This window comes from Phyllobates terribilis, unplaced genomic scaffold, assembly GCF_046119375.1.
Source record: "Phyllobates terribilis strain yellow unplaced genomic scaffold, ASM4611937v1 Scaffold_11__3_contigs__length_659146591, whole genome shotgun sequence".
NCBI classification, from domain to species: domain Eukaryota; kingdom Metazoa; phylum Chordata; class Amphibia; order Anura; family Dendrobatidae; genus Phyllobates; species Phyllobates terribilis.
Genome location: NW_027362771.1, coordinates 539,954,853 through 540,061,935, shown reverse-complemented (window position 1 = coordinate 540,061,935; position 107,083 = coordinate 539,954,853). Strand labels below are relative to the sequence as shown.

At 48.1% G+C, this 107,083-nt stretch overlaps 1 protein-coding gene across 1 annotated transcript; it reads right to left on the bottom strand.

The window, feature by feature from the left end:
- Positions 1-9,421: 9,421 nt before the first annotated feature.
- On the bottom strand, positions 9,422-103,143 carry LOC141165299 (uncharacterized). The gene is made up of 14 exons (XM_073650895.1): positions 103,026-103,143; positions 102,803-102,948; positions 78,741-78,869; positions 66,580-66,630; positions 65,220-65,258; positions 65,046-65,099; positions 64,148-64,270; positions 62,039-62,080; positions 61,728-61,805; positions 60,068-60,145; positions 59,021-59,074; positions 16,831-16,979; positions 13,436-13,539; positions 9,422-12,031 (listed from the first exon to the last, which is right to left on the bottom strand). Exons 2-14 carry the CDS (start codon positions 102,846-102,848, stop codon positions 11,899-11,901), a joined length of 1,080 nt encoding a protein of 359 aa, XP_073506996.1. The 5' UTR covers positions 102,849-102,948; positions 103,026-103,143; the 3' UTR covers positions 9,422-11,898.
- Positions 103,144-107,083: the final 3,940 nt, after the last annotated feature.

Sequence of the window (107,083 nt, the reverse complement as noted above, 5' to 3'; positions counted from 1 at the left end):
GTTCCCTATTTTTTGTTACCCTGCCAACTGTAGACTAAACTAATAGAAGAATTGTATTTTAACCTTGTCAATTGGTCTGTTTTATCATTTTATAAGTTTTTATATATCAAAAAATTAGTTGTGAAGATGGACCTTACCTTTACATATTTATTGGTCAACAGAACCAGGGATTCCCAGCCAGTCTCCAACACTGGTACTTGAAATATGACGAATATCAGAAAATTCAGTCAGTATGTAGTTATTAGTGGTAGTATCATTGTATGATTTATAGCCGAACCAATCACTTCTATTTGTTTGAGCTGCAATGTTTTTCGCTCTATCCAGAGACCATTGAGCATACAACAAGAAAAATACAAGGAAAAACCTCACTGTGTAATGAGCGGTATGGCTGCTCTCATTAAATTTGCCTAGATCCAAATCCGTTGACCATCGATAATCCATAGGAAGAAAAAAGGATCCACATGGCAAAGTCATAAAAGTATAATTGTCATTCCATGTGATTAAAAGTTGGATATCCAAGACAGTTAAAAACAATGCCTATTCTCTGACGCGTTTCTGGCCGAAGTTCTTGGTCGTAGAAACGCGTCAGAGAATGGGCACGGTTTTTAACTGTCTTGAATATCCAACTTTTAATCACATGGAATGACAATTATACTTTTATGACTTTGCCATGCGGATCCTTTTTACTTACCATTGAGGATACTTTCTATATTTTAATCTAGATGCCAATTTCCCACCCTCGATCTCATATTCACATTCGTTGGAACAATTGCGGTTAACCCATATGTACTTGTCAATATATTCCTAATGGCGTCGAGTGGATGGCAGGACGGGGCATGAAGGATTGTATTGTGTACCGAAGGTTTATAATAAGGGGGGAATTAATTTTGCCTGCTACTGTATCACTACACAATTTTAAAATGCAAAAAAAAATATTGTGGACTGCTATAATAGGAAAAGTCAATTTAGGTCCCAAGTGGGTGGCATTGTAGTAAATCTGGCACGGTCGCCCCCCATATAATGAGCAGGTTATCAATGAAACGAGCGTACCAGATAAAATTTGATGAAATAGGGTTTTTATAATTGTGCAGATAATGTTTTTCCCAGTATGCAATAAAAATATTAGCGATTGAAGGTGAGAACTTGGCACTCATGGAAGCTCCGCATATTTGGAAATGATATTGAGAGAAAAATGTAAAAAAAAATTACATTTAAGCAAAAAATAAACAGAGGAGATTAAAAACTCCTGCAATTTTTCAGTATATTCAATATATTGTTTGAGTATGCAAATTGCTACATCAAAGAGGAAGAGGACTTTGGTGTCACCTATTGGAAGTAGCAATCCTAAAAGTCAATATCGACCCTTTAATGAGCCTTGGCAAATATCTTATTGTGGTGAGGCCAGGGACTGGAAATTCATATTCCCAGTTATGAAGCTCTCAGCAGGAATGCTAGTCTGTCTGACTTAAAAGGACCCCAGGGGAAATGGTGTATTCCCCACAGTCAGGATATGACTTAATTACCATTACGTTTCTATGCCGGCTCCAAAAGGCAATTACTAAAAGGATGCTATTGCCCAGGATGGCGTTCACAGGGACACGACAAATGTTTATAATGAGTAATATTGATTGTCATAGCAGGGGGTTGGAGGGCCATGTGTTCCCCCCTTCTTCCTGTTGCTTCCAGGTAATCAGCATTAACACAATGGGTACCTGGGCCTGCAGTCTCACCTCAGAAAGGACAAAGTATTTACATCAGCATTTGTTTCCCTTCAATACATCAACCCCTGGGAGCCTCCGTTCACACCAGGGTGACAAGCCAGGAGAGAATTGAATACAGGTCAGCTAGGATATATACCTTTGTAGTGCAAACGCCTATTCCTGACAAGAGTATGGGGGAGCTAATTGAATCATGGCAATGAGGAATAGCTAATTGAATTACCTCTGAAGTCAGGGGAAGCTCCTGTGTTAGATCAATTACCATGCGCGCCTTACAATGAGAATATTGCTGGGAAATGGATTATGAAATGTCTGATAGAAGGGAAGAGGAGATTACATGTAAATCGCCTATTTTCTGCCCTGCCCAAGTTACGTATAAATGTGTCCCTCTGAGAGAGAGGAGGGGTCTTCTGTTGAGGGTCACCTGTCGCTACAGATGTGCAGAAAGACAAGGAACCGCCCTGGACCCATGACAGCACCCTTCCTGCCGTGTCCAGAGACCTTTGATGAAAGTGTGGTATATTCACTTTTATTCCTTTTAATTTTACTGTATCGTATTACTGCTTCCTTACTGTATTTGTCTGACTACTGTATATATATATCTTGTAACCACATGTATATATTGTACCTAGCATCGCTCTTTTGAGTAAATAAATATATAAAATTTATAAGCTCGCTTCATATTATCCTAAACCCAGAACTCACGGAAGTTGTGAGGAAGGATCAGGGGCACGTGGCTCCGATCGGTTTGTGACATATGTATATACATATGCTCTGTTTGTCTGTCAAAGAGGAGAGCTCCCCCTCCCCAGCGACCAGGAAATTGAGGGGCTGGAGAACTCTTTAAAGGGTTTTGTACCAGGTTTCTAAGTTATACCCTATGCATAGCATAAGGGATAATATACTGATCACATGGGATCCAACCACTGAGACCCTTACTAATCCCAAGGACAGGACTTGGAGTACTTAGTCTAAATACAGCAAAGCTTGATAATGCGCACCTCCTCTCCATTCATTCATTATGGGACGGCCAGAGATAGCCAAATGCTGTCCTCAGGATCAATGGGGCTCTTGGTGGTGGGACTTCCGGAGATCGGTGTGTTATTGGGATAAGTGATAATTTATAAACTTGGTAAGAAACATTCAACTGGGGCTGGGAGTTTCAACCCATGCAGGAATTTCCACTAGGTCAGACTTCGCCAAAGTGACTATACACAACTCTACTATGTCACAGTGGGTCTCCAAAGAGCTATCCTCTATCACAGCTTGCCCCCCATACATCACTTGCATGGGTGTCACCAGTAACTTTGAAAGGAGCCAATTAAAAGATTACCAATGATAACTGTTTCCCACAACTTCAATATGCAAATTGCCTCTTCAGAGAAGAAGAGGACTTGAACTCTAATGTCAATTATTAGAAGTAGTTATCCTAAATGTCAATATTGACCATTTATCGAGCCTTGCCACATGATTTAAGATAAAAGCCAAACCAAATCTCAATTTGCAGACATATGTTTCAGGGTGTTGCCCTTCCCCAGTGTAAAGCATGAGATCCGATTTGGCTGGATGTGAGGCCTATAATTGGCGTCTAAGGGGTAACTTTTCTCGTTGTGGTGAGTGACTTGCCAGGATAATGAGACGTAAGGGACATGCAATGCTCCTCTTGGAAATTAAATATGCAAATTGCCTCTTCAGAGAGGAAGAGGACTTGAACTCTAGTGCTACCTATTGGAAGTAGCTCTCATACAGCCAAATCAACTCTCATGCTTTGCTCTGAGGAGGGGCAACATTCTGAAACATGTGTCTGCAAATTGGGATTCTGGTTTGGCATTTATCCTAAATCATGTAGCAAGGCTCACTAAAGGGTCGATATTGAGTTTTAGGATTACTACTTCCAATAGGTGTTGCTAGAGTTCAAGTCATCTTCCTCTCTCAAGAGGCAATTTGCATATTTAACTTCCCAGAGGAGCATGGCATGGCCTATAAGTCTCCTTACACTGGCATGTCAGGCATGTCACTCTCCACCAGGAGAAACATTACCCCTTAGATCACACCTTCAAAGATCAGGAGGGTGAGGAATGTTTTAGGATATTGTCCTTGTGCCCCACCAATCTATGAACTCTGGTTGGGTAGTCCTACAGTCATTCCCTAGGACAGATGGTCTTCCTGTCCAGTGATCATAGTCTAAGAGTTTCTCTTCAGCTTTCAAGACAAATATCTTCTCTGTTCGCTGACCTTGACTCAGGAGTTTTTAGCACTGTGGCTCATCTTACAAGAGCAAGCCTGCTACCATTATAGCATCTGCATCAGGGCAGGCAGTCATAATCACAATCTTCCTGCAACCACCTGCCTATATAATCTCTTCCCCTCATCTCCCCTTAGCAGCACCATGGCACAATGTACAGCTCCCCAACGCTGCCCTATGTCAGTGTCTGGGTCTGATGCCAGGCTTCTAGTAATTGTATAAATATTCAGTGGCGACCCTGCTAACACAAGCTCATCAAGCACAAAAAAACAAAAAAAGGGAAAAAAAAATCAAACACACCAAGATTGGCAGGAGTTAACACCTTACATGCTGCTTGTTTACGTCTATTATTTTAGGAGACAAGACAGATTTTCTGCAAAGTTATTGGAACGGGAAATGTTTTCTGACACGATGATTCATGTTTATTGACAATCTGCTGCATTTCCAGTAATTCATCCCATCAGCTATTGTGTTTCTCTGTAATTACGGGAAGCGTTTGGTATGTTGTAAGGACTGAAGCCACAATGTATGTATTGAACCCAGAGGTGTAGCTATAGGGGCTGCAGAGGTGACAGTCAGCAATGGACCTTGTTGCCCAAAAGACCCTCTGAAACATAAGAAGACATCAGTATTAATGTTGCACGTGGTAAATAGGAGCCCTGTTACAAGTCGTGACCAAGTGAAGAATGACTTTTGCCCATTCTAGAATGACAAGATGGTTCCTCCCAGCCACAGCTCATGTCTTGGGTTCACCAAAACACTATGGATCCTAAAAGCCTATGTCACTACTTTGCATGGATGCCAGACCACTTATGGCTGTGAACATGCAGTGAGCCCATTGCACGATACTTTGTGCAACAAACAGGACTTCAATCCTAGTGTTTCAGATATGTCGAAAAAAGTCTTTCTGCACTGCTCATGGCTTTTTTCCTAGAGAAAACACTCTGGCCCACTTGTGCACTACAACTTAGAACTGTGGTGGCCCACCGGAAGTCTTAAGGCAGCTTATTATTTTATCTCCCTCTCTCACCACCACTCCCAGGAGCACTCCACCATGACTGTGCTCAGGCATTGTTTGCTCACACACTGAGCGGGCTCCTCTAGCCCCTCACCTTTATGATATTGGCGCCAAATTCTTCTTAAAGGGTTGTACACTACTGGACAACCCCTTATTGGTGGGTCCTGGAATTGAAAACAATGTAAAAAAAATAAATATGTTAATCCCAGGAGACCGATGGTGGATGCAGTGTGCTGAGTTCAGAGAAGCGGCGCCGCTCTGAGAGGTGAATATTAGAGTTAAGTGAATCAATCCACAACTTTGAATCAAATTTACTGAAATTCACAGGCCTCCGCTCATTCCAACACTCTGCGATTCAATTTTCAAGGATCGGACAAAAAAAAATTCCACCGCCATTTCCCATACTGCTGAATAGTAGGCTAATGATGTCAGGCATAGTCGAACAGGCTTCCTCATAATGCCCTGCAGGTGTCACATCACATGGTCTGGTGCAGCCAATCAGGGTTGCTATCACAGCCAATATAAAAGAGGAGGTCCGGTCAGGGAGCGCCATTTCATGCTTGTACGGTGTAGGGATAGGAGGTCAGAGCACACAGCTCATTGCACAATGGAATAGTAAAAGGCCTAATCTGATTGTAGTGTATTATTTCAATGTTGAAGCAGATTGGATTATTATTCACAGTCTGGCACTAGTACTCCCATTATCAAAGATTCAAGTGATATAGTGATATATAGAGAACTGCTGAAGCTATACAGCCACTCATTGTCAGTATGAATTGATTGATCTAAGATATACTGTAATAACAAGACCTTAATAACAGCCTTTTATTTTTCATACACTGCAAGCAAGGAGGGCCAGTTTTAAACTCCTCAGTGCTAATTTCACTGTTAAAGCAAAATCCTGAATCCCAGGCTGTGTCACAGAAAGTGTGCTTCCTGCATTGTAAAATGCCCAAGCCATCATTTTTTTTACATATTTGTTAAAAAGGAGGGTAGGTAAAAATGTTGTAAAAATAAAATATTAATATTTTGCAACTATTTTACACATTTAACAGTTGTAGATGCCAAAACAATACTGCTGGCTGTTGTAGCAAATTACTGTGTATACCTATGTAGTGACCTATTGTTTTAAGGTTTAGCCAATTTTTTGTTAAGGGGCAGTGATTTTTTTTAATTCACTACCCCTTAACAAAATTAGCTAAACCATAAAAAAGCACCTGCCCCCCACCCCCAAAAAAATTATAAATAATTACAATTGTGTTACTTCTTGCATACCTATATTAGTATTCCAGTATGGCAACCGAACACCACATAGCTATACTGTGGTCTATTGCAGCATTTTTAAGCAGTGTTCCTACTTCCTGTCATTTGTTTTTATGTGGTTCCTTATGGCCAGGGTGAATTAATGTGCTTTAACCCAAAATTTAAACAATTTATTATTGTAAATCAAGACAATTAACTGTACAGGTCTGTTTTGTCACACCTGTTTAAATTGTTAAATTGGAGACAATTGTTCATTATATGCCGTCAAAAACTTGAATTGTTGCTATGTTTGCTTGTGTATTTTTCAGCACTCAGTAAGACTTTGTTCACACGTTGCGTTTTTGCTGCTAGGGAAAAGTTGAGTGGGTGGCGTTTGTATCATAAAATGCTGCAATCCTGGTTGTTAGTTAGAGTAGTAGCAGTGAGGCAGCCACAGCAAGGATGTAGGAGAGCAGCGCTATCCCTGATTCGGTAGGCCGACACAGCAGAACTATCTGAAGAAAATGTAGAGCAATATTTCTGTCTCACCCGTTATTAGGAGGAATCTCTTGGCCCACAGATGCACCTAACTGTGCTGGACTCAGAGAGGTCAAGGAAAACCAAGAAGCAGATAATGAAACTGATGACCAATCTTCATATGATGACGAAGAGAAGGTTCTGGGATCTGGAGGTGTAACATGGTGCGGAGCGGTAGCCATGGGTCACTCGCCTCTTACGCTACGGCACGTTACATGAAGGCCCACTAGGATATAGCAAACTCATATAGAGGGGATGTTATTTGGGAAAATAAGCCTTTAGTTTAGTCTTACAGGTTTAACCAGCAGCTTCTACAGACTGTACTGGAACATACTCTGCTGCATTCCCATTTATTACCATGTGCCAGTTTCTGCTGCTGTCATTGGAACCTATCCTAAGATAATTAGACATGTGACCATCAAGTTTATGTACCACCATCGGTTGTTATTACATCTGCTGCTTTAAATAAAGTTTACTTCTGTTTTACTACACCGTGCCTGCGTCCTCTCCTGTTTCCTCTCTGCGTAAACATCATGGGGTACGCCATTGACCATCCAACCATGAGGGAACTGCACCAGGCTCTGGGCACAGCCACCACCGATGACTCCAAGGGATCCTACCCAGGCACGATGTTCTGCGTTCCCTGCACACGTTATGTACACGCCACACCCATGTTACAGGCAGGATGTTCTTGAATTATCCTTTTTTTCCGTCACATGAACCCTGGCCTAGCGTGTCTGGTTGATTTCATATTTCTCATGGGTTTGCGAAGGTTGGTAACAAAGGTTTGGCCACGAATGAAATGCTATACTTGTGTCAAAAATGTATTTCAAACCAAAATGTGGAGGGCATAATGGAGTATCTGTTACATGAGACATCGAAATCACAGCAGAATGATATATTATATTATAAATACTCATCACAGGCAGCATTAATTCCGAATGTATTCTATCTTTTCTTAGGTTTGATACATTAATCCCTTAACTATTTGAATTGTACATTTTCTTTTCAGGTCGCATGCAGGATGTTTGGAGGAGTCTCAGGAGCTAAAATCGCACTCTACTGATGGGACGCCGGCTGTGATACACAGCCAGCATCGGCTGCTGACACTAACAACCAAAGCAATCGCTATCTAACCATTTGAATTCCACTGTCAATCGCAGGCAGCACCATTCAAACAGTCTGCCATCAATCCCCACCCCCGCCAGCGATCATGTGCGTTACAATAGCAGACTGTGGCCTGCTGAAAACCCCCATGGCTATTATCATAGTCCTCATGTGAAGCATAGTCTCAAAGAGGTATGCATATATACCATTCATTTTATTATGTGATGTACTGGAAAGCGAGAAAACAAATTCCAAGTGAGTTGCAATTGCAAAAAAATATTTTTGGGATTTTATTTTTTATTTATCATGTTCACTGTATGATAAAACTGACTTGGCAGTATGATTCTCCAGGTCAGTACGATTACACAGATACCAAACATGTATAAGTTTTTTATTTATTTAAATGGTGAAAAAAATATGGAAATTTGTTAAAAAAAAAAATGTTGCTTTTGTCGCCATTTTCTGAGACCCAGAACATTTTCAATTTTGGGGATATGGGGCTGCTTGAGGGCTTATTTTTTACAGATACCATTTTTGGATAGGTACGATGTTTTGATTGGCTCTTATTGCATTTTATTGCAATGTTGCTGCGGCCAAAAACTGTAATTCTGGCGTTTCGATTATTTTTCTCGTTACGCTGGTTACCGATCAGATTAATTTATTCTATATTTTGATAGATCGGACATTTCTGAATTTTTTATTGTTTTATTTTTAATGGGGCAAAAGGGGGAATGATGTGGGGGGTTTTTGTTTGTTTTTTTTCAGATTTTTAAAAACTTTTTTTAAAACTTTTTACTGCATTGGAATGAAGTGTCCCCCTACCGGTGAATGTTAAATGCCGCTGTCAGAGATTGGCATTTACCAGGTTAACAACCGTGGGCAGTGCTCCACTGCACCCGCGGATTAGAAGCAGAAATTTCCTGAGCATTTTTGCCTGTCCCTGGCAGAAAAAAAATGCATGCGGATTTACATGCGTTTTTACATGCGTTTTTGAGCATCAATGAATGAATCAGCCACTATCTGCCAGGAAAGATGCGGGCATGGAGTTATAGAGCCTGCATATAGTGTATTAGTAAGTCATATGTCAATAAGGGGTTAATGCAGTAATAAGAAAAACCTTTAAAAATATTGAAAATATTTTCCTATTTTCAGTACATTATATTATAAAATGAATGGTGTTATTCAAAATTACAACCCTTTCTGCAAAATAAATAAATACAGGTACTGTATGTCGAGGAAAAAGTAAAAAAGTTATAGCTATTGAAAGACATTGCACTTGTGGTGGGTTACATCGTCACTATATGAAATGCATGGACTAATGCTTCAGTCTATTGGACTCTTGAGCCCTCTAGTGATCAATATGAAAAATGCCAACGAGAGTAGGAACTGAAAACTCTCCACCGCCACCGAGTATGCAGCAGAGGAATGAGGCGTTATATTGTACCCACTGTTATGGATAAAAACAACATGAAATCGCTTCTCCAAAATTAAAATATTATTTTCATTTTTTAATGTTGAAGCATGGCTGTTACAAGAAAGGTGATGAGTCCCCTTGAATGTACCATTCATACAAGACGTTCTTTACAGTTGTTTTTCAGCAGATTATACAAGAAGCATTTCATGAGAATGAGTTATATTTTGCTACAAAAAGCAGAAATTTATACTTGCTGGGAATGTATATCACAATAATCTAGAAATTCTGATATTCCAGCACTTATTATTTCTAGCACATAATTGCAATGTGTAAGTGTTGGTCACAGGGACACTGGTAATAATAAAATCTAGCCCATTTCTCAGGACTCAAAATTATTTATGGGCTCCAAAAGAGTGAACTTCCAGGAGCAACATGAGAGGAGAGAGTTTGTAATGTTTCACTACCTTGGACCACCATTTGCGGTGCCATTATCTTTTATTCTGCCCTAGACCACTCCCGACTTTACTGTTAGCGCATTTTCCACCAATATACTTTAGATACTTAATGCTAGTATTGTATAGAAAATATATGGCAATGTTAAAAGGGTACTCCAGGGGAGATTAAAAAAAAAAAAATTGTACTGTTCCTGTACTCATACACTATAAAGATGAGATGCCCAGTGCAATTCTATTATCTTTACAACACTTGTAATTCCGTGTGACAGGAGCAGCTCCTCACTGCTCCCCCTCCTGTCTGGGACATTACATCACACATCAGTGTACAGCTCCCCACGGTGAGTAACAGACAGTGAGTGGCCATGCCCCCTGTTCTCTGCAGAGAAACACCTATTATCAGGAGACTGGCTGATAGTAACAGCAAGGAGCTGCACACTGTTGTAATGTGCCAGATGGGAGGGGTGAGCAGTAAAGAGGATCTCGTGTCACGACAACCGCCTGATAATGTCTGCTTGTCTGCAGTCCAAGGTGAAGGGGGGTGCTTTTATAACAGAAGCTTAGACATGACTCCCAACCATTTTGAGTCCAGTGGACAGTCCTCGGTTTGCAATACTGTCCTGCTGTCCTATTAAGTCGGTGGCATGTTACACTTTAAATTGTATCAGTGTATTTAGGATGCAGATACAGTTGCACATAATGGTGGTGTGGGGAGTGTCAGCTACATGCTCCATCTTTCACCTGTGCCATCTTAGGCTTGGCACAATGACGTTGATGTGTTGACACATCACAGATCAGAGAACTTCTCTCATTGTGGGAATGGGGCTAGGTGAGGATACTGTATGTTTTCATTTGCCAGTAGAGTAGAGGGGTACCACACTGGTGAGAAAGGGGGAACTGTGAGTAATCATACTGTGTGTGGGGACCCCACACCGGTCGGATGGGGGCTCTATGGGGCATCATACTGTGTGTGGGGGCATCATAATGTGTGGGGGCACTGCACAGGTGGGATGGGGCACTATGGGGCATCATACTGTGTGTGTGGGACACTAGGTGCATCATATTGTGTGTGAAGACACTGTGAGGGAATACTTGCGTGGGGGCATCATTGTGTTGGTGGAACATTGTGGCAGCACCCCATTACATGAAGGGGCACTGGGGAATAATATTGCATACGGGGGCATCATACTGTGCGGTGGGCATCATTTTGTGGGGGACACAATGGGGAAAACATACTTTGCATCGACGGGCATTATGATGTGTGTGGGGGCACGTTGCGTGCATCATAATGTGTACAGGGGGTATCATATTGTATGCACTGTTAGTGAACCATACTATGTGTGTAAGGGGGTAATGTAGAGGTATCAAACTGCATAGAGGTCATATAAGGGATACTAACTGTGTAGGAACACTAAGGGGCTTCATTAGGGGCATAATTTTTTGTGTAGCTAAGTATACACCAGAGTACAAAAAATAATTTGATCGAGAAAACCAAGATGATTTTTATACATCAGCAGTTTTTAAAAAATGACAAGACTAAATACTCCTTCCTGTGTAAAATAATTGCAATATATACGTAAAGATCAGATTCCATTCGGAGCAAACGAATTGTATCCGTTTTTTTTTTGTGCACCCCTAGACTAGAATGAGCGAGTTCCATAATGCATATGGAATGCGTTAGTTCATGCTGCAGTATTTTTCACGCGTACAATTGCCCATCTGCATTGCTCGATTGATTAACATTGGTCTGAGAGTTGTCCATGTCCAGTCTGTTTTCTGTCCGATTTTTCATGGACAGCAATCGGAACGAAAATACGGTCATGTGAGCTTGGCCTGTAGGTGCATATTGAGGACTGTTTGGGGTTAGTGCTGTGGCTTAGCGGTTTTACTGTCATTCAGAGCTTGGATATTGCCAGGCGTCAATGTAAGGCCATGGCCCCACTATCAGTATTTGGTCAGTATTCAGTCAGTATTTTTTCTCAGGAGTGGGAGCCAAAACCAGGTGAGGAACAATCAGAGAAAAGGAATAATAGAAACAAGTCACCAATTCTGCATTTATCACCCACTCCTGGTTTTGGCTCCCACTCCTGAGAAAAAATACTGACCGAATACTGATAGTGGGGCCGTGGGCTAAGATGTAGACTTGCATTGATCAGAGTCATTTCTCAGCAGGTTGTTGGTTTTTGACAGATGTAATCTATTGTTTTGTCGCAATCCAAGTCATTCCATCCTCCTGTTATCATCTCAGTGCAGTGCTCACGTTGTGCGACATTATTGGGTTCGCCTTTATTCCAGTTACTGTAAAGAAAAGATATGGTATAGGTAAAGAGGATGTGTGGAATATACCATTATATATACTGTATCCCTGCTATCAGAGCTGTTGTTTCCTGATTGTGAAGAACATACCGTACCTTTCATCAACCTAGTAAAAGATTGGAGTTTCAAGGAGTTTTCTGGATTACTAAAAATAACTCACCCTGCTTCTATCACCGTCCCCTGATGATAACTTATTTCAGGTAAAGAGGCGGTAGAGACTGAAACAAGGACTATAATGGCGGCAAATTAGAGTGTGGGTAGCGGAAACAGAAGAAGTGAAACGGGTAACTGAAGATAAGGTAACTTCTCCATCACCACTACTAAACCAGGACATCAGCAGGGGCGGCAGTGACAGAAGCTGTGGTATGTGACCGCAGCATAGCCCCATCATGTTTTCTTTTTTCAGGAGGGGTGATACTAGCTGCGGAGAAGTGACCGCAGGGATATCCTCTTACTGATGTCCTGTTTGAGACCTCCTCAAACAAAACGTCACACAAAGTAAAATAAAATAACAGTTATAAGGAATAGCAGGACAGGGAGAACAGTAGGATATTTATAACATAGCTAATAACATAAGTAGTTAGAGCTTAAATATAAATACTTAAAAAGTGCATTATAGGTATCAGATATCCCCTTTAAGGCATCCATAAAAATAAAAATCATCAGCCACCTCACATGGTAGTAGTACCAGACATATCTTGTCTGGTCAACAAAAAAAAATAAAAAACATAGTAAATAGTAGGATAGGGACAATGGTAGGGAATATTATAATAAAGCATATTACAAAAATAGTTAGGAGGTAAGGATAGATATTTAAAAAAGGGCTTTATAGGTATCGGATAACCCCTTTAAAGGGAAGATATTGATCCTCCAACACCTAGTGCTGTGCCAAAAATGTTGTCCAATAGCCATACACCCTCGTAGGCCACAAGTCTTCTACACCCCCTGAATATGCGTTTCGACATCAAAAAGCATTCCAACATCACGCACAAAAAAACATCCAGCAACGCTGCTTTGTAGGAAGTTTAAGAGGTGGATTTTCCAATTCTTTCCACTTCTTCTCTCAATTAAAATTTATGAGAGTGTTTAAGACAGATTCTGAATATAGGCCATAGATGTCAAAAAAATACCCTTTAAACCCTTTAACAACCTGTGAAGCATGCATACATCACTAGGTTGGGTGCGGGTGTATGAAGTGGAATCAGGAGCCGGCACCTGCCACTAATAGCAGCGAGCTCTGATCTCCACTAATAAGCCGTCACACAGCTCCATCATAGAAAAAATAAGTCAGTTACTGGTCTCAAAAAGTTATGGCAGAACAAATGAATTACACTGTGAGGCTTTCAGAATATGTCGGTATAAGAAACATGTGCACTCATCACTCACGTGTACGCGGCGATCGTTCCATCAACCCAAAGCCAAGTGTCTCCATTGCCCCTCCTGAGACCAATCCAAAATCTCTTATTCCCAGTTAATGGACGAAGTGTATCCTGGGGAAAAGGTGAACACATCTTAGAAAGAATAAATTCTTTACAAATTGTAAGTTGAAGATTCTGACAAATCATCTTTGATGACTAGTAATAAAAAAAATAAAAACCACACTAAGAAGAATTAAAATTCCCCCAAAAATTCAAGAAACAACACAGCAAAAAAGGGCAGCAGTGTTTACCTGCCCAGATCTTCAAAGCCAAATGCACTACTAGGATGCAGCAGACCCACATAAAGATGGCGGATACACAGGTGCAAAATACTGATGAAACAATCACTCACAACCTACCATTTCATGGAGGGGGTAACTGTCTAGTATTAGAATTGCACAAAGATAGGCTTGTATAGGGTGCTGTTCACACAGGGTAGTGCACAGTATCCGGCTTACAGCCTATTAGTTACGCCCATACTATTCGACTAGGCGGGCTGCCCGGTACTATCCAAGTGCACCCCCTGGGAACAGACACTCTAGTTTACAATGCCCGCACTAATGGGCCTGTGTGCACCCTGCAATAAAAGTGTTCAAAATTACATATATATAATATATGAGGTATTAGTTGATATTTTGGCCAAAATACGTAAGTTCGTAACCCGCGTCAAGGGTCCTCATGCTTACGAGTCCTACTCTAAACACTCACAGCAAAAACCACACTAAGAAGAATTAAAATTCCCCCAAAAATTCAAGAAAAAACAGCAAAAAAATAGTATGGGCGTAACTAATAGGCTGTAAGCCGGATACTGTGCACTACCCTGTGTGAACAGCACCCTATACAAGCCTATCTTTGTGCAATTCTAATACTAGACAGTTACCCCCTCCATGAAATGGTAGGTTGTGAGTGATTGTTTCATCAGTATTTTGCACCTGTGTATCCGCCATCTTTATGTGGGTCTGCTGCATCCTGGTAGTGCATTTGGCTTTGAAGATCTGGGCAGGTAAACACTGCTGCCCTTTTTGCTGGTTTTTCTTTAATAAAAAAAATAGTTGTCAATGACTTAAAGGTACAGTCACATATGCTAGTTTATTGTTTTGTCTCATTTGATCACCATAATGTTCTCATAATCGCTGTGAAATTGCAATGGGATTGCAAAAATTTTAAATCGGTAAGTACAGCCTAAGACTCCAAGGGTGCAACATAGTACCCCACCAAAAAAAACACTATTCCTTGTGATATTTTCATTGTCCTAAATGCCCTATATAATGCCAGAGATGTCCCGTGGTGTCATAGATGCCCCATACTGTGCCAAAAAAGCCCCATAGTGTACAAATGTTCCAATAATCACGATAGATACCCTATAGAGTCATAGAGTCCCATACAACACATACATGTTTCCATAAAGCAGCACAGATGCCCCATAGTGTCATAGATGTTCCCATAGAAAGGCAGATATACCTTATAGTGTTAATAGAGGCACAATACAGTGTCAGAGACTTCCACAGAAGTCCTTACTGTCATAAATCCCTATACAGTGCCAGAGAAGTACCATAGTGTTATAGAGGCCCCATACAGCATCGGCAATGCCCCATGGGGTCATAGAGGCTCTGTACAATGCCAGAGATGCTTTGTAGTGTCCTAGAGGCCCCATACAACATCGGCCTTGCCCCATAGGGTCATAGAGGCTCTGTACAGTGCCAGAGATGCTTTGTAGTGTCCTAGAGGCCCCATACAGCATCGGCGATGCCCCATAGGGTCATAGAGGCCCTGTACAGTGCCAGAGATGCTTCGTAGTGTCCTAGAGGCCCTATACAGCACTTGAGACGTCCATAGTATCAACTGTGACCCCAAGACAGCGGACATGTTGCTGGGGAGTAATGGTAGAACTACACATGGAAATGGCAATATCGGGCACAGGTAGGTTAGTGGAGGGAGGAAATACAAGGAATTCAGTTTTGGAGAGATTCAGTTTTAGATAGAGGGAGGACATGATGTTAGAGACAGCGGAAAGACAACCACTGGTATTTTGTAGTAATGCAGGGGTGATGTCAGGAGATGATGTGTATAATTGGGAGTCATCAGCATAGAGATGGTACTGAAAACAGAATCTGCTGATGGTTTGTCCTATAGGGGCAGTGCATAGAGAGAAGAGGAGGGGGCCTAGGACTGATCCTTGAGGAACCCCAACAGTAAGAGGAAGAGGAGCCAACAAAAGATGCATTGAAGGAGCGGTCAGACAGGTTGGAAGGGAACCAGGAGAGATCAGAATCCTTGAGCCCGATAGAGCAGAACATAGTGAGGAGGAGCTGGTTATCCACAGTGTCGAATGCTGCAGAGAAATCCAGGAGAATCAGCAGAGAGTAGTCACCATTAGATTAAGCTGTTTATAGGTTATTAGAGACTTTAGTGAGGGCAGTTTCTGTAGGATGTAAAGAGCAGAAACCAGATTGTACAGGGTCAAAAAGAGAGTTATCTGAGAAATATCGGATCAACCGAGAGTGGACCTTCCAGGAGCTTAGAGATGAAGGGAAGATTAGAGACAGGTCTGTAGTTAGCAGCACAGTTCTGGTCGAGGGATGTTTTTTTAAGTAATGGGTGTATAGTGGTGTGGAAAGGATGGAAAGATACCAGATGAGAGAGAGAGATTAAATATTTTAGTTAGGTGAGTAATGACAGCAGGGGAAAGGGATTGGAGGAGATGTGAGGAAAAAGGGTCACTGGTGCAGGTAGTAGGGCGAGAAGATGGAAGGAACATGTTAACTTCTTCTTCCGGGACTGGATCAAAGACAGAAAGTGAGCTTGAGTGAAGTGCAGGAGGGAGGACAATGCATGATGTTAGAGGATTGGGAGAAAATTTCCTGTCGGATGTGGTCAATTTTTTCTTTGAAATAATTGGCCAGATCGTCAGTGCTATAATTGGTCCAGATTAGGAGTCAAGATTGTCTTGAAATGTTGGATTACTATGCTGCACTATGAAATGTTTTATAGTATTAGATGCCATAATTAAGGAATATTACTACTTCTACAGTATATAGCCTGACTGCAAATATACATATAGTGGTGAGTTTTTTATATAAATTCATCTTTAGAAGTGTGTTCCATTTTGGACTATCCCTTTTTATTAAAAGAGAGTTTTGACAATGAGCCTATCACAAGAAATCCTTTTGCGACTTCCAACAATCAAGTGTCCAATTTCCCTACAGCACCACCAGAGGAGAAATGCAGCACTACAAGAGAAGCTCTGTGAATCCACTCTGGACACCCCTTCCTCTACCATCTAATAGGGTGTTTGAAAATGTGGTTTTCTGAATCAGACACCCTCTTTAATGTACCGTCCTCTTATCAGAGTTAATAAATTACCAGTTCCATATTGCTTTTCAGGATGAGGAGGGAGGAATCCCTTTTACTGCATTCTTTCTGTGAATTCCCCCAACTCTGATGAGATGCAGAGAAAAAATAGCAACTGGAACCAAGCCGGGACCACCCAGTCGGGCAGGATGTACAGAGGCCTAAAATCAGAAAGAGAATAGTAAACTAGGTGGCACAATACAGCACACACAAATGGAGTGTTAGGGAAGGATTTAATGGGTCACCCAATATATATGGTGAGCATTTTTATTGGTATATGGTCTCCCATGCTGGTATGTGCTGCCCCCCATCCTGGTATTTGTGCTGCCCCCATCCTGGTATTTGTGCTGCCCCCATCCTGTCCCCCCATCCTATCCTGGTATGCATAGCACCCCTCATCCCCATCCTGGTATGCATGACACCCTTCACCCCCAATCCTGGTATGCATGATACCCCTCATCCCCAATCCTGGTATGTATGGCACCCCTCATCCCCAATCCTGGTATGCATGGCACCCCTCCTCCCCAATCCTGGTATGCATGGCACCCCTCATCCCCAATCCTGGTATGCATGGCCTCCTCATCCCCAATCCTGGTATGCATGGCCTCCTCATCCCCCAATCCTGGTATGCATGGCACCCCATCCCTCATCCTGGTATGCATGCTAATCCTCACCCCCAATCCTGGTATGCATGGTGCCCTCACCCCCCAATCCTAGTATGCATGGTACCCTTCATCCCCCAATCCTAGTATGCATGATCCCCACCACCCCCCAATCCTGGTATGCATGGTTCCCTCACCCCCATATCCTGCTATGCATGGAACCCCTCATCCCCCAATCCTGGTATGCATGGTACCCCTCATCCTCCAATCCTGGTATGCATGGTCCCCTCACCCCCAATCCTGCTATGCATGGTCTCCTCACCCCCCAATCCTGGTATGCATCGTCTCCTCACCCCCCAATCCTGGTATGCATGGCACCCCATCCCTCATACTGGTATGCATAGTACTCCTCATCCCTATCCTGATATGCATGGCCCCACATCCCTATCCTGGTATGCATGGTGCCCCTCATCCCTATCCTGGTATGCAAGGTGTCCCTCATCCCAATCCTGGTATGCATGGCCCCCTCATCCTCAATCCTGGTTTGCATGGCACCCCTCATCCCCAATCCTGGTATGCATGGCACCCCTCATCCCCAATCCTGGTATGCATGGCACCCCTCATCCCCCAATCCTGGTAAGCATGGTACCCCTCATCCCCAATCATGGTATGCATGGCACCCCTCATCCCAAATCCTGGTATGCATGGCACCCCTCATCCCCAATCCTGGTATGCATGGCACCCCTCATCCCAAATCCTGGTATGCATGGCACCCCTCATCCCAAATCCTGGTATGAATGGCACCCCTCATCCCCAATCCTGGTATGTATGGCACCCCTCATCCCCAATCCTGGTATGCATGGCACCCCTCCTCCCCAATCCTGGTATGCATGGCACCCCATCCCTCATCCTGGTATGTATGGCACCCCTCATCCCTATTCTGGTATGTATGGTACCCCTCATCCCTATCCTAGTATGTATGGTACCCCTCATCCTGGTATGCATGGCACCCCATCGCTCATCCTGATATGCATGGTACCCCTCACCCCCAATCATGGTATGCATGGTGCCCTCACCCCCCAAATCCTAGTATGCATGGTTCCCTTCATCCCCCAATCCTAGTATGCATGATCCCCACCACCCCCTAATCCTGGTATGCATGGTCCCCTCACCCCCCAATCCTGGTATGCATGGTACCCCTCATCCTCCAATCCTGGTATGCATGGTACCCCTCATCCTCCAATCCTGGTATGCATGGTCCCCTCACCCCCAATCCTGGTATGCATGGTCTCCTCACCCCCCAAACCTGGTATGCATGGTACCCCTCACCCCTCAATCCTGGTATGTATGGTACCCCTCATCCCCCAATCCTGGTATGTGTGGCCCCCTCACCCCCCCAATCCTGGTATGTATGGTACCCCTCATCCCCAATCCTGGTATGTGTGGCCCCGTCATCCCCCAATCCTGGTATCTGTGGCCCCCTCACCCCCCAATCCTAGTATGTATGGCACTTCTCATCCCTTTCACGTTGCACACATACAAAAAAAACACTTATACTCACCTTTCTTCCCTGTGCTCCAGCACTGCTGTGTCCTGTTCTGCCGGAGGCCGGGGGAGGAGTGTGGCGCCGGAGTTCACGCGTGCCCATACCGCGCTGTCCGGTGCCATTTTGCTGAAGACACACTGCAAATGTGTCTTCAGTAAAAGGGCGCCGGATAGCCCTATGCGCATGCGCCGAATCCGATGCCTTCACTCCTGCCCCGGTCTCCAGCGAGAAGAGAGGCGCCGCGGCAACGGTCCTCCCGGTCAGGTAAGTATGTAAGTATGGCGCCGGAGATCGCGGTATGCGTTCAGTGTCTACGCATAGCGCAATCTCCTGCGTCATACACACTCCTCTTACCTGTAACGGCACCATGCGTTCTTCTGTCTGGAGCCAGACTGCGCAGGCGTGTCGCATAAAGTCTATAAAGGCTTCAGACAGAGGGGCGCTTGTAGCGTTATATTATAGATATATAGGTGCATCTCACAAGATTAGAATATAATCAAAAAGTTAATTTATTTCAGTTCTTCAATACAAAAAGTGAAGCTCATATTATATAGTCATTACAAATAGAGTGATCTATTTCAAGTGTTTTATTTCTGTTAATGTTGATTATATATATATATGTGTATATATATATATATATATATATATATATATAAATATATACAGTATATATGTATGTAGTGCATAGCAGCATTATACATGTCTGAGCAGTGACAGCACTAGCTCTGATTAGGGCACCTGAGGAAGGCTGGTATACTTCTCAAAGACAGTAAGGTTAAGTTCCTACGATGAGTTTTTGATGCCGCTTATTTTCGTTGCACATAAAAATCACGTCTTACAGTTCCAGCAGAGCGGATGGGATTTATAGAAATGTCATGCCCTCTGTGCTTTTTTTTTATGCAGTATAAACTTATCTGCAATGGGTCTTTGAAGTCCGCAACGTGTCAATTTCTGAGTTCTATGGGCAGATTTTCCATATAGAATTACGTTCTGTTAGATGCGGAAAATCCACAGGTAAAAAATACAAATAATCCACACATGACTGTATAAATATAATGTTGTGAAAGCCAAAATCTAATAAGCATCAAAAACAAAACAGCTTTATTGAAAATATGACCAAAAAATGGCAAAAAAAAGCGATAAAATTCAATGTAAAACAAAAACAATGGGCCCTGTGACGTGCGCAACGTGCGTTTTTTTTTTCTCCCTGCCCTATTTTCCACTGCTGTGCTCTAGTGTGCGGGCGCCGGGGAGTCGCTGTGACTCCCCAGCGCCTGTGTACTAGACCACTGCAGGGAAAAATGGGGCCAGGAGCAAAAAAAAAAGCTCCTGACGTTAGAGGCGTTTTGCGCATGCGCGGGATGTGAACAGGAAGAGTGCAAGTCTCGGGGCACTGTTACGTGCATGGGAGGTGATGAATATGGAAATTAAGCATATAGGCGGGGATTTCTTGGCGTCCCCCGGGCACCAAGCATATGAAAACGGATTTTATAAAAAGATATTTCTCTGCAATCAGACCGCTAATATGGGACAAACAGGTATGTGTAGATTTAAATTTCTATAAACTGTATGCCTATATTAGAGATCTGATAACTCACAGGGGGTGACAGTTTCACTTTAATTCTGAGTAAATCCACACTTTTCTTGTATAAATCCATTTTGCTGAGAAATCCATAGTTCTGGTTGGGCTCTGCACTTACAGCTCTCCTGCCCTCTCTCCCGCTGCTCTTACAAATCTCCTGCCTCTCTCCCGCGGCACATACAGCACTTCTGCCTCTCTCCTAATGCACTTACAGCTCTCCTGCCTCTCGCCCGCGGCACTTACAGCTCTCCTGCCTGTCTCCCGCTGCACTTACAGCACTTCTGCCTCTCTCCCGCGGCACATACAGCTCTCCTGCCTCTCTCCCGCTGCACATACAGCTCTCCTGCCTCTCTCCCGCTGCACTTACAGCTCTCCTGCCTCTCTCCCGCTGCATATACAGCTCTCCTGCCTGTCTCCCGCTGCACTTACAGCACTTCTGCCTCTCTCCCGCGGCACATACAGCTCTCCTGCCTCTCTCCCGCTGCACTTACAGCTCTCCAGCCTCTCTACCACTGCACGTACAGCTCTCCTGCCTCTCTCCTAATGCACTTACAGCTCTCCTGACTCTCTCCCGCTGCTCTTACAGCTCTCCTGCCTCTCTCCCGCAGCACGTACAGCTCTCCTGCCTCTCTCCTAATGCACTTACAGCTCTCCTGCCTCTCTCCCGCTGCACTTACAGCTCTCCTGCCTGTCTCCTAATGCACTTACAGCTCTCCTGCCTGTCTCCTAATGCACTTACAGCTCTCCTGCCTGTCTCCTAATGCACTTACAGCTCTCCTGCCTCTCTCCTAGTGCACATGCAGCTCTCCTGCCTCTCTCCTAATGCACATACAGCTCTCCTGCCTCTCTCCCGCTGCACTTACAGCTCTCCTGCCTCTCTCCTAATGTACATATGTAGCACCCTGAGGATTCGGCTGCTGCAGGGGTATTACACCTCAAGCCAGAGGTGTGGTATTCCACTCCCGGGTAAGTATGGAGTGTGGAACTGAGCTCAGTAGGCTGCATGCACTACATACATCCCATTTCCGGGGACAGAACTACGGTACTCCCACCAGTATATGTGCAGGTACGACAGCGTCTGTCCCTGGCTGGAGTGGGAGGGGGGTGGAACATCCCAGTAGTGTAGGGGCAGATAGGGGGAGTAGTCTGGGTAAAGCTAGGAGCTCATTGGGTGCTAGTCACCTGGGCTCACACATAGAGGGAGTATATATGGTGGGCACCATCTTAGGACAGGGTCTTTTTAGCCTGAGGAGCAGAGCAGAAGAGTTCAGCCAGGAGGGCTGACAGGGAGCTATGGCTCCGGCTGGGCCCAGCTCCAGAGCCAAGCCTGCAGAGGAGAGAGGAGAAAGAAGGACCCAGAGAGGAAGACAGAGGGAACCCCAAGAACCCAGAAACAGACCAGAAAGGGTGAAGGGTTGGCGGACACGGGTACCGGAACCCGAACTGGTGGAGGCCACTTATCCTCAGCCAGGAACCGGAGGTCGTGGTCAAGATTTGCCACGACCCTCACCAAATCCACCAGAAAGGCACACCAAGCATAGGGTCAGGGAACCCAGAGGAGGTTTGACCACCAAGAGACCCGACGGAGCCGGCCAAAGGTGGATCCCTGGTGGGAACGGCCAGAGACAGAGAGAGAGAAGGGAGCTCAGGACCACGCTTCAGAACTGCCTGGGGGTTAGCCGAGTCCAGGACCTGGTGGACGCAGCACGGCTCGGGTGGTCACCCAAGGCCAGAGTGACTGAGAGAACACTTGTGAGTAAAACCCCTGAAACTGCATCTCCTGACTCTGACTCTTCTTACTGACCGTCACAACCCCCATCATCTTCACCTGCTGCCCTGAGGCCATACCCCTCCCGTTGGGGGTTATACCATCATCGCTGCACCCATACCACCGGCCTCAGCGGACTGTTCTGCAGCGGCGGCTGCAAAGCCGCACTCAACGGGTGGCGTAGTCGACATCCAAGTTAACATCTACTGCCATAGACTGCCACTTAGTTTGACACCCTGGGCACGGACCGGGTCACCGCCACAAGGACTACTACCCCCATCCAGATCCGGCTCCGGGTATCCCCTGAACATGGCCCAGGGGGTGCGTCACATACAGCTCTCCTGCCTCTCTCCCGCTGCACTTACAGCTCTCCTGCCTCTCTCCCGCTGCACTTACAGCTCTCCTGCCTCTCTCCCGCAGCACGTACAGCTCTCCTAATGCACTTACAGCTCTCCTGCCTCTCTCCCACAGCACGTACAGCTCTTCTAACTCTCTCCTAATGCACATACAGCTCTCCTGCCTCTCTCCCACTGCACTTACAGCTCTCCTGCCTGTCTCCTAATGCACATACAGCTCTCCTGCCTCTCTCCCACTGCACTTACAGCTCTCCTGCCTGTCTCCTAATGCACATACAGCTCTCCTGCCTGTCTCCTAATGCACATACAGCTCTCCTGCCTCTCTCCTAGTGCACATGCAGCTCTCCTGCCTCTCTCCTAATGCACATACAGCTCTCCTGCCTCTCTACTAATGCACATACAGCTCTCCTGCCTCTCTCCTAATGCACATACAGCTTTCCTGCCTCTCTCCCGCTGCACTTACAGCTCTCCTACCTCTCTCCCGCTGCACTTACAGCTCTCCTGCCTCTCTCCTAATGCACTTACAGCTCTCCTGCCTCTCTACCACTGCACGTACAGCTCTCCAGCCTCTCTCCTAATGCACATACAGCTCTCCAGCCTCTCTCCTAATGCACATACAGCTCTCCTGCCTGTCTCCTAATGCACTTACAGCTTTCCTGCCTCTCTCCCGCTGCACTTACAGCTCTCCTACCTCTCTCCCGCTGCACTTACAGCTCTCCTGCCTCTCTCCCTCTGCACGTACAGCTCTCCTGCCTATCTCCCACTGCACGTACAGCTCTCCAGCCTCTCTCCTAATGCACATACAGCTCTCCAGCCTCTCTCCTAATGCACATACAGCTCTCCTGCCTGTCTCCTAATGCACTTACAGCTCTCCTGCCTGTCTCCTAATGCACATACAGCTTTCCTGCCTGTCTCCTAATGCACATACAGCTCTCCTGCCTGTCTCCTAATGCACATACAGCTCTCCTACCTCTCTCCTAGTGCACAAACAGCTCTCCTGCCTCTCTCCTAATGCACATACAGCTCTCCTGCCTCTCTACTAATGCACATACAGCTCTCCTGCCTCTCTCCTAATGCACATACAGCTTTCCTGCCTCTCTCCCGCTGCACTTACAGCTCTCCTACCTCTCTCCCGCTGCACTTACAGCTCTCCTGCCTCTCTCCTAATGCACTTACAGCTCTCCTGCCTCTCTCCCGCTGCACTTCCAGCTCTCCTGCCTTTCTCCTAATGCACGTACAGCACTACTGCCTCTCTCCTGCAACACTTACAGCTCTCCTGCATTTCTCCCACTGCACTTACAGCTCTCCTGCCTCTCTCCTAATGCACTTACAGCTCTCCGGCCTCTCTCCCGATGCACTCCTGCATCTCTCTCGCTGCACTTACAGCACTGCTTCCTCTCTCCTAATGCACATACAGCTCTCCTGCCTCTCTCCCGCTGCACTTACAGCTCTCCTGCCTCTCTCCCGCTGCACGTACAGCTCTCCTGCCTCTCTCCCACTGCACATACAGCTCTCCAGCCTCTCTCCTAATGCACTTACAGCTCTCCTGCCTGTCTCCTAATGCACTTACAGCTCTCCTGCCTGTCTCCTAATGCACATACAGCTCTCCTGCATCTCTCCTAATGCACATACAGCTCTCCTGCCTCTCTCCTAATGCACATACAGCTCTACTGCCTCTCTCCTAATGCACATACAGCTCTCCTGCCTCTCTACTAATGCAGATACAGCTCTCCTGCCTCTCTCCCACTGCACATACAGCTCTCCTGCCTCTCTACTAATGCACATACAGCTCTCCTGCCTCTACTAATGCACATACAGCTTTCCTGCCTCTCTCCCGCTGCACTTACAGCTCTCCTACCTCTCTCCCGCTGCACTTACAGCTCTCCTGCCTCTCTCCTAATGCACTTACAGCTCTCCTGCCTCTCTCCCGCTGCACTTACAGCTCTCCTGCCTTTCTCCTAATGCACTTACAGCACTACTGCCTCTCTCCTGCAACACTTACAGCTCTCCTGCATTTCTCCCACTGCACTTACAGCTCTCCTGCCTCTCTCCTAATGCACTTACAGCTCTCCGGCCTCTCTCCCGCTGCACTTACAGCACTTCTGCCTCTCTCCCGCGGCACATACAGCTCTCCTGCCTCTCTCCCGCTGCACTTACAGCTCTCCAGCCTCTCTACCACTGCACGTACAGCTCTCCTGCCTCTCTACTAATGCACTTACAGCTCTCCTGCCTCTCTCCCGCTGCTCTTACACCTCTCCTGCCTCTCTCCCGCAGCACGTACAGCTCTCCTGCCTCTTTCCTAATGCACTTACAGCTCTCCTGCCTCTCTCCCGCTCCACTTACAGCTCTCCTGCCTGTCTCCTAATGCACTTACAGCTCTCCTGCCTGTCTCCTAATGCACTTACAGCTCTCCTGCCTGTCTCCTAATGCACTTACAGCTCTCCTGCCTCTCTCCTAGTGCACATGCAGCTCTCCTGCCTCTCTCCTAATGCACATACAGCTCTCCTGCCTCTCTCCCGCTGCACTTACAGCTCTCCTGCCTCTCTCCTAATGTACATACAGCTCTCCTGCCTGTCTCCTAATACACATACAGCTCTCCCGCCTCTCTCCTAGTGCACATGCAGCTCTCCTGCCTCTCTCCTAATGCACATACAGCTCTCCTGCCTCTCTCCCGCTGCACTTACAGCTCTCCTGCCTCTCTCCTAATGTACATACAGCTCTCCTGCCTCTCTCCCGCTGCACTTACAGCTCTCCTGCCTCTCTCCCGCTGCACTTACAGCTCTCCTGCCTCTCTCCCGCAGCACGTACAGCTCTCCTAATGCACTTACAGCTCTCCTGCCTCTCTCCCGCAGCACGTACAGCTCTTCTAACTCTCTCCTAATGCACATACAGCTCTCCTGCCTCTCTCCCACTGCACTTACAGCTCTCCTGCCTGTCTCCTAATGCACATACAGCTCTCCTGCCTCTCTCCCACTGCACTTACAGCTCTCCTGCCTGTCTCCTAATGCACATACAGCTCTCCTGCCTGTCTCCTAATGCACATACAGCTCTCCTGCCTCTCTCCTAGTGCACATGCAGCTCTCCTCCCTCTCTCCTAATGCACATACAGCTCTCCAGCCTCTCTCCTAATGCACATACAGCTCTCCTGCCTCTCTCCTAATGCACATACAGCTTTCCTGCCTCTCTCCCGCTGCACTTACAGCTCTCCTACCTCTCTCCCGCTGCACTTACAGCTCTCCTGCCTCTCTCCCTCTGCACGTACAGCTCTCCTGCCTATCTCCCACTGCACGTACAGCTCTCCAGCCTCTCTCCTAATGCACATACAGCTCTCCAGCCTCTCTCCTAATGCACATACAGCTCTCCTGCCTGTCTCCTAATGCACTTACAGCTCTCCTGCCTGTCTCCTAATGCACATACAGCTTTCCTGCCTGTCTCCTAATGCACATACAGCTCTCCTGCCTGTCTCCTAATGCACATACAGCTCTCCTGCCTGTCTCCTAGTGCACATACAGCTCTCCTGCCTCTCTCCTAATGCACATACAGCTCTCCTGCCTCTCTACTAATGCACATACAGCTCTCCAGCCTCTCTCCCACTGCACATACAGCTCTCCTGCCTCTCTACTAATGCACATACAGCTCTCCTGCCTCTCTCCTAATGCACATACAGCTTTCCTGCCTCTCTCCCGCTGCACTTACAGCTCTCCTACCTCTCTCCCGCTGCACTTACAGCTCTCCTGCCTCTCTCCTAATGCACTTACAGCTCTCCTGCCTCTCTCCCGCTGCACTTACAGCTCTCCTGCCTTTCTCCTAATGCACTTACAGCACTACTGCCTCTCTCCTGAAACACATACAGCTCTCCTGCATTTCTCCCACTGCACTTACAGCTCTCCTGCCTCTCTCCTAATGCACTTACAGCTCTCCGGCCTCTCTCCCGATGCAATCCTGCCTCTCTCCCGATGCACTCCTGCATCTCTCTCGCTGCACTTACAGCACTGCTTCCTCTCTCCTAATGCACATACAGCTCTCCTGCCTCTCTCCTGCTGCACTTACAGCTCTCCTGCCTCTCTCCCGCTGCACGTACAGCTCTCCTGCCTCTCTCCCACTGCACATACAGCTCTCCAGCCTCTCTCCTAATGCACTTACAGCTCTCCTGCCTGTCTCCTAATGCACTTACAGCTCTCCTGCCTGTCTCCTAATGCACATACAGCTCTCCTGCATCTCTCCTAGTGCACATACAGCTCTCCTGACTCTCTCCTAATGCACATACAGCTCTACTGCCTCTCTCCTAATGCACATACAGCTCTCCTGCCTCTCTACTAATGCACATACAGCTCTCCTGCCTCTCTCCCACTGCACATACAGCTCTCCTGCCTCTCTACTAATGCACATACAGCTCTCCTGCCTCTCTACTAATGCACATACAGCTCTCCTGCCTCTCTCTTAATGCACATACAGCTCTCCTGCCTCTCTCCTAATGCACATACAGCTCTCCTGCCTCTCTCCCGCTGCACTTACAGCTCTGCTGCCTCTCTCCCGCAGCACGTACAGCTCTCCTGCCTCTCTCCCGCTGCACGTACAGCTCTCCTGCCTCTCTCTCACTGCACGTACAGCTCTCCAGCCTCTCTCCTAATGCACATACAGCTCTCCAGCCTCTCTCGTAATGCACTTACAGCTCTCCTGCCTGTCTCCTAATGCACTTACAGCTCTCCTGCCTGTCTCCTAGTGCACATACAGCTCTCCTGCCTCTCTCCTAGTGCACATACAGCTCTCCTGCCTCTCTCCTAATGCACATACAGCTCTCCTGCCTCTCTCCTAGTGCACATACAGCTCTCCTGCCTCTCTCCTAATGCACATACAGCTCTCCTGCCTCTCTCCTAATGCACATACAGCTCTCCTGCCTCTCTACTAATGCACATACAGCTCTCCTGCCTCTCTCCCACTGCACATACAGCTATCCTGCCTCTCTACTAATGCACATACAGCTCTCCTGCCTCTCTCCTAATGCACATACAGCTTTCCTGCCTCTCTCCCGCTGCACTTACAGCTCTCCTACCTCTCTCCCGCTGCACTTACAGCTCTCCTGCCTCTCTCCTAGTGCACATACAGCTCTCCTGCCTCTCTCCTAATGCACATACAGCTCTCCTGCCTCTCTCCTAATGCACATACAGCTCTCCTGCCTCTCTACTAATGCACATACAGCTCTCCTGCCTCTCTCCCACTGCACATACAGCTCTCCTGCCTCTCTACTAATGCACATACAGCTCTCCTGCCTCTCTCCTAATGCACATACAGCTCTCCTGCCTCTCTCACGCTGCACTTACAGCTCTCCTGCCTTTTTCCTAATGCACTTACAGCACTACTGCCTCTCTCCTGCAACACTTACAGCTCTCCTGCATTTCTCCCACTGCACTTACAGCTCTCCTGCCTCTCTCCTAATGCACTTACAGCTCTCCGGCCTCTCTCCCGATGCAATCCTGCCTCTCTCCCGATGCACTCCTGCATCTCTCTCGCTGCACTTACAGCTCTCCTGCCTCTCTTCTAATGCACATACAGCTCTCTTGCCTCTCTCTCGCTGCACTTACAGCTCTCCTGCCTCTCTCCCGCTGCACGTACAGCTCTCCTGCCTCTCTCCCACTGCACGTACAGCTCTCCAGCCTCTCTCCTAATGCACTTACAGCTCACCTGCCTGTCTCCTAATGCACTTACAACTCTCCTGCCTGTCTCCTAATGAACATACAGCTCTCCTGCATCTCTCCTAGTGCACATACAGCTCTCCTGCCTCTCTCCTAATGCACATACAGCTCTACTGCCTCTCTCCTAATGCACATACAGCTCCCCTGCCTCTCTACTAATGCACATACAGCTCTCCTGCCTCTCTCCCACTGCACATACAGCTCTCCTGCCTCTCTACTAATGCACATACAGCTCTCCTGCCCCTCTCCCACTGCACATACAGCTCTCCTGCCTCTCTACTAATGCACATACAGCTCTCCTGCCTCTCTCCCGCTGCACTTACAGCACTACTGCCTCTCTCCCGCAACACTTACAGCTCTCCTGCATCCTGCAGTTTTCCCACTGCACTTACAGCTCTCCTGCCTCTCTCCTAATGCACATACAGCTCTCCTGCCTCTCTCCTAATGCACATACAGCTTTCCTGCCTCTCTCCCGCTGCACTTACAGCTCTCCTGCCTCTCTCCCGCTGCACTTACAGCTCTCCTGCCTCTCTCCCGCTGCACTTACAGCTCTCCTGCCTCTCTCCTAATGCACTTACAGCTCTCCTGCCTGTCTCCTAATGCACATAGAGCTCTCCTGCCTCTCTCCTAGTGCACATGCAGCTCTCCTGCCTCTCTCCTAATGCACATACAGCTCTCCTGCCTCTCTTCTAATGCACATACAGCTCTTCTACCTCTCTCCCGCTGCACTTACAGCTCTCCTGCCTCTCTCCTAATGTACATACAGCTCTCCTGCCTCTCTCCCGCTGCACTTACAGCTCTCCTACCTCTCTCCTAATGCACATACAGCTCTCCTGCCTCTCTCCCGCTGCACTTACAGCTCTCCTGCCTCTCTCCCGCTGCACTTACAGCTCTCCTGCCTCTCTCCCACTGCACTTACAGCTCTCCTGCCTGTCTCCTAATGCACATACAGCTCTCCTGCCTGTCTCCTAATGCACATACAGCTCTCCTGCCTCTCTCCTAATGCACATACAGCTCTCCTGCCTCTCTCCTAATGCACATACAGCTCTTCTGCCTCTCTCCCGCTGACTTACAGCTCTCCTGCCTCTCTCCCGCGGCACTTACAGCTCTCCTGCCTCTCTCCCACTACACGCACAGCTCTCCTGCCTCTCTCCCGCTGCACTTACAGCTCTCCTGCCTGTCTCCTAATGCACTTACAGCTCTCCTGCCTGTCTCCTAATGCACATACAGCTCTCCTGCCTCTCTCCTAGTGCACATACAGCTCTCCTGCCTCTCTTCTAATGCACATACAGCTCTTCTACCTCTCTCCCGCTGCACTTACAGCTCTCCTGCCTCTCTCCTAATGTACATACAGCTCTCCTGCCTCTCTCCCGCTGCACTTACAGCTCTCCTGCCTCTCTCCCGCAGCACGTACAGCTCTCCTACCTCTCTCCTAATGCACATACAGCTCTCCTGCCTCTCTCCCGCTGCACTTACAGCTCTCCTGCCTCTCTTCCGCTGCACTTACAGTTCTCCTGCCTGTCTCCTAATGCACATACAGCTCTCCTGCCTGTCTCCTAATGCACATACAGCTCTCCTGCCTCTCTCCTAGTGCACATGCAGCTCTCCTGCCTCTCTCCCGCTGCACTTACAGCTCTCCTGCCTCTCTCCCGCTGCACTTACAGCTCTCCTGCCTCTCTCCCGCTGCACTTACAGCTCTCCTGCCTGTCTCCTAATGCACATACAGCTCTCCTGCCTGTCTCCTAATGCACATACAGCTCTCCTGCCTCTCTCCTAATGCACATACAGCTCTTCTCCCTCTCTCCCGCTGACTTACAGCTCTCCTGCCTCTCTCCCGCGGCACTTACAGCTCTCCTGCCTCTCTCCCACTGCACGCACAGCTCTCCTGCCTCTCTCCCGCTGCACTTACAGCTCTCCTGCCTGTCTCCTAATGCACATACAGCTCTCCTGCCTCTCTCCTAGTGCACATACAGCTCTCCTGCCTCTGTTCTAATGCACATACAGCTCTTCTACCTCTCTCCCGCTGCACTTACAGCTCTCCTGCCTCTCTCCTAATGTACATACAGCTCTCCTGCCTCTCTCCCGCTGCACTTACAGCTCGCCTGCCTCTCTTCCGCTGCACTTACAGCTCTCCTGCCTGTCTCCTAATGCACTTACAGCTCTCCTGCCTGTCTCCTAATGCACATACAGCTCTCCTGCCTCTCTCCTAATGCACATACAGCTCTCCTGCCTCTCTCCTAATGCACATACAGCTCTCCTGCCTCTCTCCCGCTGCACGTCCAGCTCTCCTGCCTCTCTCCCACTGCACGTACAGCTCTCCAGCCTCTCTCCTAATGCACATACAGCTCTTCTACCTCTCTCCTGCTGCACTTACAGCTCTCCTGCCTCTCTCCTAATGTACATACAGCTCTCCTGCCTGTCTCCTAATGCATATACAGCTCTCCTGCCTGTCTCCTAATGCACATACAGCTCTCCTGCCTGTCTCCTAATGCACATACAGCTCTCCTGCCTCTCTCCTAGTGCACATGCAGCTCTCCTGCCTCTCTCCTAATGCACATACAGCTCTCCTGCCTCTCTCCTAATGCACATACAGCTCTCCTGCCTCTCTCCTAATGCACATACAGCTCTCCTGCCTCTCTCCTAATGCACATACAGCTCTCCTGCCTCTCTCCCGCTGCACGTACAGCTCTCCTGCCTCTCTCCCACTGCACGTACAGCTCTCCAGCCTCTCTCCTAATGCACTTACAGCTCTCCTGCCTGTCTCCTAATGCACTTACAGCTCTCCTGCCTGTCTCCTAATGCACATACAGCTCTCCTGCCTCTCTCCTAGTGCACATACAGCTCTCCTGCCTCTCTCCTAGTGCACATACAGCTCTCCTGCCTCTCTCCTAATGCACATACAGCTCTCCTGCCTCTCTACTAATGCACATACAGCTCTCCTGCCTCTCTCCCACTGCACATACAGATCTCCTGCCTCTCTACTAATGCACATACAGCTCTCCTGCCTCTCTACTAATGCACATACAGCTCTCCTGCCTCTCTCCCACTGCACATACAGCTCTCCTGCCTCTCTACTAATGCACATACAGCTCTCCTGCCTCTCTCCTAATGCACATACAGCTTTCCTGCCTCTCTACCCCAGCACTTACAGCTCTCCTACCTCTCTACCGCTACACTTACAGCTCTCCTGCCTCTCTCCTAATGCACTTACAGCTCTCCTGCCTCTCTCCCGCTGCACTTACAGCTCTCCTGCCTTTCTCCTAATGCACTTACAGCTCTCCTGCCTGTCTCCCACTGCACGTACAGCTCTCCTGCCTCTCTACTAATGCACATACAGCTCTCCTGCCTCTCTCCCACTGCACGTACAGCTCTCCTGCCTCTCTATTAATGCACATACAGCTCTCCTGCCTCTCTCCCACTGCACGTACAGCTCTCCTGCCTCTCTATTAATGCACATACAGCTCTCCTGCCTCTCTCCCACTGCACGTACAGCTCTCCTGCCTCTCTCCCGCAGCACTTACAGCACTCCTGCCTCTCTCCTAATGCACATAAAGCTCTCCTGCCTCTCTCCTAATGCACATACAGCTCTCCTGCCTCTCTCCTAATGAACATAAAGCTCTCCTGCCTCTCTCCTAATGCACATACAGCTCTCCTGCCTCTCTCCTAATGCACATACAGCTCTCCTGCCTCTCTCCTAATGCACATACAGCTCTCCTGCCTCTCTACTAATGCACATACAGCTCTCCTGCCTCTCTCCCGCTGCACTTACAGCACTACTGCCTCTCTCCCGCTGCACTTACAGCTCTCCTGCCTCTCTCCTAATGCACTTACAGCTCTCCTGCCTCTCTCCCGATGCAATCCTGCCTCTCTCCCGATGCACTCCTGCTTCTCTCTCGCTGCACTTACAGCACTGCTTCCTCTCTCCTAATGTACATACAGCTCTCCTGCCTCTCTCCCGCTGCACTTACAGCTCTCCTGCCTCTCTCCCGCTGCACTTACAGCTCTCCTGCCTCTCTCCCGTTGCACTTACAGCTCTCCTGCCTCTCTCCCGCTTCACGTACAGCTCTCCTGCCTCTCTCCTAATGCACTTAAAGCTCTCCTGCCTGTCTCCTAATGCACATACAGCTCGCCTGCCTGTCTCTTAGTGCACATACAGCTCTCCTGCCTCTCTCCTAATGCACATACAGCTCTCCTGCCTCTCTCCCGCTGCACTTACAGCTCTCCTGCCTCTCTCCTAATGCACTTACAGCTCTCCTGCCTCTCTCCTAATGCACTTACAGCTCTCCTGCCTCTCTCCCGCTGCACTTACAGCACTACTGCCTCTCTCCCGCTACACTTACAGCTCTCCTGCATCCTGCATTTCTCCCACTGCACTTACAGCTCTCCTGCCTCTCTCCTAATGCACAAACAGCTTTCCTGCCTCTCTCCCGCTGCACTTACAGCTCTCCTACCTCTCTCCCGCTGCACTTACAGCTCTCCTGCCTCTCTCCTAATGCACTTAAAGCTCTCCTGCCTCTCTCCTAATGCTCTTACAGCACTACTGCCTCTCTCCCGCTGCACTTACAGCTCTCCTGCATTTCTCCCACTGCACTTACAGCTCTCCTGCCTCTCTCCTAATGCACTTACAGCCCTCCTGCCTCTCTCCCGATGCAATCCTGCCTCTCTCCCGATGCAATCCTGCCTCTCTCCCGAAGCAATCCTGCCTCTCTCCCGATGCAATCCTGCCTCTCTCCCGATGCAATCCTGCCTCTCTCCCGATGCACTCCTGCTTCTCTCTCGCTGCACTTACAGCACTGCTTCCTCTCTCCTAATGCACATACAGCTCTCCTGCCTCTCTCCCGCGGCACTTACAGCTCTCCTGCCTCTCTCCCGAAACACTCAAAGCTCTTCTTACTCCCTCCTGATACACATACAGCTCTCCTGCCTCTCTCCCGCTGCACTATCAGCTCTCCTGCCTGTCTCCTAATGCACATACAGCTCTCCTGCCTCTCTCCTAGTGCACATACAGCTCTCCTGCCTCTCTCCTAATGCACATACAGCTCCCCTGCCTCTCTCCTAATGCACATACAGCTCTCCTGCCTCTCTACTAATGCACATACAGCTCCCCTGCCTCTCTCCTAATGCACATACAGCTCTCCTGCCTCTCTACTAATGCACATACAGCTCTCCTGCCTCTCTCCCTCTGCACATACAGCTCTCCTGCTTCTCTACTAATGCACATACAGCTCTCCTGCCTCTCTCCTAATGCACATACAGCTCTCCTGCCTCTCTCCCGCTGCACTTACAGCACTACTGCCTCTCTCCCGCTACACTTACAGCTCTCCTGCATCCTGCAGTTCTCCCACTGCACTTACAGCTCTCCTGCCTCTCTCCTAATGCACATACAGCTCTCCTGCCTCTCTCCCGCTGCACTTCCAGCTCTCCTGCCTCTCTCCCGCTGCACTTCCAGCTCTCCTGCCTCTCTCCCACTGCACTTACAGCTCTCCTGCCTCTCTAATGCATTTCCAGCTCTCCTGCCGCTCTCCCACGGCAAGTACAGCTCTCCTGCCTCTCTCCTAATGCACATATAGCTCCCCTGCCTCTCTCCTGCTGCACTTACAGCTCTCCTGCCTCTCTCCTAATGCACTTACAGCTCTCCTGCCTCACTCTCGCTGCACTTACAGCTCTACTGCCTGTGTCCTAATGCACTTACAGCTCTCCTGCCTCTATCCCGCTCCACTTACAGCTCTCCTGCCTCTCTCCTAATGCACATACAGCTCTCCTGCCTCTCTCCTAATGCACATATGTAGCGCCCCGAGGGTTCGGCCGCTACAGGGGTATTGCACCTCTGCCAGAGGTGTGATATTCCACTCCCGGGTAAGGATGGAGTGTGGACCAGGGCTCGGTAGGCTGCATGCATCACACACCCCATTTCCGGGGGACAGCTCAACGGTGCTCCCATTAGACAGTAATGCAGGCACGACAGAATCTGTCCCTGGCTGGAGTGGGGAGGGGGGAGGAAAACCCAGTGATGTAGGAGCAGGATGGGGGGGTTTCTGGGCATAGGCAGGAGCCCATTGGTTGCAAGTCACCTGGGCTCATACACTAGAGAGAGGTATATAAGGAGGGCAAGATCGTAGATCTGAGAGTAGTAGAGTAGAGTGGAGTAGAAGGAGTTCAGCCAGGAGGGCTGACAGGGAGCTGTGGCTCAGTCTGGGCCCAGCTCCACGAGGCAGGCCTAGAGTGAAGGCCAGAGCCAGAAGAAAGGAAGAGAAACAGAAAGGAACAGAACACCAAGAGAGGCCCAGAGACACGAAGGCAGAAGGAACCCTAAGGACCCAGGAGATTGCGGGTGACGGGTTGGCAGAACAGGGTACCGGATCCCAAGTTGGTGGAGGTGACTAATCCTCAGCCAAGGACCGGCGGTCGTGATCATATCTTGGTGCGACCCCTCGCTACACCTACTAGAAAGGCACACCACATAGGGTCAGGGAGGTGAGCACGAAGCCCTCCCAAGAGAAGGCCCACGGGAGCTGGACAGACGTAGTGTCACTGGTGGGGCACGGCCAGAGAAAGGAATAGAAGGGAGTCTTGTGACACACTCTGGAATTGCCTGGGGGTTGACCGAGCCCCGCATCTGGTGGACGCAGCACGGCTCGGGCAGTCATTGTCGGCGGAGTGACTTGGAATATAAAGAACTGTGAGTAAAGAACTTGAACTGCAACCCCACGTCTCTGTGCTTCATCGCCGCACCAGCACTACTAGTGCTGGGACGCCCGCGCACCATCACTCCCATCATCCACATTCTCTGCCCTGGGGCAGCACTCTTCCCGTGGGCAGTCACACTACCTCAGCTGCATACACCATCAGCCCCAGCGGTCTGCCTTGCAGCGGCGGTCCACACTGACCGCAATCCACGGGTGGCGTAGTCGGACAATTAACTTAAAACTTATACAAGGCCGCCACTGGTTTGACCACCCTGAGCCACGGGATCGGGTCGCCGCCAAGGAGACTACAACCCCCCCCCAGAGACCTGGTTCCGGATAACCCACTACACGTGTACGCTAGGCACAGGGGGCGCGTCACATACAGCTCTCCTGCCTTTCTCCTAATGCACATACCGGCTCTCCTGCCTCTCTCCTAATGCACATACAGCACTCCTGCCTCTCTCCTAATGCACACACAGCTCTCCTGCCTCTCTCCCGCTGCACTTACAGCTCTCCTGCCTCTCTCCCACTGCACACACAGCTCTCCTGCCTCTCTCCCACTGCACTTACAGCTCTCCTGCCTCTCTCCCACTGCACACACAGCTCTCCTGCCTCTCTCCTGCTGCACTTACAGCACTCCTGCCTCTCTCCTAATGCACATACAGCTCTCCTGCCTCTCTCCTAATGCACATACAGCTCTCCTGCCTCTCTCCCGCTGCACTTACAGCTCTCCTGCCTCTCTCCTAATGCACATACAGCTCTCCTGCCTCTCTCCCGCTGCACTTACAGCTCTCCTGCCTCTCTCCTAATGCACATACAGCTCTCCTGCCTCTCTCCTAATGCACAGACATCTCTCGTGCCTCTCTCCCGCTGCACTTACAGCACTCCTGCCTTTCTCCCACTGCACTTACAGCTCTCCTACCTCTCTCCCACTGCACATACAGCACTCCTGCCTCTCTCCTAATGCACATACAGCTCTCCTGCCTCTCTCCCGCAGTACTTACAGCTCTCCTGCCTCCCTCCCACTGCACGTACAGCTCTCCTGCCTCTCTACTAATGCACATACAGCTCTCCTACCTCTCTCCCGCTGCACTTACAGCTCTCGTGCTTGTCTCCTAATGCACTTACAGCTCTCCTGCCTTTCTCCCACTGCACATACAGCTCTCCTACCTCTCTCCCACTGCACATACAGCTCTCCTGCCTCTCTCCTAATGCACATACAGCTCTCCTGCCTCTCTCTCGCTGCACTTACAGCTCTCCTGCCTCTCTCCCACTGCACGTACAGCTCTCCTGCCTCTCTACTAATGCACATACTGCACTCCTGCCTCTCTCCCACTGCACGTACAGCTCTCCTGCCTCTCTACTAATGCACATACAGCTCTCCTGCCTGTCTCCTTATGCACTTACAGCTCTCCTGCCTGTCTCCTAATGCACATACAGCTCTCCTGCCTCTCTCCCGCTGCACTTACAGCTCTCCTGCCTGTCTCCTAATGCACTTACAGCACTCCTGCCTTTCTCCCACTGCACATACAGCTCTCCTACCTCTCTCCCACTGCACATACAGCTCTCCTGCCTCTCTCCTAATGCACATACAGCTCTCCTGCCTCTCTCTCGCTGCACTTACAGCTCTCCTGCCTCTCTCCCACTGCACGTACAGCTCTCCTGCCTCTCTACTAATGCACATACTGCACTCCTGCCTCTCTCCCACTGCACGTACAGCTCTCCTGCCTCTCTACTAATGCACATACTGCACTCCTGCCTCTCTCCCACTGCACGTACAGCTCTCCTGCCTCTCTACTAATGCACATACAGCTCTCCTGCCTCTCTCCTAATGCACATACAGCTCTCCTGCCTCTCTCCTAATGCACATACAGCTCTCCTGCCTCTCTCCTAATGCACATACAGCTCTCCTGCCTCTCTCCTAATGCACATACAGCTCTCCTGCCTCTCTCCTAATGCACTTACAGCACTACTACCTCTCTCCCGCTACACTTACAGCTCACCTGCATTTCTCCCACTGCACTTCTAGCACTACTACCTCTCTCCTGCTACACTTACAGCACTACTACCTCTCACCCACTGCACTTACAGCTCTCCTACATTTCTCCCACTGCACTTACAGCTCTCCTGCCTCTCTACCGCTGCACTTACAGCTCTACTGCCTCTCTCCTAATGCACTTACAGCTCTCCTGCCTCTATCCCGCTGCACTTACAGCTCTCCTGCCTCTCTCCTAATGCACATACAGCTCTCCTGCCTCTCTCCTAATGCACATACAGCTCTCCTGCTTTCTCCTAATGCACATACAGCTCTCCTGCCTTTCTCCTAATGCACATACAGCTCTCCTGCCTCTCTCCTAATGCACTTACAGCCCTCCTGCCTCTCTCCCGATGCAATCCTGCCTCTCTCCCGATGCAATCCTGCCTCTCTCCCGAAGCAATCCTGCCTCTCTCCCGATGCAATCCTGCCTCTCTCCCGATGCACTCCTGCTTCTCTCTCGCTGCACTTACAGCACTGCTTCCTCTCTCCTAATGCACATACAGCTCTCCTGCCTCTCTCCCGCGGCACTCACAGCTCTCCTGCCTCTCTCCCGAAACACTCAAAGCTCTTCTTACTCCCTCCTGATGCACATACAGCTCTCCTGCCTCTCTCCCGCTGCACTATCAGCTCTCCTGCCTGTCTCCTAATGCACATACAGCTCTCCTGCCTCTCTCCTAGTGCACATACAGCTCTCCTGCCTCTCTCCTAATGCACATACAACTCCCCTGCCTCTCTCCTAATGCACATACAGCTCTCCTGCCTCTCTACTAATGCACATACAGCTCTCCTGCCTCTCTACTAATGCACATACAGCTCTCCTGCCTCTCTACTAATGTACATATAGCTCTCCTGCCTCTCTCCCTCTGCACATACAGCTCTCCTGCCTCTCTACTAATGCATACAGCTCTCCTGCCTCTCTCCCGCTGCACTTACAGCACTTCTGCCTCTCTCCCGCTACACTTACAGCTCTCCTGCATCCTGCAGTTCTCCCACTGCACTTACAGCTCTCCTGCCTCTCTCCTAATGCACATACAGCTCTCCTGCCTCTCTCCCGCTGCACTTCAAGCTCTCCTGCCTCTCTCCCGCTGCACTTCCAGCTCTCCTGCCTCTCTCCCACTGCACTTACAGCTCTCCTGCCTCTCTAATGCATTTCCAGCTCTCCTGCCGCTCTCCCACGGCAAGTACAGCTCTCCTGCCTCTCTCCTAATGCACATATAGCTCCCCTGCCTCTCTCCCGCTGCACTTACAGCTCTCCTGCCTCTCTCCTAATGCACTTACAGCTCTCCTGCCTCTCTCCTAATGCACTTACAGCTCTCCTGCCTCACTCTCGCTGCACTTACAGCTCTACTGCCTGTGTCCTAATGCACTTACAGCTCTCCTGCCTCTATCCCGCTGCACTTACAGCTCTCCTGCCTCTCTCCTAATGCACTTACAGCTCTCCTGCCTCACTCTCGCTGCACTTACAGCTCTACTGCCTGTGTCCTAATGCACTTACAGCTCTCCTGCCTCTCTCCCGCTGCACTTCCAGCTCTCCTGCCTCTCTCCCGCTGCACTTCCAGCTCTCCTGCCTCTCTCCCACTGCACTTACAGCTCTCCTGCCTCTCTAATGCATTTCCAGCTCTCCTGCCGCTCTCCCACGGCAAGTACAGCTCTCCTGCCTCTCTCCTAATGCACATATAGCTCCCCTGCCTCTCTCCCGCTGCACTTACAGCTCTCCTGCCTCTCTCCTAATGCACTTACAGCTCTCCTGCCTCTCTCCTAATGCACTTACAGCTCTCCTGCCTCACTCTCGCTGCACTTACAGCTCTACTGCCTGTGTCCTAATGCACTTACAGCTCTCCTGCCTCTATCCCGCTGCACTTACAGCTCTCCTGCCTCTCTCCTAATGCACATACAGCTCTCCTGCCTCTCTCCTAATGCACATATGTAGCGCCCCGAGGGTTCGGCCGCTACAGGGCTATTGCACCTCTGCCAGAGGTGTGATATTCCACTCCCGGGTAAGGATGGAGTGTGAACCAGGGCTCGGTAGGCTGCATGCATCACACACCCCATTTCCGAGGGACAGCTCAACGGTGCTTCCATTAGACAGTAATGCAGGCACGACAGAGTCTGTCCCTGGCTGGAGTGGGGAGGGGGGAGGAAAACCCAGTGATGTAGGAGCAGGATGGGGGGGTTTCTGGGCATAGGCAGGAGCCCATTGGTTGCAAGTCACCTGGGCTCATACACTAGAGAGAGGTATATAAGGAGGGCAAGATCTTAGTTCCGAGAGTAGTAGAGTAGAGTGGAGTAGAAGGAGTTCAGCCAGGAGGGCTGACAGGGAGCTGTGGCTCAGTCTGGGCCCAGCTCCACGAGGCAGGCCTAGAGTGAAGGCCAGAGCCAGAAGAAAGGAAGAGAAACAGAAAGGAACAGAACACCAAGAGAGGCCCAGAGACACGAAGGCAGAAGGAACCCTAAGGACCCAGGAGATTGCGGGTGACGGGTTGGCAGAACAGGGTACCGGATCCCAAGTTGGTGGAGGTGACTAATCCTCAGCCAAGGTCCGGCGGTCGTGATCATATCTTGGTGCGACCCCTCGCTACACCTACTAGAAAGGCACACCACATAGGGTCAGGGAGGTGAGCACGAAGCCCTCCCAAGAGAAGGCCCACGGGAGCTGGACAGACGTAGTGTCACTGGTGGGGCACGGCCAGAGAAAGGAATAGAAGGGAGTCTTGTGACACACTCTGGAATTGCCTGGGGGTTGACCGAGCCCCGCATCTGGTGGACGCAGCACGGCTCGGGCAGTCATTGTCGGCGGAGTGACTTGGAATATAAAGAACTGTGAGTAAAGAACTTGAACTGCAACCCCACGTCTCTGTGCTTCATCGCCGCACCAGCACTACTAGTGCTGGGACGCCCGCGCACCATCACTCCCATCATCCACATTCTCTGCCCTGGGGCAGCACTCTTCCCGTGGGCAGTCACACTACCTCAGCTGCATACACCATCAGCCCCAGCGGTCTGCCTTGCAGCGGCGGTCCACACTGACCGCAATCCACGGGTGGCGTAGTCGGACAATTAACTTAAAACTTATACAAGGCCGCCACTGGTTTGACCACCCTGAGCCACGGGATCGGGTCGCCGCCAAGGAGACTACAATCCCCCCCCAGAGACCTGATTCCGGATAACCCACTACACGTGTACGCTAGGCACAGGGGGCGCGTCACATACAGCTCTCCTGCCTTTCTCCTAATGCACATACCGGCTCTCCTGCCTCTCTCCTAATGCACATACAGCTCTCCTGCCTCTCTCCTAATGCACACACAGCTCTCCTGCCTCTCTCCCGCTGCACTTACAGCTCTCCTGCCTCTCTCCCACTGCACACACAGCTCTCCTGCCTCTCTCCTGCTGCACTTACAGCACTCCTGCCTCTCTCCTAATGCACATACAGCTCTCCTGCCTCTCTCCTAATGCACATACAGCTCTCCTGCCTCTCTCCCGCTGCACTTACAGCACTCCTGCCTCTCTCCCACTGCACATACAGCTCTCCTGCCTCTCTCCCACTGCACATACAGCACTCCTGCCTCTCTCCTAATGCACATACAGCTCTCCTGCCTCTCTCCCGCAGCACTTACAGCTCTCCTGCCTCTCTCCCACTGCACGTACAGCTCTCCTGCCTCTCTACTAATGCACATACAGCTCTCCTGCCTCTCTCCCGCTGCACTTACAGCTCTCCTGCCTGTCTCCTAATGCACTTACAGCTCTCCTGCCTGTCTTCTAATGCACATACAGCTCTCCTGCCTCTCTCCTAATGCACATACAGCTCTCCTGCCTCTCTCTCGCTGCACTTACAGCTCTCCTGCCTCTCTCCCGCTGCACGTACAGCTCTCCTGCCTCTCTCCCACTGCACGTACAGCTCTCCTGCCTCTCTACTAATGCACATACAGCACTCCTGCCTCTCTCCCACTGCACGTACAGCTCTCCTGCCTCTCTACTAATGCACATACAGCTCTCCTGCCTGTCTTCTAATGCACTTACAGCTCTCCTGCCTGTCTCCTAATGCACATACAGCTCTCCTGCCTCTCTCCTAATGCACATACAGCTCTCCTGCCTCTCTCCTAATGCACATACAGCTCTCCTGCCTCTCTCCTAATGCACATACAGCTCTCCTGCCTCTCTCCTAATGCACTTACAGCACTACTACCTCTCTCCCGCTACACTTACAGCTCACCTGCATTTCTCCCACTGCACTTCTAGCACTACTACCTCTCTCCTGCTACACTTACAGCACTACTACCTCTCACCCACTGCACTTACAGCTCTCCTACATTTCTCCCACTGCACTTACAGCTCTCCTGCCTCTCTACCGCTGCACTTACAGCTCTACTGCCTCTCTCCTAATGCACTTACAGCTCTCCTGCCTCTATCCCGCTGCACTTACAGCTCTCCTGCCTCTCTCCTAATGGACATACAGCTCTCCTGCCTCTCTCCTAATGCACATACAGCTCTCCTGCCTTTCTCCTAATGCACATACAGCTCTCCTGCCTTTCTCCTAATGCACATACAGCTCTCCTGACTTTCTCCTAATGCACATACAGCTCTCCTGCCTCTCTCCTAATGCACACACAGCTCTCCTGCCTCTCTCCCACTGTACATACAGCTCTCCTGCCTCTCTCCCGCTGCACTTACAGCTCTCCTGCCTCTCTCCTAATGCACTTACAGCTCTCCTGCCTCTCTCCCGCAGCACTTACAGCTCTACTGCCTCTCTCCTAATGCACTTACAGCTCTCCTGCCTCTATCCCGCTGCACTTACAGCTCTCCTGCCTCTCTCCTAATGCACATACAGCTCTCCTGCCTTTCTCCTAATGCACTTACAGCTCTCCTGCCTCTCTCCTAATGCACATATGTGGCACCCCAGGGGTCTGGTTGCCACAGTAATAGAAATATTATGTCTGAGAGCAAGTGGGAGGTTTCTCTGGTCAGGAGCCCTAAGCATGCAGCACGGCCTGGGAGGGGAGGAATCTGCCCTTATAAACTGGGTCTGGGGCGGGATTAGAGAGACAGAGCCTGCAGAACAAGCAGAGCAGTCAGAGCCTGGAGAGGGAAAGTAAGAACCAGGAGCTCTGTAGGAGCAGGAGCGAGTGCCAGAGGCTGGAAGCTAGAAAGCTCACCTTGGCTGAAGACACTAAACCCGGACACGGAGTCCGAGGCTGTGGGGACATCCAGGTCCAGCAGCAGAATCCAACCGGCAGGGGATTCCAGGTCCTCTGGCCTTAGAAGCCTGGAGGCACGGTCACAAGCACCACACGGTATACTCAGGGACGTGGGCTACTTCTACCCGCATAGAGCAAGGTAGCCAGGAAAGAGTGCAGATAGTCGGGGAGGCCTACAACTCCACCTGGCCAGGGGAGATCCTACTTGCTTACAGACTGACCAGGCCCCTACTGCTAACCAGTACTCCCGGGAGGGTCTGCGTTATACCATCAGTAAAGACCCTGAACTGCACCACACGTCTCTGTGTTTCATCGCCGCACCAGCACCATCAGTCCTGGGACGCTCACACCATCACTCCCATCATCCACACTAGCTGCCCTGAGGCAATACTTCTCCCGTGGGGAGTTATCCCATACTCGGCTGCGCAAACAACATCAGCCTCAGCGGTCTGCGGTCTGCAGCGCAGCGGCGGTCCCCACTGACCGCAATCCACGGGTGGCGTAGTCGGACATTGTTATTACCTAAGACTGGAACTGGTTTGACCGCCCTGGGCACGGACCGGGTCACAGCCACGGAGGACTACGACCCCCAGCGATCCGGCTCCGGGTATCCCCTGCACAGCACAGGCCCAGGGGGCGCGTCAACTTTGGCGTATTCGGCTGGATTTCGTGCCCGCAACCACCTGGTACTGCGTGCCTGAAAAAGACTTTTATACTTACCTGTGGTGAAGTTTCCCGCCGTCCGGAGTCGTTTCCCGCCATCGGACGCCATCTTGGGTCATTTCCCGCCTTCTTCTGCCGTCTTCCCGCCATCCGCAGCCGCTTCTCGCCTTCGGACGCCATCTTCGGGACGCCGCGCGGGAAAAAGAGGGGCGTGGACGCCGAAAGCGCGCGAGATCCGAAGCTCCGCCCCACGCACTGACGCTGCGTAAGGTCCTGGAAGGGAGAAAGAGCGACGCTGACGTCATCGGAGCGCGACGCCAGGTCCTCGACCCGGACGATTGACTGTGGAGCCGCGGCCTACGGAAGAAGAGCATCGCAAGGTAGGCCACGGTCCACTAGGGGAGAAGGAGGATGTCGGACACCGAGGGGAGCTCCACCGCCACACCGGCCGCCAGCGCAACCGCTGCTGCGGTCATGCCATTCACCATGCCCTATATCCCGGGGGCAACCTGGTTACCCCAGTACTCAGGGGAGTCACATACCCTAAGTGACTTTAGGGAAAGACTGGATAGCCTCTTCCAGGTATACCCCCTCACGGAAGAGCAAAAATTAAGCATCCTGGTGGCCCAGTTAATCGGGGCAGCCCAAAGGGAGATAAAGTCCTGGTCACCTGGGAAGAAGAGGACTGTCAGAGAAATACTAGCCCGGCTGAAAGACACATTTGATACCCGCACCTCAGCCGAAATAAAGCTCAGATTTTACGGGTGCAAACAGCGGGCACATGAAAGTATAAGAGACTATGTTCTAAACCTACAAGAGGCCCTGAGAGCCATTAAACAGGCAGACCCTGACAGCGTGGGGAATGAAGACAAGCTGTTGACCGAACAATTTATTGAGGGTCTACTGTGCAATGCCCACCGAACCCAGTTGCGGGCAATGGCCTTACAGGACCCTGACCTGGACTTTGCACAGTTCAAGGACAGAGCCATCCGGGTGCTCCGAGAACCGGCACCAGGTGGCACTGTGACCCACAGGCGCCCTGCTATCACTTATCACCAGGACGTGGCGCCCTTGTCTGCAGGGCCTGTGGGAGCTGATGCTCAGGCTTTGAACAATGACCCGGCTACAGACCTGCACCATCAGGTCCAAGAGCTGACTAAGAGCGTTGCCGCGCTAACCAGAACTGTGCAGTCTTTACAGGTCTCTTCTCCAGGAAAGATCCAGCTGGCATCCGGACCGGAGAACATCCCGTGGCGCCGACTGAGGAGGACCCCACCGGCCAGAGGGAGACCCAGCAACAGATACAACGAGGACGCACGACCCATCTGCCGCCGCTGCAATCAACCCGGACATATGGCAAGGTACTGTCATTTAAACGGGCACAACCTGGGGTAGAGGGCCAACCCCCAGGCTTAAGATCATCAGGCCCATCAAACCGGCGTGACAAATACGTAGGGGGACGTCCGGTCTTGCCTGTGGTACTGGATGGCATTCCTATGAGTGCCCTACTAGACACCGGGTCACAGGTCACCACCATCCCGTACGTGCTCTTCAAGCGGTACTGGAATGACTCGGACATAACCCGCTACCCAGATGACGACCTGAGCATTATAGCCAGCAATGGTCAGCCCGTGCCACAGATAGGATTTAAGGAGGTGACCATCAAGGTCGGTAAAGTTGAACTGCCGGCACAAGGACTGATCATTGTGGACATTGACCGTCGCGAGAGTCAACCAAAAATCACCCTAGGTACTAACGTAATTGAAAACTGTCTTGCAGAGGTGATTCTTATTTTGCAACAGGTTGCCAAGAACGCCAGTTCCAGCCAGCAGCGTGTGCTCCAAAAAGAGATCCGGGCACTGATGAAACGGCAACAGGTGGAACTATCTGGTGGTGAGATAGGTAGCGTGAGAATGTGTGACCCGTTCCCTATTGCCATGCCCCCGAAAAGTGAGATGATGATTTGGTGCCGGGCAGCTATTGGTCTAAGAGGTAGAGACTACCAAGCAATGGTAGAACCCGTCTACTCAGACAGTAGGCCCACCATTTTGACAGCACGGGGGGTGGTCGATGTACGTCATGGGAGGGTGCCCGTCCGCATCATAAATATTGGGGAGAGAGAAGTATACCTGCCCCGGTATGCCACGCTAGCCAAATTGTTCACCATCAACCAGAACTCTGTACAGGCCGTGGAACCCTTGCCTCCATCTCAACCAGAGGAAGGTAACGGCTCTAAGAAACCAATGGAGGACTGGTGTCAGCAACTGCATTTGGGTACTGACTCCACTCCCTCACACCAAAAACAGGGAGTCTATCGGGTGGTTCAGGAGTACGAGAGAGTGTTTAGCAAACACCCGCTAGACTTTGGGCGAGTAAAGGGGGTAGAACATCACATCCCCATGGGAGACCACCCTCCCATAAAAGAGAGATACCGACCCGTACCCCCTGCACACTATCAACACGCCAAGGGGATGCTAAAAGACATGAAGGAGGCTGGGGTAATTAGGGACAGCTGTAGCCCCTGGGAAGCTCCACTAGTCTTAGTGAAAAAGAAAGACAACACCATGAGAATGTGTGTAGACTACAGGAAGGTCAACCGTATCACGCACAAAGATGCGTACCCGTTACCAAGGATAGAAGAGTCCTTAGCTGCATTAAAATCTGCTAACTTCTTCTCTACTTTGGATCTCACTAGCGGGTACTGGCAGGTTCCTGTAGCAGAGGCGGACCGGAAGAAGACCGCATTCACCACCCCAATGGGACTCAGCGAATTTAACTGTATGCCGTTCGCACCAGGAACCTTCCAACGGTTGATGGAATGCTGTCTGGGACACCGGAACTTCGAGACGGTCCTATTATACCTGGACGACGTCATCGCTATTCCAAGACCTATGAGGACCATCTGGAACACCTGGCAGAAGTGTTTGAAGCCCTGGCAAACTATGGCCTAAAGGTAAAACTCTCAAAGTGTCATCTACTGAAGCCAAAGGTACAATACCTGGGACACGTGGTGAGTGCTGACGGATTGGCTCCCGACCCTGACAAGATCACCGTGATCAAGGACTGGCCAAGACCATCCAGCATAAAGGAAGTGCGGCAGTTCCTCGGGTTGGTAGGCTACTACCGAAGATTCATTCCCGGTATTACCAAGAAGGCAGCTCCTATGCAGGACCTCCTGATAGGCCAGTCCAGGAAGGCCAAAAACTAGAAGCCACCCTTCAAATGGGAAAAGCTGGAAGAGGAGTCATTCCGCCAGCTGAAGATGGCCCTCACGGGGGATGAAATCCTGGCATACCCTGATTACAGCCAGCCCTTTATCCTCCACACGGACGCAAGCAACATCGGGCTAGGAGCCGTACTGTCCCAGATCCAGCAGGGGAGAGAACGGGTAATTGCTTACGCCAGCCGATAACTGCGACCCACGGAAAGAAACCCTGAGAATTACAGCTCGTTCAAGCTAGAGTTCCTGGCAGTGGTGTGGGCAGTAACCGAACGTTTCAAGCATTACCTTGCCTCTTCCAGGTTCACCGTGTACACGGACAACAACCCGTTGACACACCTGGACACTGCAAGACTGGGTGCCCTGGAGCAGAGATGGATGGCCCGCCTGTCCAATTTTGAGTTCACGATCAAATACCGGGCAGGACGCTCCAATACCAACGCGGACGCCCTGTCCAGGATGCCAAACCTAGCGGACGAAGGGGAGGATCCAGAAGAATTGGAAGAGATCGAACTCCCTGTGTTTCACCGTCATGGGATTACCCAGTATTCCCACCGTGTGAGGGGCCAGCGATCCGCTACGTTCAACCCCTTACCCCACTACAACTGGGCGGAGACGCAAGACAGTGACCCCGCAGTCCGTCTGGTGAAGGAGATGCTGACCCAGGCTGACGCCCGCCGGGACCCAGACGCTCCGGAAGAGACCAAGCAACTGTGGACGGAAAAGAGCAGACTGTTTCTCTCCAAGGAGAAGTTGTGCCGCACAATGGTCAATTCTCGGACACATGAACTGATCTGGCAGGTTGTGGTACCGAGACGGGACGCAGCTATGGTGCTGGAGGCCTACCACAATGGGGCAGGGCACTTCGGATGGAAGAAGCTGGAGTTCCTGCTGCGTGAACGGTTCTACTGGATAGGCATGAGAGGAGCCATTGAGAGGTGGTGTAGAGACTGTGGCCCGTGCAATCTAAGAAGAAGGGACCGTGCCAGCCAGAGGACTCCCCTGCAGCCCATCATCACCAGGCAGCCGCTGGAACTGGTCGCTCTGGACCATGTTAAACTGGCTCCAAGCAGAAGCGGGTATGTCTACGCCCTAACCATTGTGGATCACTACTCCCGATTCCTAGTGGTGGTCCCCGTCAAAGACTTAACAGCACAAACAGCAGCTAGAGCCTTCCAGCTGTACTTCTGCCGCCCACACGGGTACCCGGACCAAGTGCTGACGGACCAAGGACCAGCCTTCGAAGCTGAGGTCTTCCAGGAGTTCTGCAACCTGTATGGCTGCAAGAAGATAAGAACAACGCCCTATCACCCCCAAACCAATGGACTCTGCGAGAAGATGAACAAGGTGGTGATAGATCTGCTAAAAACATTGCCCCTGGAAGAACGCAGTCTGTGGCCTGAGAAACTGCCCGATCTGGTGGACCTGTATAACCACATCCCGGTAGGTTCCACCAACTGTACCCCGGCTTACCTAATGCGAGCAAGACCTGGTAAGCTGCCTGTTGACCTGGATATGGGAGTCCTGATACCCGAGGACACCTCGCCAGAGACAGACTGGGATACAGAACGGCAACAGCAGTACCGGAAAGTACAGGAGAGCGTTGAGCGAAGTCTCTGTCAATCAAGAGAAAGGCAGGAGAGGACTTATAACCAACATGCTCCCGCTGTTCCCCTGGTACCTGGAGAGCAGGTCTTGAAAAGAAAAAGGCGGCTCCATAAGTTGGACGACCAGTGGGAAAAGGACCCGTACACCGTACTGCCCTCAAGCCACAATAATCCAAAGGTGTACGTCATTAGCAAGGATGGAGGAGAGACCACAGCCACTGTCTCCAGAGACCACCTGAAAAAGTGCCCCGAGAAGTTGCAAAGCACGGATGAAGATCAGGAAGACCCTCAACCCGTAGAGGAAAAGGAGGAAATGATCAGCACCGTACTCGGAGACTTTCCCTGGTCCTGGACACAAGTAAACAACGCTATCGTGGTGCCCGTCCTCACCTTTCTCCAGCCAGCCCCTCAAGTGCCTACAGAAGACCAGGTAGAGCTGGAAGAGCAGCCGGCCCAGGAGGCAGAAGAGTCCATACCAGCAGACCAGGAGGATCAACCCTCTGCTAGTAGTGAGCCTGCTGTGCCCCTAGTGAGCCAAAGAGTGCGCAGACAGCTGCCCAGCTTGCCCATAACACCTCCTACACCCCGTAGTGCAGAACCAGTTAGTGAGCTCCGTAGGTCCACTAGAGTCACTAGAGGTCAGATGCCCGCTCGCTGGAAAATATAACTAATGCACTGTCAATTTATCTGTTTAACTGTTTATGGTTTATGTTTGTTGCCTGTTATTAATTAGGTTTCTCAGTTACCTTGCAGATTTCTTTGGACTAACAGGTTATGGACACTGGATAACCGGAACAATTCTTGTAGATAGTTGCATCTTGGTGCCTCTTGCGAAGACGGCCGCGGAAGAGAAAACCTGTCTGGCGTGGCCTCCTTGCGGCCCAAAGTAGCTAGCTCCAGCCTTGCAGCCACGCCCAAGGCCAACGCAAGGGGTTTGCTTTGGACAGGTCCCCTACTTCGCTTAAAACTTCACCTTGGGTGATATGGACACCCGGTTACGGACACGCCATGACCTTTAAAGAACTAAAGCTTCTTGTAAATATGTTATTGTATTATTGTTATACCCTGCATTTATGTTTCTTTAAAAATGTGTTTAGTCCCGGAGTACTAAAATTTACTAGGGGGGAATGTGGCACCCCAGGGGTCTGGTTGCCACAGTAATAGAAATATTATGTCTGAGAGCAAGTGGGAGGTTTCTCTGGTCAGGAGCCCTAAGCATGCAACACGGCCCACCCAGACCTGGGAGGGGAGGAATCTGCCCTTATAAACTGGGTCTGGGGTGGGATTAGAGAGACAGAGCCTGCAGAACAAGCAGAGCAGTCAGAGCCTGGAGAGGGAAAGTAAGAACCAGGAGCTCTGTAGGAGCAGGAGCGAGTGCCAGAGGCTGAAAGCTAGAAAGCTCACCTTGGCTGAAGACACTAAACCCGGACACGGAGTCCGAGGCTGTGGGGACATCCAGGTCCAGCAGCAGAATCCAACCGGCAGGGGATTCCATGTCCTCTGGCCTTAGAAGCCCGGAGGCACGGTCACAAGCAAGGGACCAGCACCGCCATCGTGAAGCGGAGGCTAACGGAAGGCCCCAAGTCACCGGCCATACGGGTGAGCACCACACGGTATACTCAGGGACGTGGGCTACTTCTACCCGCATAGAGCAAGGTAGCCAGGAAAGAGTGCAGATAGTCGGGGAGGCCTACAACTCCACCTGGCCAGGGGAGATCCTACTTGCTTACAGACTGACCAGGCTCCTACTGCTAACCAGTACTCCCGGGAGGGTCTGCGTTATACCATCAGTAAAGACCCTGAACTGCACCACACGTCTCTGTGTTTCATCGCCGCACCAGCACCATCAGTCCTGGGACGCTCACACCATCACTCCCATCATCCACACTAGCTGCCCTGAGGCAATACTTCTCCCGTGGGGAGTTATCCCATACTCGGCTGCGCAAACAACATCAGCCTCAGCGGTCTGCAGCGCAGCGGCGGTCCCCACTGACCGCAATCCACGGGTGGCGTAGTCGGACATTGTTATTACCTAAGACTGCCACTGGTTTGACCGCCCTGGGCACGGACCGGGTCACAGCCACGGAGGACTATAACCCCCAGCGATCCGGCTCCGGGTATCCCCTGCACAGCACAGGCCCAGGGGGCGCGTCACATACAGCTCTCCTGCCTCTCTCCTAATGCACACACAGCTCTCCTGCCTCTCTCCCGCTACACTTACAGCTCTCCTGCCTCTCTCCCACTGTACATACAGCTCGCCTGCCTCTCTCTCGCTGCACTTACAGCACTCCTGCCTCTCTCCCACTGCACATACAGCTCTCCACCCTCTCTCCTAATGCACATACAGCTCTCCTGCCTCTCTCCCGCTGCACTTACCGCTCTCCTGCCTCTCTCCTAATGCACATACATCTCTCCTGCCTCTCTCCCGCTGCACTTACAGCACTCCTGCCTCTCTCCCACTGCACATACAGCTCTCCTACCTCTCTCCCACTGCACATACAGCTCTCCTGCCTCTCTCCCACTGCACATACAGCACTTCAGCCTCTCTCCTAATGCACATACAGCTCTCCTGCCTCTCTCCCGCTGCACTTACAGCTCTCCTGCCTCTCTCCTAATGCACATACAGCTGTCCTGCCTCTCTCCCGCTGCACTTACAGCTGTCCTGCCTCTCTCCCGCTGCACGTACAGCTCTCCTGCCTCTCTCCCGCTGCACGTACAGCTCTCCTGCCTCTCTCCTAATGAACATACAGCTCTCCTGCCTGTCTCCTAATGCACTTACAGCTCTCCTGCCTGTCTCCTCTTGCACTTACAGCTCTCCTGCCTGTCTCCTAATGCACATACAGCTCTCCTGCCTCTCTCCTAATGCACTTACAGCTCTCCTGCCTCTCTCCTAATGCACATACAGCTCTCATGCCTCTCTCCTAATGCACATACAGCTCTCCTGCCTCTCTCCTAATGCACTTACAGCACTACTACCTCTCTCCCGCTGCACTTACAGCTCTCCTGCATTTCTCCCACTGCACTTACAGCTCTCCTGCCTCTCTCCCGATGCACTCCTGCCTCTCTCCCGCTGCACTTACAGCACTTCTGTCTCTCTCCCGCAACACTCAAAGCTCTTCTGCCTCTCTTCCACTGCACTTACAGCTCTCCTGACCTCTCTCCTACTGCACTTACAGCTCTCTTGCCTCCCTCCAGCTCCACTTACAGCACTCCTGCCTCTCTCCCACTGCATTTACAGCTTTCCTGTCTTTCTCTAGCAGCACTTACAACTCTCCTGCCTCTCTCTCTGTTCCCTGCTTGTTGCCTGACTCCTGTCTCTGACTAGCTGCTCAATGAAGCATGAGTCACCTGTCAGTCAGAGACAGGAGGTAAGCAGCGGACTGAGAATAGTGAGAGAGGCAGGAGAGTTGTACGTGCAACGGGAGAGAGGCAGAAGAACTGTAAGTGATTTCTACAAGAAAGGGAAAATATTTAGATTTGAGAGTCCTCAGTGGTTGATACCTTTTAATGGCTAACTGAAAAGATGGTAACAAGTTGCAAGCTTTCGAGACTACGCAGGTATCGACATCAGACTAGTATAACGCAAAATCTGAAGAGTCACATATTTATACACTATACGACACAGAAATAATGCAATAGATGAGACAGATGACGGAAAGCAGAGTTATTTCTATGGGAGAGATAAACAGTGCTGGTTATAAATATTTTAGCAATTGATAGATAAGGAGTGTGAAGGTTTTATTGTCCTGTGACTAGGTCTAGTGTTATGATGACCCCACAAGTCTGATGGGCACATTCCTTAGTTAATGTAGAATGACATAAATCCATGCGACACATTCATTCCTGCTCTGAAGATGTCAAAGGTCACTATTAGTTTATATTCCGAGACTCTTCTTTCTCTCTGAGATTTGAAATTGACTTTTAATACCAGTAATTTCATGTCTTTGATGCTGTGATCAGGGGAACAAAAATACTTGGCTACAGGCAGATCTATTTTTTTTTCTTTTATTGTGTGGCGATGATGATTCATCCTTGTCCTAAGTTTTTGCCCTGTCTCCCCTACATACTGACCCCCAGCTAAACATTTGGTACATATAATTAAGTACACTACATTAGATGTGATACAGCTGAAAGTACCTGGGATCTTGTAGTCCTGATGTGAATTGGTGATCTTTATCTTGTCTGTGGTCATTATAAATGGACAGCTTTTACATTTTTTCTGGTTGCAAGGAAAGGTACCTGTAGCTGGTGGAGATGACATGGAGCTTCTGACAATGATGCTTCTTAGATTTGGGGGCTGCCTGAAACACAAAAGTGGGGGGTCTGGAAATATGGATTGTAATCGGGCATCTTTTTGTAGTAAGGGTTGTAGTTTCCATCCAGCTCTCCTTAGCGCATCCAGATTTGGATTGTAGGTGACTACTAGAGGCACCCGGTTGCTTGCTTGTTTGGTTTTGTAATGTAGGAGATGATTCCTTGATATTCTGGTGGCTCTTGTAATCTGGTCCTCAATTGTTCTTGGATGGTAGCCCTGATTCAAAAAGGTCTTTCTGAGGCCATCAAGGTGTTTGTCTCTATCCTTAGGGTTGGAACACATCCGATTGTATCTGATGGCTTGGCTGTAAACAATATAGTTTTTTATGTGTTTTGGGTGGAAACTCTCCCATTTAAGGTATGTAGGATGGTCGATTGGTCTCTGGTACAAGGATGTCTCTATTGTTCTGTAGCTTGATGATGCTGTCCAAAAAGTTAATTTCAGAACAGGAGTAGTTGAGTGTTATGTTGATGGTGGGATGAAATCGATTAAAGTGTTCATGTAACGTCTTCAGCTGTTGCTCAGACCCGTCCAGATGATTAAAATATCGTCAATGTAACGATAGTAGGCCAGAGGCCTGATGGGACATTAGGACAAAAAGTCACTTTCAAGCTTGGCCATGAAAAGATTTGCGTACTGTGAAGCCATTTTACTTCCCATTACTGTACCAGTCTCCTCTAGATATACACAATGTGAAGGGGTAGGCCGTGAAGACGGAAGATGTGATGGATGAAGTCCTTAGCCAGCACAGATGCAGATGGAAGACCAGGCAGAGGGATGAAGTGGGCCATTTTAGAAAAGCGGTCAGCAACCGGCAGAAGCAGGGAGATCCGTGATGAAGTCGATCGCAATGTGTTGCCACGGAGGGGAAGGCACGGGAAGAGGAAGGAGATGGCTGGATGGAAGGTGCCTGGGAACCTTGTTACAGGCACAAGAGGAACAAGCAGCGACAAAGTCCGCAACATCCTTGCGCAGGGAAGGCCACCAGTAATGTCGGGTGATAAGCAGAAAGGTCTTCCTCCGGCCAGCTAATTTGATGGCCAGCAGCTCACGATCTCCTATGGAGTAGTTGCGCTCGGATGAGGAGAAGAGCTTGGAGAAGGAGCCGCAGGTTACCATTCTCCCAGACGAGGATTTCTGGATGAGCACCGCTCCAGCTCTGGAGGAGGATGCATCAACCTCCAGGAAGAACTGTTTGTTGCAATCCGGACGGTGCAGCACAGGAGCGGAGGAGAAGGCTTGTTTAAGGGAGACGAAGGCCCTCTCCGCTTCGGAAGTCCATTCCCTGGGATTTGCTCCTTTACGGGTGAGCGCGGAGATGGGAGCAGTCTGGGAGGAGAAATGAGGAATGAAGAGACAGTAATAGTTTGTGAAGCTCAGGAATCGCTGAATCGCCTTCAACCCCTCTGGTGGGGGCCACTTTAAGACGGCAGACACCTTCTCGGGATCCATCCGCAGACCAGTCTCAGGGATAATATAGCCCAGGAATGGCAGAGAGGTCTGCTAGAAGAGGCATTTCTCGAATTTAGCGTATAGGCGATTCTTCCGGAGCCTTAGCAGAACCTGACAAACATCCCTCCGGTGTGAGGGCAGATCTGGAGAGAAAACCAAGATATCATCCATGTACACCACTACGCAAGAATACAGGAGATCACGGAAGATGTCGTTAACCAGTTCCTGGAAGACGGCTGGAGCATTACAGAGATCCAAGGGTATCTCGCGGTATTCGTAGTGACCGTCCCGGGTGTTGAATGCCGTCTTCCACTCGTCTCCCTGGCTGATCCGGACCAAACTGTGCGCCCCATGAAGATCGAGCTTGGTGAAGATCTTCGCGCCTTTAAGGCGGTCAAACAGCTCCGAGATGAGAGGCAGGGGGTACTTATTTTTGATGATAATCTGGTTAAGGCCCCTGTAATCGATACAGGGACGTAGAGAGACGTCTTTCTTCTTGACGAAGAAGAATCCTGCTCCAGCCGGAGAGGTGGATTTCTGGATAAATCCCCTAGCAAGATTCTCTTCTATGTACTCAGACATGGCCCGGGTCTCAGCCAGCGACAAGGGGTAGATTCGCCCGCGGGGAGGAGAAGCACCAGGTACCAGGTCAATGGGGCAATCATACGGCCTATGAGGTGGTAGTGTCTCCGCTTCCTTTTTGTCAAAGACGTCCACATAGGACCAGTAGGGTGCCGGAAGACCAGGAAGATTAGCGGGAGTAGACGGGGGTCGAGCAGGACGAACTGGAACCAGACAGGACTCATGGCATTCCTGACCCCAACGGAGCACTTCACCAGATCTCCAATTCAGGACGGGCTCATGTCTTTGTAACCAGGGTAGACCAAGCAAGAGGGTGTGAGAGAGACCGGACAACATATGAAGGGAGATCTTCTCCGAGTGCAGCATTCCCACCTGAAGGGTTACAGGCTCTATTCCAAGCAAGATGGTTTCCGGAAGACGCCTCCCATCCACAGAGGTGACCGCCAACGATTTAGCCAGACGTACGGTACGAATCTGATACCGTTCCACAACAGCCTGTTGAATGAGGTTCCCAGCGGCTCTGGAATCAAGATGAGCAGTCTCGAAGAAGCGGGTCTCACCACTGGAAATAGAGACAGACAGAATCAAGACCGAGGATTTACTCTTGCCTAGGACGACCTCTCCGAGTGGTCCTAGACACTGGAGTTTTCCGGCCTCACCGGGCAGGAACGGATCAGATGCTCTATACTGCCACAGTAGAAGCAACTCCCCTCGGCTCGGCGTGTCTCCAGGTGAGACTTTACCATCTTGGTTTGGTCAATTTGCATAGGCTCTGACGAACATGCCCGGGGGATTGCTGGTTGTGGGATTGGCCTTTGGAATGTAGGAGCGAGATGCGGAAATCTTCTCTCTCGGGTCATCTCCTTAGCACGTTCCAGAAAACGGATGTCAATCCGGGTAGCTAATGACACCAGGTCATCCAGGGTGAAAGGGATGTCACGACCGGCTAGCTCATCCTTGATCCGTCTGGAAAGACCCTCCCAGAAGGTGGACACCACGGCCTCGTTGTTCCAGGCAAGTTCAGATGCGAGGGTTCAGAAACGTATGGCATACTGGCCCACAGTGAGACTCCCTTGGCGGAGACGGAGAAGTGAGGAGGCAGTAGAAGATTTTCGTCCGGGCTCATCGAAGACCTTCCGGAAGGCAGCAAGGAAAGCCAGAAGATCGGACACCAGGGGATCCCCTCTTTACCACAGAGGGTTTAGCCATGCCAATGCCTCCTCGGTGAGGTGAGACATGATGAACGGCACCTTGGCCTGGTCGGAGGAGAACTGGTGTGCCAGGAGTTCAAAGTGCAGCATGCACTGATTTATGAAGCCCCAACATAAGATGGGGTCACCACCAAAACGTGGAGGCGCAGAGAGCCGGGTGCCACAGCGCCACTTGGTTGAGGTGCTGCCGGAGTGGTTGCCGCTCGGCTAGAGACGGACACAGACGGGGTGGACAGCGTGTCCAGGCGGGAGTTCACAGTCCGCAGATAGGATAGGATAGTTTCCTGTTGGGATCTCTGACGTGAGACCTCCTGGTACAGGTCAGAGAGCGAAGGAGCCTGGGGGCCACCGGGTTCCATGGCCTGTGCAAACTGTTACGGGTCCGGGTGGTGGAACCTCTGTGCTTCGGTGCAAGGAGGGACCAGAGGGGCGTGATTAAGTGCCTACTCAGCTGACCCAGGTCACACAGAAGCTTAGTCGACTCTGTGAACCAGGGAGGGACCGGGCAGGTGAACCAGGTGCCACTCTGGGACCGACCTTGTGTGAGAGCAGGTGACTCCCACGGGTCAGATGACAGGAACTAACCGATACAGCCGATGAGCATGGCAGGAAGGCAGACGGATGGTCCGGGTAGATCAGCAGGCAGGTACGGCAGATAATCAGACAGGTGCTCCAGGTAGGCAAGCAGGCGGGCACGGCGGACAACCAGACAGGTGCTCCAGGTAGGCAAGCAGGCGGGCATGGCGGATAATTGGCAGGTGCTCCAGGTAGGCAGGCTGGTGGACACGGCAGGTTTCTGGCAGGTGCTTCCAGGTAGGCAGGCTGGCGGGCACGGCAGGATACTGGCAGGCAGGCGGGCAGAACTATTAGACAGACTGGCGGGCAGGAATGTAAGACAGACTGGCGGGCTGGACTGTAAGACAGACTGGCAGGCAGGACTGACTGGCAGCGGGACCTGAGGGCTGAAGCAAGTGTTAGCACATGGAACAACAACCTTGCACAGGCACCTCCATTTTGGAGGAGGTGCCTTATATAGGAGAAGTCCTCCGGCCATTGGCCGGGGACTCTTTAGGACGGCGCACGTGGCCCCTTTAAGAGGGAGGGCGCCCTAAGAACAGTACCCGGGAAGCTGCGCGCAGTGCGAGCCACAGCAACAGGGGAGCAGGGGAACTCATGACCAGGACCGCGGCGGTGAGGGGAACGGCGTAACACACCTTATCTATTAACTGCTAAAATATTTATAGCCAGAACTGTTTATCTCTCTCCCATAGTAATAACTCTGCTTTCCGTCACCTGTCTCATCTATTGTATTATTTCTGTGTAATATTGTGTATAAATATGTGACTCTTCAGATTTTGGGTTATACTTGCCTGATGAAGAGACTTGCGTAGTCTCGAAAGCTTGCAACTTGTTACCATCTTTTCAGTTAGCCATTAAAAGGTATCAACCACTGAGGACTCTCAAATCTAAATATTTTTCTATCTATCCCTCAGCCTGTGGCTTTACCTCATGAGGGCACTTAGTTGGCTTTGTGATGTACACACCGCGGCAGGTTATATTTGTATGTCGAGAGGGCAAAAAATATGCTTCAAAAGAGGGAGATGTACAACGGAGTGGAGACAACAAAGTCTGAAAATGCTGGGATAAGTCTTCAAGGCTTATTTTTGTTTATTTGACTTGTAAGTTTAACTGGGCCCAGATATTACTTTGAAAGATCAGTGACATTACTCCTGAGCTCCAATATAAAATCTGGTAGAGGTCCCCCAGTTACCATGTTCCATTTACTGGTGTATTCTCATGTGACAGAGGGACATTTGGGCCCCCTGAGATACTGGGGACTGGGTACAACTGTTATCTCCAGGACCCCCTGTCTACAATGTGATGATGAGCTGCAGAGTGTATTAGTAAAGGAAATATGTCACCAGGTATTTGCTTCACCATGTGAGAGCAGCATACTGTAGAGGCAGAGACCCTGATTCCAGCGATGTATCATGTTCTTTATTTGGGTCTAGCAATTGTGATAAAGTCACAGTTTTCTCTGCTGCAGATTTACAGAGCTCTGAATGCTGAGCTCTGTATAAGCCCGCCCACACCACTGATTGGCTGCTTTCTGTATTCACTGTACATAAGCAAAAAGCTGGTTGGGGCAGATTTACACAAAGCTCATGAATATGGAGGACTACATGGCACGAGACATCTAGTCCTGTAGTGATAATCTGCTGCTGATTCTATTGAAACAACAACACACAGCCTAATAAGTGACACACCACTGGAATCAGGGTCTCAGCCCCTTCATCATGCTGCTCTCAGTTTACATAGCAAAAACCTGCTGACGGATTCCCTTTAAGTAAATGACTCGCCCCCTGGGCCGTGGGGTACCCGGAACCGGATCTCTGTGTGTCGCTAGGGAGTAGTAGTGGCAACCCGGTCCCGTGGCTCAGGGTGGTCAGACCAAATTGTGTGGCAGTCTATTTATCAGTGTTTTGAATGTCTGACTACGCCACCCGTGGATTGCGGTCAGGGATAACCACCGCTGCGAGGCAGACCGCTGAGGCTGGTGTTGGTGTGCAGCACAGGGGTAGGATAACTCCCCACGGGAGGAGTGTAGCCTCAGGGCAGTGTAGGTGGATGCTGGGGGTGATGGTGCAGGCGCAGCAGAAATCACACAGAGTCCAATGATGCAGTCCAGGGTCTTTTACTCACAGTTGTTATCCAAGTCACTTCTGTCAGCAAGGACTGCCCAAGCCGTGCTGCGTCCACCAGGTGAGGAGCTCGGTCAACCCCCAGGCAATTCAGGAGTATGTCACAGGACCCCCTTCTGTCCTTTCTCTGGCCTCTCGTGCCCCACCAGTGTCCTGACTTCTGTCCGGCTACCGCGGACCGTGTCGGGTAAGCGTTGGCCTTCACTTCCCGCTATCCTATATGGTGCCTTCCTAGCAGGATTAGTGGGGGGTCGCACCAATAAATGGTCACAACCTCCGGTTCTCAGCTGAGGGTAGATTCGCCTCCACCAACTTAGGGATCCGGTACCTTTCCACAGCCTGACCCTTCCACCCGATATAATGGGGTATGCAACGGTTGCTGGCCGTTCTGCACTCTTAGGGTCCCTTCTGCCTTCTTGTTTCTGGAGCCTTTCCACTCCTCTGTCTCTCCTCCTTCCTTCCTTCTCCTTCTCTTCTTCTCCTCTCCGGCCCCGGCCTTTTCTCTAGGCCTGCCTCCTGGAGCTGAGCTCAGCCTGAGCCGCTGCTCCCTGTCAGCTCGCTCTCCCTTCTGCTCTGACTGAACTCCCTCCTAAGATCGCCCCCACCTTTTATCTGCTTCTCGGTGTCTGAGCTCAGGTGACCTGCACCCAATGAGCTCCTTCCTGTGCTCCCAGAAACCGCCCCTCTCTGCTCCTACACCACTGGGTTCTCTTCCCCCCTCCCCACTCCAGCCAGGGACATGGTCAGTTGTGCCCGCAGCTGCGAGCACCGTCGAGCTGTCCCCCGGAAATGGGGTGTGTGTGTGTAGCTAACTGAGCCCTGGTCCACACTCCATCCTTACCTGGCAGTGGAATATCACACCTCTGGATGAGGTGCAATACCCCTGTAGCAACCGAACCCTCGGGGTGCTACATAAAGGGATTTCTGTGCAATATCGATTGGAGGAGAGGGAAGACAAAAAATGTGATGCTTTCATTGTAGACTTACCCAAGACTTTTCTAATGGTTTTTACATCTGACTTTAGGAGCGCTAATTCATTCACTGTAAAAACAAATATGATACAGGCTTTAGGGTCAGAGGAGGATATCAAGAATCGGTGGAAGAGGTGGTGCACAGTCAAGAAAATTGCAGCCAACTATAACACTCGTGCTCATAACTTCCAGATTAGAACCATCAACTGATTGTTCCTTGGGCCATGTGGTAGTGGGGTCAGAATTTAGTGTAAGCAGCAAGAATTGATAAACTATCCTTGACAGGTGTGAATCATTCTGGCTGGTGTAGGTGGAATAATAGTGTGCGGATGTTTTCTTGTCACATTCTGGGTTGTCTGATATCTGTGGATGGATGTTTGGGCACTAGGGCTGACCAGGGGCATAATGATTGTTGTCGCAGAGGGTGTGACCTGACCCAGGGAGGAAGGGGAAAAATGCTATAGGATGGGGCCATAATGAGGACATTGCTATAGGATGTGGGATATTATTAAAGGATTGGGGCCAGGATGGGGGATATTGATTCAGGATGGGGCTAGGATAGGGGACATTGCTACAGGATGGGGGCATTGCTACAGGATGGGGCAAGAATAGGGGACATTGCTACAGGATAGGGGACATTACAGAATAAGGGCCAGGATGGGGACATTGCTACAGAATGGGTCAAGAATAGGGGACATTACAGGATAGGGACATTGCTACAGGATGGGGTACATTACATGATAAGGGCCAGGATGGGAACATTGCTACAGGATGGGGGACATTACAGGATAGGGACATTGCTACAGGATGGGATACATTACATGATAAGGGCCAGTCAAGATGGGGTGCAGAGTGTACTTTAATGAGAAAAAAAATGAACTTTTTAGAATTTACTAAATGGCTGCAATGAAACAAAGAGTGAAAAATGTAAAGGGGTCTGAATACTTTCTGTACCCACTGTATCAGCAGGTGCCACCATACTCGCTGAGCAGGGCCCCTAACATGTTTGTAGTGGCAAATGTAGGCACACAACCTGGAAATTAAAGCACAGAGACTCGCTCACCCAATGTTTGGTTCATCTTCGTCAAGTTTTCCTTCCAAGTTTCTCTTTCTTTCTTGATTGAGTCCTGGACCTGCGATACTATGAAGAATGTCAAAATGGGTTATTCCAAAATTAGCCTTGGTTAATCATAAGTATAATTTGTGATTGGTTAATATGCCAGTCTCTATTTTTCTTCAGCCAGTAGATTGGAAATGTTGAAGCCTGTAACAGAGTTAATATTTGTCATTACAGTAGTATGGACAGCTTGCCTTCAGTGTCTCCATCTTAAGAGATGTGATGTCTGACAGTGTTGACGGTTATCTTAAAGGATTTGTTTGGGATTCAAAAAAAGATCGTCTTTTTTCCTTTTCAGTCCATGGGCTGCATCTGGTGAAGCCTCAATTCCAAATAAAGACAAAGGAGAAGGAGAAAATTGCAGAACGTTCTGCATACATTATCACCAATTTTCAGTTGTCTCTGAGCTGGTAAGTGACAATTAGCTGTTAGGATGTCCTTCATACACAGTACACAAAGACATGAAGTAATCTTGTTCTCCTGTATTTATATTGCACATATTCAAAAGCTGCAGTAACATGGAGGACATTATACAGAATGACTGAGCAGTGTAACTGTGAATCCAGCTTTGAGGTGAGATAAACACTTACTATAAAGCAGCAGCATAGGTTTGTGTATATCTGTGCCTTTTTTAATCTGCTCCTTCCCCTCCTCTCCAAAAACTGACCGACTTTAGAAGTTTTCCAGAGAGGATGATGAGTTTAGAAGGCAGAAGGGTAGGAAAGACGTGGCTCATAATTTGAGAAAGATGCATAGTTCGCTAATAAAATACACTACAAAGATTTATATATTTACTTGTACTAATGATTTCTGCAATGTTGGTTGAAACAACAATAACTAAACTTAATATCATTTTTATTTCAGTCCATTTTATGACTTGTATCCTGCATTTTTCCCCTCTATGCTCTTTATCACTAATTTTCAGTTGTCTCTGAGCTCAAGGGTGAAGACTAGCTGCTAGGATGTCTCTAAAACACAATACACACACTCCTATCTTTATGTTGCACATGTTCCGAAGCAGTTCAGTATGGAGGGCAATATAATAATAATAATTTGTGTTTCTATAGCGCAAACTTATTCCCCAGCACTTTATAATTCAGAGGGCACAAACAAGATAAGACATTACAGAGTAACACATAGTTCAACAGGTACTAAGAGGAGTGAGGGCCCTACTTGCAAGCTTACAATCTATGAGGAAATAAGGACTGAGCAGTGTAGCTGTGAATCCATCTATGAGGTGAGATAAACACTTACTATAAAGTAGAAGCACAGATCTGTGTATGTTATGGGCCCTTTTTAATCCACTCTTCCCTCTCCTCTCCAAAGGCTGACTGATTTTAGAGGTTTTCCAGAGAGGATGATGAGTTCAGAAGGTAGAGGGAAAGGGATGAAGTGTTTCATAAGTTGAAAAAGAAGCAGGATTCTCTAAGAAGATATTTTACAAAGTTTTGTATTGGCCATGGTATTGGGCAGAGTTGTAATCACATGCGACCAGGCGGATCATTTGGCCCCACCCTTACTCTCTGTGTGAAAACATGCACCATGTAAATTTGGTCATAGCACTTGGGAAGAAGTGAAGAAAATTGTACTGAAAGGCTTTGCTTACCCAATGTCTTGTTGATTGTCATCAAGTTTTCCTTCAAAGTTTCTCTTTCATTCTTGATTGAATCTTGGCCCCAGGATGCTGTGTAGGAATTAAATAGAGGTTATTCCAAGATTTTAGCACCGGTTACATAAATATAATTAAGAATTAAAGGGGTTGTGTAAGATTTGAAAACTATGGATGCTTTTCTCCAGGAAAACCTCCACATCTGTCCATGGATTGTGACTACTACATTGCAATAGATGAAGCTGGGCTACAATACTACACCCAAAAAGTCAACAATGTATTTCCAATCCCTTTTACATGCTATTCACCATTTTTCTTCAGCTCAGCCAGTTGATTGGAGATATTGGAGTCTGAAACGGAATTAGAATTCGGCATCAGATACAGTTAAAAACTCTACTGACGTTACATTACTATGTGCATAGAGATCAGTTATCATACAGTCATAGAATTTTAGGGTTGGAAGGGACCTCTGGAGTCATCATGTCCATCATGTCATGCTCAATGCAGGATTCACTAAACCATCTCAGACAGATGTCTGTCCAGCCTCTATTTGAAGACTTCCATTGAAGGAGAACTCACCACCTCTCGTGGCCGCCTGTTCCACTCATTGATCAGCCTCACTGTCAAAAAGTTTTTTTTAATAAGTAATCTGTAACTTCTCCCTTTCAGTTCCATCAACCTAAAGATAACCTGTGATGCAATGACTGTATGGGATTCAAAACTTAAGTCTCCTATTCCCATCCTCACAATCTCCCCCATTCTTATCCATGGACTGTGTCTGTTATTGCGGATGAGCCTCAACTGCAAACAAAGCCCATGTGTCACGGGTGTGTCAGGTTTGACAGAAAGTCGTTCTGGATTAAGCGGTAGAAGGTCGCTGCGCTTGGCTTTGCAGACACCTTCCTGATCTTTGCGTCATCCTTCTCTCACTAGGACCCAGCGGTGATCTCCACCTTCTGCTGCTAATTAACACACCCGTGCTTGATATTTAAAAACCCTCAGTGTCTCCAGAGAATTGCCTGTAATAGAAGTATTTTCCTCTGTTTAGGCCTGGAGTTCTAGCAGTCGGCTAGTTTCTTATTGGAGTTTCTTGGTGGATTGTTGTCATGATACCTCTGGTGACTCCTCAAAGCTAAGTGTATCCCCTTGTCTGTTTGCCTTGTTTGTCTTTAGTTACAGTAGGGCTGATTAGTGCTCACCCCTTCCCCTCCCTACCTAGGGCCTATCTCTAGGGTCAGTCAGGGATTAGGTACCCTGCTCAGCGATAGGTGTGGAATCTATTTAGGGACGATAGGTGAGCCAGGGTGTTGTTAGATCTGCCTAGGGGTCTCCACTCTCCCTTTCCCTAGTTGTTGGGCTTCTCACCTTTCCCATCGTCATATGCTGGGTCCTTCCCATACCTAGCATGATACCATGGCAAATGATCGTGTTCCTTAGAGGAAAAAAAGCAAAACTTTTTTTTTGAGTGTGGGTCAATTTAAAAAGAAATGCAGAACAGCTCTTTATGACCCAGGCCTTACATAGTCACTGTTCCAATAAACTTCAGCTTTGAAGGTCAACAAACAAAATTGCAAAGTACTTTATTTACCTAAAATGGCATTTCTGGACCCAAAAAATCACTCCAAAGTGCCCACAACAGGTTGTCTCCCTACTGGCAAAATTGCTATCCACTACCTTATGCCAAGTGTAATCCATCTCTAGCAGAACGGACATCAAGGCGGAATACAAGGAGTGGGGAGGGTCTTTGACTCTCAACATGAAGGTCTTTGTAGAAACTAGGGACAAGGTTTTTTTCTCATTATTTCTGCTCTATTATCTGTCAAACATTATACTGGAACTTTCCGTTCAGAGCAGGCCATAGGACCATAGCAGACACAGTGAGGGAAAGGAAGTACCAGGTCCTACAATGCTGGCAGAAAACTGAAGAGGAACCGCCGCCTCAAAGAGAGTTGGTAGAAAGTTACAGATCATAAGAAGCCTGACAGATCCTACACTGATATGTGCATGACAAAGCAGTTTTAATATAAGATAAGGATATGGGGATAAAGGTAGGAAGACCCTGCTTCCACTCTGATTTTGGGTGAAATGACATGTAAACTTTTAGGACTTTTAGAACCTAAAACTAAAAACAATATGCCAGTGGTCACTTTGTTCTCTCCATGTCAGTCGTTTAGAAACAAGAAGCTAAAATACCTTTTCAGCGTGAGAACCTAGACAAACAATTCTCTACCTTCAGGGGTAAACCTTAGACCTTTAGAAATCTTAGGTAAAGCACCAGGAGTATATGACTATATTCAAAATGTTTAACATGAATTATGTAGAAAAACGTCGAAATTGTATACTTGGAAAAACTGGGGAATTTTGCAGTTTTATCTCGATTTAGAAATCTTGAGTGAATCTCCTGAAAAAGTACTCACAATAGATGAAGATGATGCTTGTCAGAAGAATCAAGAAGAGAAACGTGAGAAGAAGGAAGAACATCAGAACCATCTTCTTCCAATGGCATATGCGCTTCTCAGCCGGCCCAGTGGTTTGTTCTACTAAAAGACAAGATGGTCAACTAATAGAAAGACAAACAAATCAATTTTGGAACAAATCAAGCAAGACATGTCACTTGAAGCAAGGATCACCAAGCTACGACTTTCCTACTTTGGATAACTCATACAAAGAGAACAATCACTGGAGAAGGACATTATGGTTGGCACCTGACAGCATAGGCCTTCGACGTGGGAGCGGGGACTGGGGAGTATGTTACTATAACAATCAGCAGCAAGAGCTCAGGAATTATTGCCATGGGCATAGAGAAGTTTTATTTTCAGAGCTCACCTGTATCTTTGACCTTAGCACAAGAATAAGATATTTATTTTTTTATACACATTTCAATCAGACACATCACATCAGATTCTCCCAGAAACAAAATCTCACACCTAGCAACATGATCGATGATTACGGGGACTTGATTGCTTGAACCATCACTGATCACAAAAAAGGAGTCTGGTATCCCATTTAACCGGCGCCGCCGTGGTGCGTACAACGCCATTCGGAGTATACAGGTCTTATACGGATAGCTAGGCTATCTTTGAGGAATAAAGGACCCCAATTTCTGTTATCTATGGGGGTCCCAACAGCTGAACCCACAACAATCAAAACACTTTTTTTGTTCTTGGAAATCCCCTTTAATATAGAGATATTCTGGTAGTTCCCTCGGAAAGGGAAACATTCACATGCTCAATACCCACACTATTTAAATGGGGACCTTTGCATAGACTGCTTCCTCTTTTAGAAGGTCACATACAGATTCCTGTGGCTGCTTACCTGTCTGATGGTCTCTGAATGCTGCATTTACCGCTGGGGACGAGAAGTCGAGACCTAAAGTAGATTGCAAAATGTCCTATAAATGGTATAAGCCATAGTCCATATCCATAGACATGGGAAATACATACATACAACATACGGTATATCATCTGCTGGGTGGTCCTGTGGTCTTACCTATTTGTGGTGGCTGAAATGGTGGAGAGTTTCCTAGTCCTGACAGTAAAGAGTAAGACAATGACTTCAGAGTTACAGTTTTATCAATAGGCTTACTAATTAAAGGGACACTTTAGGCACGAGGTGCAGAGGATTCTAGCAAAACCAAAGATCATGTACCACCTGCTCATGTAGGGTGGGTTTTCTAAAAAAATGAATCCTTGGCAAAGAACCTTTGTTCCCTTTCACACTTGACACTTTTAGAAAAAAAAAAACTATATAAAAAAAAACATGTATACACATGCACATTTTAATACAAAGCCCCCCAAAAAAGCTTCTATGCAATACTAACTACTCATAGTATTAAAATAATGTTGCCACATAGTGTCCACATAAGACATTAAATTCTCAATACTGTCATACCACGTCCAAATCCTACTGCCATACAATGCCCGAATGTCAACCTCATACTATATGCTACTAATACTGCCATATAATGTCCACATAAGGCATTCATGTATTTCCCAATACTGTCATACCATGTTCAAATAATACTTCCATATAATGCTCGAATGTCAACCTCATACCGTATGCAAATAATACTGCCATATAGTGTCCACATAAGGCATTAATATATTTCCCAATACTGTCATACCATGTCCAAATAATACTGCCATACAATACCCGAATGTCAACCTCATACCATATGCAAATAATACTAACATATAATGTCCACATAAGGCATTCATGTATTTCCCAATACTATCATACCATGTTCAAATAATACTTCCGTACAATACCTGAATGTCAACCTCATGCCATAGGCAAATAATACTGCCATATAGTGTCCACATAAGGCATTAATATATTTCCCAATACTGTCATACCATGTCCAATAATACTTCCATACAATGCTCGAATGTCAACCTCATACCATATGCAAATAATACTGCCATATAGTGTCCACTTAGGGCAGTCATTTATTTACCAATTCAAGATGTCAGTGGTTGAGTGCCGTGGATTATTCAGTACTGCTGGAATTATTTATTTCCCAGTGCTGCCATTTAAGGTCCAAATAAACTCGCAATACGTGTCCAAATACACAACCACTATGCAATGTCAGTTAGTGAAGGGCTGTAATGAAATTAACGCTAAAGTCCTTGGTGGTCCCCGGCAGTGAAAATTTACAAACTGCACATTCAAGTTGCCCATGAAGGTCCAGTCCTTAGGGTGCCCATGGGATACTGGGCTGGGCCATTGCTGACTTTGCCACACCATAACACGACCATAGTGATTACACAGAGTATTATATTTGCCTATAGAGTAAATGCAGTATCAGTAAATCATGGTGTGCGTATAGGGGATCAATATAAATTCTTACCATGAGTTGTATTCCCTGATTTATCAAAAGACTTTGCAGCTTGATCCATATCTGAAAGAAATATTTTGACAACGACCAGGAGTAAATTAATAGCAATGGGGCCCTTGGCTAAAAGCAAAATGGGCCTGTCCTGGAAATGTTTCATTTGACCACATCATTATTCATGGCTTTTTCATCACCCCTTCCCATTCAAGTCCTGCTTTGCAAACCTAAAAGTCAATATCGACTCTCTAACGAGCCTTGTCACATGACTTAGGACTAAAGTCAATACCAAAATCTCAATTTACAGACACTGTTTGGGGTACTGCCCTTCATCAGTGTAAAGTGTGAGATCTGGTTTGGCTGGGTGAGAGGCGTCTGAAAAGTCTCCTCGCCTCGGCATGTCAGGTTTGACATGTCACTCTCCGCAAGGCGAAACGTTAAGGCCCCGTCACACATAACGAGATCGCTAGCTAGATCGTTAGTGCGTCACGGTTTTGGGATCGCTGGAGAGTCGTTTCGTGATCGCTGGGGAGCTGTCAAACATGCAGAACTTCCCACTTTCACACAGCAGCTATTTCAACGATCCGCACCTTGATAGGGACTGTACTGTATGACAAAGGCGTGCATAAAATCACTTTTCTGCGCCCCCTCATCTCCGATTGGTGGACACTACTGCGTTCTGATTGGGCGGCCTTGGCTTAACATCGCTACTGCGTCTCCGGTCAGACGGGAACACTGGTGTGTGCATTGTTCCTGTACAGATGTATGGATGTCCATATATTTATATGAATATATATACAGGGATGTAAATGGCCATTTATGTGTATGCCTATCTGTATGTTTGAGAGTATGTATGTGTATATATAGTTATCTGTATACGTATGTGTATATGAGTGTGTGTGTGTATATTTATGTACTTAAAAATATGTATGAGTACATGGATGAATCTGTTTACATACGAGTACATGAATGTATATGCGTGTATGTATGTGTGTATCTGTATACGCATGTGTATACATATGTATATATATATATAGACTGCTTACTGCGGTGACTACTGCTACTACTGAAAGAATGAGAAACAAAGCTTCCACCCCCCTCCCACTCCAGCCAGGGACAGACACTATCGTACCTGCACATAAACTCGGCTGCTACAGGGGTATTGCACCTCAAACCAGAGGTGTGGTATTCCACTCCCGGGTAAGGATGGAGTGTGGGACTGAGCTCAGTAGGCTGCATGCACTACATACATCCCATTTCCGGGGGACAGAACTACGGTACTCCCACCAAGTAGATGTGCAGGTACGACAGCGTCTGTCCCTGGCTGGAGTGGGAGGGGTGGTGGAACATCCCAGTAGTGTAGGGGCAGATAGGGGAGGGGCTCTGGGCATAGAGATAGGAGCCCATTGGGTGCTGGTCACCTGGGCTCACACATAGTGGGAGTATATATGGTGGGCACCATCTAGAGATAGGGTCAGTCTGGCAGGAGAGTTCTGAGGGAGAGTTCAGCCAGAGAGGGCTGACAGGGAGCTGTGGCTCCGGCTGGGCCCAGCTCCAGGGCCAGGCCTGAAGCAGAGAGGAAGAAGAAAGGCCCAGAGACGCAGAAAAGAGGGAACCCTAAGATCCCAGAAGCAAACCAAAAAGGGTGAAGGGTTGGCAGAAGAGGGCACCGGATCCCAAGCTGGCGGAGGCAAAAGTAACCCTTAACCAGGAACCGGAGGTCGTGGGCAAGCTTTGCCACGACCCTCACCACATCCACCAGGAAGGTACACCAAGGGTAGGGTCAGGAAAGCCAGAGAAGGTTTTGCCATAGAAGGCCCAAGGGAACCGGACAAAGGTGGATCCCTGGTAGGGACGGCCAGGAGAAAGAGAGAGAAAGGGAAGCTCAGGACCACGCTCCGGAACTGCCTGGGGGTTGGCCGAGTCCAGCACCTGGTGGATGCAGCACGGCTCGGGTGGTCACTCAAGGCCAGAGTGACTGAAGGAACACCAAACCAGGGGAGGAGTCCTGAGGAGATAATTTGCATATTCCCACTGCATTTTGGGGTAAGTGAAGAGTCTCCGCGAGCTCAAAGAACACTGGATTTTGGCTGTTGGAGCTGAAAAGAGGACATCGGTAAACCAGGGGAGGAGTCCTGAGGAGATAATTTGCATATTCCCACTGCATTTTGGGGTAAGTGAAGAGTCTCCGCGAGCTCAAAGAACACTGGATTTTGGCTGTTGGAGCTGAAAAGAGGACATCGGTAAACCAGGGGAGGAGTCCTGAGGAGATAATTTGCATATTCCCACTGCATTTTGGGGTAAGTGAAGAGTCTCCGCGAGCTCAAAGAACACTGGATTTTGGCTGTTGGAGCTGAAAAGAGGACATCGGTAAACCAGGGGAGGAGTCCTGAGGAGATAATTTGCATATTCCCACTGCATTTTGGGGTAAGTGAAGAGTCTCCGCGAGCTCAAAGAACACTGGATTTTGGCTGTTGGAGCTGAAAAGAGGACATCGGTAAACCAGGGGAGGAGTCCTGAGGAGATAATTTGCATATTCCCACTGCATTTTGGGGTAAGTGAAGAGTCTCCGCGAGCTCAAAGAACACTGGATTTTGGCTGTTGGAGCTGAAAAGAGGACATCGGTAAACCAGGGGAGGAGTCCTGAGGAGATAATTTGCATATTCCCACTGCATTTTGGGGTAAGTGAAGAGTCTCCGCGAGCTCAAAGAACACTGGATTTTGGCTGTTGGAGCTGAAAAGAGGACATCGGTAAACCAGGGGAGGAGTCCTGAGGAGATAATTTGCATATTCCCACTGCATTTTGGGGTAAGTGAAGAGTCTCCGCGAGCTCAAAGAACACTGGATTTTGGCTGTTGGAGCTGAAAAGAGGACATCGGTAAACCAGGGGAGGAGTCCTGAGGAGATAATTTGCATATTCCCACTGCATTTTGGGGTAAGTGAAGAGTCTCCGCGAGCTCAAAGAACACTGGATTTTGGCTGTTGGAGCTGAAAAGAGGACATCGGTAAACCGCGCGCCTACCGGCGCGCGCATTTTGAAGCTTTTTTTTAAGCTTTTTTCACTGTTTTCAGAACATTAACAATAAGAACATGGAAGAGTCCAGGAGCCATTTGGTGAGCTGCATATCCTGCTACATGTTCACAGACTTGCCAGTGGAAAAGCCAGACTTCACATGCCAGAAATGCAAGCTTGTGTCCCTGTTGGAGGAAAAGTTGCGAAATCTAGAAGAGAGGTTAACTACCTTGAAAATCATTAAGGAAGGTGAAGAGTTCTTAGACAGAGCAGAATTATCTCTTCATGATTCAGAAAGAGAAGAAATTCTCTCTGCACCTGAGGAAACAGAGGAATGGAAGCCTGTGACCCACAGAAGCCGGAGGATCGAGAGGCAGTCAGCACCCATACTGCTCAGGAACCAGTACCAGGCTCTCACGCAGGAGAACCATGAAGAAATACAGCAAGATAAGACTTTGCCAGCAATGAATAACCTTGTAAGCCCTCAGAATCCTCCTGGATGGAGAAAGAAGAATGTTGTGAAGAAAAAACGGAGAGTGGTGGTCATGGGGGATTCCCTGTTAAGAGGAACAGAGGCCGCTATCTGCAGACCAGACATAACCTCAAGAGAAATGTGCTGTCTTCCAGGAGCAAAAATTAAAGATGTGTCTGACAGGATATCAAGACTCTTCAGACCTACAGATCACTACCCATTCCTGCTAATACATGTGGGGACAAATGACACCGCAAGAAAGGACCTGGAAACCATCTGCAGTGACTTTGAAGACTTAGGCAAGAAAGTGAAAGAATTGGGAGCGCAGGTGGTCTTCTCATCCATCCTCCCAGTGGATGGCCATGGAACAATGAGGTGGAATAAGATTCTACAGGTGAACAACTGGCTACGTCGATGGTGCCGTCAACAAGGATTTGGATTTCTGGATCACGGAATGAATTACCTATACGATGGACTACTTGCTAGAGATGGGGTGCACCTTACGAAGACTGGAAAACATGTATTTGGAAGTCGCCTTGCTACACTCATCAGGAGAGCTTTAAACTAGAACAATGTGGGAAGGGAAGCAAAAGGCCAGAAAAAGCCATACAGCTGACAAATACTATTGAGATCTCTGCTACTGGAAGTGGAAAGGAAGAACAAAGACAAAAAAATCTAAATAATAAAAATATGGGAGGAAGAGAAACCAATCACAAACTAAAATGTTTTTATACAAATGCACAAAGCATGGGCAACAAACAAGGAGAATTGGAAGTACTAACACAGGAAAAGAAATATGATGTCATTGGAATCACTGAAACTTGGTGGGACGATACACATGATTGGAATAAAAGGCTAAAAGGATACAACTTATTTGCAAGAAACAGACTTGATAAACGAGGAGGAGGTGTTGCATTGTATGTTAGAAAAGCATATATCTGCACAGAGATTGAAGCTTCAGAGACTGGGAGTTCTGTGGAAACTGTTTGGGTAAGAATACAAGGAGAGAACAACGGAAAGGACACCATTGTAGGCATTTACTACAGGCCACCTGGGCAAGCTGAAGATATGGATGAACTCTTTATGTATCAAATGACCAAGTTCTCCAAAAAATATGACGTAGTGGTCATGGGAGATTTCAACTATCCAGACATTTGTTGGGAATCTCTCTCAAGTAAAACTAACAGGTCAAGCAAATTCTTATCCTCTCTTGCGGACAACTTTATCTTCCAAAAGGTAGGGGAGAAAACAAGGGGATCTGCTACTTTGGATCTAATTCTTATAAACAGGGAGGAAATGGTTGAGGAGGTAAAGGTGGCTGGGACCCTAGGAGGCAGCGATCATGCTATTATAGAATTTTGGATAACTAGAGGAGGAAGACATGTGAAGACTCAAACTTCAAGGTTAGATTTTAGAAAGGCAGATTTTAAGAGACTCAGAAAGAGAATAGGAGGGATCCAATGGCTGGATGTCCTTAAGGACAAAAATGTCCAGGAAGGATGGGAAATTTTTAAAAATGAGATTCTCAAAGCACAATCGTTAACAATCCCGAAAAGTAGGAAGAATGGGAAGCATTTAAGGAAACCAGGATGGATGAACACAGAACTTAAACACATGCTAAAAAGAAAGAAAGAAATGTTTATTAAATGGAAAGAGGGAGGCATATCTAAAGAAGATTATAATGCAGTCTGCAGATCCTGCAGGGCACGTATCAGGTTAGCTAAAGCTGACAATGAATTAAGGCTTGCAAGAGATGTCAAAAGCAATAAAAAAGGATTTTGGGGGTATGTCAAAAGTAAAAGAAAAGTCAAAGATGCTATAGGATTTTTACAGGATGAAAATGGAGAAATGGTAAGAGAGGATGTTGAGAAGGCCGAACTTTTTAATTCCTATTTTGCATCTGTTTTCTCTCAGAAAGAAAGTGTAACATCAACTGATCTTCACTGTCCTTTTAAAGGAATAGAGGAATCCAAGTTATCAGTAAACAGAAAGATTGTGAGGGAATATTTAGCTAACATAAATGAGTTCAAGTCTCCAGGTCCAGATGAATTACACCCCAGAGTACTGAAGGAGATTGTAGAAGAAATTTTAGAACCACTCTCCATAATCTTTGAAAATTCTTGGAGAACAGGAGAAGTCCCAGAAGACTGGAGAAGAGCAAATGTTGTTCCTATCTTCAAAAAGGGGAAGAAGGTGGACCCAGGGAACTATAGGCCGGTGAGTCTGACTTCTATACCAGGAAAGATCTTTGAACAAATTATTAAACAACATGTATGTAAGTACATGGATAAGAATGAAGTGATTAACCAGAGTCAGCATGGGTTTGTAACTAACAAGTCATGTCAGACTAACTTAATTTCCTTCTATGACAGAATCACTGACTGGGTGGATCAGGGAAATGCTGTAGATATAGTATATCTTGACTTCAGCAAAGCATTTGACAAAGTATCTCACATCATCCTTATTGAAAAAATGACCAAGTATGCAATGGACCAGGCAACTGTTAGGTGGATTCATAACTGGCTTAGTGATCGGACTCAAAGGGTGGTTGTAAATGGCTTCACATCCAGCTGGATGAATGTCTCAAGTGGGGTACCACAGGGCTCCGTCCTGGGACCTGTATTGTTCAACATCTTTATCAATGATTTAGATGAAGGAATTGAGGGTAAACTGATTAAATTTGCTGATGACACAAAGCTAGGAGGGATAGCTAATACTAGAGAAGAGAGAGAGAGGATTCAAAAAGACCTAAATAAACTGGAGCAGTGGGCAGCAACCAACAGAATGGTTTTTAACAGGGAAAAATGCAAAGTACTACATCTGGGCAATAAAAATGAAAAAAGCATATACAGAATGGGAGGAATAGAGCTAAGCAACAGTACATGTGAAAAAGACTTAGGTATACTAATAGATCATAGACTGAACATGAGTCAACAGTGTGATGCAGCAGCAAAAAAGGCAAATACAATTCTGGGATGTATTAACAGAAGCATACAGTCTAGATCACGTGAAGTCATTATCGGTCTTTACTCCTCTTTGGTCAGACCTCATCTGGAATACTGTGTACAGTTTTGGGCACCACATTTTAAAAAAGACATAGACAAACTGGAGCAAGTTCAGAGAAGAGCGACCAGAATGGTGACTGGTCTGCAAACCATGTCCTATGAGGAACGGTTGCAGGATTTGGGAATGTTTAGCTTGCAAAAAAGAAGACTGAGAGGAGACTTAATAGCTGTCTACAAATATGTCAAGGGCTGTCACATTGTAGAAGGATCATCTTTATTCTCATTTGCACAAGGAAAGACTAGAAGCAATGGGATGAAACTAAATGGGAGGAGACACAGATTAGATATTAGAAAAAACTTTTTGACAGTTAGGGTGATTAATGAGTGGAACAGGCTGCCACGAGAGGTGGTGAGTTCCCCTTCAATGGACGTCTTCAAACAGAGACTGGACAGACATCTGTCTGAGATGATCTAGTGAATCCTGCTTTGAGCAGGGGGTTGGACCAGATGACCCAGGAGGTCCCTTCCAACTCTACCATTCTATGATTCTATGATTCTATGACCTGTGAGTAAAAACCCTGAAACTGCATCTCACGTCTCTGACTCTCCTTTCTGCACTATCACTACCCCCATCATCCGCACCAGCTGCCCTGAGGCCATACCCCTCCCGTTGGGGGTTATACCACCATCGCTGCACCCATACTACCGGCCTCAGCGGACTGTTCTGCAGCGGCGGCCTTGTGACCGCAAATCAACGGGTGGCGTAGTCGACACAGAAACAACATCTACCAAGACTGCCACACACTTAGTTTGACACCCTGGGCACGGACCGGGTTACCGCCACGAGACTACTACCCCCATCTGATCCGGCTCCGGGTAAGCCCCCGTGCGCGCGATGCCGCACGACACAGCAGGCCCAGGGGCGCGTCAACTGCTTTGCATACTCTTGGCATTCTCTTGATGAGTTTCAAGAGGTAGTCACCGGAAATGGTTTTCACTTCACAGGTGTGCCCTGTCAGGTTTAATAAGTGGGATTTCTTTCCTTATAAATGGGGTTGGGACCATCAGTTGTGCTGTGCAGAAGTCTGGTGGAGACACAGCTGATAGTCCCACTGAATAGACTGTTAGAATTTGTATTATGGCAAGAAAAAAGCAACTAAGTAAAGAAAAACGAGTAGCCATCGTTACTTTAAGAAATGAAGCTCAGTCAGTCCGAAAAATTGGGCAAACTTTGAAAGTGTCCCCAAGTGCAGTTGCAAAATCCATCAAGCGCTACAAAGAAATTGGCTCACATGAGGACCGCCCCAGGAAAAGAAGACCTCATGTCACCTCTGCTTCTGAGGATAATTTTATCCCAGTCACCAGCCTCAGAAATCGAAGGTTAACAGCAGCTCAGATTAGAGACCAGGTCAATGCCACACAGAGTTCTAGCGGCAGACACATCTCTTCAACAACTGTTAAGAGGAGACTTTTTGCAGCAGGTCTTCATGGTAAAATAGCTGCTAGGAAGCCACTGCTAAGGACAGGCAACAAGCAGGAGAGACAAGTTTGGGCTAAGAACACAATGAATGGACATTAGACCAGTGGAAATCTGTGCTTTGGTCTGATGAGTCCAAATTTGAGATCTTTGGTTCCAACTACCGTGTCTTTGTGCGACGCAGAAAAGGCGAACGGATAGACTCTACATGCCTGGTTCCCACCGTGAAGCATGGAGGAGGAGGTGTGATGGTGTGGGGGTGCTTTTCTGGTGACACTGTTGGAGATTGATTCAAAATTGAAGGCATACTGAACCAGCATGGCTACCACAGCATCTTGCAGCGGCATGCTATTCCATCCAGTTTGCGTTTAGTTGGACCATCATTTATTTTTCAACAGGACAATGACCCCAAACACACCTCCAGGCTGTGTAAGGGCTATTTGACCAAGAAGGAGAGTGATGGGGTGCTACGCCAGATGACCTGGCCTCCACAGTCAGCAGACCTGAACCCAATCGAGATGGTTTGGGGTGAGCTGGACCGCAGAGTGAAGGCAAAAGGGCCAACAAGTGCTAAGCATCTCTGGGAACTCCTTCAAGATTGTTGGAAGACCATTTCCGCTGACTACCTCTTGAAGCTCATCAAGAGAATGCCAAGAGTGTGCAAAGCAGTCATCAAAGCAAAAGGTGGCTACTTTGAAGAACATAGAATATAAGACATATTTTCAGTTGTTTCACACTTTTTTGTTAAGTATATAATTCCACATGTGTTAATTCATAGTTTTGATGCCTTCATTGTGAATTTACAATTTTCATAGTCATGAAAATACAGAAAAATCTTTAAATGAGGTGTGTCCAAACTTTTGGTCTGTACTGTACATACACACATACATACAGTGCCTACAAGTAGTATTCAACCCCCTGCAGATTTAGTTGGTTGACACATGCGGAATTAACTTGGCATTGTGACATTTGTACTGTAGATCAGCCTGGAAGTGGGAAATGCACTGCAGCAAATTTTGTTTTTGTTTTTGTTTTTTGTTTTTTTTTAAAACGTTAAAAGTTAATTCAGAGTGTCATTTATTATTCAACCCCTCAAACCACAAGAATTCTGTTTGGTCCCCCTAAAGTATTAAGAAGTAGTTCAGGCACCAAGAATAATGAGCTTCACATGTGTGGATTAAAGATCTCTTTTGCCAGCCTTTTCTGACTATTTAAGACCCTCCCCAAACTTGAGAACAGCACTCAGACATGGTCAACATGGGAAAGACAAAGGAGCATTCCAAGGCCATCAGAGACAAGATCGTGGAGGGTCACAAGGCTGGCAAGGGGTACAAAACCCTTTCCAAGGAGTTGGGCCTACCTGTCTCCACTGTTGGGAGCATCATCCGTAAGTGGAAGGCTTATGGAACTACTGTTAGCCTTCCACGGCCTGGACAGCCTTTGAAAGTGTCCTCCCGTGCCAAGGCCAGGCTTGTCCGAAGAGTCAAGGCTAACCCAAGGACAACAAGGAAGGAGCTCCGGGAAGATCTCATGGCAGTGGGGACATTGGTTTCAGTCAATACCATAAGTAACGTACTCCACCGCAATGGTCTCCGTTCCAGACGAGCCCGTAAGGTACCTTTACTTTCAAAGCGTCATGTCAAGGCTCGTCTACAGTTTGCTCATAATCACTTGGAGGACTCTGAGACAGACTGGTTCAAGGTTCTATGGTCTGATGAGACCAAGATCGACATCTTTGGTGCCAACCACACACGTGACGTTTGGAGACTGGATGGCACTGCATACGACCCCAAGAATACCATCCCTACAGTCAAGCATGGTGGTGGCAGCATCATGCTGTGGGGCTGTTTCTCAGCCAAGGGGCCTGGCCATCTGGTCCGCATCCATGGGAAGATGGAAAGCACGGCCTACCTGGAGATTTTGGCCAAGAACCTCCGCTCCTCCATCAAGGATCTTAAGATGGGTCGTAATTTCATCTTCCAACAAGACAACGACCCAAAGCACACAGCCAAGAAAACCAAGGCCTGGTTCAAGAGGGAAAAAGTCAAGGTGTTGGAGTGGCCTAGTCAGTCTCCTGACCTTAACCCAATTGAAAACTTGTGGAAGGAGCTCAAGAATAAAGTCCACATGAGACACCCAAAGAACCTAGATAACTTGGAGAAGATCTGCATGGAGGAGTTGGCCAAGATAACTCCACAGACCTGTGCCGGCCTGATCAGGTCTTATAAAAGACGATTATTAGCTGTAATTGCAAACAAGGGTTATTCCACAAAATATTAAACATAGGGGTTGTATAATAATTGACTCACACTTTTATGTTTAAAATGTAATAAAATTCAACTGAGCAACATAACTTTTTGGTTTGTAAGATTTATGCTTCTGTTCATAAAACCTACTCTTGTTTGCAGTTTGAAGGCTCTAACTTATTTGCATCTTATCAAACCAGCTAAATCTGCAGGGGGTTGAATACTACTTGTAGGCACTGTACATACACGCATATACATTCGTGTACTCGTATGTAAACAGATTCATCCATGTACTCATACATATTTTTAAGTACATAAATATACACACACACACTCATATACACATACGTATACAGATAACTATATATACACATACATACTCTCAAACATACAGATAGGCATACACATAAATGGCCATTTACATCCCTGTATATATATTCATATAAATATATGGACATCCATACATCTGTACAGGAACAATGCACACACCAGTGTTCCCGTCTGACCGGAGACGCAGTAGCGATGTTAAGCCAAGGCCGCCCAATCAGAACGCAGTAGTGTCCACCAATCGGAGATGAGGGGGCGCAGAAAAGTGATTTTATGCATGCCTTTGTCATACAGTACAGTCCCTATCAAGGTGCGGATCGTTGAAATAGCTGCTGTGTGAAAGCGTCCCAACGACTGCCGAGATCGTTAGTTAGATCGCTGGGGCGGCCGAAATCGTTGGGAAGTTCTGCATGTTTGACAGCTCCCCAGCGATCACGAAATGACTCTCCAGCGATCCCAAAACCGTGACGCACTAACGATCTCGCTAGCGATCTCGTTATGTGTGACGGGGCCTTAACTCTTGTAGTTCGCCTCACTATGTACTGTATCAGCAGACATAAAATAGATAAGGGCAGAGTAGGACCTGGTCCCGATTGTTAAGACACCCGTCCATGGAAAGCTATGTAAACAAAATGAACAGCCCAAAAGTGGGAGCCATGCCCCTGTTTGTATAGTGTGCAAAAATCTAAACCAAAACCAAAAAATGGAGCCAGAGCATATGTTGTGTAATTCATAGGTGTGCATTCATTCATTTTTGAGCTGTTCATTTTGGTTATATAGCTTTCCACAGGCGGTGTCTGAACAGTCGGGACCAGTCTTACTCTGCCCTTATCTATTTTTATATCTGCTGAACACATAGGGAGGTGAAATACAAGAGTTAGGTACCATCCCAATTGGGGTTCACTTTGTCGTGGTGGGATGGCTTTTACATTTTTTTTTATAAAAACAGTCTTAACTAAGTACCCTGTGTTATTTACATGTACCATTACTAATCATTTACTTACAGAGTATTTGCTCATTTTGTTTTCATCTTAGGTTCTGTTTGTTAAATGGCCACTGTGTGAATGCACACCTATGCATTGCACTTATACCAACATATAGTATGCTCTGGCTCAATTTTTTGGTTCTGGCTTATCTAATCCTTGCAGCCAAAGAAACCATACTTAATGGCGTACCTATATGAAAAAGTAGACATATATTGCAGTAATGTACAAGCTGTGGCGCTCCTTATATGACCTGACAACTAGCATTCAGTTATGCAACAGACAGAGGGCAACTACCTGGAAAATCCATGCCAGAATGACTGTATAATACTTAGTTATTGTTTACATTTAATCTCCTTCTGCCTTTCCTGATTGAAAGATCCTCAGTGTCCCTCCTCTCTGCTGAGATCTCACATTGCTCAGTACAAGCTGCACTGTCAGGGCTGGTTGGGAGAGAACCCTAATACTCTTGGACTTATGAGCTCTCTCTTTAGATGGACTCATAAAATGTCATCTTAATATCAGGATTAAACAGTTATTCTGACATAGATTGTCAAAGTAAGCACATCAATCTCATCAAACCTATTTAATAATGTATACTGCTTGTATTGTGAAATCTGGTCACATATCCACTTTCATTTCTACAGTTTCTTTACATTTTAGTTGCAGGTCTTCTTTGCCTGTGGTTTCGTTCCCCTTCTTCAAGCGTTCTGGTACAGCAAGTACTTTCCTGTTGTCAATCACATTCTCATAGTCATCAGCGTCGTCATCAGATATTCCACAGACTGAGGACAAGAAGACACATTCACATTATGAAACCTGATGAAGGAGTAGGTCAGTTTCTGACAACCTAATTAAGCCACCTTTTAGGCTTCCGATTACTGTTTCAATACCCGGACCTTTTTTGGTTCTAGTGCCTTGATCTTAGGTGACCATTAGAGATGAGCGTTGTTCTACTCGAACTGTTCGCCAATCTCAAATTCGAGCTGTTTTGGGCGGTGTTCGAGCCGGTCGGCGAACACGAACAATTTGAGAAAAATTCGGCTGTTCGAGGTTATGTTCGATAACTGTTCGTGCACCAAAATCATAACTGGATTTTTTCTCAGTAATGATGAAAATTAATGTTAATACGCAGTTTGAGTGTACAGCGGGGCGGGGGGAGGGGCAGGGGATGGATCTCTGCAGGAACAATGAAGATCTCCATTTTTTTTTCTCTTTCCCGCATTTGCAGTGGGGAGGTGCAATCTGTCAGCCTATCAGCAGCGCACACACGGAGCGAAGTGCTTTTTTCACACAAGCAAGGGCATGTGTGATTGGCAGTGTATGTCACATGTCCTTCCCCTATAAGACCATGCCATTTTCCCCGTCGCCACCATTTTCTCACTGCTGCAGCTGCGTGTTAGACGGCACCGCTGTTGCTGTGTGCGCTATACCTTGTTAATTTCAAGCCAATTTTCGCACAAATATACAGATAGCTTGGGAGTAGGGAATAGTTGTGATTGCAGTCCTTTTAAGGACTAGGTTACAGCATTTCCTACGACTTTTATCAAGCAGGTCTGTGCTCTTAAATAGATAGATTGTGGGAGTAAAGACTAATTGTAATTGGAGTCCTTTTCAGGACTAGGTTACATCAGTTCCTATCAGTTTTTGCCAGGCAGGTCTGTGCCAGTGCTGTGCAAGTTTTTTTCACAGCATTTGGCTGAATCTAGCAAAGCTAATCCTTTTTGGCCTATTGCAGAGTGTGTTAGTCAGTGGAGTAGCCTATCTGTGTTGCAAGCTACACCACCTGTGTATAGAATACCAATTTTTTTACTGCACCTAGTGAAGTAAAATCTTTTGGGCATAGCATCATTCTATTAGTCCATCTATACTGACCTCCATCAGGTTGCAAATTAAAAATATTTTTTTTCTGCATCTAGCTCTGAAAAAATATTTGGGCTTCTAGCAGTATGTGGGACTTGGTCTATTAGTCCATCTATACTGACCTCCATCAGGTTGCAAATTAAAAATAATTTTTTTCTGCATCTAGCTCTGAAAAAATATTTGGGCTTCTAGCAGTGTGTGGGACTTGGTCTATTAGTCCATCTATACTGACCTCCATCAGGTTGCAAATTAAAAATAATTTTTTTCTGCATCTAGCTCTGAAAAAATATTTGGGCTTCTAGCAGTGTGTGGGACTTGGTCTATTAGTCCATCTATACTGACCTCCATCAGGTTGCAAATTGAATAAAAAAAATTTTCTGCATCTAGCTCTGAAAAAATATTTGGGCTTCTAGCGGTGTGTGGGACTTGGTCTATTAGTCCATCTATACTGACCTCCATCAGGTTGCAAATTAAAAATAATTTTTTTCTGCATCTAGCTCTGAAAAAATATTTGGGCTTCTAGCAGTGTGTGGGACTTGGTCTATTAGTCCATCTATACTGACCTCCATCAGGTTGCAAATTAAAAATAATTTTTTTCTTCATTTAGCTCTGAAAAAATATTTGGGCTTCTAGCAGTGTGTGGGACTTGGTCTATTAGTCCATCTATACTGACCTCCATCAGGTTGCAAATTGAATAAAAAAATTTTCTGCATCTAGCTCTGAAAAAATATTTGGGCTTCTAGCGGTGTGTGGGACTTGGTCTATTAGTCCATCTATACTGACCTCCATCAGGTTGCAAATTAAAAATAATTTTTTTCTGCATCTAGCTCTGAAAAAATATTTGGGCTTCTAGCAGTGTGTGGGACTTGGTCTATTAGTCCATCTATACTGACCTCCATCAGGTTGCAAATTAAAAATAATTTTTTTCTTCATTTATCTCTGAAAAAATATTTGGGCTTCTAGCAGCGTGTGGGACTTGTTCTATTAGTCCATCTATACTGACCTCCATCAGGTTGCAAATTAAAAATAATTTTTTTCTGCATCTAGCTCTGAAAAAATATTTGGGCTTCTAGCAGTGTGTGGGACTTGGTCTATTAGTCCATCTATACTGACCTCCATCAGGTTGCAAATTAAAAATAATTTTTTTCTTCATTTATCTCTGAAAAAATATTTGGGCTTCTAGCAGCGTGTGGGACTTGTTCTATTAGTCCATCTATACTGACCTCCATCAGGTTGCAAATTAAAAATAATTTTTTTCTGCATCTAGCTCTGAAAAAATATTTGGGCTTCTAGCGGTGTGTGGGACTTGGTCTATTAGTCCATCTATACTGACCTCCATCAGGTTGCAAATTAAAAATAATTTTTTTCTGCATCTAACCCAGCCAATAGTTTTGGCCTAATACCACAGTTTGGCCACTCAGCTCTGCTCGGTTACCATCCATTGTTTTTTTGTGCAAACAACTCCAGAGTTGTGAATTAGTTAACCACCAAAATGAGTGGAAAAAGGCCTGCTGCTGGTGGAAAGGGGAATAGGCGTGTTGGGAAGGGGAAAAAAGGTTGTGTTCGTGGGGTAGGTGCAGAAGAAAGACCATCTTCCAGCCAAACTAAAATGTCTACTTCTTTTAGCGGACAATGTGATAAGATCCCTTTCTTACGGCCACGCCAATCGCTACAAATTCCAGATGAGGCACAAAAACAGCAGGTGCTTCAACGGATATCAAGTGCTCCTTTAAGTGGGCTCTCCTCCACATCAACTTCAACATCACAAATACTCCAGTCCTCAAAGGTGTCACCCAAATCGCACTTGCTTCCTCACAGCTCCCAAATCTCCAGCTGCCCGTCTGAGTATGAGGTAGAACAGATGGTTGAGTCTGCAGAGCTGTTTACTCATACTATAGCCTGGGAATCAGAGGTCGACTCCAGCGCTTCTGTGAATCCAGACGAGGAAATGATCTGCACTGATGCCCAGAATCTTTATGAGTCGGATCCAGGACCAGACGCAGAAGGTTCTGACCATAATGTAGACCCTCATTCCCAAACTGTAACTCCTGTTGGTGGAGACAATGAGGAAGACGATGATAAGACTCAAATACCTGATTGGAGCGACAACTTTAGTTTTTTGTCAGGGCAGGAACAGGTTGGCTCTGAGGACGACGGGTGTGATAACGCACAGGGTGATGATGATGAGGTCGGAGATCCCACTTACTGTCAACCCACAGTCAGCCAAGAGATGAGGTCAGCAGAGGAGGTGGAGGAAGATGCTAGTGACGACGAGGTCAGGTTGCGCCTTCCTGGACAGAGACGTAGTACTGGAAGCACGTCAACAACTGCATCCTCAAACACAACTCTGCCTCTCACCACAAGTCGTGGTGGCTCTTCAGGTCGCATGGGTGCTAAGCCTTGCATAGCCTGGGCATTTTTTCAGATCGATAAAGATGACCCAACTCGTGTTATCTGTAACATTTGTCAGCAAAAGCTAAGTAGAGGCCAAAAAATACATAGTTTGAGTACTTCATGCATGAACCGGCACATGGACATGAAGCATAAGTTGCAGTGGGAAGCTCAGTGTGCTACAATGCGGCCTAGCCGGCCGGGCCAGCCACCGTCTGCCATATCTTGTGCATCCGCGGCCTCTTCATCCTCTGTGACTGGGGGGACAGCAGTCACACCTGTTTTGGGGCGCAAACCTGCCACCTCTTTACCCGCAACAGCCAGCGTGATTGGCAGGTCATCATTTTCTTTGGAGGTGGTAACACCAGCTGGTCTTGAGCGCTGTCCGACATCGATAGCACCACCTTTGGATCAAGGCAACCTAACATGTCCGCCTGCATCTTCCTCACAGACCGGCAGTTTGCCGGGGACACCCTTATCAACCCCGTCTAAGCACAATAGCCAGCCCTCGGTCCCTCAGATGTGGACAAGTAAAAGACCATTTCCTCCTAGCCATGAGAAAGCTAAGAGGTTGAATTTCACCATCTGCAAGCTCTTGGCTACAGAAATGCTGCCTTTCCGCCTGGTGGACACAGAGGATTTTCGAGACCTTATGTCCGTCGCAGTGCCCCAGTACCAGATGCCCAGTCGGCACTACTTCTCAAAGAAAGGTGTGCCTGCGCTCCACCAGCATGTCGCACACAACATCACCGCTTCTTTGAGAAACTCTGTGTGTGACAGGGTGCATTTCACCACAGACACTTGGACGAGTAGGCATGGACAGGGGCGTTACATGTCGCTGACTGGGCACTGGGTAACTATGGTGACAGCAGGACAAGGGGCTGCTGTCCAAGTCTTGCCGTCCCCACGAGTTGTGCGTCAATCCTCTTTATGTCAAAGTTCCTCCACTGCTTCTGCCTCCTCAACCTCCTCTCGGTCTTCCACCTGCACCCAAAGCCTGTCTGGTCATGCCACAAGCTTTCTAACTGCGCAGAAGGGATCCTGCACACCTCCTTACTATGCTGGCAGTAGGGCTCAACGTCATCAGGCGGTTTTTACATTGAAATGTCTGGGAAATGTGAGTCACACAGCTGAGGAGTTGTGGTCAGCTCTGGAGAACCAATTTCATGAATGGTTGTCTCCACTGGACCTGAAACCAGGGAAGGCCGTGTGCGACAATGCTGCAAACCTGGGTGCGGCCCTTCGCCGGGGCAATGTCACACACGTGCCTTGTATGGCTCACGTGTTGAACCTGGTTGTCCAGCAATTTTTAGCCCACTATCCCAGACTAGATGGCCTTCTGCAGAGGGCACGGTCGCTGTGTGCTCACTTCCGCCGTTCGCATCCCGCAGCTCAGCGACTTACATCTCTACAGAAGTCGTTGGGCCTGCCACTTCACCGGCTAAAATGCGATGTGCCTACCCGGTGGAATTCAACTCTGCACATGTTGCAGCGACTGTGGCAGCACCGACAAGCCCTGGTGCAATACGTTCTGACGTATAGCCTGGGCCAACGAGATCCAGAGGTGGGGCAAATCACGCTGGAGGAGTGGTCTCAGATCAGGGACCTATGCACCCTTCTGCACAGTTTTGAAATGGCGACGAAGATGTTTAGTGCTGACGATGCCATTATCAGCATGACTATTCCGGTGATTTACATGCTGGAGCACATGTTAAACAGAATTCGGAGTCAGGTGGTGGCACAAGAGGAGGTGGAGGAAGTAGAGGAGGAGGAGTTGTATGCGGAAGGGCTAACATCTGCAAGGTCCAGACGGTCGGCAGCACCAAGGCGGCAGGCATGTGAGGGTGGGGGAGATGATTTTACCAGGGCGCATGGTAGCAGCCAAACTAGTGAGGAAGGTGCAGGAGCCCAGGAAGAAGTGGAGGACGAACTGATGGAAGACTCATCAGATGAGGGAGACCTTGATCACATTTCTGTTGTGCGAGGTTGGGGGGAGAGGACAGAGGAAGGAAGCATGATTGTTACCTCGCCACCAACACAACAGGGACTTGGTGCTCCTGGATGCGCAACACACATGAGTGCCTTCTTGCTGCACTACCTGCAACATGACCCTCGAATTGTGAGAATTAGAAATAATCCTGACTACTGGGTTGCCACACTGTTAGATCCCCGGTACAAAAGTAAATTTGCAGAAATTATTCCTGCCATAGAAAGGGATGCACGCATGCAGGAGTATCAGCAGAGACTGTTGCAGAATCTTACATGTGCTTTTCCACAAAATACCAGTGGTGCACGTAGTGAATCTCACAGTTCCAACTTGCCAACCGTGGGACCGTCAAGTGTTCAGCACTCAAACCATAACAGAACCACAGTATCTGCTGGTAACATCAATTTTGCGGAATCATTTCACCACTTTTTTAGCCCATCCTTTGCAAGGCCACAGGAGACAAGAAGTCTGACACATAGTCAACGCCTAGAGACGATGGTACAGGAGTATCTCCAAGTAAACATTGAAGCCACGACTGTGTCACTGGACCCTTGCTCTTTTTGGGCTTCCAATCTGGATAAATGGCCGGAGCTAGCCACTTACGCCTTGGAGATCTTGTCATGCCCCGCAGCCAGCGTTCTGTCTGAACGTGTGTTCAGCGCTGCTGGTGGTGTGCTGACAGATAAGCGCACGCGGCTCTCCACTGATAATGTAGACAGACTCACGTTCATAAAGATGAACAAATCATGGATCCGAAACGACTTTTCTACCCCTGTGTCATCCTGGGGAGAGTAAAAGCTTGATGATTGGTTAAAATCACCCTACCAACCGTTTTAAGCTTTCAAATTACTAATCATGTTTATCTGTATCTTGACTGGAAAATAATTTGGGCTTTGTAGCAGTGTGCAGCACTGATCCTATTAGGCCATCTATAATAAGCTTCACCAGATTTAAAATTAAAAATAATTTTTAGCTGCATCTAGCCCGGAAAATAATTTTGGGGCTCCGAGATGCGCAAGACACATAAGTGCCTTCTTGCTGCACTACCTGCAGCATGACCCTCATATTGTCAGAATTCGAAGTAATCATGACTACTGGGTTGCCACACTCTTAGATCCCCCAAACTTTTCGATCAACCTTTTCATTTTAATAAAGACCAAAAAAATGGTCATTTTTGAAATTATAAGCATTAGCAGGTTGTTAGAAACTGAAATCAAACAGTTTTCAACTCAAAACTTTATTCTAGGTGATGTTACATTTTCACATAGGACCCCTTGTTCGAAAGGAGCTTCTGAACTCTCTCGTCCATTGAATTTGTCAGGTTTTGGATGGTTTCTGCTTCAATTGTTTTGCATGAGGACAGAATACCCTCCCAGAGCTGTTGCTTAGATGTGAACTGCCTCCCGCCATCATAGACACTCCTTTTAATGATGCTCCAAAGGTTCTGAATGGGGTAGAGGTCAGGGGAGCATGGGGGTCACACCATAAGTTTGTCCCCTTTTATGCCCATATCAGCCAGAGATGCAGATGTTTTATGTGCAGCATGAGATGGTGCATTATCATGCAGAAAAATGATCTTGCTGTGAAATACACGGTTCTTCTTCTTGAACCATGGCAGGAAGTGCTGTTTGAGAAAATCCACATACATTATGGAGTTCATCTTTAGCGCCTTCAGGGATCCTAAAGGGGCCGACAATCTCTCTCCCCATGATTCCAGCCCAAAACATTACTCCACCTCCTCCTTGTTGGCGCTGTAGCCGTGTTTGCGTGGGGTGTCCATCAACCAGCCATCCTCCACTCCATTCATCTGGACCATCGAGCGCTGCACGGCACTCATCCGTGAACAAAACAGTTTTGAAATCAGTCTTCATGTAATGTTTGGCCCACTGGAGCCGTTTCTGCTTGTGTGAAGTGGATAGAGGAGGTCGACAGGATGGCGTATGCACAGCTGCAAACCTCTGAAGGACCCTGCATCTTGTTGTTCGGGGGACGTTGGAGGCACAAGCAGCTTCAAAAACTTGTCTGCTGCTATGACAAGGCTTTTTTGCCGCTGCTCTTTCAACCTGACGTAATTGCCTGTAGGAAAGAGTCCTCAATTTGCCCTTATCAGGACGCACACGTGTGTACTGTGAATCAGCTACATACTTCTTGATTGCCAAGACACTTCATCCTGATCATCGCACAATGTTGATTGTAGTCATGCCTTGACCTAAACACTCCACAATTTGTTGCTTCTCAGCAGCCGACACATCCTTTTTCTTTCCCATTTTGGCAGAAAATGTAGGCTGCTTAATAATGTGAGAGAGCCTTCTTAAGTAGTCTTGCCTTTCATTGGACACACCTGCCAAACTAATTAGCACAGGTGTCTGCAATTGCTTACAGTGATATAAAGAGCCCTGACACACATCACCATCAATGAGTTTAACTGACAAACAAACAAATTCTTCCCTTATCACTCCTAAACACTTTTTGCATAATAATTTGGAACGCGGTGTACATGTGCTTTTCCACAAAACACCAGTGGTTCACGTAGTGAATCTTACAGTTCTAACTTGCCAACCGTGGTCTGTATGGAATTGTTCAATAAAGGGCCCAAAATTAAGATAACATAGATGAGAGAGGTCTCTATGAATAGGAATTCCTAAGTATTTGATACCCTGTGAGGGCCAGGCAAAGGGAAAGTTGGACTGGATGGAATCCTATATGGATTTAGGGAGGGAGACATCGAGGGCCTCAGACTTCGCTGCATTGATTTTAAAATTTTACCATGTAACAAAGTGATCTATTTCAGCCATAACAGCAGGGATGGATATATGTGATTGAGTGATATATACTAGGACATCATCAGCAAATAGAGAGCACTTGTACTCGGTGCCTCCCACCTCAATCCACCTAATATTGGGGTTATGGCGAATTGATGAGAGCAGGTGCTCCATCACTAGGATGTATAAGAGAGGGGACAGAGGACATCCCTGCCTTGTCCCATTGGTGATTGTGAAAGGTGATGAAAATGTTCTGACGCACCCCCTGGGCCTTGGGACACCCGGAGCCGGACCCTTTTTGGTGGATGCTGGTGGTTGTAGTCTTCGTGGCGGCGATCCGGTTCCGTGGCTCAGGGCGGTCAAACCAGTGGCGGAACTATTTATGTGGTTTTGATGTTTAAATGTCCGACTACGCCACCCGTGGATTGCGGTCAGAGTGAACCGCCGCTACAGGGCAGACCGCTAAGGCTGGTGTTGTGGGTGCAGCAGAGCGTAGCATAACTCCCCACGGGAGGAGTATAGCCTCAGGGCAGTGTATGCGGAGGATGGGGGTGATGGTGCAGGGCAGCAGCAGTAACGACACGGAGTCAGTGATGCAGTTCAGGGCCTTTACTCACAGTTCTTATTATCCAGACCACGTCTGCAGGTAACGGCTGCCCACGTCGTACTGTGCTCACCAGGTGAGGGGCTCAGACAACTCCCAGATAACTTTGGAGCGCTTCACAGGACCCCCTTTGTGTGTCCTTTGTCTGGCCTTTCTTACCAACACTTCTGTCCGGCTGCCTCGGGCCTCCTCTTGGTAAACTTGGCGCCAGTTTCCCTGACCCTATGTGGTGCCTTCCTAGCGGGTGGAGCAAGGGGCTGCGCCACATAAAATGTCAGAGCCTCCGGTTTCTAGCTGAGGGTCGTTTCCTGCCTCCACTAGTTCGGGGACCGGTCTCCCCCTTTGGCCTGACCCCTCCACGCAGGTGGATTCGGGCGTGCGGTGGCGACTCGCCCGTCCGCACCCCTGGGATCCCTTCATTCCTCGTTCCTGGAGCCTTCTCCGCTCCTCTTCCTTCCTTCTCCCTCTTGCAGGCCTGGGCCTCTGTTACTAGGCCCGCCTCCGGAGCAGAGCTCATGCAGAGCCCCTACTCCCTGCCATTTCTGCTCAGACTTCTCTGCACTGAACTAAGATGGTGCCCACCTTTTATACTCCCTTCTCAATGCACCCAGGAACTGCTTCCTCCCTGCTCCTGCACTGCAGGGTTCCCCTTCCTCAGTGTTCCCTCCCCCCACTCCAGCCAGGGACAGGGACTGTCGTGCCCATCTCAGGGGCATATTGGTCGCCCTGCCCCACGGCAATGTGGTGTAATGCATGCAGGTGTCGGGTCCTGATCCACACTCCATCCTTATCTGAGAGTGAGATATCACACCTCTGGGTGAGGTGCAATACGTCTGTAGCAACCGAGCCCTCGGTGCTACAGTTCCATTTATCTTCAGCCTAGGTGACGTATTGTGATACAGGGCCGTGATTTTGGCTATAAAAGGGTCCCCTAGACCCCTACCCCAAGCTTTTTAAGAGAATCATATATGGCGTGCCAGGAGACTCTATGGAATGCTTTCTCAGCATCCAACGAGAGTATCTACTTACAAATTTTTAACTGCATCTAGCCCAGGAAATACTTTGTGCCTAGTAGCAGTGTCTGCTAGTCAGCGGATTATCCCGGCTGTTAAGCAAGCTACACCACCTGTAGTTTGGACACTTAATTTTTTCAAAGGAAATGCTTCGGGACCACGGGATACTCAGTGAAGAGCATCAGGAGGCACCCCAAGGCATAGGGGCTGGGACTGGCAGTAGGATGCCTTGCGGTGGACAGCCGAGCTCGATCCTTATAAAAGCTTTTTAACTGCAGCAGCTTTAGTGGACGCTACTGGAGCTGGAATTACGCGGCTGCTGGCATGAGACTTGCCCTCCAATAGATCCTTGTAAATGGATTTAAAGTGTATTCATTCAAATTAGAGGGACAATTTAAATTAAAAAGCTTAGAGCTGCCTCCACCACAGGGGGGCTCTCTCGACCCACCAGCGGACAGGCACCAGTATTGGGAGAGGGGGGCTGGCCGTCAGGGTTCACCGCGGCTCTGGCACAAACCCGGCGACACGGAGGTGGCACGGGCAGGAGCGGACTGGCCGTCTCGGCTTCTCACTTTTTGGATTTTAGAAGGGCATGACATGCCTATATCTGTGTCTCCCCCTCCTTTTACTCCTCCACCTCTTTTCTTTTCGCATGACTATATGTACTTGTCACTTTTCCATGTGTTAGTTGTGTCTTCTGAGCAGTTTGTCAGCTTTTGGACACCTTTGAAGGTGTTTTCTATGTGTTTCTATGTGTTTTTGTTTGCCTGCCATTGGTTTTAACGGTGTTCGAAGGTGTTCGACGAACAGTTCGACGAACAGTTCGGCGAACACACGGGTGTTCGACGAACCGAACCGAACTCGAACACTACGGGGGTGGCTCAACACTAGTGACCATAGCTTTCTGTGCTGAAATTCAGCTCAGTAGACCGCCGGAGGGACTGGTATTGCAACTTGTAAGAAAAATGTATTTGCATGGGGTTGAATCTGCCACCAGCAAACTGCTCCTACACCAAATGGACAATAGGGGATCTACACCATCTACACATTTATATTTTTTATCTGTCGCTGCATTTTCAAGAAATCAGCATTTTAATTCCTATGCAAATGTGGTATTAAATGCTCTGAGTGTGAAAGAGCCCTTACCGAGCCTCTGCCACCAAAGCTGCTTTCCCGGCCAGCACCAGCCGCTTTAGCTTGATCCTGAGCTCATTGCCTGTGTGACATCTAGTGTTGAGCCACCCCCGTAGTGTTCGAGTTCGGTTCGGTTCGTCGAACACCCGTGTGTTCGCCGAACTGTTCGTCGAACTGTTCGTCGACACCTTCGAACACCGTTAAAACCAATGGCAGGCAAACAAAAACACATAGAAACACATAGAAAACACCTTCAAAGGTGTCCAAAAGCTGACAAACTGCTCAGAAGACACAACTAACACATGGAAAAGTGACAAGTACATATAGTCATGCGAAAAGAAAAGAGGTGGAGGAGTAAAAGGAAGGGGAGACACAGATATAGGCATGTCATGCCCTTCTAAAATCCAAAAAGTGAGAAGCCGAGACGGCCAGTCCGCTCCTGCCCGTGCCACCTCCGTGTCGCCGGGTTTGTGCCAGAGCCGCGGTGAACCCTGACGGCCAGCCCCCCTCTCCCAATACTGGTGCCTGTCCGCTGGTGGGTCGAGAGAGCCCCCCTGTGGTGGAGGCAGCTCTAAGCTTTTTAATTTAAATTGTCCCTCTAATTTGAATGAATACACTTTAAATCCATTTACAAGGATCTATTGGAGGGCAAGTCTCATGCCAGCAGCCGCGTAATTCCAGCTCCAGTAGCGTCCACTAAAGCTGCTGCAGTTAAAAAGCTTTTATAAGGATCGAGCTCGGCTGTCCACCGCAAGGCATCCTACTGCCAGTCCCAGCCCCTATGCCTTGGGGTGCCTCCTGATGCTCTTCACTGAGTATCCCGTGGTCCCGAAGCATTTCCTTTGAAAAAATTAAGTGTCCAAACTACAGGTGGTGTAGCTTGCTTAACAGCCGGGATAATCCGCTGACTAGCAGACACTGCTACTAGGCACAAAGTATTTCCTGGGCTAGATGCAGTTAAAAATTTGTAAGTAGATACTCTCGTTGGATGCTGAGAAAGCATTCCATAGAGTCTCCTGGCACGCCATATATGATTCTCTTAAAAAGCTTGGGGTAGGGGTCTAGGGGACCCTTTTATAGCCAAAATCACGGCCCTGTATCACAATACGTCACCTAGGCTGAAGATAAATGGAACTGTAGCACCGAGGGCTCGGTTGCTACAGACGTATTGCACCTCACCCAGAGGTGTGATATCTCACTCTCAGATAAGGATGGAGTGTGGATCAGGACCCGACACCTGCATGCATTACACCACATTGCCATGGGGCAGGGCGACCAATATGCCCCTGAGATGGGCACGACAGTCCCTGTCCCTGGCTGGAGTGGGGGGAGGGAACACTGAGGAAGGGGAACCCTGCAGTGCAGGAGCAGGGAGGAAGCAGTTCCTGGGTGCATTGAGAAGGGAGTATAAAAGGTGGGCACCATCTTAGTTCAGTGCAGAGAAGTCTGAGCAGAAGTGGCAGGGAGCAGGGGCTCTGCATGAGCTCTGCTCCGGAGGCGGGCCTAGTAACAGAGGCCCAGGCCTGCAAGAGGGAGAAGGAAGGAAGAGGAGCGGAGAAGGCTCCAGGAACGAGGAATGAAGGGATCCCAGGGGTGCGGACGGGCGAGTCGCCACCGCACGCCCGAATCCACCTGCGTGGAGGGGTCAGGCCAAAGGGGGAGACCGGTCCCCGAACTAGTGGAGGCAGGAAACGACCCTCAGCTAGAAACCGGAGGCTCTGCCATTTTATGTGGCGCAGCCCCTTGCTCCACCCGCTAGGAAGGCACCACATAGGGTCAGGGAAACTGGCGCCAAGTTTACCAAGAGGAGGCCTGAGGCAGCCGGACAGAAGTGTTGGTAAGAAAGGCCAGACAAAGGACACACAAAGGGGGTCCTGTGAAGCGCTCCAAAGTTATCTGGGAGTTGTCTGAGCCCCTCACCTGGTGAGCACAGTACGACGTGGGCAGCCGTTACCTGCAGACGTGGTCTGGATAATAAGAACTGTGAGTAAAGGCCCTGAACTGCATCACTGACTCCGTGTCGTTACTGCTGCTGCCCTGCACCATCACCCCCATCCTCCGCATACACTGCCCTGAGGCTATACTCCTCCCGTGGGGAGTTATGCTACGCTCTGCTGCACCCACAACACCAGCCTTAGCGGTCTGCCCTGTAGCGGCGGTTCACTCTGACCGCAATCCACGGGTGGCGTAGTCGGACATTTAAACATCAAAACCACATAAATAGTTCCGCCACTGGTTTGACCGCCCTGAGCCACGGAACCGGATCGCCGCCACGAAGACTACAACCACCAGCATCCACCAAAAAGGGTCCGGCTCCGGGTGTCCCAAGGCCCAGGGGGTGCGTCAGAACATTTTCATCACCTTTCACAATCACCAATGGGACAAGGCAGGGATGTCCTCTGTCCCCTCTCTTATACATCCTAGTGACGGAGCACCTGCTCTCATCAATTCGCCATAACCCCAATATTAGGTGGATTGAGGTGGGAGGCACCGAGTACAAGTGCTCTCTATTTGCTGATGATGTCCTAGTATATATCACTCAATCACATATATCCATCCCTGCTGTTATGGCTGAAATAGATCACTTTGTTACATGGTAAAATTTTAAAATCAATGCAGCGAAGTCTGAGGCCCTCGATGTCTCCCTCCCTAAATCCATATAGGATTCCATCCAGTCCAACTTTCCCTTTGCCTGGCCCTCACAGGGTATCAAATACTTAGGAATTCCTATTCATAGAGACCTCTCTCATCTATGTTATCTTAATTTTGGGCCCTTTATTGAACAATTCCATACAGACCACGGTTGGCAAGTTAGAACTGTAAGATTCACTACGTGAACCACTGGTGTTTTGTGGAAAAGCACATGTACACCGCGTTCCAAATTATTATGCAAAAAGTGTTTAGGAGTGATAAGGGAAGAATTTGTTTGTTTGTCAGTTAAACTCATTGATGGTGATGTGTGTCAGGGCTCTTTATATCACTGTAAGCAATTGCAGACACCTGTGCTAATTAGTTTGGCAGGTGTGTCCAATGAAAGGCAAGACTACTTAAGAAGGCTCTCTCACATTATTAAGCAGCCTACATTTTCTGCCAAAATGGGAAAGAAAAAGGATGTGTCGGCTGCTGAGAAGCAACAAATTGTGGAGTGTTTAGGTCAAGGCATGACTACAATCAACATTGTGCGATGATCAGGATGAAGTGTCTTGGCAATCAAGAAGTATGTAGCTGATTCACAGTACACACATGTGCGTGCTGATAAGGGCAAATTGAGGACTCTTTCCTACAGGCAATTACGTCAGGTTGAAAGAGCAGCGGCAAAAAAGCCTTGTCATAGCAGCAGACAAGTTTTTGAAGCTGCTTGTGCCTCCAACGTCCCCCGAACAACAAGATGCAGGGTCCTTCAGAGGTTTGCAGCTGTGCATACGCCATCCTGTCGACCTCCTCTATCCACTTCACACAAGCAGAAACGGCTCCAGTGGGCCAAACATTACATGAAGACTGATTTCAAAACTGTTTTGTTCACGGATGAGTGCCGTGCAGCGCTCGATGGTCCAGATGAATGGAGTGGAGGATGGCTGGTTGATGGACACCCCACGCAAACACGGCTACAGCGCCAACAAGGAGGAGGTGGAGTAATGTTTTGGGCTGGAATCATGGGGAGAGAGATTGTCGGCCCCTTTAGGATCCCTGAAGGCGCTAAAGATGAACTCCATAATGTATGTGGATTTTCTCAAACAGCACTTCCTGCCATGGTTCAAGAAGAAGAACCGTGTATTTCACAGCAAGATCATTTTTCTGCATGATAATGCACCATCTCATGCTGCACATAAAACATCTGCATCTCTGGCTGATATGGGCATAAAAGGGGACAAACTTATGGTGTGACCCCCATGCTCCCCTGACCTCTACCCCATTCAGAACCTTTGGAGCATCATTAAAAGGAGTGTCTATGATGGCGGGAGGCAGTTCACATCTAAGCAACAGCTCTGGGAGGGTATTCTGTCCTCATGCAAAACAATTGAAGCAGAAACCATCCAAAACCTGACAAATTCAATGGACGAGAGAGTTCAGAAGCTCCTTTCGAACAAGGGGTCCTATGTGAAAATGTAACATCACCTAGAATAAAGTTTTGAGTTGAAAACTGTTTGATTTCAGTTTCTAACAACCTGCTAATGCTTATAATTTCAAAAATGACCATTTTTTTGGTCTTTATTAAAATGAAAAGGTTGATCGAAAAGTTTGGGGGATCTAAGAGTGTGGCAACCCAGTAGTCATGATTACTTCGAATTCTGACAATATGAGGGTCATGCTGCAGGTAGTGCAGCAAGAAGGCACTTATGTGTCTTGCGCATCTCGGAGCCCCAAAATTATTTTCCGGGCTAGATGCAGCTAAAAATTATTTTTAATTTTAAATCTGGTGAAGCTTATTATAGATGGCCTAATATGATCAGTGCTGCACACTGCTACAAAGCCCAAATTATTTTCCAGTCAAGATACAGATAAACATGATTAGTAATTTGAAAGCTTAAAACGGTTGGTAGGGTGATTTTAACCAATCATCAAGCTTTTACTCTCCCCAGGATGACACAGGGGTAGAAAAGTCGTTTCGGATCCATGATTTGTTCATCTTTATGAACGTGAGTCTGTCTACATTATCAGTGGAGAGCCGCGTGCGCTTATCTGTCAGCACACCACCAGCAGCGCTGAACACACGTTCAGACAGAACGCTGGCTGCGGGGCATGACAAGATCTCCAAGGCGTAAGTGGCTAGCTCCGGCCATTTATCCAGATTGGAAGCCCAAAAAGAGCAAGGGTCCAGTGACACAGTCGTGGCTTCAATGTTTACTTGGAGATACTCCTGTACCATCGTCTCTAGGCGTTGACTATGTGTCAGACTTCTTGTCTCCTGTGGCCTTGCAAAGGATGGGCTAAAAAAGTGGTGAAATGATTCCGCAAAATTGATGTTACCAGCAGATACTGTGGTTCTGTTACGGTTTGAGTGCTGAACACTTGACGGTCCCACGGTTGGCAAGTTGGAACTGTGAGATTCACTACGTGCACCACTGGTATTTTGTGGAAAAGCACATGTAAGATTCTGCAACAGTCTCTGCTGATACTCCTGCATGCGTGCATCCCTTTCTATGGCAGGAATAATTTCTGCAAATTTACTTTTGTACCGGGGATCTAACAGTGTGGCAACCCAGTAGTCAGGATTATTTCTAATTCTCACAATTCGAGGGTCATGTTGCAGGTAGTGCAGCAAGAAGGCACTCATGTGTGTTGCGCATCCAGGAGCACCAAGTCCCTGTTGTGTTGGTGGCGAGGTAACAATCATGCTTCCTTCCTCTGTCCTCTCCCCCCAACCTCGCACAACAGAAATGTGATCAAGGTCTCCCTCATCTGATGAGTCTTCCATCAGTTCGTCCTCCACTTCTTCCTGGGCTCCTGCACCTTCCTCACTAGTTTGGCTGCTACCATGCGCCCTGGTAAAATCATCTCCCCCACCCTCACATGCCTGCCGCCTTGGTGCTGCCGACCATCTGGACCTTGCAGATGTTAGCCCTTCCGCATACAACTCCTCCTCCTCTACTTCCTCCACCTCCTCTTGTGCCACCACCTGACTCCGAATTCTGTTTAACATGTGCTCCAGCATGTAAATCACCGGAATAGTCATGCTGATAATGGCATCGTCAGCACTAAACATCTTCGTCGCCATTTCAAAACTGTGCAGAAGGGTGCATAGGTCCCTGATCTGAGACCACTCCTCCAGCGTGATTTGCCCCACCTCTGAATCTCGTTGGCCCAGGCTATACGTCAGAACGTATTGCACCAGGGCTTGTCGGTGCTGCCACAGTCGCTGCAACATGTGCAGAGTTGAATTCCACCGGGTAGGCACATCGCATTTTAGCCGGTGAAGTGGCAGGCCCAACGACTTCTGTAGAGATGTAAGTCGCTGAGCTGCGGGATGCGAACGGCGGAAGTGAGCACACAGCGACCGTGCCCTCTGCAGAAGGCCATCTAGTCTGGGATAGTGGGCTAAAAATTGCTGGACAACCAGGTTCAACACGTGAGCCATACAAGGCACGTGTGTGACATTGCCCCGGCGAAGGGCCGCACCCAGGTTTGCAGCATTGTCGCACACGGCCTTCCCTGGTTTCAGGTCCAGTGGAGACAACCATTCATGAAATTGGTTCTCCAGAGCTGACCACAACTCCTCAGCTGTGTGACTCACATTTCCCAGGCATTTCAATGTAAAAACCGCCTGATGACGTTGAGCCCTACTGCCAGCATAGTAAGGAGGTGTGCAGGATCCCTTCTGCGCAGTTAGAAAGCTTGTGGCATGACCAGACAGGCTTTGGGTGCAGGTGGAAGACCGAGAGGAGGTTGAGGAGGCAGAAGCAGTGGAGGAACTTTAACATAAAGAGGATTGACGCACAACTCGTGGGGACGGCAAGACTTGGACAGCAGCCCCTTGTCCTGCTGTCACCATAGTTACCCAGTGCCCAGTCAGCGACATGTAACGCCCCTGTCCATGCCTACTCGTCCAAGTGTCTGTGGTGAAATGCACCCTGTCACACACAGAGTTTCTCAAAGAAGCGGTGATGTTGTGTGCGACATGCTGGTGGAGCGCAGGCACACCTTTCTTTGAGAAGTAGTGCCGACTGGGCATCTGGTACTGGGGCACTGCGACGGACATAAGGTCTCGAAAATCCTCTGTGTCCACCAGGCGGAAAGGCAGCATTTCTGTAGCCAAGAGCTTGCAGATGGTGAAATTCAACCTCTTAGCTTTCTCATGGCTAGGAGGAAATGGTCTTTTACTTGTCCACATCTGAGGGACCGAGGGCTGGCTATTGTGCTTAGACGGGGTTGATAAGGGTGTCCCCGGCAAACTGCCGGTCTGTGAGGAAGATGCAGGCGGACATGTTAGGTTGCCTTGATCCAAAGGTGGTGCTATCGATGTCGGACAGCGCTCAAGACCAGCTGGTGTTACCACCTCCAAAGAAAATGATGACCTGCCAATCACGCTGGCTGTTGCGGGTAAAGAGGTGGCAGGTCTGCGCCCCAAAACAGGTGTGACTGCTGTCCCCCCAGTCACAGAGGATGAAGAGGCCGCGGATGCACAAGATATGGCAGAAGGTGGTTGGCCCGGCCGGCTAAGCCGCATTGTAGCACACTGAGCTTCCCACTGCAACTTATGCTTCATGTCCATGTGCCGGTTCATGCATGAAGTACTCAAACTATGTATTTTTTGGCCTCTACTTAGCTTTTGCTGACAAATGTTACAGATAACACGAGTTGGGTCATCTTTATCGATCTGAAAAAATGCCCAGGCTATGCAAGGCTTAGCACACATGCGACCTGAAGAGCCACCACGACTTGTGGTGAGAGGCAGAGTTGTGTTTGAGGATGCCGTTGTTGACGTGCTTCCAGTACTACGTCTCTGTCCAGGAAGGCGCAACCTGACCTCGTCGTCACTAGCATCTTCCTCCACCTCCTCTGCTGACCTCATCTCTTGGCTGACTGTGGGTTGACAGTAAGTGGGATCTCCGACCTCATCATCATCACCCTGTGCGTTATCACACCCGTCGTCCTCAGAGCCAACCTGTTCCTGCCCTGACAAAAAACTAAAGTTGTCGCTCCAATCAGGTATTTGAGTCTTATCATCGTCTTCCTCATTGTCTCCACCAACAGGAGTTACAGTTTGGGAATGAGGGTCTACATTATGGTCAGAACCTTCTGCGTCTGGTCCTGGATCCGACTCATAAAGATTCTGGGCATCAGTGCAGATCATTTCCTCGTCTGGATTCACAGAAGCGCTGGAGTCGACCTCTGATTCCCAAGCTACAGTATGAGTAAACAGCTCTGCAGACTCAACCATCTGTTCTACCTCATACTCAGACGGGCAGCTGGAGATTTGGGAGCTGTGAGGAAGCAAGTGCGATTTGGGTGACACCTTTGAGGACTGGAGTATTTGTGATGTTGAAGTTGATGTGGAGGAGAGCCCACTTAAAGGAGCACTTGATATCCGTTGAAGCACCTGCTGTTTTTGTGCCTCATCTGGAATTTGTAGCGATTGGCGTGGCCATAAGAAAGGGATCTTATCACATTGTCCGCTAAAAGAAGTAGACATTTTAGTTTGGCTGGAAGATGGTCTTTCTTCTGCACCTACCCCACGGACACAACCTTTTTTCCCCTTCCCAACACGCCTATTCCCCTTTCCACCAGCAGCAGGCCTTTTTCCACTCATTTTGGTGGTTAACTAATTCACAACTCTGGAGTTGTTTGCACAAAAAAACAATGGATGGTAACCGAGCAGAGCTGAGTGGCCAAACTGTGGTATTAGGCCAAAACTATTGGCTGGGTTAGATGCAGAAAAAAATTATTTTTAATTTGCAACCTGATGGAGGTCAGTATAGATGGACTAATAGACCAAGTCCCACACACCGCTAGAAGCCCAATATTTTTTCAGAGCTAGATGCAGAAAATTTTTTTATTCAATTTGCAACCTGATGGAGGTCAGTATAGATGGACTAATAGACCAAGTCCCACACACTGCTAGAAACCCAAATATTTTTTCAGAGCTAGATGCAGAAAATTTTTTTATTCAATTTGCAACCTGATGGAGGTCAGTATAGATGGACTAATAGACCAAGTCCCACACACTGCTAGAAGCCCAAATATTTTTTCAGAGCTAGATGCAGAAAAAAATTATTTTTAATTTGCAACCTGATGGAGGTCAGTATAGATGGACTAATAGACCAAGTCCCACACACCGCTAGAAGCCCAAATATTTTTTCAGAGCTAGATGCAGAAAAAAATTATTTTTAATTTGCAACCTGATGGAGGTCAGTATAGATGGACTAATAGAACAAGCCCCACACGCTGCTAGAAGCCCAAATATTTTTTCAGAGATAAATGAAGAAAAAAATTATTTTTAATTTGCAACCTGATGGAGGTCAGTATAGATGGACTAATAGACCAAGTCCCACACACTGCTAGAAGCCCAAATATTTTTTCAGAGCTAGATGCAGAAAAAAATTATTTTTAATTTGCAACCTGATGGAGGTCAGTATAGATGGACTAATAGACCAAGTCCCACACACTGCTAGAAGCCCAAATATTTTATCAGAGCTAGATGCAGAAAAAAATTATTTTTAATTTGCAACCTGATGGAGGTCAGTATAGATGGACTAATAGACCAAGTCCCACACACCGCTAGAAGCCCAAATATTTTTTCAGAGCTAGATGCAGAAAATTTTTTTATTCAATTTGCAACCTGATGGAGGTCAGTATAGATGGACTAATAGACCAAGTCCCACACACTGCTAGAAGCCCAAATATTTTTTCAGAGCTAGATGCAGAAAAAAATTATTTTTAATTTGCAACCTGATGGAGGTCAGTATAGATGGACTAATAGAATGATGCTATGCCCAAAAGATTTTACTTCACTAGGTGCAGTAAAAAAATTGGTATTCTATACACAGGTGGTATATCTTGCAACACAGATAGGCTACTCCACTGACTGACACACTCTGCAATAGGCCAAAAAGGATTAGCTTTGCTAGATTCAGCCAAATGCTGTGAAAAAAACTTGCACAGCACTGGCACCGACCTGCCTGGCAAAAACTGATAGGAACTGATGTAACCTAGTCCTGAAAAGGACTCCAATTACAATTAGTCTTTACTTCCACAATCTATCTATTTAAGAGCACAGACCTGCCTGATAAAAGTCGTAGGAAATGCTGTAACCTAGTCCTTAAAAGGACTGCAATCACAACTATTCCCTACTCCCAAGCTATCTGTATATTTGTGCGAAAATTGGTTTGAAATTAACAAGGTATAGCGCACACAGCAACAGCGGTGCCGTCTAACACGCAGCTGCAGCAGTGAGAAAATGGTGGCGACGGGGAAAATGGCTTGGTCTTATAGGGCAAGGACATGTGACATACACTGCCAATCACACATGCCCTTGCTTGTGTGAAAAAAAGCACTTCGCTCCGTGTGTGCGCTGCTGATAGGCTGACAGATTGCACCTCCCCACTGCAAATGCGGGAAAGAGAAAAAAAAATGGAGATCTTCATTGTTCCTGCAGAGATCCATCCCCTGCCCCTCCCCCCACCCCGCTGTACACTCAAACTGCGTATTAACATTAATTTTCATCATTACTGAGAAAAAATCCAGTTATGATTTTGGTGCACGAACAGTTATCGAACATAACCTCGAACAGCCGAATTTTTCTCAAATCGTTCGTGTTCGCCGACCGGCTCGAACACCGCCCAAAACAGCTCGAATTTGAGATTGGCGAACAGTTCGAGTAGAACAACGCTCATCTCTAGTGACATCAGGCGCAAAGGAAGAAGATCAGATAATGAGACATCAATAAAGCTAAAGAGGCCGATGCTAGGCAGGAAACAACCTGGGGAGGCAAATGCTCAGGAAGTACTCTGATATATCCAGAGCACTTACAGTAATGCCTCATTTAAATATGAATTTAAACACTGATTTCTTGGGAATGCAGCAACAGATAAACGATTTAAAGGTGTCAGTGGATTTAGTTTTCAAAGACCTACGTGCCATATATGCAGTTTGGGGAAGTTGATCTTACTGACAGATTCCCTTTAATTGTAAGAGTCAGATTAGGTTCTAAGCATTTTAATTTCTGTATATAGGTATTCATTACTTAGTTTCATGCCAATAAAACGTATGTATTATATGTTCTTTTAAGATTCAAAGATTCATGCATGCTGCAAGAAAATATAACCCTCCTTTCTTACATCCAGAGAATGAAAACTTGATAATGTTCAAATGATACAGGGATTGTTAGATGTGAGTATTTTGATAAGCAGCGCCCCTCTGTTAGCGGAATAGGATCAGGATGGGATTTTAGCTTCTCGGTGGACAAAAGGATGTTTCCATTCAATGACAGCAAGAAAAGATCTCGAGAATGGAGAGACATGGAAACACAACTTGTAAAGTTGCAGCACTTGTCTTCCAGGCTATGTAGACCGTCACACAGATTTTCTTTTTATTGTTTATTTATTTAATGAGTTAAGCAACTTTCTAAATATTCTTCATTATAAGAAAAAAAAAATCAACTATTTTGTTGTTGCAAAGAGTCTATATGTTCTTTATCTAGCTGAGAGATCTGCAAAAATGTTAGCAATTCATCAGAGATCCTGTTCAGTTTTGAAAGCATTCTGCTTCCCTCTTAGTGTTAGAGATATCAGCAGGAGGTTAACTGGTTGTATACAGATCTCCAGAGTTTGGTCAGGGGAGAAAGCATGTAAGGTCTCAGGGAGGGCAGGTGAAATAAGTCGTAGAAAAGGGTCAGATGAAGACTAAATACATTTCAGAGCTGTGCTGATACATGATAGCAAGTGAAGACAGCAACACCTTCATTACACACAGACTTCACATCCAGTATGTATTTTAGACTGTGGGACCTCGCGGGGAGGGTCCTCTGTCCTCTTGTACTAGTTGGCAACTCATAATGTTCATGATTATTGTACTTATTTTTTATTATAAATACCCCTTTTCACATGTCAAGCGCAATGGAATCAATGACGCTATAATAATAATAATAATAATAATAATAATAATAATAATAAATTTAGATCAAATTGCAAACGGTGTATCAGAGGGTCTTCATGAAGATTAAATGAAGACTGAAACGATCTGCAATTTTATTAAGTAGGGGTAACAACTAAAATATGTAAAAATCATTTTCCATGTCAAAGGCGTCCACAGTCTTTAAAACAACCTATTGAAGTCAACCCATCGGCACCTATTCACACTATATGTATCAAATGCTATATGTCGTGTATCTGTTCTGATCCTTTAATGTCAGTAATCAGTGGTATTAAAGAGTAACTAAACTTCATGTATACATATATATACATACACATAGTACATTATATTATATATATACAGTATATACACATATATATACACATATATATATGTATACACACATACTGTATATGCACACACATATATATATATGCACACATATATTTACATATATATACACATATATACACACAGTATACATACACATAAATACTCTCTGTGTGTATATATATATATATATATATATATATATATATATAGTACATACATAGAATTTTGTCCAGAATGGAAAGTTCTGAAACTTTGTAAATTACTTCATTAGGAGATTTATATTCATCCCCTATAAAAAATATTACATGTAAGTGACTTCCAAACTCCCTGCTTTTCATTAAGTCTATTTTCCTGCCTTAAGCAGCATTGATAACAGAACATATTTATTTGGAGTACAGATGATGGCAGTGATGGCTCAGCTCAGCTCCTCAGTGTCACTAACTCTGGGGATAAGCTGCTGCAGGAGATTGTTCTGATCCGCACAACACTCATAGGAGGAGATTGGTGGTGGTGACCCATCAGTGCCATCATCTGTACTCCAAATAAGTATGTTCTGTTATCAATGCAGCTGGAGGTAGGCACATAGACTAGAGAAAATAAGTGGTTTTGAAGTCACTAATATGCAATTATTTTTTTTTTTTAAAGGAGTGCATACAAACCTTCGAATAAAGTGATTTGCAAAGTTTCATAAGTTTCTATGCAGGACAAAAAAAATGAATGTTTAGTTATTCTTTAACCAAGTGATCAGGGAAAGTTGATGGGACAAAAAATCATCAAGTCGTCCATTCTCAGGCAGTTATAGGTGTGGTAGTTTTAACCATTTACCAGAAGGGGGACTTATTTTAATATTTCTTATGCCCCCCCCCCCCCAACTTCTACTGTATGTTCACATGTGACATCTGCATCTGAAATAGTCATATCTTAAAGCCTTAACGACTCGGCAGAAGTGAACACCTTAGATCCCACCACGTACAGGACCCCGAAGCGATCAGCTGCTATTAGTAAGACCCTCTTTGCTCAAGTATATTTCTGTCTTCCCCAATAATCCATACTGTGTACTTACCTGTTCTGACTCCGTTCCCTGATGACATTCCATAAACGTTCTGCATCTTGTCTTTAGGTAAAGATGAACGTCTATATTTCCCAATCTGTCAATATCTTCAGTCCGTTATCTTCCTCTGAGCCTCCACATAGCTCTCACGGCTTCCCCTGTAGAAGACCACAAATGAGCTCTGTGCTGATGAGGTGCAAAGGAGTGAAACAGTCCTGCCAACCTATGGACTCACTTATTAGCTAATGTCCACCTTGAGTTCTTCTAGAGTCATTGATCTACGTGGTAGAAGTGTCCTTCTAGAAGAGAGATGATTCTTTTCACTTTGCTGTTTCTTCCTCATACAGACCAACAGAGCATTGCTGATCACACCCAACAAGTAGGAAGACTTCCCTAGGGACGCTTCATCCAGTGCCAGTAGGCAATAAAACCAGTATAGCTTTCTTTCACTTCTGTAATTTTCTTCTTACTGGGTTCTTTTTATTTCTTTGAAACCCATTTATATCACTGTTTGAAAATAATCCTCCTGACTAGAGATGAGCGAGCACTAAAATGCTCGGGTACTCGATGCTCGGGTCGAGCAAATTGGAATGCTTGAGGGCTCGATCCGAGTAACGAGCCCAATGTAAGTCTATGTGACGCGCCCCCTGGGCCGTGGGGTACTCAGTGCCAGGCCGGTCGTTGCTAGGGGAGATGTCACAGTGGCGGATGACCCAGTCCGTGACCCAGGGTGGTCAATCAAAAGGGGAATATTTACAGGGAATTTATAGTTTTATATACAGTTTGTGACGCCACCTGTGGTATGCGGCTAAAGGGAGCCGCCGCTGCGGAGCAGGTCCTCTGGAGCTGTTGTTAATGCAGCAGAGTTGGTTCAGCTCTCCACAGGTAGATCTTAGCTCCAGGGCTGTGCTGAGTTATTATGGATGTTGCGGTGTAGTGCAGGAGTGATAGCGCAGCAGTAATTCACGGAGACAGTGGGGTGCCGTCTTCAAAGTTTACTCACAGTTGTTGCAATCCAAGTTACAGGTACTGGTGTAACTTCCCACGTTGCGCTGCGTTCACCAGGCAGGGGTTCAGCAATCCCACAGGTAATTCAAGAGCACTTAACGGGACCCACTTCTGTGTACCTTTCTCAGTCGTCTTCCTGAGCTGGCTCTCACCCTCCTGTCCTGTGCCTCACAATCAGTGTCCCAAGCCGGTAGCCTCGGGTCTTGACGGGCGACCTGCAGTCCCCGGACCCTCTGTGGCCACCTTTTCGGCGATGTAATTGTGGCTGTGGCAACTGCACCCTAAAAGTACAGAAGCCTCCGGTTTCTAGCTGAACGTTGGAATTCTCACTATTTGGGGAGCGGTCCCCTCTGCGGCTTGATCCTTCCATGTCCTGGTAGACTCGGGCGTACGGGTGGCCTCCAGCACTGCCCGTACCCCTAGGATCCCTTCCTTCCTCCTGGATCCTTCTCTCCTGCTCCTCTCTCCTTCACAGCCTTGGGCCTTTCACTAGGTCCTCCTCCTGAGCAGAGCTCCTGCTCCACACTCTCTCCTCCTCTGACTGACCTGTCTTTCCAAGATGGTTCCCTCTTTTAAATCACTTCCTTTCCTGTGCTCCCCTGAACTATGTCCTCCACCCACACCCACTACATAGTTCCACCCTTCAGCTAGGGACCAGGGACTGTGCTCTCCCTTAGGAGCAATCTCGCCCTGCCCCCATTGAAGTGGAATGTGTTGAATGCAGGTGTTAGGGTCCCGGGCAGCACTCTATCCTTACCTGAGGGTGAGATACCACACCTCTGGGTGAGATGCAGTACCTCTGTAGCGACTGAACCCGCAGGGGCGCCACGAATGGGAAACTCAAGCATTTTTCCGGCGGCTCCCCCCGGAGGTCTGCAGGGGGCCTAAAAATTGCCCAAATCTATGGGAACAGTGCTGAAATGACATGGGAACAGCATGGGGAAGACCCTTGGAAGCATCTCTGACTCCCAGGTCACTACTGTGAACAATGTTGCCAGAGGTATTACGCCAATTTTACGGACTCACAATAAAACATACAAAAACTAAACCGAAATGTATTTTCCTGGAAAAAATGTTAAGGAACATTCTTTCCAGGGTAAAGACTTGTGTGGCACCCCAGGGGTCTGGTTTCCACAGTAACAGCAATGTTATGTCTGAGAGCAGGTGGGAGGTCTCTTGGTCAGGGATCTTGTGCATGCCACACCTCCTGCCCAGTCCTGGGAGGGGAAGAACTTCCCCTATATAAACCTAGGGCTGAGGCAGGGTTAGAGAGTAGAGAAGAAGTAGAGACAGAGAAGAGAAGCAGATCTAGGAAAAGAACATCAGGAGCTCTGTGGGAGCAGTGCTATAAGGAGTCAGGGACTGGCAGCTGCAGAGCTCGCCCTGACTGAGAAGCTATCACCGGACCCGGAGTCCGAGGCTGTGGGGACTAACCTTTACCCAGCAGCAGAAACCGCCCGGCAGGGGATTTCAGGTCCTCTGGCCAAGAAACCCGAAGGCACGGTCACACGCGTGGGACCAGCACCGCCGTCGTGGAGCGGACGCCACTAGAAGGCCCCGAGTCACCGGCCATACGGGTGAGCACCACACGGTACACTCAGGGACGTGAGCTACTTATACCCGCCTCTAGCAAGGTAGCCAGAAGAGTACAGTCAGTTTGGGAGGCCTACAACTCCGCCTGGCCAGGGGAGATCCCATCTGCTCAAGGACTGACCAGGCCCCGATCGCTAGCCAGTACTCCAGGAGGGTCTATCTTTATCCCCAGTAAAGACCCTGAATTACACCGCATCGTCTCTGAGTGATTCCTGCTACCCCCATCATCCACGTCGGCTGCCCTGAGGCCATACCCCTCCCGTTGGGGGTGATAATATCACGCTGCACAATCCTACCACCGGCCTCAGCGGTCTGCCCTGCAGCGGCAGCTCCTTCGCTGCATTCAACGGGTGGCGTAGTCGTCCAACATCTACCGCTAATACATCGCCGCTCAGTTTGACTCCCTGGGCACGGACCGGGTCACCGCCACGAGACTACAACCCTCAACAGATCCGGCTCCGGGTAAGCTACCGTGCGCGCGATGCCGCGCGACGAAGGCCCAGGGGTGCGTCAACTTTTGCCGTAGTCGGCAGGATCTCGTGCCCGCAACCACCGGGTACTGCGTGCCTGAAAAAGACTGTTCAAACTTACCAGTGGTGAAGATTCCCGCCATCCGGCGCCATCTTCTGTCTTCTTCCCGCCATCCGCGAAGTTTTCCCGCCATCCGGCGCCATCTTCTGCCTTCTTCCCGCCATCCGTGGAGTTTTCCCGCCGTTGGACGCCATCTTGAAGACGCCGCGCGGGAAGAAGAGGGGCGTGGACTCCGAAAGCGCGCGAGAACTGAAGCCCCGCCTCACGTCCGGACGTTGCGTAAGGTCCTGGAAGGAGCCCAGCAGACGCCGACGTCACAGGAGCGCGACGGAAGGTCCTCAACCCTGACGATCCACTGCGGAGCCGCGGCCTACGGAAGAGGATCATCGCAAGGTAGGCCACGGTCCACTAGGGGGGAGGAAGATGTCGGATACGGAGGAGAACTTCACTGCCTCAACCCCCGCCAGCGCCACCGCTGCTGCAGTCATGCCTTTCACCATGCCCTATATCCCGGGAGCGGCCTGGCTACCCCAGTACTCAGGGGAGTCACATACCCTGCATGACTTTAGAGAAAAGCTGGATAGCCTCTTCCAGGTGTATACCCTCACAGAAGAGCAAAAAGTGAGCATCCTGGTGGCCCAATTAACCGGGGCAGCCCAAAGGGAGGTAAAGTCCTGGCCACCTGGGGGAAGGACTGTTGCAGGGATACTAACCCGGCTGAGGGACACCTTTGATACCCGCACCTCAGCCGAGATCAAGCTTGGATTCTACGGGTGCAAGCAGCGAGCACACGAGAGTATAAGGGACTATGCCCTGAACCTACAAGAGGCCCTGAGAGCCATTAAGCAGACCGACCCTGACGGCGTGGGAGACGAGGACAGGCTGTTGACTGAACAATTTATAGAGGGTTTATATTGCAATGCCCACCGAACCCAGTTGCGGGCAATGGCCTTACAGGACCCTCATCTGGGATTTGCACAGTTCAAGGACAGAGCCATCCGGGTGCTCCGAGAACCGGCACCAGGTGGCGTTGTGACCCACAGACGCCCCACTACCACTTACCACCAGGAGGCGGCACCCTTGTCGGCAGGGCCTGTGGGAGCTGATGCGCAGGCTTTGAACAATGACCCGGCTCCAGACCTGCACCATCAGGTCCAAGAG

Bases quoted from the DNA above. Each gene is read 5' to 3' on its own strand.
- LOC141165299 (XM_073650895.1), bottom strand. From the start codon at position 102,848: ATGCAGAACGTTTATGGAATGTCATCAGGGAACGGAGTCAGAACAG. The intron at 60,146-61,727 runs GTAAGCAAAGCC...CATTCTTCATAG, and splicing joins GACAATCAACAAGACATTGG to TATCGCAGGTCCAGGACTCA. The intron at 59,075-60,067 runs GTGAGCGAGTCT...TTGTTTTTACAG, and splicing joins GAAGATGAACCAAACATTGG to TGAATGAATTAGCGCTCCTA.